This window comes from Salvia hispanica, chromosome 5, assembly GCF_029641045.1.
Source record: "Salvia hispanica isolate PSC_SH4W2 chromosome 5, Shi_PSC_v1, whole genome shotgun sequence".
NCBI classification, from domain to species: Eukaryota; Viridiplantae; Streptophyta; class Magnoliopsida; order Lamiales; family Lamiaceae; genus Salvia; species Salvia hispanica.
Window position 1 is genome coordinate 37,856,976 of NC_142696.1, and position 121,658 is coordinate 37,978,633.

A 121,658-nucleotide genomic window follows, 5' to 3' on the forward strand; every position below is an offset into this window, starting at 1 on the left:
ACACCACCACAAATGAAAATTCTGCACTAGCCAAAACCTACCTTGACTTTGTTAAGATCGCTGTGGAGGAACCACCACGGGCCACTACGTTGTGACAATCTGAAAAGAAGGATATACAAATGAATCAAATTCAACACAATGTGTGTTGCAAACTTGGTTCAATTGACAAAAGAAGACGCAAGATGAGTGTCTACTTTACCTGATGAATCCAGCTGCTGTTCTTAGTGCCATTAAGAGAGTCAGACCGAACCAAACACCGGGAAGACCAACAAGCTTAGGAGCATATAGCAAAGCCACACAAGATATTGCACCAGACCCCATCTACGATTGAGTATTTGATCATATCAAATTAATGCTTTATGTGTTACTAAGATGATCGATTCATGTAACAGAACACCTATAAAGTTACCATTGAGATTGCAGCGAAACGGAAATCCGAGACACCATAGTAGAGACCATCAAGTATAAAAGCTAGAGCATTTATAGGTTGGCTGGCACAGACAAACTGCATCATTACATGAAACCAAGTTAGCAATATTATCCGTATTGAAAACAAAACCAACTCATACTCACCAGGACACCAGTTCTAACGATCCTCAAGACTTCAGCATCCTTGGTAAATATTGGAGCCAATGAACTAAAAGAAAAGCCTAGTATCACAGCCAAGGAAATGCCAGTAACAAGACCAATCTGGAACACAAAAAGCCAATGTCAGAAAATTAAATGATAACCTCATTCAGAAAAGAATGCATTATCTGTAAGTTACCTTTAATACGAACTGAGTGACATCCTTCACGTTAGCATAATCTTTTTTGGATATGTAACTGGCGACCAAGGCCTGTCGAAAGCCAAAATTTGTGACTCACGAAGTAATCAAGATAAGCCCATGAAAAGAAAATGCAGGAAAAGGGAAAGAGAGGTTCACCTGAGCTGCTGCTCCAAGTGCATCAGTAAGTAGTGATACAGCAAGCCAAACTTGGGTGCAAATTTGATGTGCAGACATAGCTACGGGCCCCAGGCGAGCCGCCATGGATGTACCAAGTGTCATCGTCAGAAGAACAGCAAGAGTCCTCCCAATTAGAAAACCACCTAACCCCCCTAAACTTGTCAGATACCAATAAACTCCAATACACTATGTCGATAAGAAACATGAAGGAAGAGGAGTAGAAGAAAAGCAAGCTTACCCGATTTCAGATAATTACCAAACTGCAGTTCGCCAAGCTTTGGAGGCAATAATACCGCTCTCTTGTTAAGACACCATGCCATTGAGAAGGTGACAATGTATCTGCCACAATGAATGGGTCATTAAAACAGAATAATTGAGAAAAAGTAGAACCTAGCATCTAAGTATAATGAAATCCAAGGAGAAGCATAAGTGAATCACATACTGAGAGATAACGGTGGAAATTGCAGCTCCGTTGACACCTAACTGAAAATAATACATAAACAGAGGAAAGAGGAGTATAGCAGTAAAATTTCCAAATCCTGCACAGGCCAAAGTTGCATCGTTTTTCAGGAAAAGAAACATAACCGTGTCAAAGTATGATTTATCAGACGTAAATTAGATAACATAAACGAGTCATTGAATTGCTTGGTCAGAAATTCAACAAACTTAATAAAACCGAAAACTTACCTAAACAGTATACAGGCGTCGTTGTATCCTTGAAGCCGCGAAAAATGCCTTGAAGGGCCAAAGAAACAACAAAGGCAGGAGCACCTAGGGCCCTCAGGATAAGAAACCGCTGTGCATGAGCACGCATTGAAGAAGCCTGCAGTGACAATAAAGAGCAACTTTGGAGTTGCCATGAACGGAAATGGTTCACAATAAGGCAAACAGAAAAAGAAGCCTACCGGTGATATGCCCATCAAACTGAGAAGAGGTCCAGATCCCAAAACAAGTGCCGTAGCTTCAAAGATGCCAATGCCAACAGCTAAAAACAGAGCAGTCGACACTGAAGATAGCTGCAGCTTTTCCACTGCATTATTGGTAGAGGGTTTGCTTGCATTCTTTGCAATGTCTTCAGCCACGAAAGAAGTAGCAACACTGAGGAGGGGAATATTGAAAAGCTTCGAGATTATGTTGAAGAGTGAGATGGAGACTCCAGCAGAACCCAACTCCACAGCACCTGAAGACAAGCTATGTGTGAGGGGAAAAAACGATAATTTTCATCATATCCTTAAAAGAGTAAAGACATTAACAGTTTGACGAATAGGAAAGAAAAGGGAAAGAAGAAATCTGTTTTTTCAAAAGTAATTTGTTAAACTTCTCTTTGTTACATGAAGAAAAATTCGAGCAACTATAGATAACCAGCAAAAAAGTAAGGTGGAGTCCAAAGAAACAAATTCCAAAAGAAAGCTAGTCCATCTTACCCAAACGGCCAATATAGGCAGTCTCCAACAGTTGCACAATCGGATCAATCGCCTGCCCACCAATTGCTGGTAACGACAACATCACAAGCTCGCGCCTAACATTGCTTGTAGCATTATCAGCAGGATCTTCCCTCTTCTCACTTATTTGAGAAGAGACAGCCCCATTCAATTCACTGCAAACAACAAGAATTCATCTGAACTGACTATTCAGCACGACAAGCTACCTCACCGGCACAGACATCAGACATGCCATCTGAACTACATGTAACACTCATATAAATAACACAGCAGCAAACAAAGATCATCTCGAAAGCACTCCTATGGCATCAACAACACCAATTCTCCTCTCCATCACAAATTATAGCTCAAATGCATCAAATACATTGCAAAATCTCATCTTTTTCTAAACAAACAAAAAGATGGTCATACCTAGGCCCTCCATTTGAGTCTAGGGAGAGGGATTCTTGTTTAAGAGCAACAGTCTCCTCCACGTCATCAGACTCCACATTGCAATCCGGCCTTAACTGACAATTCAATCTTGGAAAACTCTCCCTCCGCCGAATAATTGGAGATGGCAGCAACAATTTTGCACCAAAGCTTCTTCTTTTCCCCACCCAACACCGAAACCCTTTCGAGCTTACCGCCAGAGAATACAATTTGTTGGTTTCCTTCGGTAAGCCGCAGGAAACCGCAGTGCCAGCAGCGAGCTGCGCGGCCGCCATATTCACAATGCAATCGATAATCTTCTTCTGACAAAAAGGGAGTGAGAGACTACATGAGAAAATAACTAATCCCATATGTAACCCAAGTTTGCGATATTTCCAAAATCAAGGGAGGTGACATATGGAAATATAATGAAACAATAAAAGGCGATTCTTCTCTCACCTTTGCTATCGGTAAAAATGGAGTAAATGTTTTTTAGCAAGCCAAGAAATTTTTGATGTGGCTTAAATTATTCGATTGAGTCCGAGGTAGTATATCGAATTGAAACCACGCCGACAATTATTAGTTTTGATGGGCTATTTTTGTCCATATCACCACCATTTGCTCGTTTTGAATGAAAATTTCTATCTTGATTTTTATCAATACCTTTTTTTTTCTTACTCAATATTACTATCCTTTTAATTTGAGTACTTCTTACAGCATCTTCTCCACATTTAAAAAAAAAAGGAAAAAAAAAAGAAAAAACCACATTTTCTCGTGAAAATAGAGGCATAAAATATCACTACTAAGAGCATCTCCAATGGTCGGCTAGCGACCGGCTAGCTGATTTTTCGCGCTGGCCGATCGGCTAGCCGAACCATTGGAGGCGGCCAGCGCGAAATCGGCGAGCGGACCGGCGTGGGCTGGCCGATCGCTCGGCGCTGGACGATGCGCTGGCCGATCGGCTAGCCGCCATTGTGGCGGCCCGATCGGCCAGCGCCGATTTTTTTTTTTTTTTTTTTTAAAAAAAACCTATATAAACGCGATTTTCGTTTCATTTTCATTTGCACCACTTGTTTTAACGAGTTTTCTCTCTCTCTAACTTTCTGTACAAGAGCATCATCGAGCGATGAGTAGCGCGGGTGGTAGCGGTGGTGGTAGTGGTGGGGATGCTGAGGAGTACGAACGGAGGATGAACGAGGCTATGAATGCCTACATGAACCGCGAGATGGAGCGGTACATGCGTATGGTGGAACAGCAGACAATACCTCGCCCTCCACGGGTTATCCACCGCCGAGCAGTGATTGATCGGGATCACGCCGCTGCACATCAGCGGCTGTACGACGACTACTTTTCAGAGAACCCGCGGTTTCCCGCCAACATGTTCCGGCGGCGTTTTAGAATGCGCAGGGAGTTGTTTATGCGCATCGTTGGCGCATTAGAGCGTCGATATCTGTGTTTCCGCTTTAGGTACGATGCGGCTGGCATACCCGGCCACACCTCTATTCAAAAGTGCACGGCGGCTATCAGGCAGTTGGCCTACGGAGGCGCGGCAGACATGTGGGATGAGTACCTCCACATCGGTGAGTCGACGGCCCTGGAATGTCTGAAGGATTTCTGTGGGGGCGTGATAAACGTTTTCGGTGAGCAGTACCTTCGAAGCCCTACTCCCAAAGATTGTCAGAATTTGATGCAGATGCACAGGGAGAAGCATGGGTTCCCCAGGATGTTAGGCAGCATAGATTGTATGCATTGGGAGTGAAAGAACTGTCCGACTGGCTGGAAGGGGGCCTACACGACCGGCTACAAGTCAAAGAATCCACGATAATCCTCGAGACCGTAGCTGATTACCGGTTGGCATGCGTATTTTGGGGTAGCCGGGTCGAACAACGACCTCAACGTCCTGAACTCGTCTCCCCTCTTCAACGAGAAGTGCCAGGGCGTCGGTCCAGCCGTCTCATTTGTGGCCAACGGCAACCGGCATGATATGGGCTACTACTTGGCGGATGGGATATACCCTCGGTGGCCGGTCTTTGTGAAGACGATCAGGCAAACAAGTGATGAAAGAAAGACCTACTTTGCGGAACGACAGGAGTCGGCGTGCAAGGACGTGGAGCGCGCATTTGGTGTGCTCCAGTCTCGATGGGCGGCAATTAAGGGTCCAACGCGTTTGTGGGATGTCGGATGCGTTTCCGAGATAATGTACGCCTGCATTATCCTGCACAACATGATCGTCGAAGACGAAGGCGTACAACTGACTAGTTGGGCCAATGACGATGAAGCCGGTCCAAGCCACGGAACAGCCACCCCTAGTGTACGACGTGGGGTACCTCTCGATGAAGCCGGCCGCCTCAAGGAATTTGCCAACATGCGCCAAGTGGATGCTCATATTCAACTCCAAAAGGATATAATTGAAGAGTTGTGGGCACGGAGGATTGCACGGCGATAGTTTTTTTTCTTTATTATGTACCTTTTTTAATGTAATTTTTTTTATCTATGTACCTTTTTAAATGCAATTAATGAATTTTCCCGTATATGTCTCGTAAATTTAATTCCGTAATTTAATCGTAATTTTAATTCCGTAAATGTAGTATTTTTTGAATTATTTTTATTGTGGCTGGCCTATGGCTGGCCTTAATCTGATGTGGCAGGTGGATTTTTAGTGCTGCTGACGTGGCAGGGGGAGAAACTGCTGGCCAATTTCTGGCCGAAGTACCATTGGAGATGCTCTAATAGGGGGAGTGATAACTGCTAACTAATTAGCACTAAATCTTAGCCATTAGATTAGAAAATCTAGTGTTTGAAATAATGTCACGTGAACTATTATTTTAATTAAGAATATAAATAAATAAAATTAGAGGATATTAATGTCAATTCTCTCTCATTAAAATCATCTTAAAATTTTAAATTTACGTAACTCTCTCGATTTAAATTATTTTATTGCAAAAAATATATCAAATCAAAGATAATTTTATAAGGATTCCAACGAGATCCCAATTGCATATGTTCCGACGACATTCGGATGATGAAATTTGATATTTTTTATTTTTGTTTTCGTAAATGTTGATAACCATATTTTTATCAACAAATACATCAAAAAATCTCAATAAACCATGTAAAAATCTCAATAAATATGTGTTGATATTTTCTTGTACTAGTGTTGATATTCTTATACCATATTGTTGATATTTGTAATACACTATGTTGATATAAAAAAACATTCACGAAAATGATCATATGATAACGTAATGACGATATTACCCTTTTATTGTCTACTATTTATTGAGATTCATAAGATTTAATCTCATCCACTCATTTTAAAATTTAAGGGTAGAGATTTAGTCTTGATTTTATATTAGGGTGCTATAAATAATGACCCTACTAATAGTATTCATGTATAAAAGAATTAACCTCACATTACAACAATACACATTGAATTTATTCCAATTCTTTTTTTTTTTCAATTAAACTTTGGATACATAAAGCATCCATTGCAACAACTTATTATAAAAAAAATACACAAACAACAAAGCATAAATGAAAATCACAAAGTCTCCAATCATGAAGCACATTGCAGGCAAAGATGAGCTGCACCAAAGGAAGATGTGTACACCTAATACACGAAATGCAATTATATAATGAAGCAACGAGTGATAAACTGTGCTGAATCTTGAAAATGCTATCGAATATAGCTTCAGTTAATTCCATGAAGCTAGAAAGCGTTTTGGACATACGAATTTAGCATAACTAAGGAGGCATTGAAATTCCACAAAGAATTCAAGCAGATGATCAGCAATTTCATAAATTTTCACCAGACATGTCCACTGGGATATTAGAGCTTGTAAATCTGATAAGAAATCATTATACCCAGATAAATGTTTTTTTTACTAAAAAAAAAAAAAAGACTCAAGCCATTCATTAAATGGTGAACAAAGAGCATAAAAGCTAGAACAAATAAAATAAACTCCCCCAAAACAAAGAAACACAAAATAAACCAACACACCAAGTACAACCTAGAAACCACAACTAGAAAAAACAGTACAAAAGGAACACTTAAAAGACCACCAACAAAAAGAACATACATCCACGATAAAGTTGAAGAGCCACAACTCACCAAATAACGTGTTAGGGAGATACAAAACAGAGAAACAAAAACTGGATATCTGAAAGTCGTGTTTATCACTTTCAAATCAAATCAATTTCGGGGTTCAGCCAAAATGTTTGATCGGATAAAATTCAGAGTATTAGAAGATCATATATTTTTATTTTCGATGATTCTGAACCAGAAAATGATCAGTAGAAGAAGAAGATGAAACAGTGCAATGAAGCATTGCACCTGTTGGGAATGAAACCGAAAATAACCGAATTTTAAAGGTTTCCAGAATTGCAATTTAGTCCTTCGACTTTCGGAAATTATATTTTCGGATGAATTTCCGATACAGCTCGACCCCAGCCAGGGGCTCTGCCCCTTGGACCCCGCTACCCGGGGGCGCTGCCCCCGTACCCCCGTTCATCTATCTAGGAGCTTCGCTCCTAATATTATAACGAATTCAAATAAGCGTGCACTCCGCACCTCCATACTTAAATGATGTATCATTATAACAATAACCGATCATTCAAGTTAATCCAATTACACTAAAATATCTAATATAACGATGTCAATCGGGTTAGCCCAATTGGTTGGTTGCTTGTTATTCGCGCGCAAGCTATGCTAATTGTATTTTTATCGGGTAGCCTAAAAGCTAATCGGGTTGTTATCGATAAAATTAACATATAAATAATCTAATACGTAATGATGAAAATTAGACATAATTTTGTGATTTGTTAAATTCAAATATGATTAAATATTAATTTAAGAATTGTATTGATAAAATAAAATTATACATATATTTTGAAAATTTTAAAAACATATTTTACAAATTGAAATATTTCTTATAGTGAATTTGAATTTATTATTTAAAAAAATCTAACATGTATGTGTATAAGTGTATTTAGTAATTTCTTCATACCACTATAAGTGAGGAGTTTTTTTTCTTCACTTGTTTTAGAAAAATGATACTCTGTCTTCCCAAAATAGGAGTCCACTCTTAATCTGACATGAGTTTTAATAAATACTAAAGGAAAGTGAGTTGAAAAAATTAGTGGAGTATGGGTCCAACTTTTATATACTCCTTTCATTCCTGAAAAGTATAAACATTTGGTTTGGTACAAATTTAAATGTATAATTGGTAGTGTAAGTTAGACATGCTTGAGGTTCATGAACCGCTGGTTACTATTCCAGAAAACTGAACCTTGAGCGTGTTTCGCGGTTCCGAAAACACTCGGTCTTCCAGTAGTTTCGGTTTGGTTTCACAGTTTTGGTTCCGAATATTTTGAACCTGAACCGGCTTGTTGTTCAAAATGTCATGGTTTTGGTTCCATTTTAATTTCACGATTATGGTTTGGAACCGTAACCGGTGGTTCCGGTTTCATGGTTAATAGTCGGTTCACTAAACCTTGGGCATCTCTAGTGTAAGTGTGAAACAAACAGAAAAATAGATAATAGTTGCACCTAGATTAAACTTATCGGGTTTTGGGTTAGCCTACTCAAGTTATAGACTAATCGGGTCCGGGCTAAATGAATGCGGGCTAATCTATGGATTCATATCCTAAGAAAAAATATTTAGTAAAAAAAGAGCGAAAGAGAAAATTGGCTGAAATTACGATCACAAAGAAAGCCCCTAATAAATAAGGCAGTATCCTCTAATTGATACACCATACATGTTAATTGATATAGTAAATGGATAATTTTGCCATTTAAATAATAAAAAAGTTAAAAATATCACAAAATAGTACAATAAACCTCATATGCGACCAGTGGCGGAGCCAAAATTTTTACAATGGGGGGCGCAAACGAGCATTAAAATTTGTTGATTGTGTTCAGTGCTAATGACACGAAAACAGTCGGATATAAGCAATATAAAAACCACACGTGAGAAATGGATGGGGGCCCAAACGAGCATTAAAATTTGTTGATTGTGTTCAGTGCTAATGACACGAAACAGTCGGACATAAGCAATATAAAAAACCACACGTGAGAAATGGATGATGAATTTTTTTAGAATTATAATACCAATTTTACTATTTATATATTTATTAGATCAAAGGGTTATTATTCCAAATTTTTTTATAATAACATTAAAATTGATTTTATTAATAGTATCATGTACTAATATTTTAAAATATTTAATAGAGTCAAAGAATTATTTTCTACTCTAAAATTTTGAAGATGAGAAAGTAAAGAAAAAATATAAATGAAGATGAGAAAGTAAAAAAAAAATAGTACTCCCTCCGTCCCATAAAAGTTGAGTCGTATTCCATTTTAGTCCGTCCCAACAAAGTTGAGTCATTTCCTTTTTTAACAAAAGACAAAACATCTAATCACTCTTCTTTTATTCCATCATTTACTTTACTCTTTCTTATCTTTCCTACTTTTTTCATCTCTCCTATTTATTTAATATAAATTCTTAATCTCCGTGTCCAAAAATTTTGTATCAATTTTTATGGAACGGAGGGAGTACGTGGTTGAGAAGAAAGAAAAGCAAATGAAGTAGAAGCAATGATGATTCAAAAAGGAGCATATATTAAATATGAGAACTGGTAGTGGAGGGATATGAACCCAGCACCACCGAAAATCAGACCAACTATATTTAACACCGCATATAAATATATATAGTAAATCTGAAAATGGCTCCGTGCGACTGCCCCGTATGTTGGTGCCTGGTGGTCTATTCATAATAATAAAATGCAATATGGTACCGCCATCGTGACAACCCAATTTTCCATGAACGATTTTATAGTTGATTCTTTTTAAAATAAAAATAAAAAAAATGAAAATTCACATTATATTTTAATATAGTATACTATAATAAAAATACAAATAAAATTCTCCGTCACTGTTTTTTATTTATTTTTAAGTTTTGAAAATTTTAGCAATAAAAACCAATAAAAGTTTTGGATTTGTAGATTCAAATTTTGAATATTATTGATTAGTTCATATTTATGTTCTCTTACATTTGAATTTTCAGATCAGTTCTGAGATTACACAAAATCGGATCCAAATACGAATGTATATCCTCAATAATTTTGAGATTCTGAGATTAATATTTATGCAACATTCATCTTGAAAAATGATTTCACTTAATAATTTAAAAATCGTGCATATAAGTGTTTCGTTTATAAGTGAAGTTTGTCTGCCTTGCAAATCAGTACAATCATATTGATAGTTTGAAAAAATTATTGAAAGTAATTAAGTGTGAAGCTCGATTCCCTTTGGATCGCCATAAAAACTCTGGAATTTATATTAACAACTCGGAACTTTGAATAATACTTAATGTAAATAAAATTAAGAGACATTAATGTAAATAAAATTAAGAGACATGTATTATTCCAATGATGTCTGACCATGAGAATATAATTAATGACATCTAACGGTAGATTGATATAAAGAAATCATTTGAGTGAAAAGCGAGCTCCCCGAAATGATTATGATTCCATATATTTCAAAAATAAAATATTACTCATTTTGTGTACACATAAATATTCAGTCGTATAGAAAAAAGAAGTAAATCAACGTAGGTTTGAAGAATGAATTTTGTCACCTATAAAATGTCGTTTTAAGTTTTGGACCTAATTTAACTTTCAAGATTTCTATAGTTTTCCACCATATATTTTTTATTTTTTGAGCAGCCAATATATTTCTCAAAAAAATTGCACATGATAAAAATACAAATGCACTAGATTGTGGCTGTAAAGAACGAGATAAACTATGACTGAATTCTTATCTACAAGAATAAAGTCAATAAAAATTAATACTCCCAATGAAATTACTTTTAATGGACGAAGGGATTACATTTTTTATCTCTTCATAATAGCAGATAAGAAGAGATCTAAAAATTAAAGAACGTAACAGTCTCAAAATAGCAAATCTTTGTACATTGAAAACCAACCATGTTTATCACTTCTTTATAGTGGAATAGTTCTATGGATCCAATTTTGTTAATACCAAAACCATACACCAAAAGTATTTTATTTAAAATTTTGGAGTAGTACTACTTAATTCGAGGATTAAAAAAATCTATGTTACGAATGGTCCACACAATGCGTATTATATCTAAATCAAAAAAAATATTTAATCACTTATTAAAAATGGTGTGATTGGATCAAAAAACGACTGCTTCTTTGTAAGCGAGACATTTTCTGCAAGTAGCTCAACGTAACCCTGAGATTTCTGACATGATTAATCTAATCAATTTTTAATCCCACCATTTTTCTCAACTAACTAATCCATTAATCATTATTAAATTCTAATTATGATTTAATCAACTATAATGACAGCTTATCAAACATCTAGTCAACAAAACCTAATTTACAATAAATCCAGATAGTTTTTGGGGGGGCCTAAGCTACAACCTGTTTAATCAGCTGCACCATTTTATTAATAACAACCTACCTAATATAATCTATATTATTAAAAAAAATAGAAAGAAAATAACAAACTAAGTTTCTGGTTCAAAATCATGGAAATATTGCTCTCCTATCTCAATAACGTCTGGGATAGGTTTAACTTAAAATGAAAGGAAAACAAAAAGAAAAAGCTCAATTGGGATTTGTTAGAACTTAGAATTGAGATTAGATTCCTAAATTTGTCATTTTACTTGGATGGTCGGTAATTCATTTTACTTCACATTTATCTTCCCAAAATAATGATTATATGAGACAAAAACTTTTTATTTGGTAGCAAATGTTATTAAAATGCTACATTAGATCGGTGAATCCTAAGCAATTAAATTATTAATACGGATTTTAATCTAGGAAATTAGCTTAAACAAAAGTTGCAGGCCAGAGAATCACGTGATATTGACATATTTATTGGTTTCAGAATTCAGATTTTTCGTTTAAATAATATCATTATCATTAATAATGTATTTTTCATTTAAATCTATCTACTATTTATATGCAACCACATGTTATTCGATCGGATCCATATTCTAAATCCTATTTTCAATATTGTATTAATTCAGCTTTTCCAATTATAATGGTAGAAAACTAGAAATGGTCGAGTTTACGCGATGATTTGTTGGCGACATCACCGATTTTAGATATCAATAATTCAAATACTTGTATAATTTAGGGGACCAAATCCACAATAAAAACAAATTTAACAAGCAAATGTATTTTTCACAACCATTTCCTATTTAATAGTGAAATCACGTGAAAATCAAATCCGGTCATGGCAACGCCGAATCATAGTTGAGGTCAATTTTGATGAGATATTGGAATTTGATTTATTTCATAATTTCATGTGTGACGATGAAGTTCCAATTAAACTTAGTTGGTTAAACATAGATTACAATATAAATTAGTAGACATTTTAATGGTAGAAAAAATATTTGAACGACCACAAAAAAGTGGGGCCAAATTGCAAATATTAAAAGAGAAGAAAACATCTTGACAATGTCGTTGCTGCGGGAGAAGAAACACAAGGCGAAACTCCTGCGATTTTTGAAGTTGGTTGTGCTGTTGTTGAAGCAGATCAGAAATCCTCCGCATTTCCTCACCACGCCAAAACCTCCTTCATTCAATCTCCTCTCTCTCTCTCGCCATGAGCATGATGAAGAAAAAGCCTCACAGAGATGAGCTGATCGGCCTTCAGATTCTACACGGCCTCGTATTCCGCCACCACAGCCGCCGCCGCCGTTTTCCTCTCTTCTCCGCCCTATCCGGCTGCCTCCTCCTCCTCTTCGCCGTCGTTTTGTTCCTCTCCCCTCCGGTCTCCGACCATGCCGGCCACCACCACCGCCTCATTCTCGATACATCGGTAATTTTAGGAGATTTTTTTAAACCTTTTTTAATTTGTTCATTTTATTTTTCAGCTTAATTTGTTTTTCTTTTTTCGTCGTGAAGTTCAATAACAGAGTCGGAATCCACATAAATGCTGAGAAGGAGAACGTTTTCCGCGTTCCGGTGAGTTTGTCGATATTAATTGCAATCATTTTTGTTCTCTCTCTATCTCTCTCATCGAGTTGATGAAACTGTAGAGGAGTGGAGGAATCATAGGGCGCGATGTTTGGACTTCAAATCAATCGAATTTATTTTGCGGGTGCAGCAATGCGAGCAACGACTTTCGACGTAATCTCCCATCCCTCATAAATTTATCTGTTTTCCTCAATAGCACCCGATTTCATCTCGTCGCCAAAATTGATGATAAACTTTCCTTTTCAAACATATTTAGTCTAATATCAATCACGTTTCCAAATTAAAGCTTTCGTCAAGCCTGCTTTCCATTTAAGCTTGTTATCAATGTCCTGTTTTCTGTATTTGGCTATGTAGAATTTCAGATTTCTGGTTTAAATTGGGGAAATGTTTTCAATTTCGTTTTGTAATTAATAATGCTTGGCAGCTGCAGCGATGAAAACTGAACCTCGTAGATATCTGTTGATCTCAACTAGCGGAGGCTTAAATCAGCAGAGAACAGGGGTAATTTATCTCTTTTGTTTCCACCTTTTGCTTTGATTATTCACAAACCGCTGCATTTGTATCATTTTCATAGAGTATGATAAGAGAGATATCGAAAAGGAGACTCATGTTAATTTCTACTCAATTTAGGCATCAGTTTGCCTCCCTTTCTCCTATGCATTGTTTCATCGTCTTATCTCAATTTTTGTGGTGACAGATAGTAGATGCTGTTGTTGCAGCGTACATCTTGAACGCGACCCTCGTTGTTCCTAAGCTGGATCAGAAGTCATTCTGGAAGGATGCAAGGTTTATTAAACATCATAGCTATCATCGTTGCTTGAAAATCATGCCATCAGGACTAATTTAAGAAAATGATGTTTGTTTCTTGAAGCAACTTCTCTGAGATCTTCAACGTTGGCTGGTTCATCAAGTATCTCGCCAAAGATGTTAAAATTGTAGCACAGCTTCCAGAAACAGCAGGGAAAATCATAACCACCCGTTCTCCGAGGAAGTGCAATAAGAAATGCTATGAGACGCGAATTGTCCCCATCTATCAGAGGAAGCGAGTAGGTGTTTGTTTTTTGACCATGTTAAGGAGTGTTATTGTCTCAATTTATCAAAAGACTGAAGGGAAGCAAATATGCTTTGTTTTGGATGTCATCAGGTACAGGCAGTTCAGCTTACGAAGTTCGATTACAGGCTCTCAAATAGGCTTGATATGGATCTGCAGAAGCTAAGATGCCGTGTTAACTACCATGCCTTGATATTCACTTCTCCCATTCAAGATATGGGTATGAAGTTGTCCCAAAGGATGAGAGCGAAAAGCAACCATTATGTCGCGTTGCATTTGAGGTATATATAGCATATCCAGTGCGTTCCTATCATTAAGTTTGTATTAATCTACTATAGAGTCTCTTTACCTGTCAAACAATGCTGCAGATATGAACCAGATATGCTAGCTTTCTCCGGCTGCTACTATGGGGGTGGAGTGAAAGAGACGAAAGAGCTAGCTTCAATACGAAAGAGGTGGAAAACGCTGCATGTAAGTCTAGTCTAGCCTCCTTGTACAATCTTGTATGAAATGTCACTGATATGAACTGGCCTTAATAGACAAAGAATCCCGAGAAGGAGCGAAGGCATGGGAAATGCCCTCTAACTCCTGAGGAAGTCGGACTGATGCTGAGAGCGTTAGGCTTTGGCAATGATGTTCATTTATATGTCGCATCAGGAGAAGTATACGGAGGTGAGGAAACACTGGCACCTCTCAAAGCCCTCTTCCCCAACATCCACACTAAAGAGACTCTTGCTAGCAAAGAGGAGCTTGCTGAGTTCCAGTCCTATTCTTCACGAATGGCTGCGTTGGATTTCATTGTTTGTGACGAGAGCGATGTGTTTGTCGCCAACAACAATGGAAACATGGCAAAGATTCTTGCTGGGAAGAGGTAAATAACTAATAAGCATAAGCAAGCTCTTATGTTTTTATTCTTGATAATGTGGCTTCATGACAAATGAGACATATTGTTGTAGGAGATACTCTGGTCACAAGCCAACAATTAGGCCTAATGCCAAGAAGCTCTACCGGCTGTTCAATGATCGACACAACATGTCATGGAACGACTTCGCCTCACATATTCGGACATCCCAAGTTGGGTTCATGGGAGAGCCAAATGAGGTGAAGCCAGGGCGGGGCGAGTTCCACGAACACCCTTTACCCTGCATATGTCAGAAACGTGGGAATTCAGCAAGAAACGAGGTGGATAGAAACAACGAATCAAACGAGGAAGATGAGGAGCAAGATCCGTCTGAAACAGAATATGCAGAGGAAGATAAAGTGGTGCCTAACAGGAGAGATTCTGGTTTAAGAAGCAGTGATCAGCCAGAATTAGATGAGATTCTATCAGAGTAGATGTAGTGTAGATAGATAATATATAGCAATTGATCAACAACAAATTTTGGTCTTGATTACACAGTGAAATCAAGCATAAATATGTGACTAGGTAGGGCAGCAACAACTTTGTACATAGAACATTTTTTGGAAAAGAATGAAGATTTTTCTTTTTTTCTTTATTATTAAGTTGATAGAGTTTGGATTGAATAATTAGCTACCCAAAGTTATTATGCAGCTCAAGCTGCATTTTCGCGATACTATTTTTGAAGGGTAAATTATATAGAAACTATGTATGTTTCTTTCTCATCTATATAAGAATGGACAACCCTTCCCCTTGTTAAAGCCTTTTAAGGGGTGTGTGGTTCATTTCTAATATGGTATTAGAACAGACTTTTTTAAGGGGTGAGTGATCCATTTCTAGCTCATCTATATAAGGTCTTTTAAGGGATAATGCTGATTCTAGCTCATCTATATATGATGATGATTCTAACCCATAAGAACTAAGGGATGATGATATTCTACCTTATCTATATAAGGTCTTTTAAGGTGTGAGTGGTCCATTTCTAATATGGTTTCAGAGCATACCTAAGTCGATAATGAATTTTATCTCTTCTTTTGCCACATGAAGGAAGTCCGATAAGCCATTTCGGCCCACACATGAGTGACTCATTTCTAATATTTTTAGTTCTTTAATGATGGATACGAGTTGGATTACAAAATTGAGAAATACAATTAGGCCATGTTTGGTAGGGATGATAACTCATCTACATTTTTGTTCATGGATTTTCATCCCTAGATGAGTTATCACCCCTACCAAACATGCTTAGCCGATAATTAGTAGTGACAGCCCTATTCAAGCTCTAAATATGGACGGAAATAATTTCACAAATATTTGGATTGTAAAATACTAATTTTTTGAATTTAGAAAAAGGAAAATGATAGAATATCCAAATCATCATGATTTGAAATAGTTCAGAATTTTTTTTATACTCCCATTTTCAAAAGTCGAAAATATAGTATAAATGTTTAGTCTAGTACTTTTAAATTTATTTCCCGTGTCATTTGTTTAACTTAATCGATACTCCATCCGTTCGCCATTATTACTTTACCATTTCTCCACTTTAACTATTTATTATCATTTTTATAAAACGAGTGCGTAAAACTGACCGAGACTTTTAACGACGGACAAAGGAAGTATATTAATTTAGCTCCATATTTTGTATTTTTATGTTTTGAATAATAAAACAAAGGTAAAATAGAAAGAATTATGTTTTTTACCACTAGCACTAATAGTCTAATAGCATCTCGAAAGAAGAGGATAAATGAAGAGGTAAAGAGAAATAACTACCATATTTACCTCTTCTTGATAAAATTTCATGAAAGGTATTTGGAGAGGTATCATACCTTCTTTTATTTTGAGAAGGTATCTTTACCTCTTCTTAGAAGAAAAGGTAAAAAGCAGTGTTTTAAAAACCGGTTCGGACCGGCCGGTCGGACCGGTCCGGCTGCGAACTGGTGCCCATGCCTGTTCGGTTCACCATATTAGTCCGCCGAGAGGTTGAGCCGTTTTGAATCGGATGAATCGGCCGGTTCGACCGGGAACCGGTTGCACCGATTTTTGACATTTTCAGCTTTTTTTCAAAAATTTGTGTCCATTAAATTCGAACCATAGACCTCATGTATGTAAGTCCGACTCCATTACCACTCCACCACTTCAATTGTTGTGATATAACAATAACTTTAATTATTCTTATAATCAATGAATAAATTTTCATTCATTCTTGATTAACTATTATTTTTATAAATTGATTAATTCATTATAATTAATAGTAAATAAAATATGTTAATTAAATTTGTTATTTAATAAACTTTAATAGTAATTTATTACACTAAATTTCAATATTGTCATATATATATTTAATTAAATTTAAGTTTTAATTATACTTATCTTCAATTAAGTTTAATAATGTTTTATTTTTCATTAAATTATATAAATATATATATGAATTTGATCAAAACTATATTTTATTATATAATAAATTAGATATATTTATAAAATATATATTTAATTATATATGCTACAGTAAAACGGTTTAATCAGTGGTTGCACCGATCTGACCAGTTGAACTGTGAACCAATAGCTTTACCGGTTCGCTTGCCGGTCCGGTTTTTAAAACATTGGTAAAAAGTTAGTTATCTGTGTTTGTCTTCTTCATTTACCTTCTTCTCTTGGAGTTCATTACATTTTAAGAAAGTATAATACCTTTTTGAGAAGGTAAATGAGAAATATAACTTCTCAACTTACCTTTTCCCCTTGGAGATGCTCTTAACAAGGAAGGGTAAATAAAAGAGGTATATTATCTATATAATTCTCAAAAAGTGAAATATAGCATTCCAAAAGAAATATACTCCAAAGGAAAAAGGTATATAGAAAGGTAAATGATTTTTAAATATAAAATAATAGTACAAAATGCATTAAAAAAACATAAAGTGTGATACCTTCTTAAATACCTTCTCCCTTGAAAATGATTTTTCATGAAAAAAAAGGCAAATGTGGTAGTTATAAAATTTTACATAAAAATACCTCTTTAAAATGGAAGAAGGTATAATACCTTCACAAATACCTCCCTTTGGAGAATGATTTTTCGTAAAAAGAAAGAAATAAATATGGTAATTATATAATTTTATCTCTCCATTTAGCTTTCCCTTGGAGATAGCTCAAATACACTGTAACACATAATGGCCTAAAAAATGAGGAGCATCCACAATGGATGCCCGATCGGCCGAGATCGGGCATCCATTGTAGGCGTCGGTCACGCCCGAGCGCGACCGAGAGTTCAGTCGCGACCGATCTCTCGCCCGATCCATCGAACGTGACATCGGGCGCCCATTGCGACAAAACACCCGAGTCCATTCTTAAAAAAAAATTTATAAAAAAATTGATTTTTAATTATAAAAACCAATTTTTAATTCTAAAAAATTGATTTTTAAATTAAAAAATCATTTTTTAACTTGAAATAAAAACTATAATTTCACAATGATCCATACTAAAAGAAGGATCTGTGAATTAGTGAAAGAATATATTTTATAGAATATAATCCTTCACACTAAATGAGCAAGTATTGCATTACTTGAGTAAACATTTTATAGATAGGTTTTCAACTCCAACTTTCATTGTGATTTCGATGAGGGACAAATGATAATTTTATAGATAGGTTTTCAACTCCAAATTTCTTTGTGATTTCGATGTGGGACAATTAGTTTTACACTTAAAAGAGAGTTTTTTGTTGCTTTATGTAAAAATTTGTTTGATTTCAATGTATAATCTATGTTTAGCCAAATGGTAAATATATCTTGGAAAATTATAGAGATTGTGTGTTCAAGTCCCAAACTCAACATACTTTTTTTATTTTGACCTTTATTTTACTTTACTCATTTTATTCGATTAATGTAAGTGTTTTATTTAAATTTATTTGTGTTGTATAATATTGTATTTATATTTTGCTATTTTTTATTTAATTAAAATTAAATATATAATTTATAATTTTTTTTTGAAAATTAAGTAATGCATGATTTTCATTTAATTTAGTATTTAATTTTTCTATTATAATATGTGAAAATATAAAAAAAATAACATTAAAATTGAAATGAAAAATGGATAAGAGATAGGGCATCATCCACTAGGGCTCCACCATTGCAGAAAAATAGGGCATGCTCACTTGTCAACCACTAGGGCTCTCAGTAGGGCTTTCACTTGGATGCTCTTAGGGCAAATTCCTCTTCCCTAAGTTATCTGTTTTTTTCTTTTCCGTATTCCGCGACACATATATCGCCATAAAACCCTAATTGAAACCCTCCTTCATTTTCCCATTTCTCCCACACATCAAAATTGAATCTGCAAACATTGTAGATTTCGCAGATTGTCATGGCCACCAGAAAGCTCGCCCGAGATTTGTTCTTGTCGAGGCGTGTTATTCTTCATCGGCAGCTATTATTACCTCAGCAGGTTTGTGCTATTATTTGTGTTTGTTGTTGCCTCTCCGTCGCAATTGCTGTATTGAATTGGGGCAATTCATGCAGGTTTCGAGGCCTCCAAACGCCTACCTGTTTAGGCGCGACTTCGGCGTGTTCAATGAATTCTCTAAGAAGATCAAAGGGGAAGTTGAAAAGTAATTTTCTCTTCACTCACGATTCTTTGAATTGCTTCATGACATGTTGGTTTAATTCGGTTTTTCTATGGTCGTGGATTTATCATATTATCAGTTTTTCATGTTTTCCGCTGAATGCAGCTGTTTTATTTAACACTTTAGTTATACAGTATTTAATTCATTTTCCCCTGGTAGGGTTGCCTTTTCGGTTAAATGCTTCTATAGGTTTGTAATTAACGAACAATAAGCTGCATGACTAAGCTTAACAATTTGGGATTAGTGACAGTGTTAGTACAATTTTTTGGTAGATTGATTTTATCAGCTCAAAGGTTTTGAATGAGAGAGATTTGAACTCTTTAAGCTACAATTACTTAAGAGAAACAGTCAAAAGCTTACTGGCTCTGCCTCTTGAAATTAATTTGGTTTCTTTGTTTTTACCTAGAAATCAGGAGTTGCAGAAATCTATTAAGGAAATGAAAGAGAAAGCTGAAGAATTCAAAGGGGTAACTGAGAATCTGCAAATGAGGTAGTGTTACTACATATTTGCCTTTTTTGGCGGTTGGGTTTTTATTTTTGCTATATAGAGGCTGAGACATACCCTTGTATGTCAAGGCTGGCAGAAACTACCACTGGGGGCTGAGATGGTGAAATGGCGAAATGCAGAACGAAGCAGACTACTGAGCAGCTGTTGAAGCATGTAGATGGTGTATTGACGGAGGCTGAAGTGAAGGCGAAGAAGGTATAAATATTACTATGGCTGTTCAGAAGCATCAAATCCCAAAGTTGCACCAGCAAGCATGGAAATTGACTTCTACGAACTATTTCTGGGGTGTGCAAATATCATTGCCCTTATTTAGATAACAAGGCTGAACTAAAAATTGGAAGCATGTTTGGTTATTCTTGTTAGTGGCCCCTGCATTCCCAGGATGCTTATTTCTACCCCTTTTCTTCATTATGGTTCTTACATTCTGAATTAATCTCCCTACTTACCCATTCAAAATAACTGATAGGTAAAGGAGAATATGTCTATGATTTCATCTGTATGGGTGTTATCGAGTGTGGTTAGGCAAGTCCGGAAGCGGTAACTAATTTATTAGTTAAACTTGTTAATTTTATCATGTTCTTATGCCCGCCACATAATTAAGTTCATGAATCTGTGTATACGTACAACTTTTCTTTTGGAATAAATTGGCGACTGCAAGTATTATTGGCAGCTTTTTTCTTAAGTGGAAAGTTTGAACTACTCCTTTTGTGTTGGGAGGGTAGTAGCAGTATTTGATATTCATCTTTTCTACTTCATGCTATAACTGATTGAGTAAGAAACTCTGCACATTTTATATGCATATTTGATATTCATCTTTTCTTGAAGGTTTATGCTGATGTAGAAGAAAAAATTTCGACTGCAAAAGAGGAGGTGTGTGATAATGGCATTGTATTTTTTATAAACAGTGAATGAGCAACATATACAAATTCATCAATTTTTTTTAATTCAGGTAAAAGAAAAACTTGATTTTGGAAAGCAAAAGCCAGCAGGAGAAGATGGAAGTGCTGCTAGTGGAAACACAAATGAGAAAGATGGAACAAATGCTTCATCTGGTGAAGAAAAGCAACAACAGTCTGAATCTGGGGATGGTGCAGAGTCCCTATTTGACAGGGTCAAATCTGGTGTCTCCTCAATGTCTCCCAAGATGTCATCAGCATTCCACAAGATTAAAGAAGCAAAACCTGTTGACTTGGTAAAGAAGGGCTATGACATTGTGAAGGATGAATTAAAAGGCAATCCCAATAGGAGAAAGCGTCTTGGTTATGATGCTTCTTCGACTCCCACTCCCTCAGCAAAAATTGAAAAAAGTACTCGTACTGATATTGTTGTGGTCCCTACAAAGCAATCAGCATGGAGTAAGAAATGGGATGCATTCAAGAATAAGGTCATTTGCTATACTTGTTCATTTTTGCTAATAATATTCACTCGTGGTATACCATAACCTAATGATACATTCTAATTCCTCAGATGCGAGGCAATCCTGTATTTAAGCGTGTCAGTGGGTTTAGCGAACCTGTCATTGAGAAGAGTCAGGAGGTATTTTGGAGCTTGAAACAGACAAACTCCCCCTGCATGTGAAACATTTTCTTCGGAAGATTTTAGTAACTGTCAAATCTTGTTGCTTAATTTGCAGATTGCTGAAGATATGCGTGAGAGATGGGAGACTAGTGATCATCCAGTAGTTCACAAAATCCAAGAGTATGTCTGTCATTATTTGTAGTGCTTGTTGCAATATCAACCATTGCAAAACTGACAATCCTCATTGCTGTATTTCAGTATTAGTGAAACTGTTCTTGGAGAATCAGATGCTGCCATGTCATTCAAAGAGATTCGGCGCAGGGATCCGTAAGACTGCATTCCTCATTTTGTGCTTTTGCTGAAAAAGAAAATTATAACTGAAATGCCTTCTTCTGTTAGGACTTTTTCCTTACCTGAGTTTGTGACTGAGGTTCAAGAAGCAGTCAGACCAGTTCTCAATGCTTATTTCAAGGTAAGTCTTGATACTGCTCAGATATAGAGTTGATTGTATATAGATTGGGGTGCTTATAATATTTTGTTGTAATTTTGTTTGGACATTTTGTTGTCATATAGACTTCTCTACCATGATAACCATTTGAGCAATATGTTGGTGGATTTTTCTTCTTCACCATGATGTAATTTGTGTGCATTGATATACAGGGGGATGCAAAAGTTTTGGAAAAGTATTGTAGCTCCCATGTAATTGAGAGGTGTAAAGCAGAGCATCAAGCTTTGCAAACCCAAGGAATTTTTTTTGATAACAAGGTGAATCCCATTCTAATCACCGAGTTTTTCCACCTTTGCTAATAAATGGTGGAGTAGCAATAATTTTTTTTCATACAAATTTTACATGTGTCAGTATGGTGGAGTAGTAATCCTTTTTTTTTTCATACAGATTTTACATGTATCAGATGCTGAAGTCCGAGAGACCAAAATGATGGGAGATTCTCCCATAATCATTGTGGCAGTAAGAACTCATATTCTTACTAATACCCCCTTATAAACACCATTTACTCATTGTGATCTTATTTTCTTGTTGATGGATAATCTCGTGGATGAGCTCCCTGTGAGCTATGATGTTTTGTATCTAATCACATACTGGTTTCCATATTGTCACAGTTCCAGACGCAGCAGGTCTACTGTGTTCGTGATAGACAAGGCGCGATAACAGAAGGTGGCCAGGTAAGATCTGCAGTTCTCCTATGCTTATGTTATCACTTTATTCCCTTTTCTATACCTCACACACAATCTTCAATGTAATGTTGTTGGTTGCTATTTCATATTTTTGACATCATCGACATACGTTGAAAATCCAGGATACAATCCACACCGTATATTATGCTTGGGCTATGCAGCAGTTGGACCCGGAAGAAGCGGGAGAGGGTGCTCCTTACTCGACTTGGAAGCTCAGAGAAATGCAGCAACTAGGTGTCCGAGCCCTCATTTGATTCTTTCTTCACCCTCGAGAAGAACTTTCTTCTGTCAACTGCGATAGGAAAGCTTATAAAAGCTAAATGTTGGCGGAATTTACAACTGTTATTTTTCCTGAAAAGATGCTCATAATTTTGTCCAATGGATTTTCCATAACCATTAGCAAATAAATTTTCAATTGATTGGCTATAAATTAATTGTTCTATCTATTTAGTGAGCGTTCGGTTGGCAAGATTAAATCTCATGATTAAATATGTATCATGTTTGGTCCACAACTTAATTTTAGATGGGTAGTGTCATGATAATTAGTCATAGCCTTTCCCTTCAACTAAAATAATTTCATAATTTAATTCTATCATGATAATTAGTCACAGCAAAAATAATCTCATAACTTAATCCTATCGCGATTGAGTGACTCAATTATACATAAAAGAGAGAGAATTCACAAAAATGGATAAAGAAGAATATTTTGCAAAAGTGATGTGATGATGGTGGATGAAATAAGTTTGTTAGGTGAGTTGCGGACGTGGCAACTTTGACATCTATTGTTCAATCTCTCATCTGATACAATCAAAGCAGACGCAGAGAGAGTGACCTCGCCTCACCTTTCACCATGGTCTCCACTCTCCATGCTCAGCTATCCGCCCCCCTCAAGCATCACCTCCCCTCCCACGCCTCACTCTCATGGCGCCGCAATTTATCATCCGATGCCATTGCCTCCACCTCCTCTTCCACCTTCACTACTAAAGGTATATGTTCAATTCTAATTCCACTATCGCACCTCAATTACTGTCAATTTTGCCCTATTTCGATCCATCTGTGATGCATTAGGTAGGGGCAACGCGGCCGTGATTACTTGCAACGCACAGGCTGCGCCGGCGGCGGTGAATTTGGCTCCCGGAACGCCGGTCAGGCCGACGAGCATACTGGTTGTGGGCGCCACGGGCACATTGGGCAGGCAGGTTGTGAGGAGAGCTCTAGATGAAGGCTATGATGTTCGCTGCCTAGTTCGCCCTCGCCCCGCCCCTGCTGATTTCCTCCGCGATTGGGGCGCAACTGTCGTCAATGTAATCAATCCTCTCTCCACGTCCTGATTCATTTTTTGCAAATTCAGCATGTCTTCTGTTGTGAACTGTCTTAGCTTTCCTTGTGCAATTAGCATCTAGTATCTGTGATTTCCTGCTGTTAAGTGTGTGTGTTTTTTTACATTATTGAACAGATTAAGCTTTATTGTGTGATATGTTATGCTATGGAAGTGTGTTTGCTCCATGGAGTTTTGAATTAGACTTTTAAATAAGGGAAGAAAATGGTGAAAAAACCAAACAAGTGTTAGGTTTGTTGGATGTTAAAATATGACAAATTGAATAGAGTTTTTTGAGCAGGCAGATTTGAGCAAACCTGAGACGATACCTGCAACACTGGTTGGGGTACATACAGTTATTGATTGTGCTACAGGACGTCCGGAGGAGCCCATAAAAACCGTAAGATCATTGTTAACTTTATATCTGCTCATGATCACTAAGTTAGTTAAACTTGTTCCTTTTAGGTAGACTGGGAAGGAAAAGTTGCTCTTATTCAATGTGCAAAGGCCATGGGAATCCAGAAATTCATCTTCTTTTCCATCCACAACTGTGACAAGCATCCTGAGGTTCCACTTATGGAGATCAAGTACTGCACAGAGAAGTTTCTTCGTGATTCAGGCTTAAACCACGTAGTTATCCGACTGTGTGGTTTCATGCAGGTGGATGCCTTCACTTATATGATAATTTTTTGTCCCTTTGCTTTCTCTTGTTGCAATGCAACTTGATTGACTAAGGGAAATTATTATGAAGTAGATCTTTTCTTTTTTTCTTTTTTTTAAGAAATCTATCTTTAACACTTGAATACATATACTTGAATTGTTACTCTTACTAGGCAATGTATTTTCTGCATTATAAAATTTGTGATCGATTTAGAAATTCTTGTTTGATGATTTAGTGGCAACACTTTTATGCCATGCTATCATTTACTTATGGTGTGAATGGTGGTTCCCCTTTTGTCAGGGCCTGATCGGACAATATGCAGTACCCATACTCGAAGAGAAATCTGTTTGGGGCACTGATGCGCCTACAAGAATCGCATACATGGATACCCAAGTAATTATTGTAGTGAACTTGTTTTAATATACAAATTGCTAGAGTTCTAATGATCGTTGTATTTTGAGCAGGATATCGCTCGACTAACATTTATAGCTCTACGCAATGAGAGCATCAACGGAAAGCTTCTTACATTTGCTGGACCTCGTGCATGGACAACCCAAGAGGTAGACCATATTATAAATCCATTAAGGTTTAAGGAAACACATTTTAAACTATGGCTGCGCCCTAATGGTAAAACCGAATTTAACATGAACTTGTTGATCTCAGGTGATAACCTTGTGTGAGAGGCTTGCTGGTCAAGATGCAAATGTTACCACTGTACCAGTATCAGTTCTGAGATTCACTCGTCAGCTAACTCGCCTATTTGAATGGACCAGTGATGTTGCTGATAGATTGGCATTCTCAGAGGTACAACCTTTCCTTGTTCTCCATCCATACCACGGAGTACTTTCGCACTTGGCATGAATTCTCCCGTTGTCTTTGATGGCTTGTGTAGGTTCTGACCAGTGACACAGTCTTCTCTGCCCCAATGACCGACACGTACCAACTTCTCGGAGTGGATGCAAAGGACATTAGCTCACTAGAGAAATATCTGCAGGATTACTTCACCAACATTTTGAAGAAGCTGAAAGACATCAAAGCACAGTCTAAGCAAACTGACATCTTCTTTTGAGACAGTGTAAAAGATAAGATTTCATGTTTTCATGTATAAGTAATTGTATATGTGTGTCATATTTTTGTATTCACATAGAAATACATGGTATATAATGATTTCTGGAGAATGCCTATTATCCCATTAAGTAAATAGCTTTCTTTTGTAGGCTTGTATCCTGACTCGTGCTTCGATCTGGTGTTTTATTTAGAGCATCCGCAATGGTCGGCTAGCGACCGGCTAGCCGATTCGTCGCGCTAGCCGATCGGCTAGCCGAACCATTGCAATCGGCCAGCGCATCGGCGTGGGCTGGCCGATCGCTCGTCGCTAGCCGATCCGCTGGCCGATCGGCTAGCCGCCATTGCAGAGGCCCGATCGGCCAGCGATCGGCCAGCGCCGATTTTCGTTTTTTTTTTTTTTTTTTTTTTAAAATCATATATAAACGCGATTTTCGTTTCATTTTCATTTGCACCACTTGTTTTAACGAGTTTTCTCTCTCTCTAACTTTCTGTTCAAGAGCATCATCGAGTGATGGATCACAACAACGAGTCCAGTCCAGCGACGAGCGGCTCTCAGACTCCCACAGTACCCGTGGGATCTGGATGGGGGCAGATGGGCCCGGGATTTAACATCCCTTGGAATCAGATGATGGGGATGATGGCTGGTGCGCCGGGGGGGCGATGGGGGGGAACTAGGGGGGTATGTTGTGGGGGATGCCGGGCGGCGGGCAGGGGAGCGGCGGGCAGTCAGCGCCCGGGTGGGGGGGTATGCCCCAGATGCAGCAGCAGATGATGTTGCAGCAGATGATGGGGATGATGTGGCAGGGGGGGATGCCGGGGGGGATGCTGCACGGCATGTATCCCGGGATGCCGGGGGGGTGCAGGGGTCACCGGGAGGGGACGCGGTATATCGGCCCTCGCTTGATTTTTTGACGGCTTCGTCTCACACGTCGACCCCAGTGGAGACGCAGTTCTCTGGCGATGACCTTTTGTCATTGCACGATATGGGGATCGATCTCGGGGAAGATGATACTCCCGTTCCAGCGACGCGGGCTGCGCCGAAGAAGAAGACGAGGGGGAAGGGGAAGGGCAAGGCGGTCGGCGAGTCATCGCAGCCCGCTGCCCCTGGCCGGAGGAAGTGGACGGAGGATGAGTACGCCGGGGTGGCCAAGGGGTGGTTGGAGGTGTGCGACGATCCACTGGTTGCGAACAACCAGCGGGTCGTCAACATGTGGGCGAAGATCAGTGCTGCCTATAAGAGGCACTGCCCGCACGGGAAGGACTTCAGCAACGAGGAGGTCCGGAAGGGGTGGGAACGCACCAGGGCCGCAGTGGGCCGTTTTGCGAATTTGTACGCCAACGCCCTCCGTCAGCTCAAAAGTGGGCAGACTGAGGACGACGCCCGGAGGATAGCCGCGAGTCAGTTCCCCTTGGAGGGGAAGTATAAGGAGTTCACCTTCTGGGAGTGCTTCTTGTTGCTGAAGGACTCGGAGAAGTTCCGGGCGGGGTGCGACGCTAGGTGGCCGAAGAAGCAGCGACTTAACTATAGCGGCGACTACAGCGGCAGCAGCGGCGGATCTCACGACCTCCCCCCGGATGCTGAGGAGTTTCCATCCCCTCCTTCATTTACTGGTCGCCCCCGCCCGGTTGGACAGAAGTGGGCGCAGCGGGCTGCGAGGGGCGGATCCCCCCTATCGCCCCGCGAGGTCCAGTCCTCCGCCCTCCCAGCCGCCCCACTCGCGTACACTCTCCATTCGCGTAACCAAACGCGGGCTCAGATGTTACAGGTCTTCCGAGAGTGGAAGAACGCCACTGACCCCACGGAGAAGAGGATTCTTTTCGAGATGCTCGAGAGCATGCGTGCTGATTTAGAGATCGCGACGAGGAGGCTGGGGGGTTCCGACGTGGGCTCAGATACCACGGGTGGCGGCAGCGGCGGCGGCGACGGCCACGAGGAGGGCGACGGCGACGGCGATGAGGAGTAGAGAGTGGCGGGGCTCGGGTGTTGAAGCCCTTTTTTTTTTAAAAAAAATCATGTACTTTTTTTCTAAAATCTTTGTACTTTTTTTTTAATGGAATGGATTATTTTTCCCGTATATGTGTCGTAAATTTAATTCCGTATATCGCAATTTTAATTCCGTAAATGTAGTATATTTTGAATTGTTTTTATTGCGGCTGGCCTATGGCTGGCCTAAATCTGACGTGGCAGGTGGTTTTTTTAGTGTTGCTGACGTGGCAGAGGAGAGAATGGCTGGCCTATTAACCATTGCGGATGCTCTTAGGGTAAATTGCCAAATAAACCACGAAAGGTGACACTTTTCAAAATCTGAAATATAAATCATAAAAGATGAAATTTTCGCAATTAACTCATCCTTCCCTATTTCGGCGAGAATTGCACAATATGACAATCGATTTAAAACACGTGGATAAAACGGCGTTGGATAGAACGGCAACATCTAATTAAGTTTGAAACAAAAGTTTTGTTCATGTGTTTTAAACCCACATCAGTATATAATTTGCTTAAAAGGGGAAGTATGAGATAATTTCTTCTTTCGTGATTTATTTTTCAGATTTTGTAAAGCGTGGAACAGGATAGAATTTAACTACTTTTTATGATTTATAGGCAATTTGCCCTTTTATGCGTATTGGGCTATATTATATTGATTTTCTCTCAATGGGCCTGAGTTCTAAAACAGATATCCATCACTTTTTCTCATCTTAATGTTGCTAAGTTTATTCTGTTAACTATAAAAATTTGTTTGGGCTCTTGAATTTCAAATATGGTCACACCATGGCAATCCTATCCCAATTGAATCAACCCATACAAAAAAAAAAAAAAAAAAAAAAATTCTAGGAAACGCAGAGTCAAAAAAATTTGGTTAATGTCTGTATCATAGTGAAAAATGTTTTTCTCTTTTGAGGCCGCCTAGTTGCTTGACTTACTCTCTTATATCCTAACTATTTTGAGGGCTTTGAATACTAAAAATTCCAATTCATTTGTATTTCACAGTCACCTAGTGTTATATATGATGTGGGTAAAATGAAGATAAATTTAGCTTTTTTGTAAGGAATGGACTAAAACGAGTAAAATTAGCAGCAAAAGGAATCTAAAATCGGGTCAAAAGTCTGAAGTGGGAGGTAGGCCTATACTAATACAACTGGACCCCTTACAGTGATGTGTGACCCATTAATAACTACTACTGTACTACTACTACTCTTTTTATGCACTCATTTTTTCATATATTTAATTATTATCTCATCATCAATTCGTATAATAATAGCAATAATAATAGTGACTTTTTTTCAATTAGAGATGAGACGATTGTCATTCGTACAGTGTACGATTTGATGGGGGAAAATATAAATAAATCACAGATTTAGGAGTGGATGGAATCCTCTTTATTTTAATAGAAGCTAGAAAAGTAAATTAATAATTATTGCTAGTTTAGTCAATCAAATCTATTGTATTATTTTTCTCTGTATCTACTAATTAAAAAATTAAAATAATCGTGTTTCATGATTAGTGACATAATCCATTATATTAATATATGTTCATTTTTATTTGAAAGAATGTATGCAATATCAATTCGCAAGAGTGATAATAATGTGTCATTTAATCTACAAATCCAATTGAGGAAAGTGGTTGCCACATTAATATTGTGATGGCGTGAAATTGGGTCGAATTCTATACAAAGGGCAAAAGAGGGAATATCTTTATAATATTGAAACTACTATTTCAGCAACTCCAATCAACAATGTACTATAATTAAATCCATTATCGCTTAATATGTCAATCAAGGTCTACCAATTGGGCCATCTATCTAATCAATGCTACTACCAATTTTAATACTACCTAGTTTATGTTATCTTATATAGGTACATAAATAGAAGGCTTGTCATTTAAATTTAATCATTTGATGGACTCCAGATCATTAAATTACAATTGAACTATAAAATTATAGAATTTTTTTTTGAGTAATGATAAACAACCAAATTTTGTACAACCAAAACACAATTATATTAGTAATTTTGATGTGTTAATTAAATATTAAAATAATAAATATAGTTAGTTAACAAATTAAAAACACTTTATTAGTTTTTGGCCTCATTTTCAATTTTTTATTTTTATATTTGAATTATTTCTCTATTATTTTTCAAATTTGAATTAAAATATGCATTAATTATATTTTATGATTGAATTTTTTTAAAAAAATTATACACAAATACCATAATATTATGCACGTTCCCTATACTATATACTCCTATGTTTATACTTTTTAATTAAATATATAAATAAATTATATTTTTTCTCAAATAAACCAATTTTTGGTTGTAACTTGTTGCAATTGTTTCATAATACTAGTAAAAAATGAAATCAATATGGCAAAATCGAATATGATATGACAACAATTAACAAAATCACACCGTCTTCAATACATTGTCATATTTTAATACTCAAAATATAATGATGTCGCTTTGTTGTTATACTATCATATTTAATTTTGCTTAAAGTTTTCAATATTGATCATTATGAATATGTAAAATGAAAATTTGTAATTTTATATTTTAGTTTCAAAAGTGATTGAAAAATTATGATTTTTATGAAAAATATCCCTAAATACAAAGGGAAAGTGAACATTAATGATTTATTCCAATGGTCCTTACAATTAAAAGTTATGCGATTGACATGAAAATAATGATTTAACGGATAATTGTCCCTGAATAGAATGAGTGAATGAACATTAATGACTTATTTTATTCCGATAATCTTTGCTCATATTAAACGCTTGACTATTTAAAGGGAATTTACATTTATGAGAAATAATCTTTTTTACCACTCCCTCTTAAAAAAAAAGGGAAAAGAAAAATGTTTATTGTTTTCACTGATATTTTGTCGTGTGGGTAGAAAAAAGATATTGATGGGACTACTGGTTGTAATATCTTTTTTTAACTTCTTCAAAATTTTCATTATACACATATAGACATATGATAATAGGAATTGAATCAATCGATACTCTTTTTTCTTAAACGATGGGAGGAATAGACAAATTATTCTAAGTTATGTCATTTTCTATCAACTGTCTTATCCTTGCAAGTGCAAAATACTCACTACGCATTAAGTTTTATTTCTTTTTCATAATACATGAAAATTGTTGAATGCAATTTATGCCTTGTGCAAAAGTGCAATCATCTTCTCTAGGCCAAACATTGCACCTTCAAATTTCAAGATAATAAATATGATTGTATGCTTTTCCTTGTTTTTAGTAAATAGTAGTAGTATCATACTTTAATATTTAAAATATTGATATTTCATAATTATGTTATACATATCTACAACTACAAGGCCGAAAAAATATAAAGGCATGGACCAATCAATGAGCAACCCATTTTTTGGTAATAGTAACATCAAATCAAATTTAAAAATTGGTAGATTCGAATTTGAAAATCTTTGACTTGGAGCATTAATAGAAAAGAATGCTGCTATGAAAATTAATGTTGATATTAACTCACACAATTAGTTAATCATGTAATGAGGATCGATTTGGCATTTGCTTCAATCAAGTGTTAGACAATTAGAATTCTAAAAAAAAAGTGTTGGTAGTTAGAAATTTAGAATAATGAAGATGGAATCACGTTGTTGGCCTAATTAATGAACCTCTTCATTTTAAGCGTCACATTGTGTTGTTTGTTTGATGTACATACACATCCAATAAGTTAAACTCTTATATTTTCATCTCTATATAAGTATTTACGTTATTTTATTTCCAATTGGGCATAAAACGCGTATATATTGATTATATTCTCAATTCTAACTAACTTGATTAGCCTTCGAATAGTATAAGTTAACCAAACAAATAATAATACTACAAGTAAATAAAATTTGATGCGACCTAATCAATCTAGTCTCCCCTAAGTATAAGTTATTCGTGTTTTGTTAACACAGATTTAATAAATACTGTATGTACTTAATTAATTAGATAAGACACATTAGTAAATAATACAAAAAAAAGCCTAGTAGATATAGAAAATTTCAAGATATATTATAATTTTTAAAATGATAGTGGTACATAGTACAATGAAAATAAAAAGCACATGAGACCAAAATGATTACGTGTTGAATTCGTTTATCTACATTTTTAAAACCGTAAGTTTTGTAGCAATTTTAGAGATAAATGTCTAAAATTAATTTTTATTCTTGAAAAAAAAAAAATAAACAAAGCCTTTTCTGTTTCAATTAATAAAAATCAAACTCAATCGACTAGAAAACATGTAAGTTTGAGTATTCAGCTGGACAGTAGTCAAATTAGTTTTTCTTTTTTATTTTTCACTTGAAACTAATCGAATTTCTTACTATCATCAAACCATATCAATCTCAAATGATGGCCGATTCAAGGAAGCATGCATATGGACATGGTTAACAGAATTATGAAAATAATTAGAAGATACGTGTCACAAAATGGACAAATTTATAATTAGATGTCATAAGGTATCAATAGTAATCTAGTGTTTTTGGAGAAACATGTGGATTCATATGCAGGGGCGGACACACGTTGACAGAGGGTAGGGCTGAAGCCCTTACCCAATTTTTTTTTTTTTTTTTTTTTCTACTTTCAAATTTTTCAAAATTTCACAAAACTATGTTAAGCCCTTACTAAATAATGCTATTGAAGAACAAATTGTTTTGGGATGAATAATTATAAGGGGCTGAAAATTAAAGAAAGAAAAAATAAGAACCCGTGGAGAAAATTGTAACCATGGCGTTGGAAGGAAGCATGAGGAAGAAGATGAGTTTAATTGAATTAATTAATATAAAAGTAAGTCAAATGGACCCCACTTCTTTGACTTGTTTTAAAAAAAAGGAGAATGCATTTTTTAAAAGTGCTACTATCACTTTTTAAAAGTGGACACGTTTTTTTAATTAAAATTTAAGTAAAAGGTGCGTGAATTTTAAGTGGCACCCATTTATAAGATTTAAAAAAATTAAAGAAGAGAAACAGAAGGGTTTTATGAAGTTTATGGAGCTGCGCGCGGCGATACAGAAACGGACAACGATACTTTGTAAAAGGAGGGTTTGAGCCTTTGAAACTTTAGAGAAATTAATATTCAAATTCTACACAAATTGTGAGGTAAGGAGTTTATTAAAGTTGTTAATTTTATATTCTATTTCTTGTTTTTGTAAAATTTTGATAGAATAGATGCAAGCCAAAAAATTTATAACAATGGTTAGTTTCAAGCTAATATTTGTGATTGTCGTATAGAATACCGTTTATGTTAGTGAGTGTTGATACTTGATAGTATCTTATGGAGTTATAGTATCTTATGGAGTTATGGATATAAACTAATATTGTACATCGATCATTATTGCTTAGGTTGACCGTAGAGGATGGAACGCTTCTTTAAAAAAAAGCGTCGGGATGAATTTTCTTCTCCAAGTGAACCCATTGTTGAAGCAATGGAAAATCAGCCCCAAAGGGAAGTCGAGTTGAACTTGAATGATATTGTTAGTGATCCGGGAAAACGCAAGCCAATTGAAGAGTTCGATGTTTCAATTCGTGATAGAGTACGAAGAGAGTACTTGAATAAGGGCCCTTGTCAACCAATTGGACATAAGTATGAAAAAAAGAAATATGGTATTCAAGAAAGAAGTTTTCAAGATATTTGGTTTAAAAAGTATACATGGCTAGAGTATAGTGTATCAAAGGATGCAACTTTTTGCTTTTGGTGCTACCTTTTCAAGAAATCAGATAAAGGAGGTCGACAATCAGACGATGCTTTTACAAAGACAGGTTGTAGCAACTGGAAAAATGCACTAGAAAGATTCAATTATCATGTTGGAGGCGTGAATAGTTGTCATAATCATGCTAGAATTCAGTTCGAAGCTTTTCAAGATCAAAGGAACAGTGTGGCAAGTATATTACGGTCAAATACTCGTGAGATGGAAGTTGCATATCGCATTCGGTTGACACTCTCATTGAATGTGACTCGGTTTCTCTTAAAGCAAGGATTATCGTTTCGTGGACATGATGAGTCAAGTAGTTCTTTAAATCGAGGTAATTTTATTGAGTTGCTTCTATGGTTTAGTGAACTTAACGATGTTGTATCCAAAACTTTGTTTGCAAATGCTCCTGCTAACAATCAAATGAATTCACCACGAATTCAAAAGGAATTAGCAAATGCTTGTGCTTCTGAGGTCACACTTGCCATAGTTAATGATATTGGAGATAAAGTTTTTACTCTTTTGGTTGATGAGGCTCGAGACGTTTCAATGAAGGAGCAGATGGGAGTTGTTTTAAGATATGTGAATAACGAAGGATATGTGATTGAGCGATTTATTGGGATCGTGCATGTAACTGACACTTCCTCTCATACTTTGAAATGTGCTATTGATGATTTATTGGTGAAGCATAATTTATCTCTATCTAAAGTGAGAGGGCAAGGATACGATGGAGCTTCTAATATGAGGGGTGAGTTTAATGGATTGAAATCCTTAATATTGCAAGAAAATCCATATGCCATGTATATTCATTGTTTCTCTCATCAACTCCAATTGATTGTTGTTGCGGTTGCCAAGGGTATTAGAGTTGTGAAGGATGTTTTTAGCTATGTCTCCCTGATTGTGAATATGGTCGGGGCATCTTGCAAGAGAAAAGATCAACTTAGGCAGTTGCAACATGAAAGATTAGTTGAACAACTTAATGATGGAGAAGTCATAAGTGGAAGAGGTAAAAATCAAGAAACTAGTTTGGTAAGACCTGGAGACACTCGTTGGGGCTCACATTACTGTACATTGCTTCGTCTATGTTCTATGTGGTCTTCGGTTGAGAAAGTGTTGGAAGTTGTACGTGACGATGCTACTCTCCGTGATAACAGAAGTACCACTGAAGGATTGATTGAAAGGATGGATAATTATGATGAAACATTTGATGAAACATTTATTGGGAATAACCAATGAATTGTCCATTTCCTTGCAAAAGAAAGATCAAAATATTATCCAAGCCATATCTTTGATCCAAAGTGTGAAACATCAGTTGCAATGTTTTAGAGATAATGGATGGGAAGACATGCATGATCAAGCAACAAAGTTTTGTGAATTGCATAATATCTCACAAGTTGATATGGATGAAATCATACCACGCCGTGGCTATAAGAAGTATGGAGCAGAGTTGATCACGAATTTGCATCATTATCGTGTAGAGATTTTTAATCAGGTACTATAATATTCTCATTCAAGTCTTCTATACATATATTTTTTGTATCATTATTTATGTTAATATGGTTGCAATGTCAAGGTTGTTGATTTAACTATACAAGAGATGAATAATCGATTTTCTGAAGCTAGCACCGAGTTGCTAGGATGCATATCATGTCTTGATCCAAGAAATTCTTTCTCTCGATTCAATGATGATCAAGTAATCCGTCTTGCTACTTTATATCACGAGGACTTCTCTGCAAATGAGTGTTCACGTCTTCCACTTCAACTTAGTAATTTTATTGCTAATGTACGATGTGATCCTCAATTTGCTGCCTTAAGCAACTTAGGAGATGTTGCTACGGAAATGGTCAAAAGTGGTAAGCATTTGGTTTTTCCGTTGGTTTATCGGATTATTGAGTTGGCATTGGTTTTACCTGTTGCTACTGCTTCTGTTGAGAGAGCATTTTCTGCAATGAAGACTATCAAGACCGACTTGCGAAATCGGATGGGAGATGAGTGGATGAATGATAGTTTAATTGTGTACATTGAGAAGGACCTGTTTTCAACAATTGATAACGAAAAAATCTTGCAACGCTTTCAATCGATGAGAACACGTAGAATTCAGTTGCCACCGCTTTAGATGTAAAACCGCAGCTATGACATGTTCTTTTTATTAGATATATTTTGGACTACTTCGTATTAAATATATATGCATTTTGCCATTTTTACAATTTTTATATTGTATAATTATATATATATATTATGTTTAACCATGAAAAAATATATAGTGAAGTTCAGCCCTTACAGTCGAATTTTTCTGCGTCCGCCCCTGTTCATATGCACAGGTGATGCCTTTGGAGTAACCAATCCACCACCAGTAACACTGTAATAATCACAATCATTTATTTTAGGTAAAAATAGGATAGGTTCGATCTATACCAAGGGTCTCCTAAAACGGTTTATTATTAATGGAATTCCTGTTGGCTCTCGGTGAAATACTCGTTTGGCCGAGGGCTTCCAAATACATCGCAAGCTGCACCGATACAAACAAATAATCAACCCGCAATGAATTGGGAAGGTATAGTAGTGCTATAAACAACCCAATATCGAATACTGACAGTAGCATCCGCAAGAGAATATCATACTATTAAATTTACATGCATTATTTTAACTTATATATCACGTTAAACTTTAAATTATATTCATTTTAGTACAAAAAATGGGGCTCACACGAGGTTTTAGTTTGATAATTGGGCAGAGTTGAATAGCCTTCGACTTAGCTTTCCCAGATTATTCATGTTGTCTACACAGAAACAAGATCTTGTTCGAGAAATGGGTATATGGATGAATGGGGAGTGGAGATGGGCCTTCAATTGGAGGCGAAATCTTTTTGCGTGGGAAGAAGAATCCTTAAGAGACCTCATCAGCGTCGTGAATCTTACAAAGCCGTCTGAAAACGTAAATGACAGGAGGGTGCGATTGAGTGACTTATCAAATTCCTTCTCGGTGTCTGACTTTGTCTGCAGGTTACCAAGATCATGGAGGACGAGAGCTCACCACAAGCTCAAGGGAGGCTCGCATGGAAAATATTGCTCCTCCAAGAGCACACCTTCAAGTTTGGTTTCTTCTTCAAGGAAAAATCAACACTAAAGAGAGATTTTTCAGCCTGGGAGCAGCTAGAATTGAGGATGATCGATGCATTTTGTGCAAAGAAGAGACTGAAACTGTTGAACACTTGTTTTTTTGCTGCAAATCATCGAGCAATCTCTGGTATCACTATTGCAAATGTTGGGATTTATCTTTTTGTCTTCCCAAAGATCCAAAGACATGTCTGCTTTCTTGGGTGGGTGCTCCGTTCAACAGATTTGATAAGCGTTTGTGGACCGCCAAGTTTTATGTTGTCGCGTGGACAATTTGGGATATTAGAAACAAAATGGCATTCCAAGATTTTAAACCTAACTGGGAGTTCGAGAAGAAGCGACTCTTTTGGCGCATTGGAACTTGGGCGAAAGGATGGTGCCCGAATTTTCCCTTTGCAGCGGGGTTGTTAGAGGATGACTTGAAGGCTGTCAGAGGCTGGGCAGGAACAAGAGCTCCACGAAGAGGTAGGTTGTGCTGACTTTTTTAAATTCCGAGCTCTTGTTGTTTTTTCCTTCTTTTGTGCCTTTGTTATGGGTTTTGGCTTGGTGAGAGGATGGGTGGTTTGCTGCGTGTTGGGGCTGCTTTGTTTGGTAGTTTTTGCTTGTTTTGGATCCCTTTTTTTTGGGAGGTAGGGGGGTTCGCTTTTGTTGGTGGTCTCGCCTTTGGGCTTGCCTCTTTGTAGCTCGCCGTCTTGTGGTTTGAGCATTTGCTATTTATCAAAAAAAAAATAAAAAATGATGTGAACATTATGAGTTAAGTATTTATTTAAATTCTAAGTTATTGTCTATATACCAAAAATATCGGTATCACACGATCTAGATTGTTACCGATGCTGATGCATTTTATTAGTAGTATACTACCTTGTATTGTTTCAAGTACTGTAGTATACTATTTGAAGTTGTGATAAATTAAAGGCGAGAATAATTCATTCTCTTATATCATTATAAATATTTGAAGTTGTGATAAATTAAAGGCGAGAATAATTCATTCTCTTATATCATTATAAATCATTAGAATTGAAGTACTAACAATAAAAAATCTGTGGCATTGTATATACATGTACGAGTTTGGAGAGTGGGGTCCAGAGATGCGAAAGAGTTTAAAAAACACAAAATAATTGATGGAAAAGGTGCACCCATCTCATGGTGTTGTAGCAAATTGGACATAGTATAGTGGACCTTCATTTCTAAATTCAAGAGAGAGAGAAACATGAAATAAGGTGAAACTTTTGATCAACAGAGATTTGCTGGTGTTCAAGATCTCCCCAGGCCCAGCTCCCACCCACCCATGCATATATATACACACATAAATCTCTCCCAAATAGTATTTAATATTTTGGTTCCTGCAATTTGATTTGTGAAAATTGTAGTAATTCAAATACATAGGGAAAAAAAGTAGAGAAATGAATGATCCACACATAGATTATTCCTAGAAAACCACAAATAAAAAATAAGGTATGGTATTCTTCCCCACATGTTTATCTTTTGAGAAAAAGTGACACATAACATGCAAATAAAACAAACTGAGAAAAAGGAGATAAATGAGAAGAGATCTCACAACTCACAATCCCAGAATTAATATAATTAAAGTGTATCTACGAACACACACACACACATATAAATTGCATGTATTGAAACAAAAGACTTAATTACTATAGTATACAAAATAAATACTTAAAAAAAATGGAATGTTGGATGGAAGCCAAAAGGGAGATTTGTTCCCGGGAAACATGGATGGGAAATTGTGCAGTACAATTGGAATTTTAAAAGTGATTTCATTCTCCCACCCCATCACTCTCCCTACAATTAATTTAATTTCGATTAAATAAATAGTGCTATTGTTTACTCAATTTTTTCTACTAACTTTCTTGTTGTATATGCAATATATAAGTAACAAAACTAATCTTTATCGTGGAATACATGCAATTTTAACAATATGTGTGTAGAGAGAGGTTCAATTTTTGAGTTTTGATTTGGAAAAACCACACCGTGTAGTACTTTCACTTTCAATTACAGCAAAATTTTTAATCTTAACATAAATAAAAGTGTCAATGGTGACTTCAGTTTATAACAAAATGAACTTTCTAATACTGGAATTTACACTTACTTATAGCAATATTATGACTTTATGTTTGAATTACTTAGTTACTTATAATAGCAAGTGAAGTATATTAACATAAATAAAAGTGTCAACGATGACATCAGTTTATAACAAAAAAAAAAATCGACGTAAGGATCTAATATTACTTATTATACATGCTAAATTTGAACAAATGATAAAACACTAACCAAAATTCTAAAAATAAATACATAAGCCTAAACACTTATTCATGTCTTTTTTAATAGTAGTACTTATATTTATAGTACAATGCATCACATGGGCACAGTCAAATGGACCCTCGCAACCTGTTTGTGATGCAACAATATTTGATACATTTGCCAACTTTTAGAGGGAGAGGAAGTAGAAAAGGGGTATTTTTGTATAAAAGATGAGCAGCAGCCACTCACTTTTTAAGTTGCACATTTAAAGAACATCACTAGAAGCGCATACACACACACACACACACGCACGGATTGCAGTGTACGTAGAGCTAGGAATTTAACGCTGGGAGATTCAAACCACTATTGACGGTTGTAATTAAGTTAAATTTTAGTGTTGGGATCACCAAAAGCAATTGCGACATGAGTAATGGAGTAATGAGAGCTAAGAGAGATATGTAATGAGACCGAAATAGTGAGAGGATAAGCAACAATAACTAAGTAAAAAGTCTATTTTATCAAATAATCTTGTGCTAAGCTTAACATGAAATTAAAATACAAATTCAATTCACGACTTATATTTTGTTTAACAAATCTCAAAAATCTTAGTATTGCATTTTTTTTTTCAAATTCTCCGCTTCAACTTATTTAAAACTGTAATACAATAAAGTTTTACTATAATTAAAATATTTATTAAATATCCAATATAATTTTGAAATTGGCCTATGAGCGCCGCCAATTTTAATTTTTAGTTTTTTATCCACCAAAGTTTAGAATGGCAGAAATTAGCCCAATCCAAGTGTCTAGTTGACTAATTAAATTCTTTATATATTAATCCAAGTTCATTGATCTAAAGCATTTGGAATGAGTTTGAAGAAGAAGATACTACTAATACTACTACTACATATTTTATGTAGCTTAAAGAGTGAAGAGGAATTTAAGAGAAGTGACATCAATTTACAATTATTGGGATCACAATCAAATCTAAAGCACCTGCTGTCAGCTTCCAACTTGCCTTGTGCATGTCACTTGAATTCTCTCCATCTTCTCATCATGGAGAGAAAAAGGGCTTCTATCTATCTAAAAATGTACCACATCACCAATTCATACACTACTACTACTAAACTATACTATACTATAATTACTCATGTATAAAATAAAGGCACTAGTCATTTTTTGAATAAATTAAAAGTGTGATTCTTCTTGAACGTAGGATGCATGTGTAGATTGGAATTGTAAAGATTCCAAAATGGATATTTAAATCTGCACTTCTATTCCACTATTAAGGTTAACTTGTCTTGTAATACTATTGTTTTTACTGATGAAAATGTTGGTATTGTCAGAAACGCATGTGGTAAACTCTGTGCCGCCATGAACTAAATAGTGATCGCTTTTTTTCATTGATTAAATATTCTAGACTTATTTATTTATGTAATTAAAACTTTACTTGGAGTCTTGGAGATTCCATTCCAGTTGCTGCGTCGCACCAAACACAAGATCTAAAAAAAGTAATAAAAGGATACTTCTTTTAATATTATTAAAAAATTTATGTTAGTATATGACTGTCAAACCACTCAATTTTCAAAAACCAATTCTTCATATAAAATGAATTTAATTATATGGAGATTTAGTTATGCTTTTGGTATTTATCTTTGCAGAAGACCAACCAGAACAAGAATCTAATTATATGAAATCATCTTTTATGTTTGCCTCTATAAAACCACTCTAGTATTTTAGTCGTATTAATTAATTCAACTATATTCCATTTTTAACTTTTAACTTTACAAATTCTTGTTGGCTAAAGCTGCTAACTTCTCTAAAACTATTTGACAACCACTTATTAATAATCTCCGCCTAGGAATATTAAGATTTATCTAAGTTATTTCATACTCCTTCTAAAGAATATGCACTTTGGGTTCGGTACAGAGTTAATGCAAAATTAGTAAAGGAAAAGAGAGGTAGAGAGAAAAAGTAATTAAAGTATTATTAGTGAAGAATAAATTCTATAAAAAAAAAGAGTTTCCAAAATTAGAAAGCGCATGTAGGAAGTAGTATTTAATTGTTTATATTGACCGTTGAATTATGAATAACAGAAGTGATTGGTTGTTTCTTAAAAGAAAAATTCAATTCAATTTATTCTCTAACCAAAACAAAAATTTTGATTGTTTACTTAATTAAGTTACTCTTTTACTCCTTTATTTTAACTTTGATCCTTTTGTCACGTGCAGACACAACTGGGGTTAGAATGGGAATATTCAAAATCAGAGCATTTCCAAAATAAATAAAAAAATTGAAACCATCTTTTTTGAAGAGGACAATGCCAACCATAGTGGGATTCCAATCATACCACCTCAAGAAATCTTCTTTTTTCTTTTCTATTTTATTTTCGCTTTTATGGTATGTTGGAAAGTTTTTTCATAATTATCTGTAGTTCCTATTCTTGCTCATATCTTCTCTTTTTCTAATCTCGATTAATTATTGGTTATAATAGTACAAACAAAAAAGTACCACTAAGAGACACCTAGGGGTGGGCTGGATCACAACAAAAAATTGTCACCTCACAACGTAGTACTAATGAGGCCCAATAAACATGTAAGAGTATCCGCAACGGAATGGGAGGAAGTACTATACTAAGTGCACACACTTTATTCGACCACGTTATAACTGAAGAAGCATTGAATGCACATATACATGTAAATGCTCTTACAAGCACGACATTCGTGCTTGCAAGCCATGTGGCCCTCCTTAGCGTGTTGCACACGCTAATGTTGTGCGCGTAGACTACACCATAGTCATTCATTTTCAAACAAATCTATGAAAACCAATTTAATACTCTCTATAAAAGAAATCTCTCCCTTATCTCCCTATTTATTGTTGAATTAACAGTAAATAATTTTTTTAATCATGTCCACATCTATAAATATTTCCCCTTTATACCCCGCTTAATTCATACCACAATTTCAATTCGATCTCTAATTTCTTTCCAACTTCTTTCCATACTTCAATCGTTTTATATTTTCTAAAATTCTATTCATTTAATTAATAGGACTCTTGAAATAATAAATAATGTCGAGAATCTCCAAAGACGGTTGCTTGCTCATTGTTAGAGTTGTCGACATTATTCACTAATCCAAGAGTCCTAACTCCTAATCGGTGAGCAAGCATCATTAAAGATACTCGACATGTTTATGTAATTTTACTTTAATTATGCACAGTAATTTTAAAAATTTCATATAATTCCTATTTTTTAATTATTTATGAATGAATTTAATCAGATTATATAAATATATAGTAATTAATAATTATGAAATATTTTTAAAATAATAATATAAGTAAAAATATGTATCGTAAAGTTTGTAGATGCTAACTGTTTAGTGATACTATGAGAAAAAGTAAGTGCGTGATATTGAATCGTCAATATATAGTGTAAGTGAAATGCTCCTTAATATGAAGTACGGAGTACTTCTAAAATATAGAAGCCAAACTGTTAATCTATTACTGTGTGATATAGAATCGTCAATGAATAGTGTATGTGAAGTGCTACTGAATAGTTAACACTTTTAAAAATATAGAGATCATACAAATCTTAATTTATTATATTTATATATCTAAGTTTGTATCTATCACAAAAAAAAAGTGTGGAAAAATATTACTACGTGAGACTGATTCTCGAATCAAAATTTATAAAACGGGTCAACATGTAGACCATAATCGATTTTGAGTCTTGACCCACCAAGATTTATGTTTTGATCTAATTATAAACCAGTGGTATGAATTTGACAAGGTCTTTTGTACCTTGTATTATGGCGTCTGATTAGTCAAAATTAATCAAATAATTCAAAACTCTTTACATTCTGATTCCAAAATGTAAACACGAGACTATATTATAAATACATGATAAATTCAAATTGCACGTAGCTATAATAGCTTCTAGACATGTCAAAACACACCAAAGAGCACGTTAAAATAATTAATTATTTTCGATTTCTTTGTACAAAAAAGTTAAAGAGTATTTAAAGATTTTGTTCATATATATGTGATTGATTGCGCTATAACTCATATTTATGGTGGCATTGACTGGGGATCCTTGCACATAAAAGTTCGTATTAAATATTCAATATTAATATTCTTAACAATACATATGTAATTATAAATATTATTAAATACAATGTTCATGAATCATGACCCCTTTGCACTCATTCTTACCTACCTAGCTATTCATTCCTTTTGCATTTTGGCTCATGCAATCAACAAAGGAGCATCATACAAAAATTATTCATGTTCGGTAAATTTTTGGTATAGTGACAAATAAATCAGCTCAAAATTTCATCTTTAGATGAGTTGAGATTGGTGGTCACCTCCACTTCTCACCAAAAAAGACAATTAGTTAGGACTATATGATAAATTAATGTTTAAAACTTTATAAAATAATCTTAATTTCAGTTAGGTTCCATTATTTCATTATTGCCAAAAGTTGATTTAATTATATCGTGCACCTCTCCATTAAAATAGTGATTGAGACACGAGAGTCAAATAATCATTTCGTGTTATTCAATTGTTATGTAAACTCTAAGTTAGAGACATTCCCAAACGAGGTATTTCGTTAATATTTTATGCTCTGAGACAATTATGCAAAGTAACTTAATATAGTTGTGTGAGGTAACAAGCACCTAAAATAACATACTAACATAAAATAATAGTGATGATGCCATGTCTCAAAGCATTTATGTTTAGTTTGTACGAATACATGTAATAACGTGGCAATTAAATCACCAATAATATTGGCAAAGAACTACAAATTAATTGCATACTATTAATTAAATTGTCGAGCCAGTAAACCAATGTTTTATAAGCAAATTTAGTACTACTTGTAATTTAGTTTAAACTAGTCTTAACCCACATGCGATGCACGACGGAATATTTTTTTGTCATACAATTTTAAATTGTTAATCGATTAATTAAAATAAAAAATAATATAATTATATACGATTTAAAATAGAAAGATATACTACTATGTAATAAAAATTCAATAAATATATACTCAATTCATTTTACACCTAAAGACATTAACTTAAACATATTTAAAATTGAATTGAGACAAACACAATTATTTGGACAATGATAAAGAGACTACATTAAGTGTTGACATTTTTGAAAAATATGTTTAAAACAATCCTTCATATTTCTCTACTAAAAATAATAAATTGTGTAAAGATGAAGATAAATACTATCTATGTTTGAGTTAAGGATGTTACAATTCTTCTCTTTCTAAGAACTGTAAGAAATATTGGGATAAAATTCTGGAACCATATACACGCGGTACTCTAACTTTTGTAATCAAAGGAAAAAAAACAACAATAAATGAAATGGAAATTACAATGAAAATTAGTCAAGAAAAACCATCTTTCCGCAAGACAAATTACATCACGGTTAGTGCTCTCGGATTGACATATTTTCCCCAGAGATGAAAACGACTTCCTCCTAACGTATATAACATCTCAAACCTGCTAGGCACCTATAAGCTTGACGGGGCTCCAAAATCGAGCAAAACAATGTTCCTAAAATGTGCAATAAAATGTTGAGAGCTTGAGAGAGAATGAAGAATATTTTGTTAGTGTGTATATTGTATTTCATCCACAATTCTATGCCTTTTATAGGTACAAAATTAGTAAATGAGAGGAATTATAACATCATAATTTTAAAATCAAGACAATATAGGTTACAAAATTTGTTAAATGCTCATTATTCTATTTAAATATTTGTAACCTCCAATGAGTCATTGTAGTGCTTTAAGAATTAGTCAAATGCTGATTAAAATATCTAAATAAATATTCATGAGTTACTTAAAATATTCAAATTGGTCCATAACTTATAAATATTTCAGAATAAGGACAAAACATATAAATATTTCAAAAAAAGGCCAAAACTCGCCTTTTATTAATGCATAAATAGATAAATCAAATACTACAATCATATCAAATTGCAATCAGTCCTTGAAGGGAAATAAAGAGGAAAGTGAAGGCCAAAATGGGAATAGAGAATCATGTTTTTTAAATTCAAAGTTTCAACGGTGAAGGCTACACGAGTCAACTCATAAATCGTCCAATTTCCCCTTAATTTCCAATGACTACTAATCTTTTTCGGTAAAGTAACAGCCCACTAATCACTACAAATTGATATTCTTCTCCAAAAATGAAAAAGAAACAAATTTTAATATAATCACAAATTATTTGACTGAAAATTCATTTTTTGAGTGTTCTCTGGAACATTCAAAGAATATTAAATTTGTTTACGTGTGGAGAAATATTTTAATATAATCACAGATTATTTGACTAAAAAATCATTTTATAAACTAATTTACTATTGTCTTCCAAAAAATATTCAAAGCATATTAAATTTAATTTTTATGCGGCCAAGTTTAGGTCAATGATCCATAAAGCTAAATTTTATTCGAGAGATCTTGCGAGATATTTCGTTTCCGACAAAAAAAACTCAATGTAGAAATGTGACAATTTTATTAAATATTACTCGTGTTAAAGCTCTGATTAATAGTGAAAATCTTATTCAAGAAATCTCTAGATATCTCGACTCCGAAAAACTTAAACTAGAATCATTGAAAAATATTTATCTCATTATTGACAAATTTAGTTTATTAGTCGTGTGTATAATAAGTAGACACAGAAGAAGCAGTAAAAATTGGTATATTTGGAATAAAATAAATATTTATAGTCCTTAGAGCACTCCTATTGGCGACGGCGATAATCCGGCGATTTTTCGCCGGATATCGCCGACTTATCGCCGGCCATTGGGAGGAGGTCGGCGATTTTTCGGCGAATTTCCTACCGATTTTACGCCAAACGGCGTTTTATCGCCGGGCTATCGCCGGATCATCGCCGGCCACTGTGGGGAGCTGTTCGGCGATAATCCGGCGATGATCATATATATATATATTTTTTTTCCTTCAACGGTCATATTCTAAATTCCACCCCTATAAATATTTCATCCTCTTCCTCCATTCATCACCCACAAACTTCATTCACACAAATTTTCAATCTTTTTTCTCTCCATCTTTATTAAATGAGTTCTGATTCATCGTCTCGTGCTCAGTCCGACGAGGAAATATCACATTCTTCTTCCGAAGAAGAGGTACCTCCCGCTCCCACCGGATGGGATGTAGCGGGTTTCGCCAACAACCCAATCAACAACTATATCTCCCGCTGCATACAAAGCGAGATCGCTCGAATGCAGCAGCCACCCCCCCAACGGCCAATCCGCCGGCGGCGCCGATACATCCCTCGCAACCACACTGGTGCGCACGATCGGCTGTTCGCCGATTATTTCGCGGAGGAACCACGTTATCCGGCAGATGTATTTCGTCGCCGGTTCAGAATGCGCCGCTCCCTCTTCCTGCGCATTGTTAATGCGTTGTCCGCGCGTTACCCCGAGTTCCGGCTCCAGCGAGACGCAGCAGGGAAGCCCGGACTATCGCCCCTACAGAAATGCACTGTTGCCATCCGGCAGTTGGCATATGGAGGGTCCGCCGACATGTTCGATGAGTATCTGCAATGCGGCGAGACGACTGGCAACGAGTGCCTGAAGAATTTCTGTCAGGGCGTGCGAGAGATATTTGGGGAGCACTACCTTCGCTCGCCGGACGCAGCTGACTGCCAGTTCCTACTGGATTGGCACTGGAGGACCCACGGCTTTCCGGGGATGCTCGGCAGCATCGACTGTATGCACTGGCAGTGGAAGAACTGCCCAACCGCGTGGCGAGGCCAGTTCACTACCGGCTACAAAGGTACGCATCCCACCATCATTCTTGAAGCCGTTGCCGACCAACGGCTTTGGATTTGGCATGCTTATTTTGGTATAGCCGGGTCGAACAACGACCTAAATGTTCTCAATTCCTCGCCCCTTTTCAACGAGCGGATCAACGGGTTAGGCTCCTCCATCGAATTCACGGCCAATGGCAATGTGCATAACATGGGGTACTACCTGGCTGACGGCATCTATCCGCAATGGCCCGTGTTTCTGAAGACGATCAGATGCCCACTCGGAGATAGAAGAAGGTATTTTGCCCGAGCGCAGGAGTCTGCGCGCAAGGATGTGGAGAGGGCATTTGGGGTGCTCCAATCGCGATTTGCACTGGTAAAGGGCCCGACGCGCTTTTTCTACCAGGGGGATATTGCCGATATCATGTATGCGTGCATCATCATGCATAACATGATCATCGAAGATGAACACGAAGGCGTCCTCGACGTCACCAACGACCCAAGTGTTGCATCATCGAGTCACGGTGTCTCAACCGAGTCCGCCCGCCAGGGTGTACCGCACAACGAACATGAACGGTTCCAGGCGTTCATGGACATACACCAGAAGGAGGCCCATCAAGCACTACAACACGATATCATCGAAGAATTGTGGGCAAATAGAAACCGCGCCCACCGCCCTTGAATTTTTTTTTCTTTGAATTTTTTTTTTGATTTTTTTTATCCATTCGTGTACTTTTTTTTTTTTTTATTTTCTTCGTTGTAATGTGTACCCGTGTTTAATACAACGAACTTTATTTGTTGATGTGTACTATTATTTGTTTTATCTTATAAATTAAATAAGCTAGCTTATTATATATAAAAATAAAACAATTAAATTAGTGATGATGTAAAAATGAAATGTTGAGTTAGGGAGAAATAAGAGAGAAATAAGGGAGAAACCATTGCAGAGGTTGACTAAAAGTTGGCTAAAAACTGAAAATAAATTTTGGTGCTGATGTGGCGCTGATGTGGCAGGAGTTAGGGAGAAATAAGGGAGACTATTGAGAGTGGTCTTATAACTTTGACACTATCTTTATTCTTTACACACCGACGTTCATCCTCTTCTTCACAGTCTCTCTCTCTTTCTTCACCTCCTTCTCTTTCTCTCTCTCTCTCTACTCTGCCGCTATCCGACGACAATCTCTCTGCTGGCAAAACCAAGAAAGAAATTAAATTATTAAGCTAATGAAGAAAAGATTCCTTCCCTTTCCCCTTTTCCCCCAACCCTAAATTTCTCCCTATGCTTTAATCAAAATCACCTGGTTTTACCTCCAATTTCTCCTTTTTTTTACTCCCAAATCCATGGGCTGCGCCACCTCCAAGCCCGACGATTCTCCCGCGGTGCTTCTATGCCGGGAGCGCTGCACCTTCCTCGACGAAGCCGTACGGCAGCGTTTCGCCTTCGCCGAGGCTCACATGGCCTATCTCCACTCCCTCAAGGAGGTCGGCGGCTCTCTCGACCGCTTCTTCAGCCAGGATCCCGACGCCTCCTTCCACTCCCCGCCCTCGCCCGTTCTCAACCTCCCGGCGCACAGAAAGGGGGATTCTCCCTCCGCCTCGCCGCCGGATAAAATTCACCACCACCTCCCTTCCCGCTCCGACTCCGGCTCCCATCTCCACTTCCATTCCGACGATTCGGAGGACGAAGACGACGACGGCGGCGGAGGCTCCGACCTGGACTCGCTGCATCATCACCATGACGTCATCTCGCCGCCGCACCAGCAGCTCCCCTACGGCAGCAGAGGCTATTTCCCGGGCTATGAGAATCTCAATCTGAATATCCCCAACGGCGGCGGCGGCTTTATGAATGTGAATTACATGAAGAAGCATACGGCGCCGTCTGTGGTGTACACGCAGCGGCCGATGAATCCGGAAACTATGTATATGGGTGAATCTTCTTCCTCATACTATCCCAATCCTAGTTATTCCATCAATCAGAACGCAAACACTGCTTATCCTATGTATAATTACAATAATGGCTATTCCAATTACGGCGGCGGAGGTGGTTATTTTGACGGTTCTTCGCCGCCGGCGCCCTACGGAGGCGGCGGATATTCGTCGCAGCAGTCGGTGGCTTCGACTTCTAAAGCGCCCCCGGCGCCCCCTTCACCGCCGAGCTCATCTGCTTGGGATTTCTTGAACCCTTTTGAGAGCTATGACAAGTTTTATCCGCCTTACACTCCCAGCCGCGACTCGAGGGAGGTGAGGGAAGAGGAGGGGATTCCGGATTTGGAAGATGAGGAAGATGAGGTTGTGAAAGAAGTTCACGGCGATCAGAAATATGCGGATAGCGGGAGGAGCAGTTACTCCAAGCCAGGGGCATCGGAGGAAGAAGGAAGAGGTGTGAATGAAGCGGAATTGCATTACAGAGCGAGGCCTAGTGTTGGTATGGAGAGTGATGCGGTCGAGTATGAGGTGCATATGGTGGATAAGAAGGTTGTTGATGCCGAAGAGAGGGCGAAAGATCGGGGCAATGCTGCTGGGTTTAAGCCGCGTGGATTCAAAGGGGATTCGGAAGTTTTGAAGGAGATCCAAGCCCAGTTTGAGCGGGCTTCGGAATCTGGGAATGAGCTAGCAAAATTTCTTGAAGTTGGGAAGCTTCCGTATAAGCGGAAACATGGTGGCAATCATGGTAAAAATCTGATCTTTTTTTGTGTGTGATTGGTTTCTCGATTTGTTTCTGAATGCTGCTGCTCTGTACTTTGTTAGAAGAAAGCATTTATGAAGTAGTTAGTTTTTCCCCATTTCCTGCTTTTCTTGGTCAAATTATCTAGCTGTATATGCTTCCTCTGAACGGAATTTTGATTTTGATATTGATTTTGATTTTGATTTTGTATGGTGTGTCCAGTCTCTTCCAAGATACTGCATCTGCCAATGGTTTCTTCGCAACCTTCGACGTCGCAAAGCTCTGATAGTGCCGATCCTGCTCTTTTGGAGATCAATCAAGAACTGGAGCTTCGGTCCAAAAACCTTTCTTCTACTTTACATAAGCTCTATCTTTGGGAGAAAAAACTGTATGAAGAAGTTAAGGTAATCACAGTGTGCTGCATTATTTTCCTTAATTTCCCCAGCTATTATTTCTTCTTTTTAGTCCTATTGGAGCAATTGTGGTTGCTATATTATGCATGGTTGCTGATTGGTGGTTTGTGGAGTGTGGTCCCCTGCACATTTTCCAAGAATGCATTCAAGGAATTAGATGGTCCTTTGTATACATTTAATTCCACATCCATATTTTCTGTTAGGCAATAGGGATCATGACCCTTATTGCAAATAGCATAGCATTATAACTCTCCAATTATTATTGATCTGATTTTGTATGTTTTTTTTCTGCCCTTACCTAGTAACATAGAAGTTCCACCTATATAGTTTGGTTTAGTATTTGCTACTTGATGGAACTTCAGAGCAAGAAGAATTTATATGGATTTGGGTCTGTATATATCTAGCTCCCTGCTGTTATTTTCTTCTTATTTTACTGTATTTATTGTGCAACTGAAGATGTGGATTTTCTAGCTTAATTCATTTGATCGAGACCTTTTTTTTTATTCGAAGAAAACCAGTTTCTTTGTAGTTATGACCCATTTTAATCAAAGCAATCGCGACTTATCAGTTTGACGAAATTGATATTAATGATAAGGTCTCCCTCTTATAGATCTGTATATTCATTTCCAGGTTGAGGAAAGAATGAGGCTTCTTCATGAGCAGAAATCTAAAAAACTGAAGCGTTTGGATGAAAAAGGTGCCGAGACTCACAAAATTGATGTGACGAGGAAGTTGGTTAGAGATCTATCCACAAAAATCAGGATTGCAATTCAGGTCGTTGATAAGATCTCAGTGAAGATAAATACCGTGAGGGATGAGGAATTGTGGCCACAGCTAAATGAATTCATTCAAGGGTATGTCAATGTTAATATGTTCTTTGTAAAGAGCTTATCCTTATCTTGTTGCACTGTGGTTCTGCATCATTATAATTCTATGATTGTTTTTTTGTTGATTCTAAATTTGTATTGGGAGCTTGATGATTATAGTTATCTGAGAATTTCCACCTCTTTAATTTTGCGAACTTTTGTTACTTGCTCTGGTGAGCGTCTGGCTGGGGTTCACATCATCATTCATCCCTGCTATTATTGATTCATGACCTTTTTCCTAAAAATTTACGTTGAATATCATCTTAAAATATTATCATCTTGATGGCGTTTTGTCTAAATTTTACAGGTTGACTAGAATGTGGAAGTCGATGCTCGAGTGTCATCATAGTCAATGTCAAGCAATTGGAGAAGCCAAGCGATTAGATGCCATTGCATTTCGAAAGCACTTTAGTGATACTCATTTTGAAGCCACTAAACAGCTTCAACATGACGTAATTAATTGGACTCTAAGGTTCTCTTATTGGGTAACTGCACAAAAGGGTTTTGTCCGAGCATTGAATAACTGGCTTATGAAGTGTCTCCTCTATGTTCCTGAAGAAACGGCTGATGGGGTAGTCCCATTCTCTCCCGGTAGGATTGGCGCCCCTCCAGTGTTCGTGGTCTGCAATCAATGGTGGCAGTCTTTGGAAAGAATTTCTGAAACAGAAGTGATTGGTTCCATGCGAGACTTTGCCTCGACAGTCCTTCACCTATGGGACCAGGATAAGGCAGAAATGCGTCAGAGGATGTTGGCGAACAAGGACGATAGGAAGGTTAAGAGCCTCGATAAAGAGGATCAGAAGATACAAAAGGAGATTCAGGCTTTAGAAAAAAGGATGGTGGTAATGTCCGCAGATGACAACGGTATGCCACTAGCTGGACATGCCGTATATCAAAGCGAGACTACTAAAGGAGGGAGTCTGCAGGCAAGTCTGCAGCATGTACTTGAGGCAATGGAGAGGTTCACTGGCAACTCTCTTAAGGTCTATGAAGAGATACTGCAAAGAATCGAGGAGGACCATCTGGCCCGGGAGCAGGAAAAGGTTTCTTAATGTGGCTGATTTTTCTGATTAATGACCATCCATGGAGAGAGATGAATGGGATTGGGAGGTATTTTCAAATTTTCTTTCTTTTCCGTTGGCCTTCTTCTTCTCTTTATGTCATCAAGTTTGAGGGAGGATTGCATAAGAGCCCGCTGCTATTACATTTTGATGATTGATTATTGCAACGAAGGAGAGTAAAGGGCAATGCAGACGAGTGCTCATCTTGCTGTGGAATGATCTCAAGTGCGTTGTCGTATTGATTGACACTGGGTTGCTGGATGGGTATGATGCAGTCATCTCTCGGTGAATGGAGAGGGCAACACAGCGTGATTGGGGAAGAGAAGCCTTACTTTTCTGGGCTTTGTATTCCCGTTGGCATATATGCAGCAGGAGGCATGTACAAACAGTAGGTTGCATGTATTAGTAGTTTTGTCATCCATATTTTGTACAGGAATTCTTTACCTATTTATCTTTTATTATTCAAACTCTGATCTTGATGAGCAAAATGAAGTCTATTCTTTGTCCCAAAAATATGAAAAAAAAGTGTAATTAGGCGCACCACATGTGGGCCATTTCACATCTTGTTGCTCTAGCTTTTTCAGGGAATGTATAGGCTGGATTTCGCTAGTTTTCTCCTTCGGCCTTCCCATCTTGTCATCCCTACTTTGTCCACTCTCTACCGATTTCACAATAACACCGAGAGGCGATTTCACTAAAACAATTCTACTTTCATCTTTGTAAAGTAGAGAGATCAAGGTTTGATCTCTACTCTGTATTCTATGAAAATTAAGTTAATGGAATGAGATTAATCCTCTAATTGTTAATTTAACAGCTACTGGTGTAGTCAAAGTTTATGAGGCGTGATGATGATTAGTAGCAACAAAAGCCATTTATTTCGAATATATGCCTCCCAATCAACTTGATATTCAAATCTTCATGTGAATGTAATCAATAATTAGACCTAATCCTAACTACAATTACAATCAATCCACCCACCCCAATCATAAACAAACAGATTATGGGCATCAATTTTTCTACTCCAAAAAGTCCTTTTCTTATAGCCTTTTGATTGGCTTTATTAGATTCTTGAGATGTCCATAACATCCTAATTTGGTCTTTGGATTTTTCTATCGTGAATTGATTTTAATGTATGTGTTTCGTGTATATTGTCGAAACATGGGTACGAATGATTATAGGACATGTTTGTTGTTATTATTTTTAAACGTATGCCTTTCAATTTTTTACAGCGTTAAAATGATGAAAATACATTTCTTGAATTCTTTTTTGACTAATGAGAGTCATTTTCAAACAATGAATTTCAATCTTATATCATGGAAGACAATTAATTGTATATTGTCATTTATATGGGATCCACCACTCAAACAAAGTACTACGTACTATTTATTTTTTTATAACACTGATAAATATTCAAACACAGTATAATAAAATTTATGCGAAATTTACCTGAGCTAATAAGCAGTGTCCATGCATACAAAATAACTATATAGAGTACATTTAATTTATTTATATTATAAGTGTCGTTTTATTTATTTTCTTTTTATTCATGTATAGTACTCCTAATTACTATGTATAGATTTTGCTTATTGACATGTTTGGATTATTTTTGTATCAAATATTTAGAATTAATTTCTTAGAGTTATGATTTGAAAGAATACTCTCTCCACCCAATAATATATACACTCTATGTTATAATGATACAAATTTTAATGAACAATTTATAAAATAATAGAGATACTTTAAAATAGTTGAAGTAATGTGTATAAGATGATGGGTGAGTGATTAATTGCTAACTAATTAGTAATCTCAAACTAAGACTAAATCTTAGTCATTAGATTAGAAGATATAGTGGTTGAAATAATGCCACATGGATTATATTTTTAATTAAGAAAATTAATAAATAAAATTATAGGGTTTTAATGTCAATTCACTCTCATTAAAATCATCTTAAAACTTTAAATTTACGTAACTCTCTCAATTTAAATTATTTTTTTTCGCAAAAAATATTTCAAATTAATGATAATTTTATAAGGATTTTTTCCAACGAGATCTCAATTGCATATGTTCCGACGACATTCAGATGATGAAATTTGATATTTTTTATTTTAGTTTTCGTAAATGTTGATAACCAGATTTTTATCAACAAATACATCAAAAAATCTCAATAAAACCATGTAAAAATCTCAATAAATATGTGTTGATATTTTCTTGTAATAGTGTTGATATTCTTATGTCATATTGTTGATATTTGTAATACACTATGTTGATATAAAAAAACATTCACGAAAATTATCATATGATAACATAATGACGATATTACCTTTTTGTTGATATTTTGTCAACTATTTATTAAGATTCGTAAGATTTAATCTCATCCACTCATTTTAAAATCTAAGGGTAGAGATTTTGTCTTAATTTTGATTAGGGTGCTATAAGCATTAGAATATGACCCATGATGTATATAAGTTTTGAGTTATTGAAATATTTTTAATAAATGGACATGCATGAATTTGATGGGATCAAACAAATATGGCAAAAAGAAATTATTTTTATTAGATGGAAATAACTGATGATGTATAAAAGTAATGACTTGTGAATTTTTTTTTTGTCATAAATGTAGTACGTTAATGGGATCAAACAAAAATGGGTAAAAAGAAATTATTTTTATGCTATGGAAGAAGTAATACTATTACTCTCATTTAGCTAGTAATTACAAAAAACAGAATTCAAATTGAGAACAAAACCGCCAAGATTCATATAAGAGAAATAGAGAGAATATGGTATAATTGGAGCAATTGACAATAATAAAATTTCATAAGTAAGAATATTCTACTTCGACATTAACCAACGCTTATTTTATCAATTAGCAAATTCTGCAGTTGAAAACAAGAAATTGGTCTTAAATTTTCCTCATCTTCTCTACCGACTTTCCAATCACCGCCACGTGTCGATTACGATAAGAGACCGACGATATGATATGTCTTGAGATATAAGATTAGATGCCTTTTTCCTATTCTTGATTTCCCACTAATTTACACGGTTAAGAATCACGAAAATCAGTGCTTAAATACCACTTAACCTATCAATGCTTGTTGCTTAAAGTTGATTAACTGCAAACAATGTGTTTACTGCATGTAAATAAAGCTCGAGGAGAGAGAAATAGGCAGTGATTGAGCTCGATTACGAGAAAAAAGATCCCATCTTTGCCTTTTCACTGTTCCTCTACACCCTCCAGACTGTTTCCCTCTCTCTATTAATGCTTTACTCGTGTCCAAGTTGCAATCTTGAAACTTGAAAGTTGAACAAAAGTAGGTTTGGTGAGAGAGAGAAAGAGAGGTTCTTGATTATGGGCTGCTGTGTTTCAAAATTCCCACCAACGGAGACGCACCCGGAAAAGGAGAAGCTCCAAAATCAGGGGGCGGTGCAGCTTGTAGGTGGTGGTAGACCGCCGCCGCCGTCTGCCTCCGCCGCCGCAGCTGGCGGCGGGGTGGAGCCCGGAGTGACCTCCTCTGGGGTTCCTTCTTTTTGCGAGTTTTCATTTGCAGACCTCAAAGCTGCCACGAATAACTTCAGCCCAGATTTTATTGTCTCAGAGAGCGGTGAAAAAGCCCCTAATGTTGTCTACAAAGGCCGCCTGCAAAACCGCCGGTGGATCGCCGTGAAGAGGTTTCCGAAGCTGTCTTGGCCTGACCCCAAACAGTTTGCGGTATATATATACATAAAGTTTTGATCTTTTTGTGATGGGATGTGTGTATTTGTGTTTTGTTTATAGTGGGCGTGTGTTGTTTGTCATCAGTGGTTTAATTCTTATACTATGGTGTTTGCAAGATTTGATTTTTGGTGGAATTTTGTTGTGTTTGTAGGAGGAGGCATGGGGGGTTGGGAAGTTGAGGCACCGGAGGCTGGCAAATTTGATTGGGTATTGCTGTGATGGTGATGAGAGGTTGTTGATTGCTGAGTTCATGCCCAACGACACTCTTGCCAAGCATTTATTCCACTGTATGTATTTGAATTTTGGTGTGTGTCTGTTAAGAAGTTACTTCCCTTTGTTGAAATGATTTGAATGCTGCAATTGATTGTTGGATTGAGTCTTTTGTTTCTTGTATGCTTGCATTTCTTCGGAATCTATCTGGATAAGTCCTTGATTCGTAAAATTGCAGATTAATGTGATCTTTTGTGCCTGCTTGTGTGTTTCATGTTAGACAATAAATGGGGAAAATTGATTCTTCTCTTCTTCAAATTCGATAGGGGAAAGGCAGACCATTGAATGGGCAATGCGCTTGAGAGTTGCACTTTATATAGCTGAAGCCTTGGAATACTGCTGCACTGAAGGCCGTCCGTTGTATCATGATCTCAATGCTTACAGGGTTCTCTTTGATGAGGTGATTCTACAAATATTGTTAGTTTTCAGGCTCGACTCTCATTGATGCCAGTTATATTTCTGTTTGAGTGTTATAATTATCGAAATTTGCCTCATGTTTGCAGGATGGTGATCCTCGGATTTCATGTTTCGGGCTGATGAAAAACAGTCGAGATGGGAAGAGTTATAGCACAAACCTTGCCTACACTCCCCCTGAATATTTGAAAAACGGTAACCTTTTTCAAGCTTGAAAGAATGTTATGTGTGGACAAGGACATAACTTGTTCCACGTGATTAGATGTGAATTTATTGAGCTTTCTGGTTGCATGTGCATATGGACACATGCGCTGCTTGTTTTCTTGCTTGCTAATTTTAGGTATCTTTTTGTGCCAGCTTCTTGACTCGAATAGATGAGAATGTGACTACTGAAATGCAAAGACAAAAGATTTAACATATAAATGTACTTGAAAATTTTTGCTTGATATATCACTCTCATAATCAGTCATGTGATTCTTCATAGTCAACAGTCGCACAAGGTAGTACTACTAGTATTATTTAGTGAGAACCGAGGGCCTACATTAGCAATGGCCTTTTAAGTTGTTGATGACATCTCATTAGTTCTGGGATTTCTGTCCAAACGAATGTCTCCTTTTAGTCTACGAACAAGTTCGATCATTTATCAATCCAAAAGTTGCACTGTTCTAGGGTTAAGCCTCTAAGCTTAGACTCGGTTATTTCATGTTTTCTTCGTTTCATTTCGTCTTTGAATGGACCGAATTATCACTTAATTACCTGTTGGATGTGCATTGTAGGAAGGGTTACCCCTGAAAGCGTCATCTTCAGCTTCGGTACTGTCCTCTTGGATCTACTGAGTGGAAAACACATACCTCCAAGTCATGTTCGTTTCTATCGTCATCTTAACATCTTTTTAATTTCTTATCTGTTTCATTTCATCTTTGTCCAATAATTCGCGTCCTAGCATATGCCTAGTTGAAGTGTTGTTGTCTGCTAGAAGTGCTAATGTCGATGATATACGTACTGCTATGCCATCTCTTCGGTCACTATGGACTTTTTTTTCAAGTAATGAAAATCATATGCAATGTTCCTATTCTGCTGTAGGTGAGTTGATGTACGTAATCTCAATCTCTGTGTTCCTGTTTGCTCGCGATGGAAATCTTTCGTTCCCTATTATTGCTAATCGCTTTATAGAGCCTCCCTGAATTTAGTGATGGTTATGAAGGTTCAAATTCGATTTTGTATAAGCTTGTTTGCTATGCTCCATATGCAGGCTCTTGATATGATACGAGGTAAAAACATCATACTGTTGATGGATTCTCATCTGGAGGGGAAGTTCTCGACTGAGGAAGCAACAATCGTTGTTGGCCTCGCCTCTCAGTGTTTACAATACGAACCTAGGGAGAGACCTAATATAAAGGATCTCGTTGCTACTCTTTCTCCGCTCCAGCCTAAATCCGACGTAAGCATCTGAAACTACTGTCTCGTATCAAACGAATCGTGTTTCTATTATGCTTTCTATGAACTCGATTTTGTATTTCAGGTGCCATCTTATGTCATGCTTGGGATTTCTAAACACGAAGAGAGCCCCCCAACACCGCAGCGCCCACTTTCGCCTATGGGCGAGGCATGTTCTCGACTGGACCTGACGGCTATACACCAAATCTTGGTGACCACACACTACCGGGATGATGAGGGAACGAATGAGGTAATCTTGAATTGTAGCTCACCAGTGCCTGCGGTTTTTGTCGAACTTTTAGCATTTCTCGTATGGCTTAATCTTCCTTCGACTTCTAGTTGTCGTTCCAAGAATGGACACAGCAGATGAGAGACATGCTCGATGCCAGAAAGCGTGGGGATTTCGCATTCCGTGACAAGGACTTCAAGACCGCTGTCGACTGCTACTCTCAGGTTCGATTCCCTCCACTTCATTGACGATACATAGAATTGCGTATTTGAATGATTGCATGATCGAACTAGCTCGATTTTATCTGAGCACGTTTGTTCTGTCCGTATACGCAGTTCATAGAAGTGGGCACGATGGTTTCTCCAACTGTATACGCTCGTCGTAGTCTGTGTTATCTGATGAACGACCAGCCTGATGTGGCCCTCCGAGACGCGATGCAAGCGCAGATCGTGTATCCGGACTGGCCGACTGCCTTCTACATGCAGTCGGTTGCCCTCGCGAAACTCGACATGCATCAGGATGCTGCAGACATGCTAAAGGATGCAACTGGATTGGAAGAGAAGAGGCAGAAAGGAGGAAGGCCCTCCTAACAATTTCACACCTTTTTAATCTTTCCTAAGTTTGTAAATTTTTTTGGTTCAGAAAAAATTCTAGCTTTTCTTGCTGAAATCAACAATGTATGTAATGTACAACATCTTTTTACCTTAATAAGAGATTCATTCATTTCAAGATTTCTGATGATTTATACTCCTTCCGTCCTACAAGAATATGCATTCTTTTCTCTTTTAATCTGTCCCACAAGAATATGCACTTTCTAATTTTGAAGTCTTTTTCTTTTTACCGAGAAGAGATCCATTCTCCACTAATAATGTTTTAATTACTTTTTCTCTCTGCGTCTTTCTTACTCTATCAATTTTATATTAAAATTTGTGCCGAATCCAAAGTGTATATATTTTTTAGGACAGAGGGAGTAGTATTTATGAAGCTTCTAAAATCTCGAAACAGTGATTTTGGAAAATTATAATTCAGAGCTATGATTTAGTTTTTTTTTTGTTTTCTTGTACTTTCTTCGTATTAAATTTTTACTTTATGCTTATTTTATTTATGTTTCAGTAGACGATATTCAAAACATGTAGCACATATTATTTTATTTGGTACGATGACGTCCAATATGTGTGGTCCGCATGTCATTTATGAACATGTAACACTTAATAATTGTTTTGAGTTTATCAAAATTAAATATGTGGTGAGACAATTATTCTCTTAGGCGAATGAAGATCGACAGATAATGCTTTGATACGATATGTTCTGATACGAGTGTAACCCCTCGTCCAACGGAGGTTACACCACCACGGGATGAGCCGCTGATCGAGCATGAGCAGTCGGACTTGGAACAGAGCAGCGATGAAGAGTTGAACGAGCCGGGACGGCCGCAGAGGCAGAGGAAGAGACCAGCCTGGTTCGCGGACTATGTTTCACGCTAGAATTATCATTAGTTAAATTTTACAGCTTTATTTATTGCCTTATATTATTTTTTTTGAACTATTTATTTTGAATTATTGAGTCGAGCAATTTATAAGCTCCGTTTCGGGTTTTCTTGTTGGTTCTTTCCCAAAATGATCGAGTCGAACCAAACATAGGGTCCTTAGTATAAATAGGAATTCTGTACCTTGAGATCTTATGAAATCAATACAACAGAAATTCCTAAATTTATTTTTCTTTTCGCACAAGCAGCCGCCAAACCTAGCGCGGCGGAACCCTTCCGGCGATACAGTTTCGCCGGGGATACGAGTCTTCTCGTATCATCTGGTGCTTTCACCGGATCTCTTCCTTCCGCTCTATATGTCGAACAGCAGCTCGGGTGCTTTACGCACCGAATCCCTGAGCACGACTACTCCGCCGCCGCCGCCACCGATTGGAACGTCGGACCCGGCGGTATCCGCCTTATTGTCTCAGGTGGACAACCTTACGGCTATGGTCAGTGAGATGCGCGCCAGACTCGATGGCCCAGTCGAGCCCTTGTTCTTTGGCCGACAACCATCAGTGCCGCCTTTCATCATACCTTCATCGCCGATCACATCGGGCAGTTTTCCGATGTTCACCTACATGCCAACAACGACCATGAGCATACCCACGCAGACCCGTCCACTAACTTCGCTGCCGTCAGGATTTTCACTCCCCCTACAATCCACACAGCAGATATCGACGCAACAATTCGGGTTCCACGACGTCGGGGGGTCCATACCCACACCAATCAGGATCTCGCAACCAATCTCGCAGCAGTGGCAGTTCAGCCAGCCGGAACAGCGATCGATGGATCGTTTGCCTATTTCGCGTCCCAACGTGGTGGGTGCTGCATCGTGTTGGGGTCCTCCACGCCCATCCACGACGTTCGGGTCCTTTCAGGCAGAACAGACACGTCCGAAGGTCAAGATGGACCCACCTCGGTTCGACGGGACAGAGGTTAATAACTGGATTCGCGGTATTCAGTTTTATTTTGATCATGTGGGAACTCCGGAGGCGGAGCGTTTACACTATGTGATCATGTTATTCGAACCGGCAGTCGCGGATTGGATATGGAACTATATCTCCAGCCATGAATTTGTAACGTGGCCAAATTTTTTGGATGATGTTCGACGACGCTTCGACCCCCAGTGCTACGTCAGCCACGTGGGCCTTCTCAAGAAACTCCAGCAGACAGGTACAGTTTCGGATTACCAGTTAGCTTTTGAGAAATTACAGACTAAGGTTGTCGGTGTCCCTGACCACGTTTTACTTGATTTGTATGTTGCCGGACTGAGGCAACCGATACAGGACGAGGTCCTCCTACACCGCCCCGCTTCCCTTGCGGCAACCTTTGCTATGGCCTTGCAGCTGGCATCTTGCAGAGGGGACACTCCATCACCACAGCCCGCTTATGGTCGCCGCCAATGGCAACCTAGGGACTCCCGCGGTCAGCACCAGCAGCAGGTAACCGCCAGCCAGGCATCGCCGGCCCCGGTCAACCGTGCTACCCTATCCGTGCCACGCCCGCAGGATTCGGTCACTACACCGATTATTCGGCTTTCTGCAGCAGAGAAAGCGGAAAAACGCCGCTTGAACCTGTGTTTCTACTGTCCGGAGAAGTGGGTCACGGGTCACGTTTGCAAAAGTCGATTGTTGGCATATGTGGGTGTGTGCAAGGACGAGGATGACCCTGTGGAGACGACGGAAGACGACAGTACGGATGAGGTCATCACAGCAGACCTTTCCCACTTAATGGCTTTTGAGGGTGGTCGGCAATCAAAGTCCTTAACCCTCTCGGGGACGATTGACACGGAGCCAGTGGAGGTCCTGATTGATACGGGCAGCTCTCATGACTTCTTACATCCGCGGGTGGCAGAGAAATTGCGCCTTCCCCTGACTGAAATTCGACCTTTTCGGGTATATGTGGGGAACGGTGCCTCCTTATTGTGTTCTCATACGTTCAAGGCCACGCGCTTATCCCTGCAAGACACACCGTTCTCTATTGATCTACATGTCCTCCCGATTCATGGCCCTGATGTCATCTTGGGCATGGAGTGGTTGGAGTCTCTGGGCCGCGTGACGACGGACTTCGTTTCTAAATCAGTTGAGTTTGTAAAGGATGATAAATTGGTAGTCCTTTCGGGTGCATTGCGGGCGCCGGCCATGCTGTCTTTAAACTCTTTCGCCACACTTATGTCGCATTCGTCAGCCTTTGAACTATATGAACTGATTTCGGCTCCACCAGACGCCACATCCGAGCAGCCGGCCACGGCAGTGGAATTTCCCTCGTATTTACCGCTGGCGATTAGCGACGTTTTGGCCCTACATCACGAGGTTTTTCGCCTTCCCGTCGGTCTACCACCGTCCAGACAGTTTGATCATCGTATCCATCTCATGCCGCACAGCAAGCCGATTAATGTACGACCATACCAATACCCTTACTTCTAGAAGAATGAAATCGAACGGCAGGTCAAGGAGATGTTGGATCAGGGGGTGATTCAGCGGAGTAACAGCCCATTCTCGTCACCGGTTCTTTTGGTTCGCAAGAAGGATGGCACATTCCGTTTTTGTATCGATTACAGGGCGTTGAACAAAGCCACGGTGCCCGACCACTTCCCGATTCCAACGGCAGATGAGTTGTTTGATGAGTTGGGCGCGACGCGATTTTTCACCAAATTGGACCTTCGTTCGGGCTACCATCAGATACGGATGCATGAGGCGGATGCGTTTAAAACGGCATTCCGAACACACGATGGACATTTTGAGTTCTTGGTCATGCCTTTCGGCCTAACTAATGCTCCATCTACATTTCAATCTGCGATGAACTGCATCTTTCAACCGCTTTTGCGGAAGTCGGTAATTGTATTTTTTGATGATATTCTCGTTTATAGCCCGACCTTGGAAACCCATTGTGACCACTTGGATCATGTTTTATCTATTCTGAAATCTCGCCAGTTTTTTGTGAAGTTGTCTAAATGCTCGTTTTGTAGCACCACTGTGGATTATTTGGGTCACCTGATTTCGGAAGGGCAGTTGAAAGCAGATCCTGCAAAGATAGAAGTGATGGTAGCGTGGCCTACGCCGGTCTCGGTGCGCCAGCTTCGTGGGTTTTTGGGTCTCACCGGCTACTATCGTCGTTTCATCGCACACTACGCGGTTATAGCCGGCCCGCTGACCGATCTCCTTAAAAAGGAGGCGTTCTCTTGGTCTCAGGCCGCGACGGATAGCTTCGAGGCGCTCAAGCGTGCGATGACGGCTGCCCCGGTTCTCCATCTTCTGGATTTTTCGCAGACCTTTGTCTTGGAGACCGATGCATCCGATTTTGGCATAGGTGCGGTTCTCATGCAAAACGGGCACCCACTGGCATTCTTCAGTAAGAAATTGGGACCTCGTCGCCGGAGCGCTTCGACTTATCATAAGGAGTTGTATGCGATAGTCGAGGCAGTCCAGAAGTGGCGCCAGTATCTATTGGGACGAGAATTCGTTATTAGAAGTGACCAGAAGAGCATGAGGGAGCTCCTACAGGGGGTAGGTCTGAAAAAGCACGGTTAACCGCCGGTTTGTGTCGGAAACCGGCAGTTTGTGTCAGAAAACCGGCGGTTCCTGACACAAAACCGCCGGTTCCCGCCGGTTCAGGCGTAGGGTTCAGGCGTAGGGTCTAGGGTTCAGGCGTAGGGTCTAGGGTTCAGGCGTAGGGTCTGAAAAGGTGTCGGAAACCGCCGGTTTTCGACCGTTTCAAATTTTGAATTTCAATTTTTTTTTTTTTTTTTTAAATATCAGATTTTCCCCCCATTTTTATCTATAAATACCCCCTTCTTCATCACTTCTACTCACCCCATTCTTGTGTTAACAAGGATTTCTCTCTCAATCTCCAATTCTCTATTCTCTACCTCATTCTCTCAATTTGCTCTCTATTTGTTTACTTAAGTTGTTCATCAATTTTCATAATTTGCACTTCATATTAGTTACAACTTACAACTTGTTCAACTACATTACTATAAAAAAAAATATGTCTTCTTCTCGTGGTGGTGGTGACCGTGATCGACGGGGCAAAGGAATTGCAGAAGATCAATCTACCCGTCCGAGAAAATCACGACGACCTACTCGTCGAGAAATTTTGGAGGAGGTTTCCCATGCTGAGGCTGTTCGCTTACAAGTAAGTTATAAAATATTTTGCATATTATTTTTTTTATACATAAAGTCATAACTTAATAAGTTTGAGTTCATGATTTTTCTATGTTCATCATCTTCTAAATTCTAATTCGTACATACTACGTATACTATTTGTAGATGGAAGAAGATCGTCGTGCAGCTGCAGCCATTGCACTATCCCAATTGGGTGGTCATGGCGCGGTTGGCGCCGAATCCGATGCTGATAATTACATCTCGGTCGATGATTACGATATTGATGATGTTAATGTTAATCTGAACGATGATAATGAGGACAGTGACGGTGGTGACCACGAAAATGAGGAAATGCCCCCCCCCTTCACAAGAAGGCTGCGGAGAAAAAACTAAATATAAATCTGATATATTTGTGAAACATTTCAAAAAGGTCCCAATAGTTTCTTCCGCTAATGAAGTGCCGGTAATTTTTATGGCATATTGTAACTACTGCACCAACAAATACAAATTCAAGAAGTCCGGGGGATATGGCTCTCTCATCCGTCACATGACGACAATTCATCCCGAACTATATGGACATAGTGCTAGCCAAACCCAACTCAACTTCCAAAGTGCGAGTGCCCATGGCTCCGCCTCCGGTTCGTCTCAAACAGGTACGCCGTCCTCCGCTCTTTTAAGATATGATCATAAGCATACTACTGACGTTATGGCTAAATTTGCTGCCATGCATCATCTTCCTTTTAATGTTTATGATAATCAAGATTACGAAGATTCGATGAAAGAGTGTTATAATTTGAACTCAAAAAGACTACCTAGAACTAGTATTCAACGATCTACCAAAAATCAATATAATGAAATGAAAAAAGATTTATCACGATATTTGAGTAACTTGGGACACAAAGTGAATATTTGCTCTGATGTATGGACTGACGCTTTCCAAAAGCATGCATACATGGGAATTACGGTTCACTTTATGGACAATAGTTGGTCTTTGAACAAACGTTTAATTGCTTTTAGAGATTTTCCTACACCACACACTGCAAATGCAATTGCTTTTTTAATTATTCAAGTTTTGAATGAATATCAATTATGCAATAAGGTGTTTTCTATTGCTTTTGATAATGCAACTGCTAATACTGCAAGTATTAGCGACTTGATTGATGCGTGCTCTCCGATTATCGATGGTAAGTATTTTCATCAAAGATGTGTATGTCATATTTTGAACTTATGTGTACAAGATGCGCTTTCTTTATGGCAAAAGCATGTTGATCCTATTAGAAATGCAGTTAGAGCGATCCATTTCAAGCTTGGCAAGGCTTGGAAAAAATATTGCCGTAACAGGAACATTAGGTATACAACTTTTATAATGGATGTGTCTACTAGATGGAACTCTATATATGATTGCATCAATTCTACTTTGGAGCATAGAGATGCTTTGTGCGATTTTTTTAGAACTAATCCCTATGGTGATATAGTTCTTACGCCTAATTGTTGGGACCAAAGCATGAGTTTATGTCAATTGTTCAAAGCTTTCAAAAGTGCTACCGTTGAATTATCGGGTGTTTACTATTGCACATCTGTTCGTGTGTTAGAGCATTGCATGTATATAGCACTTGGTTTTAAAACATGCATGAAAAATGCTAGATCTCGTGAGTTAATGTGTGTTTTATTTTATATGATTGAAAAATGGTTGAAGTATTTTAGTGAAATTCCAACTGTGTTTTTAATTGCTAAGTGCTTGGATCCGAAATGGAAATTAGCTGGCACAACTAAGATCTTAGATTTCTATTATCAAAATTTGCGTTCTATTGATCTTAGTCCACTTCAAAATTTGTCTTTTGATGATAATGAAACCTCGAGAGTTTTTGAACTAACCATTCCTGATAGATCACTTGTTCAAGCTCAATTTGAAAGTAGTTTGCGTACTCTCTTTGCCGAATATGAAGAAAAGTATAACCGTACCCACCAAATTCATCCACGTACACAACATGCTCCTCAACCGCAGCAATACGGCGGTTTTGGTTTTGCTTATGATGACCCCGATGCTCAATCACAATTAGCCGACTTATACGGCTACGGCACAAGCTCAAGTTCAAGGTCCACCTCAATGGGATCGGTAAGCGAGTTAGATTTTTATTTGGAAGCACGCCACCATACTTTTAGTGATGCAGGTCCGACACCTGCCCAAATCGACGTCCTAGAGTGGTGGGGAACACACGAGAAAGATTATCCCATACTTGCGTCAATGGCTAAGGAGATCTTTGCAGTCCCGGCTTCCACTGTAGCCGTCGAGTCCGCTTTCAGTGTTGGAGCATGTGTCTTGGACGTGAGAAGAAGCAAACTCTCCGCGAGAAATATGGAAGCCGTGATGTTACTTGATGATTGGGGAAAAGCTGCAAGGAGAGCGCAAGAACCAGATTGGGATGCTCGTGAAGAGAGTGAGGAAACCTTCACCGACACCGAGGATGGAGGTGGAGAATGAAGGCCAACCGTCGTCAACCGCCAACCAACAAGGTAAGCAAGGTAAGAGAACTACGTGGACTTTGATTCCTCAATGCAATTGAGCATTAAGGATACGTAGGCACCTCAACTTAAATTTTAAATTTAAGTTGAGCTCAAGTCCTTTTCCTTTTATTTCTTTTTTTTTCTAATTGTTTCAACTTTACTTTTAATATATTTTTTTTAAATTGTAATTTTGTATTTAAATTTTAAATTCAAGTGTATAGTTGTAGTATTGTTGTATTTTGTAACTTGTAATTGTAATATTGTATTGTAGAAATTTACATTCAAAGTTTCAAATCAATAAAATTGCAATTATTTATCGTTATCGATTCTCTTTGGATTTTACTATAGAATTGCAATAAAAGTTATAACTCTAAGATTTAAAAAAAAAAAAAAAAAAAAATCGAACCGGAACCGGCAAAAAACCGGCGGTTAGTAACCGGAACCGGAACCGGCGGTAACCGGCGGTTAAACCGGAACCGGATAACCGGTATCCGGGCCGGTTACGGTTCATGATTTTGACGAACCGGAACCGCCGGTTCCGAACCGGAACCGGCGGTTTTCGAACCGTGGCCACCACTAGGCTGGGGCGGCCAATCGGGTGGCTGACGCGCTCTCGCGCCGTGATGAGGGAGCCGAGGGGGACGCTGCCCTGCTATCGGCCGTAGCCCACCCCTTACCCGATTTGTTGGGGCTGTTGAGAGAAGAGACGGCGGTTTCGCCGGAGCTCGTGGCATTGGGCGTTCAGATTGAAAAGGGTACGACGGATCCACAATACTCGTTGGCGGATGGTTTGATCTATAAAGGGCGTCGGGTGGTAGTGGCCTCCAATTCGCCTCTGCGCGAGGTGCTCCTCCACGAGCACCACAGCACACCTTTAGCGGGCCACCCGGGTTTCGATCGGACGCTGCGTCGGTTGAGTGTCTCTTTCTATTGGCCTAATATGCGACGGGATGTCAAGACTTTTGTTGCAGCTTGTATTACCTGCCAAACCACTAAGTACTCCATGCAGAAACCTGCAGGGTTATTGCAGCCTTTGCCGATTCCGACGCAGGTTTGGGAGGATGTCTCAATGGATTTTGTCGTGGGTTTACCTTCATCTAGGGGGTACACTACAATTATGGTCGCTGTGGATCGTCTTTCGAAGTATGCCCATTTTGCTACTTTGCCGGCCCGTTTTGATGCGCTTCGAGTGGCGCGTTTGTTCATCGACACGGTGGTGAAGCACCACGGCTTTCCGAAGACATTGGTGTCAGATCGTGATCCGATTTTCTTGAGTGATGTATGGAAGGACATGTTGCGCCTGAGTGGCACCACATTGCACTTTTCTACCGCATATCACCCGCAACCGGACGGCCAGACGGAGGTCAGAAATAGGGGCTTGGAGCAGTACTTGAGAGCCTTTGTGGCTGATCGCCCAACGAAGTGGACAGCTTTTCTACCTTGGGCTGAGCTTGCATTAAACTGCTTCCACAATGAGAGTATAGGTATGTCTCCTTTCCGAGCTCTTTATGGGAGAGAACCGCCTCCCTTGGTGGTGACACAGCCTTCCGCGGGGCGCATTCGGCACGAGCCCACTGTCGCAGCGTTGATCTCAGAACGCTCAGCGCTTTTGGTGGAGTTACGACGCAATCTGGAGCGTGCTCAGCAGCGTATGTGTTCGACGGCGAATGTTCACCGCCGCAGTGTGCAGTTTGAGGTGGGGGATAAGGTTCTTCTCAAGCTGCAACATTATAGGCAGCACTCTGTTGCGAAGCCTTTGTCTGCGAAACTTGCGCGGCGGTATTATGGCCCCTTCTTGGTCAGGGAACGGATTGGCCCCGTCGCCTATCGGTTACAGCTTCCACCGGGAGCTCGAATCCATGATGTGTTCCATGTAAGTCTGCTTCGGCCCTTTATTGAGGGTGGGTCATCAGTGGGGGATGGAACTCTGCCTGAGGAGTTTGTTGGTGATCGCTCTGTGGCTGCTCCGATTGGAATTATTGAAAGGCGTATCGCGCTGCGGGAGGGCCAGCCGGTGGAACAGGTGTTGGTCAGATGGTCTGGGGAGGATGATTCTCTTGCCTCCTGGGAGCCGATGAGTTTGATAAAGGAGCGTTTTCCTTCGCTCCTTGAGGACAAGGAGTTTCTTAACGGGGAGGGGGTTGATACGAGTGTAACGCCTCGTCCAACGGAGGTTACACCACCACGGGATGAGCCGCTGATCGAGCATGAGCAGTCGGAGTTGGAACAGAGCAGCGATGAAGAGTTGAACGAGCCGGGACGGCCGCAGAGGCAGAGGAAGAGACCAGCCTGGTTCGCGGACTATGTTTCACGCTAGAATTATCATTAGTTAAATTTTACAGTTTTATTTATTGTTTTATATTATTTTTTATGAACTATTTATTTTGAATTATTGAGTCGAGCAATTTATAAGCTCCGTTTCGGATTTTCTTATTGGTTCTTTCCCGAAATGATTGAGTCGAACCAAACCTAGGGTTCTTAGTATAAATAGGAATTCTGTACCTTGAGATCTTATGAAATCAATACAACATAAATTCCTAAATTTATTTTTCTTTTCGCACAAGCAGCCGCCAAACCTAGCGCGGCGGAACCCTTCCGGCGATACCGTTTCGCTGGGGATACGAGTCTTCTCGTATCATGTTCACTTGCTTCACGTTTTTTTTTCAAACTATTTTTAGGCATAACATTTTTGTTATTTTTTCTAAACCACTTATGATACTTACTACTTTGTCGGTAAAAAGAACCATCTAGTTTTTCTTTCTGAGTGAATAAATAAATGAAATTAGTTTTGTTGCCATGCTATAGTATCTTGGTATTTTTCCAGAATGAATGAATGAATAAATACTTTAAAGGAACTTTGCCATTGTATTTACTTGCTAGTACTATAGTTGCGATCAAATTTAGACATTTGAGTTTAATGTTATTTGAATGAGTCAAATAACATTTAAGAATATGTTAAAAGGGAAAAATATGAATAAGATTAAAATCGTTGTCATAGTCACGAGTCACAAAAAGGGCCCCTGTTGGAGTAGACGTCTTCGTGAAAGACTTTCCAAGTCAAGCGATATTTTCTCCAATATAATAGCCTAACGCGGTTTCAATATTTACTCAGAAATTTTGCAATTCTTTAATGTTCCAAAATATAAATATATGTGGCTGCCTGATTCCTTTCTATTATTCCAATTCCAATTTCTATGTTGATATTGTTGTGTTTTAAAGTTTACAGCAAACAAGATCTTTATAAAATGTTCATAGTACAAGACATTAGAATGTCATAATTATAGTAAATATTTAAAAATTAAAAATTACAATTACTTGTAAATTAAAGTAAGTTATTATTCAAATCTTAACGAAAGACTAGAACTTTTGAAATCGAATTTAATAGTAGGATAAGTGAGTAGCTGTAGTTCAAAGTTCCAAGGGTATGACCTAGGAGTAAATTTGTTGAATTCAAATTCAATACTATATTATAGTCAAGATTATTTTTCTTTTATCTGAAGCAGGGTTTGTTTGAGCTAAGAATTTGTTCCTTTCCTTGCATAATATGATTCAATGTTAATGTGAAACAATGTAAACATATGAAAGGAATTTCCTTACAAGGTTGGATATATATGTATTCCTAGTATGACCTGTTCTATCGTTGATCATTTTTCTATTGACTCATGAAGTTCATCTTGTGAGTATATGAATCCCAATATTTTTTTAATTAAGACAATATTAATGTAAGTTAAAATGGATGATCACATTAAATTTTTCACCCCCAAAAGAAAATTGTTTATCTAAATTATTGTTATGGAGAATTTTACAAGTTTAAGATATGATAAAATAAGATATTATAGGGAGTGGTTCAATTGCGAGCTAGTATCTTAAAATGAGAACTTATAAGTTGGAAGAACAAAAGATATCAATACCGATATGTTTTGTGTTGCAGATTGATTGTGTCAACTGATAAATTTTGAAGTTCTCATTTAAGATAATTCAAACATTTCCATTTATTATATACCCTCTTTATTCTTAACAATTTGTTACTATTTGATCCAGCACGAGTTTAAGAAATGTAATTGAAAGTGAGTTGAAAAATTAGTGGTATGTGAGTCATATTTTTATATAATAGGAGTATTAGTTAGTAATAAAATGTGAGTGTGAATAAGTTAGTGGAACGTGTGGTTCATTAACAAAAATAATAGTAAAAGTGAAAGATTATAAATTTTTGGGAACAAATGAAAATAGAAATAAATGATAAATTTTTAGGGGAGAGGAGATACAAACACAGGAAAGGGATGGGCAATTTAGTAGCGATAATCATGAGCTAAATTCCAATTACAAAAAAACGCGTAATAAATGTAGAGTCTTTTTGTCTGATATTCACAAAGATATATGTATGGCCCACAAAGACTAGAGTTTAGTGACTTGAGTCCATTATAATATTTTTTTAAGATATAAAATAAAATTGATGGGCTTTGTTTGGCTATATAAATAAAGCATACTTGGAAGTGTTTTTGTGTGAGTGTGCATTGCAAGAAACAGACAACCTCACACACACAGAAACCTTATTCATAGTAAGAAAGAAAAAAGGAAGAATCATAGGAGTATTTGGGAGTGGAAGGATGGAGGAGGAATGTAAATGTCTGCCGGGATTCAGATTCCATCCGACTGAGGAAGAGCTGCTGAGCTTCTACCTGAAAAGCATGGTTTTGGGGAAGAATATGCGCGGCGATGTGATCGGTTTCTTGAATATTTACAACTACCATCCCAATGAACTGCCACGTAAGCAACAATCTGTTTTTGTTTCTTGAGTACTAGGAAGGTAGTAAGTAGTTCATGTGCTGTGCAGGATTGGCGAAAACAGGGGAGAGAGAATGGTACTTCATGGTGCCCAGAGACAGGAAGCACGGCGGGGGAGGGCGCCCCAACCGCACCACGGCTCACGGCTTCTGGAAGGCCACCGGTTCCGACCGCCAGATAGTGAGCAGTTCGGGTGCCAAGAGAGTGATCGGGCTGAAGAAGACGCTGGTGTTCTACGAGGGGAGAGCGCCACGCGGCACCAAGACCAACTGGATCATGAACGAGTATCGCCTTCCCGACAAGCCCAACAAGGAGGACACAGATATTGTAGTGTGCAAGATATACATGAAGGCCACTTCTCTCAAGGTGTTGGAGCAGAGGGCTGCAATGGATCATTCCTCTTTCCCTCTCTCTCCTCCTCCCACCCTTCATTTCGACTTGCAACAATTTCCCAACACAGACAGGCCTTCTTCTTCTTCTTCTTCCTCCTCCAGCTTGGTGTTGCCCAACAGTCTACCAGACTTGCAGCTGCCTAAGATGAACACCACTGATTGGATGCAGGATTCCTTTTGGCTTAATTTAAGCCCATGGCTTGATAACTTCACACCATTCATCCCAATGTGCTAATTGCATTTAACATATAGTATATGCTACTAATTAATTGCCTACCCCATTCTAACTATATTTAGTTAGTTAGTTGGCAACTTTTTATACTAGTAATCAAGTTTCTGCTGTTATAATGTGTCTCATAATTCAATGGAATAGGCCACACGAGGGGTTTGCATACTTTAATGGACTACTACCATCTGCAAACACCACAACTACTCAATATATTTATAAATCATATTTTGCAGAGAAAAAACCAATATTAAAATGTATGGTTGGCTAATAATGTGGATCGATATGCACATTTCTTAACAATAGTGTATACTATTATGAAGACTCTACCTCAGACTAAATAAAATAATTTTGGAGTATAACTTTGCAGATCTGTGCTTGTGTTGGAGGGCACACATCTACATAATTTATACGTTGCACGAAGACCTGACCTTTATTAATAATATAAATGCACATATGCTCTCGCCTCAATTCTCATTGATGCTAAGGTCTCATGGAGCTCTGTCATACAGGGGCGGACACACGTTGACAGAGGGTAGGGCTGAAGCCCTTACCCAATTTTTTTTTTTTTTTTTTTTCTACTTTCAAATTTTTCAAAATTTCAAAAAACTATGTTAAGCCCTTACTAAATAATGCTATTGAAGAACAAATTGTTTTGGGATGAATAATTATAAGGGGCTGAAAATTAAAGAAAGAAAAAATAAGAACCCGTGGAGAAAATTGTAACCATGGCGTTGGAAGGAAGCATGAGGAAGAAGATGAGTTTAATTGAATTAATTAATATAAAAGTAAGTCAAATGGACCCCACTTCTTTGACTTGTTTTAAAAAAAGGAGAATGCATTTTTTAAAAGTGCTACTATCACTTTTTAAAAGTGGACACGTTTTTTTAATTAAAATTTAAGTAAAAGGTGCGTGAATTTTAAGTGGCACCCATTTATAAGATTTAAAAAAATTAAAGAAGAGAAACAGAAGGGTTTTATGAAGTTTATGGAGCTGCGCGCGGCGATACAGAAACGGACAACGATACTTTGTAAAAGGAGGGTTTGAGCCTTTGAAACTTTAGAGAAATTAATATTCAAATTCTACACAAATTGTGAGGTAAGGAGTTTATTAAAGTTGTTAATTTTATATTCTATTTCTTGTTTTTGTAAAATTTTGATAGAATAGATGCAAGCCAAAAAATTTATAACAATGGTTAGTTTCAAGCTAATATTTGTGATTGTCGTATAGAATACCGTTTATGTTAGTGAGTGTTGATACTTGATAGTATCTTATGGAGTTATACTATCTTATGGAGTTATGGATATAAACTAATATTGTACATCGATCATTATTGCTTAGGTTGACCGTAGAGGATGGAACGCTTCTTTAAAAAAAAGCGTCGGGATGAATTTTCTTCTCCAAGTGAACCCATTGTTGAAGCAATGGAAAATCAGCCCCAAAGGGAAGTCGAGTTGAACTTGAATGATATTGTTAGTGATCCGGGAAAACGCAAGCCAATTGAAGAGTTCGATGTTTCAATTCGTGATAGAGTACGAAGAGAGTACTTGAATAAGGGCCCTTGTCAACCAATTGGACATAAGTATGAAAAAAAGAAATATGGTATTCAAGAAAGAAGTTTTCAAGATATTTGGTTTAAAAAGTATACATGGCTAGAGTATAGTGTATCAAAGGATGCAACTTTTTGCTTTTGGTGCTACCTTTTCAAGAAATCAGATAAAGGAGGTCGACAATCAGACGATGCTTTTACAAAGACAGGTTGTAGCAACTGGAAAAATGCACTAGAAAGATTCAATTATCATGTTGGAGGCGTGAATAGTTGTCATAATCATGCTAGAATTCAGTTCGAAGCTTTTCAAGATCAAAGGAACAGTGTGGCAAGTATATTACAGTCAAATACTCGTGAGATGGAAGTTGCATATCGCATTCGGTTGACACTCTCATTGAATGTGACTCGGTTTCTCTTAAAGCAAGGATTATCGTTTCGTGGACATGATGAGTCAAGTAGTTCTTTAAATCGAGGTAATTTTATTGAGTTGCTTCTATGGTTTAGTGAACTTAACGATGTTGTATCCAAAACTTTGTTTGCAAATGCTCCTGCTAACAATCAAATGAATTCACCACGAATTCAAAAGGAATTAGCAAATGCTTGTGCTTCTGAGGTCACACTTGCCATAGTTAATGATATTGGAGATAAAGTTTTTACTCTTTTGGTTGATGAGGCTCGAGACGTTTCAATGAAGGAGCAGATGGGAGTTGTTTTAAGATATGTGAATAACGAAGGATATGTGATTGAGCGATTTATTGGGATCGTGCATGTAACTGACACTTCCTCTCATACTTTGAAATGTGCTATTGATGATTTATTGGTGAAGCATAATTTATCTCTATCTAAAGTGAGAGGGCAAGGATACGATGGAGCTTCTAATATGAGGGGTGAGTTTAATGGATTGAAATCCTTAATATTGCAAGAAAATCCATATGCCATGTATATTCATTGTTTCTCTCATCAACTCCAATTGATTGTTGTTGCGGTTGCCAAGGGTATTAGAGTTGTGAAGGATGTTTTTAGCTATGTCTCCCTGATTGTGAATATGGTCGGGGCATCTTGCAAGAGAAAAGATCAACTTAGGCAGTTGCAACATGAAAGATTAGTTGAACAACTTAATGATGGAGAAGTCATAAGTGGAAGAGGTAAAAATCAAGAAACTAGTTTGGTAAGACCTGGAGACACTCGTTGGGGCTCACATTACTGTACATTGCTTCGTCTATGTTCTATGTGGTCTTCGGTTGAGAAAGTGTTGGAAGTTGTACGTGACGATGCTACTCTCCGTGATAACAGAAGTACCACTGAAGGATTGATTGAAAGGATGGATAATTATGAGTTTGTTTTCATTTTGCATTTGATGAAACATTTATTGGGAATAACCAATGAATTGTCCATTTCCTTGCAAAAGAAAGATCAAAATATTATCCAAGCCATATCTTTGATCCAAAGTGTGAAACATCAGTTGCAATGTTTTAGAGATAATGGATGGGAAGACATGCATGATCAAGCAACAAAGTTTTGTGAATTGCATAATATCTCACAAGTTGATATGGATGAAATCATACCACGCCGTGGCTATAAGAAGTATGGAGCAGAGTTGATCACGAATTTGCATCATTATCGTGTAGAGATTTTTAATCAGGTACTATAATATTCTCATTCAAGTCTTCTATACATATATTTTTTGTATCATTATTTATGTTAATATGGTTGCAATGTCAAGGTTGTTGATTTAACTATACAAGAGATGAATAATCGATTTTCTGAAGCTAGCACCGAGTTGCTAGGATGCATATCATGTCTTGATCCAAGAAATTCTTTCTCTCGATTCAATGATGATCAAGTAATCCGTCTTGCTACTTTATATCACGAGGACTTCTCTGCAAATGAGTGTTCACGTCTTCCACTTCAACTTAGTAATTTTATTGCTAATGTACGATGTGATCCTCAATTTGCTGCCTTAAGCAACTTAGGAGATGTTGCTACGGAAATGGTCAAAAGTGGTAAGCATTTGGTTTTTCCGTTGGTTTATCGGATTATTGAGTTGGCATTGGTTTTACCTGTTGCTACTGCTTCTGTTGAGAGAGCATTTTCTGCAATGAAGACTATCAAGACCGACTTGCGAAATCGGATGGGAGATGAGTGGATGAATGATAGTTTAATTGTGTACATTGAGAAGGACCTGTTTTCAACAATTGATAACGAAAAAATCTTGCAACGCTTTCAATCGATGAGAACACGTAGAATTCAGTTGCCACCGCTTTAGATGTAAAACCGCAGCTATGACATGTTCTTTTTATTAGATATATTTTGGACTACTTCGTATTAAATATATATGCATTTTGCCATTTTTACAATTTTTATATTGTATAATTATATATATATATATTATGTTTAACCGTGAAAAAATATATAGTGAAGTTCAGCCCTTACAGTCGAATTTTTCTGCGTCCGCCCCTGCTGTCATATACATATAATGGTGATACTTTGATTGCTGATCTACAGACAAAATAATAGTATTACTATTTTCATTATACGTATGTTTCTTCTCCAAAGGAAAATTTTGAAATCTACACATGCATTGCATTATTTTATTTTCAAGATAACTATATTTTATGGCTGTGATTAGTGATCTGTCATTGATGCCTTGTGTCCCTTATTTAAGGCATCACAATCTTATTCATTCAATCATCATTTCAGTTCTAAGTTCAAACCCTTATTTTCATCAACAACAAAAAAGAAAAGAAAAACACAATGGCTCTTCACCACGGCCGCTCTCTTAGTTTCCCATCTTCATCCCATCCTGCTGTTTCACATTTCGAGGACAGCTTATCCAGATTGAGGTCATCAGAAGCTACTTGTTCATCGCTCTCATCATTCAATGGCAAGATAAATGGCCTAAGAAACTTGTATGAGAGCATTGACGATTTGCTTCTTTTGTCTCACATTCAACAGATTGTTTCTGAGGAATGTGTTGATGATTACATTAAGCTATTGGATGCTTGCAGTTCAGTTAAAGATCTCATCTCTCTTGCAAAGCAAGATTTAAGAGATCTTCTCTCTGCTGTAAGGAGAAAGGATCTTCAAAGCATTAACGCCTACCTTTCTTCCAGAAAGAAGTCAAAGAAATTGATCCAAAAGTGTTTGAAGAACTTGAGACGTAGCGCCTCAGCCACTTCTGAGAATGCTTCCATGTTGAAAGACGCAGAGTCTGTTGCCATTTCCATGCTCGAGTCTCTGCTGTCTTACGTGTTGGGGCACGAAAGCAAGAGGTCCTTTGTGTCAAAGCTGATGCACTCCAAGAAAGTATCAGATACCGAGAATGAGTTCAACAAGGTGGAATCGTTCTTGCAACTCAACCAAGAAAACGAGCTAGTGAATCACATAAAAGAGATGGATTCAGACATTCAAGTTGTAGAAGAAGATCTCGAATCAATCTTCCGGCAGTTGATCAAAACCAGAGTTTCTCTTCTCAACATTCTCAACAACTAGACTCATTATGAGATCAACAATTTTGTAGATTAGGAAATAGAATGATATATACTTGTACATTTCCTTGATCATCAATCAACTAAAGAAAAATCTCAAACATTACCATCACATGGCTTGTCTTTTTAATTTCCTTCTTTCGTTTATTACCATCTTCTTTCGTTAATCAACTACAGAAAAAATCATGAATTTTGTTGTAGAGGTTCAAGCAAACTAAATACAAGTTATTATACTAAAATGAACTACTATCTATAACATTTAACCATAAATATAGTTAAAGAAGGTAATAAGGTCACCTTACTCATTCAACTCTCCAAGAAATGACATGACTTCGAGGATAGAGAGCTCTGCATCCCAAAAAAATCCATATGCTTCGGGTGAGGAAGCTCTACAATCTCACAGCTAAGCATCAACAGTGCTGTATGCGTGTCTGCTGCTATTTCTTGCACACAAACATTTGCATATATCACTATTTCATCTTCCATTCCACTATCACATATGGCTGAATCCATCAAATTTACTATTCTTCCTTCATTCCACAATTTCCATGCCTGTTTGATATCCGCAATATAACAAAAAATTGAGACATCAAGTTCTATCTTCGCCCCAGATACAATAATCGAGACAGAAAGTTGCTCGGAAAAAAGGAGATTCTAGGAGACCTCCTTGTTGGTGTTCCCCTAAACACTTCAAAAATGTGTCTAGCTCAGTTAGCTCTCCTGCCCTCTTCAGCTCTGAGGCTAATGGAAAAGGTACATGAATTTGTGGACTTTTCGAGATTAAAAAATGCTTATTCAGAGACGTTGATCAGGTCCATAAAACTTGGAAGCAAGAAAGTAGTGTTTGATGAGGTCAAGAAAACATGTATCCTACCTGTCTAGAGCTATTCGAATGGGTTACAAACTTTAAAGTCTGCTCTCATGCCTCTCTTGCATCTTGTTCGGGACTTCCAGCTCTTAAGGTTGCAGGAACCAAGTTCTACCTTCCTCTGTTGTTACTATATATAGGAGAAAAACGCGAGCTTCTAGCATACCTCCTTGCCGGGGCCCCCCCAAACGCTTCAAAACCTCTTACGAGAAAACTAAGTCTATAAGCAGAGCTCTGAAGAGAACAAAATCTCTGATACCCTTTTCAAGTCCTTCAAAGACTACTGATCAGGTCCATTGTGTCGGATCGAAGAAAGTAGTTCCCAATCAGATCCGAAAAACATGTATCCTATGTGTCCAGCTCTGTTAGCTCTCACGCCTTCTTGGAGCTCTTCTAAACGCTTCAAAAATTCTGAAGAGAAAAAGTTTAGGAAGAGCTCTGAAGTGAAGAAATTCTGTAAGCCCTCCGAGGCTGATGGAAAATCACACATGAATTTGTGAACTTATTTCATTGCCTTGATAAAGTTTCTTTCCTTCTTCAACTCAACATACCCAATTTTATCCCTGAACCATAAATCAGCTCTTTAGTGGCCTCAGAAACTCCAGTATTTGCACAATCCTTATTTTCTCAGATATTTGAGAAATGAGAGGCAAGCTAAGAGAACTACCATGTTGTTTTCAACTCAAAAATGGCGAAAAACTTCCATTTTCTCCGTCTTGTTTACAAAATACAAAACAGGCCTATAAACTGAACCAATAAATTTCTGCAGCCATCTGCCTAGAAATGGTTGTATATATACAGATGGATGGAAAATATAGTTTTGCAGAACCAGAAATATAGGTATTGAAGGAGATTCACTATTGTTCTGGCTATGTCTACGCGTTGTTCCCCACCATCATAACAAACACATTATAATTGATCCCCTATCTTCATGTGGTTGCACATGAAAATGGAGTATAAAATATATCATTTTTGCAGATCTGTGCTTCTTTTAGAGGGCACAAAGCTATATAACTAACCCAATAAAATGAACTCACCTTGTTTCTGCCAACTATGTGAAAGTCTGTGCTGCATTGATAATGAGACCACTTTAATTGCTCATCTGTAGACAAGATAATACTATATTCTGATCCTATGTTTCTTCTCTAAGAACAGAATCTCAAACCAATGTCATGCATTATAATGAACGCATTATTATAACTCCACATTTTCATGCATGAATTCTGATCCAATGTGAAGTATTACAGGCTGGCTACAAAATAATGAAGTTTGTATGAATTTCAGACAAAATGAAGAAAAAATATTATTTGGCAGGTCTGTGCATCAGTTGGAGGGCACAGAGCCATATAATTTGTACACCACACGATGAATTGCACGTGTGATCTCGCCCTGTCTCTCATTCATTGCAAGGTGCCAACTCTGTATAGAGTGATTGCTGTAGATATAATGATGGGTCTTTGATTGTTGATCTACAGACAATATATTGTTATATTCTGATCCTTTGTTTCTTATACAAAAGCAGAATCTGAAATCTCCTCATGCGTTTCGATATAATATTGTTTATGATAACTATATTATAAGACAATGACTCTCACCATCATCTGTCATAGAGGAAATAATGAAGATTCCTTGTGTCTTCTTCCCTACTATATATTAAGCCTATACATGGTTGTTTGAGGCAACGCAACTTTCTTCCTTCAATCATCATTTAGTTCTAACTCTAATTTTCACCAACAACAAAAAAAGAGAAACACAATGGCTCTTCAACACGGCCGCTCTCTTAGTTTCCCATCTTCATCACATCCTGCTGTTTCACAGTTCGATGAAAGCTTATCCAGATTGAGATCTTCAGAAGCTACTTGTTCATCCCTCTCATCATTCAACGGCAAAATAAATGGCCTAAGAAACTTGTATGAGAGCATTGACGATTTGCTTCTTTTGTCTCACATTCAACAGATTGTTTCTGAGGAATGTGTTGATGATTACATTAAGCTATTGGATGCTTGCAGTTCAGTTAAAGATCTCATCTCGCTTGCAAAGCAAGATTTAAGAGATCTTCTCTCTGCTGTAAGGAGAAAGGATGTTCAAGGCATCAACTCCTACCTTTCTTCCAGAAAGAAATCGAAGAAAATGATCCAAAAGTGTTTGAAGAACTTGAGACGTAGCTCCTCAGCCACTTCCGAGAGTGCTTCCATGTTGAAAGATGCAGAGAGTGTTGCCATTTCCATGCTCGAGTCTCTGCTGTCTTACGTGTTGGGGCACGAAAGCAAGAGGTCCTTTGTGTCAAAGCTGATGCACTCCAAGAAAGTATCGGATGCCGAGAATGAGTTCAACAAGGTGGAATCATTCTTGCAACTGAATCAAGAAAACGAGCTCGTGAATCGCATAAAAGAGATGGATTCAGACATTCAAGTTGTTGAAGAGGATCTTGAATCAATTTTCAGGCAGTTGATCAAAACCAGAGTTTCCCTTCTCAACATTCTCAACAACTAGACTCATTTTGAGATCAACAATTTTGTAGATTAGTAAAAAAACAGAATAGGATGTGCAATTGTATATTACCTTGATCATCAACTATACAAAAATCTCAAAGAATTCAACTACATTGCTTGTCTTTTATTTTCCGTGCTTTCTCTTATCTTTATTTTCTCATTAACCCAAGATAAAGAATTTCAAAAAATTCTTGATAAATGGTAAAAAATCATTTAACTGCCATATAACTTAACCTCTTTATTTGAAATTTCTTTAACTTGCTGTCTACAAAAGATGAATGTAGTTAAAATCGAAGAAAATTTCCAAAGAGTATAATAACTCAACAACTAATATGACTTGTATTGTTTAATGGTATTATAGTTTCGAGATTCCAATTGTCTCTCTTGGGAGAGCGATATCATATGAGCTGTTGAGTTTTTATAGTATATATTTATTTGTTGGTGTATATGAATCACATTAAAGAAATTGAAATTGAGTGGATAAAGAGATAACAGATATACAGTGGCTAATAATGCAATTTCTCAACAATATACAACTATGTTAGCTTTGATGGTAGAAACATTACGTAGGCTTCGCCACAATCATTGATCATATCACATGATAATGTCATTTCAAGATTTACTGCATCATGCTATGTTCATAACTATATGCCTAACAAAGCTTCTACTACTATTTGAATAGAGAAGCTAATGCATATTAGTAGTATCTTTATCACTATGTAATGATTCATGAATTGTAATTGTTAAATACATGGATGAAAATGGAGATCTATGCCCCCTTAGTATTTTTAAATCATCATATGGAAATGACCAAAGACTATAAAATCATCCACATTCATTGAAGCTCCAAAATGCCATCTAATTATAAACTGAATGGAGATATTATACTGTATAACATGTGATGAAGAGCTTGATCAACATGAATTATGAGAACACAATATTTTATTAAGTTCTGGTGAACTTTCCATTTTATTACCAAATTGGCAAAATTCAAATACTCATGGGCAAGATGAACTACTACTACATAGATCTCAATGAACAGGTTGACTTGTTTCGATCATTATCAAGACGGCGAGATGAGATCTTCAGTCGAGCTGCATGAAAGGATCTTAGAGTACAGCTTAACCATTTTTTGCTTAACTTTCTCAACAACGATACAGTGCGTATGAGGCAACAAAAACAAATCATCGATGTTTCTAGACAGGCCTTTGAAGCTGTTTACTTTTTAAGGCCTCAGAAGCTCCAATGCTAATAGCAATGTTTCAGAGTTCTCGATTTAAAAGGTGAATCTGCCATTTTTTCCAATTAATTTCAATAAGAAAATAAGGCCTTCATATTGAACACAAACGGGTTTTGCAGTCATCTACATTGAATTTATAGCATATATGCAGATAATGTTATAATCAGTGAATTCTCAGAGCCAGGGAAAGACAGGTTGGCTACAAGCTGCTACCACAGACAAAATGAATTAAAGAAAATATGATTTTGCAGATCTGTGCTTCCGTTGGAGGACACAAAGCTACATAATTTGTAAGTTGCACGAAGAGCTGACCTTTATTAAAAGAATTGCACGTATGTACTTGCCTCGTTTATCATTGATGGCAAGGTCTTATGAAGCTGCCAACCATGTTAAACTCTGTGACATTTATATAATGGTGACACTTTGATTGCTCATCTACAGACAAAATAATACCTTTTCAAAAATATGTTTCTTCTCCAAAAGCAAAATTTAAAATCTACTCGTGTGTTGTATTATTTATTTTGTGGCAGTGATTATGATCTGTCATCGAGAAAATAATGAAGATTCCCTGCATACTCTTCCCCACTATATAATATGCCTATCCATGGTTGTTTGAGGCAACGCAACTTTCTTCCTTCAATCATCATTTCAGTTCTAGTCCTTACTTTCACCAACAACAAAAAAGAAAAACAAAATGGCTCTTCACCACGGCCGCTCTCTTAGTTTCCCAACTTCTTCCCATCCTGCTGTTTCACAGTTCGATGACAGCTTATCCAGATTGAGGTCATCAGAAGCTACTTGTTCATCTCTCTCATCATTCAACGGCAAGATAAATGGCCTAAGAAACTTGTATGAGAGCATTGACGATTTGCTTCTTTTGTCTCACATTCAACAGATTGTTTCTGAGGAATGTGTTGATGATTACATTAAGCTATTGGATGCTTGCAGTTCTGTGAAAGATCTAATCTCGCTTGCAAAGCAAGATTTAAGAGATCTTCTCTCTGCTGTAAGGAGAAAGGATGTTCAAGGCATCAACTCCTACCTTTCTTCCAGAAAGAAATCGAAGAAAATGATCCAAAAGTGTTTGAAGAACTTGAGACGTAGCACCTCAGCCACTCCTGAGAATGCTTCCATTTTGAAAGATGCAGAGTCTGTTGCCATTTCCATGCTCGAGTCTCTGCTGTCTTACGTGTTGGGGCACGAAAGCAAGAGATCCTTGTTGTCAAAGCTGATGCACTCCAAGAAAGAATCGGATGTCGAGAATGAGTTCAACAAGGTGGAATCATTCTTGCAACTCAACCAAGAAAACGAGCTCGTGAATCACATAAAAGAGATGGATTCAGACATTCAAGTTGTTGAAGAAGATCTCGAATCAATTTTCAGGCAGTTGATCAAAACCAGAGTTTCCCTTCTCAACATTCTCAACAACTAGACTCATTATGAGATAAAAAATTTTGTAGATTAGAAAATAGAAACAGAATAGGTTGTACAATTGTATATTACCTTGATCATCAACTATACAAAAATCTCAAAGATTTTAACTACATGGCTTGTTTGTTTGTTTGTTTGTTTTTTTTTTTTTTTTTTTTTTAATTTCCGTGCTTTCTCATCTTTATTTTTGCCTTAACCATAGATAAAGAATTTCAAGAAAGTCCTGATAAAATGGTAAAAAATCATTTAACTCCTATATAACTTAACCTCTTTATTTGAAGATTCTTATAAGTTTTGAAAAAGATTAATGTAGTTTAAAGTTATGAAAATTGTCAAAGAATATGATAATTCATGGTGAATTAGTGAACATGAGGGAGTTGCATTGTTTATTGTTATCATAATTTTGAGATTCCAATTGTCTCTCAAGAGAGAACAATTACTGACTGTGTATCACATGCTTTTGAAGAGAGAACCACCAATTATACGAGTTGATGAGTTTTTTTATTTATTTGCAGAATTTGTTAGAAAATTGAAAATTGTATGAATCACATTGGAGAAATGGAAAATGAAGCGATAGAGAGACAAGACATGTACAATGGCTAATAATGTGGATCAAATAGCAGATTTCTCAATTATGGACTCGAGCATTCAAGTTCTTGAAGGAGAACTCGTATCCGTATTCAGGCAGTTGATCAAAACCAGAGTTCCTCTCCTCAACATTCTCAACAACTAGCCTTCAAACTCATCTTGAGATAGAAAATTTTTGTTACTAGTACATAGAAATACACCTGCATATATCAGAAAAATTTCAGCTACATTCTTGTGCATTATCCTTTTATTACTATATATGCTTATTTATCTAGCTATACATTCCTATTCTTGACTTGAATATACAAAATGACATATAAATATAACATAATGATAATGGCATTTGAAGATTTACAGGATCATGCTATGATCATAACTACCAAGATTTATATCTAAAATGCATATAATCTGGGAAATTAAGAGAGGTGAGTATTATTTTATTTCAGCCTGTATGGATTCATGAATCACAATCCTTACAAAAATGGATGAGAAAGTACAGTATTCCCCCCCCCCCCCCCCCCCCCAAATATCAGTTCTAAAACCATCAGAAATACTCGGACAAGAAGAATCAAGATCCATTTTTCAATGAGATCCATGTGATATTTATTGATGGATATTCACTATTAGCCCGCCTATGTCTGTGCACTGTTTCCCACCATCACAAGTTCACAACCACTATAATTCTCAGCCATTGTTAAACACAAGTTGGCTGCAATACATTATTTAATTTGTGCACCACACGAAGAAATACACGTGTGATCTCTCTTTCATTGCAAACTCCAATTAATTGAGGTGCCAACCGTGCGTTGTATATATGATGATGACACTTCTACAGACAATATATTGTTATATTCTGATCCTTTGTTTCTTGTGCAAGAGCAGAATCTGAAATCTCCTCATGCATTACAATAAAATATTGTTTTAAAGCAATGACTCTCAACATCATCTGTCATTGAGGAAATAATGAAGATTCCTTGTCTCCTCTTCCCTACTATATATTAAGCCTATACATGGTTGTTCGAGGAATCACAACTTTCCTCCTTCAATCATCATTTCAGTTTTCATCAAGAACAAAAAAAAGAAAAATACAATGGCTCTTCAACACGGCCGCTCTCTTAGTTTCCCATCTTCATCCCATCCTGCTGTTTCACAGTTCGATGACATCTTATCCAAATTGAGATCTTCAGAAGCTACTTGTTCATCGCTCTCATCATTCAACGGCAAGATAAATGGCCTAAGAAACTTATATGAGAGCATTGACGATTTGCTTCTTTTGTCTCACATTCAACAGATTGTTTCTGAGGAATGTGTTGATGATTACATTAAGCTATTGGATGCTTGCAGTTCAGTGAAAGATCTAATCTCTCTTGCAAAGCAAGATTTAAGAGATCTTCTCTCTGCTGTAAGGAGGAAGGATGTTCAAGGCATCAATGCCTACCTTGCTTCAAGAAAGAAGTCAAAGAAAATGATCCAAAAATCTTTGAAGAACTTGAAACGTAGCGCCTCAGCCACTTCTGAGAATGCTTCCATTTTGAAGGATGCAGAGTCTGTTGCCATTTCCATGCTCGAGTCTCTGTTGTCTTACGTGTTGGGGCATGAAAGCAAGAGATCCTTGCTGTCAAAGCTGATCCATTCCAAGAAAGTATCAGATGTCGAGAATGAGTTCAACAAGGTGGAATCATTCTTGCAACTCAACCAAGAAAACGAGCTCGTGAATCACATAAAAGAGATGGATTCAGACATTCAAGTTGTAGAAGAAGATCTCGAATCAATCTTCAGGCAGTTGATCAAAACCAGAGTTTCCCTTCTCAACATTCTCAATAACTAGATTCATAATTATGAGATCATCAACAATTTTGTAGATTAGAAAATAGGAAAAAGATTGATACATACTTGTACATATACCTGATCATCAGTAAAAGAAAAATCTCAAAGATTTCTACTACATGGCCTGTTCTTTTATTTTCTTTGCTTTATTTTCTCATTAAACAAAGCAAATGATTACCAAACATTGATAATACTTGATTTCACAATTACCAAATATTAATTGTATAACTCACCTCTCCCATTTGAAGATTCATGTCTCTATTCACATTCTGCCTACATAAAAATGATTTGACCTATTAAAAATTAAGAAAGTTTCTGAGAATATCTTAGAAACTTGCAAAATCTTAACAATTATGATGAATTAGTCCACACGAGGGACTTGCATAGTTTATCTTTAGCAAAATTTTATCAGATTTGACGCCCTTTCAGCAGAGAAAACAAGAATAAAATGTGCTGTTAAACATATCCAAGAAATTGAAAGCAAAATACATCTATGGATTTTTTACTTTTGTATAAGTTTACTGTTTACCTCTCTATTTAATTAGTTACAACATTGTAACCACTAATTATATTGTTTACATACCATGGATTTACACTGCAGAATCTTTTGAAATCTCATAATCACATTTATTTAAAGCAAATTGTCGTTTATAAGATGAACATATAATAACGAAGACTGCACGAACCACATATAAATTTAAATTATAGTCATATCTCATATGTTGAACATGATGAAATATAGGTTTAATATGATTATTCAATATTCCATTTGTCTATGAGCAGAGAACAATTATTGAATATATTCACACGCATGCTTTCCCCACACTAAAATGGGCTGTTGAGCTCTTTAATTTTAATTTTTCAGATACAAACATTTTCATATACACTCTTGTTCTATATCTTGATGTTTTCTATATCTATTTATCCCAGTTCTCGACTAAAAAGTGATGAGTTTTTGTTAAGCAAACTTAGGCTACCTTTGCTACTTTATGATCTAGGGTACCTTGTTTCTTTACAAGAAATGTTATAATTTTTCTTGCATTTTAAAAAGATTTTTTTGGCTTATAGTGGAATATAACTAGCTTTCCGAAAAGTTTGTTTATTAGTGTAGATTCAACAAGACTTAAGACGCGATGCAACATGATTGGGAAATTCAATTGTATCAAAGAATATCACAACTTGTGGATTTTGAGGAGATCGTAGTAAATAAATGTTTAGATTTATATGGTGAAGTGTAGCAAGAAATCATTTCTGAAGTCACAGAACTTTGGTAATTAATTTTTTTGGTTTAATCAGAAAATAGAGATGAGGGAAAGAGGAAAAAGAAGACAAGCCATATAGAGGTAATCTTTAGATTTTTCTGTAGTTGATGAGGGCAATATACAAGTATACATCATTCTCATTCCTATTTTCTAATCTACAAAATTTTGGATCAAAAAACTAGTGGTTGAGAATATTGAGAAGGGAAACTCTAGTTTTGATCAATTGTCTAAAGATGAATTCAAGTTCTTCTTCAAGAACTTGAATGCTTGAGTCCATCTCTTTCAAGTGATTCACGAGCTCGTTTTCTTGATTCAGTTGCAACAATGAATCCAGCTTGTTGAACTCATTCTCGTTGTCAGCCGCTTTCTTGGAGTGCATCAGCTTTGACAGCAGGGATCTCTTGCTTTCGTGCACCTTCGTCCCCAACACGTAGGACAACAGAGACTCGAGCAAGAAAATGGCAACAGATTCTGCATCTTTCAACATGGTAACGTTCTCAGAAGTGGCTGAGGCGCTACGTCTCAACTTCTTCACACACTTTTGGATCATTTTCTTCGAGTTTCTTCTAGAAGCAAGGTAGAAATTGATGCCACGAGCATCCTTTCTCCTTACAGAAGAGAGAAGATCTCTTACGTATTGCTTTGCAAGTGAGATAAGATCTCTGGCTGAGCTGCAAGCATCCAATAGCCTGATGAAATCATCGACACATTCCTCAGACACGATCTGCTGAATGTGAGGTAAGAGAAGCAAATCACCAACGCTCTCATACAAGTTTTTTAGGCCATTCATTGCGGTGTTGAATGATGAGAGCGAAGAACAGGCTGCCTCCGAAGACCTCAATCTGCATAAGCTGTCATCAAAGTGAGAAACGGTGGGATGTGATGAAGATGGGAAACTAAGAGAGCGGCCGTGGTGAAGAGCCATTTGTTTTTGTTGGAGAAAGTGAGGCTTAAAATTGAGTTGGTGATCGAAGGAAGAAGTTGTGATATGTCAAACTGATCATGTATTCTCTCAATATATAGTGGTGAAAAACAATAGGAATCTACATCAATGAGAACTCGTGTGATATAATCTGGATTATCAATGATTTAGGCGATGTTTACGCAATGTTTCCTACCATAATAGCCACTATAGTTGTGCATATATTGTTGAGAAATCTGAATCTTGATTAAATTATTAGCCACTCTACCATAATTCCCATTTCTTCAACGTGATTTTTACATATTCTGCAAATAAATAAACAAGCACAACAACTCCTATAATTGGTGCATTTTCTCTGGCGAAAGCATGTGATGCATAGTCAGTATTTGTTCTCTCAAGAGAGACAATTGGAATCTCAAACATGTCTAATATACATTAAACAATGAAACTCCCTCGTGTTCACTAATTCATCTTTGAACTTAGTTTTGGGCTATTAACAAATTAATCTTTTTAAGACAAGAAGGTAAAATGAGAGTGGTTATATAAGTTGTACTGGAGTAAATAATTTTTTTACCATTCATCAATTATTAACAACGTTCAGTAAGTCTTTTTCCTGGTTTAATGAGAAAATAAAGAAAAGATAAGCAAAGAAAATAAAAGAACAGGACATGTAGTAGAAATCTTTGAGATTTTTCTTTTACTGATGATCAGGTATATGTACAAGTATGTATCAATCTTTTTCCTATTTTCTAATCTACAAAATTGTTGATGATCTCATAATTATGAGTCTAGTTATTGAGAATGTTGAGAAGGGAAACTCTGGTTTTGATCAACTGCCTGAAGATTGATTCGAGATCTTCTTCTACAACTTGAATGTCTGAATCCATCTCTTTTATGTGATTCACGAGCTCGTTTTCTTGGTTGAGTTGCAAGAATGATTCCACCTTGTTGAACTCATTCTCGGCATCTGCTACTTTCTTGGAGTGCATCAGCTTTGACAGCAAGGATCTTTTGCTTTCGTGCCCCAGCACGTAAGAAAGCAGAGACTCGAGCATGGAAATGGCAACGGACTCTGCATCCTTCAATATGGAAGCATTCTCAGAAGTGGCTGAGGCACTACGTTTCAAGTTCTTCAAAGATTTTTGGATCATTTTCTTTGACTTCTTTCTTGAAGCAAGGTAGGCATTGATGCCTTGAACATCCTTCCTCCTTACAGCAGAGAGAAGATCTCTTAAATCTTGCTTTGCAAGAGAGATTAGATCTTTCACTGAACTGCAAGTATCCAATAGCTTAATGTAATCGTCAACACATTCCTCAGAAACAATCTGTTGAATGTGAGACAAGAGAAGCAAATCGTCAATGCTCTCATACAAGTTTCTTAGGCCATTTATTCTGCCGTTGAATGATGAGAGCGATGAACAAGTAGCTTCTGAAGATCTCAAGCTGGATAGGTTGTCATCGAACTGTGAGACAGCAGGATGGGATGAAGATGGGAAACTAAGAGAGCGGCCGTGTTGAAGAGCCATTGTGTTTTTCTTTTTTGTTGTTGTTGAAAATAAGGGTTAGAACTGAAACGATGATTGAATGAAGAAAACTTTGATGCCTCGAATAACCATGTATAGGCTTAATATACAGTAGGAGAGAGGACACAAGGAATCTTCATTATTTTCTCAATGACAGATGATGGTGAGAGTCATTGCCTTAAAATATAGTTATCATACAATTTTTTAGTGCAGTGCAGTGCATGAGGAGATTTCAGGTTCTGCTATTCAAAAAGAAACAAAGGATTATAATATAACAATAGTTTGTCTGTAGATCAGCTATCAAAGTCCCATAATTATCGATGCATCAGGCTGTTGGCACCTCGAATGGACCTTGCAATTAAAGAGAGGATCACACGTGCATATCTTCCAGTACACATTTGTCAATTATTCGTGTGATGTACAAATTATATATGGCTCTTGCCCTCCATCAGAAGCACAGATCTGAAAAATGAGATGCCATTTACTTCATTTTGTCTGAGATATAAACTTCATTATTGTGTATCCAGCCTATAATACTTCAAATTGGATCAGAATTCAGATATGTATCTCAATGACAGATCATAATCATTGTATAAAATATAGTTTTGTTGAACATTTTTCTATTGCAATGCATGAGATGGTTTCAGATCTTGCTCTTGGAGAAGAAACATAGAATCAAAATATTATTACTTTGTCTATAGATGACCAATCAAATTACAGTCCTCTCATTATCTACGCGGCACTAACTTTTTCATAGTTGCAGCATCCTGTAATCAAAGAGAAAGGAGATGAGGTCGTACGTGCATTTGTTTTTATAAAGTTCGTTGTTCGTGCAGTGTATACAACATATATAGCTACGTGACCTCCAACAGAAGTACAAATCTGCAGAATTATACATTTTATACTGCATTTTGTCTTAGATACCAAGTAAAACTAACATTTATTGGATTAATCAGAATTAATGGTAGTGAATCTTCGATTCTCCATCAATACCAACTTTGGTTCTGCCAAAAAATATATCATCCCTTCATTTGTATACATACCAAGATGACTGCAGAATGTTAGCTGTTCGATTTGTAGGCCTATTTTGCATATTAATAACAAGAGGGGAAGTGGCTGTATTTCGCCTTAGGAGCTGAATTTTTTAAAACACCATGGCAGTTCTCTTAGCTTGTGGTTAGCAGCTTCAACTAATCCGGCGTGGCTTTCCTCTTCTTCTATTATGCGGTTCATTCGTTTTGACATTTACAGCGCATCCAAATATGTATAATGTATTCTTGGTTGGATTCGAGCGAAGGTGCAGTTTGCGCCCTGCAAGAACAATTCCAAAAATCTTGTCTCGTGGCTCCAAAAGCAGAATAATCGCCCAAGCGAATAAGCAACTTATGGGCACATTGTTCCTCTTCTTTTCAATATGAAAAAGGTCTATGTGATGACAATGACGATCAAGATTCACTGTTATCCTGCTTCTGGTTCTCTTACCATATGCTCAAGAGATATAATTTCTCTGTCTTTATCCTAAAACGGGTATATGAGATCATTGTCTTCTTCATCTCAACTTTCTGAACACACAGTAGGTCTTGTACGTCTTCCTTTGTGCCGTGACACAAACATCTTTACAGGCCTCCGAAGCTCCACTGTGATACCGACAGCAAGCTAAGAGGACTGTGACGGTGTTTTCAACTCCAAAGGCAAGAAATCTACCATTTTCTACTCTTGTTATCAGTATACAAAACAGGCCTATGAAGTATGAACCAATAAATTTGTGAAGCCATCTACCTAGAAATGGTAGTATATATACAGATGAAGGGATGCAACACATTTTTGCTGATTCAAAATTGGTATTAGTGGGGATTCACTATTATTCCGGCTATGTCTACGCGTTGTTTCCTAACATTATAACAAACACATTATTATAACTCCAAGTCTTCATGTGATTGCATTCATGAATTTAAGCCAATGAAGGTTGGTCTTGTTTTTCTATTATGAAATTTGTATACATCTTAGACCAAATGGAGTATAAAATATACTCAATTTGCAGATCTCTGCTTCTGTTGGAGGGCACAAACCTATATAATTTGTATACACAGCACAGCACGAACGGCCTTTATTATAAGAAATGCACGTCTGGTCTCGCCTCATCTCTCATTGATTAATGAAGTGCTGCATAGATAATGAGAGGACTTTGGTTGCTCATCTGTAGACAAAATCTGAAGCCATCTCATGCATTACATTAAAAAATTTCTATTGAAGAAAACTACTCCATATTTTATGCCGATGATTATGATCTGTCATTGAGATGCATGTTTGAATTCTCATCCTATGTAGATGAAGTATTACAGGCTGGCTCTATTCAATAATGAAGTTTACATCTCTCAGACAAAATGAAGTAAAAATATACTATGTGGCGGATCTGTGCTTCTGTTAGAGGACACAGAGTTGTATAATCTGTACATTGCACAAAGAACAAACATTTAGTGAAAGAAATGCACGTGTATCTCGCCCCATCTCTTATTCTATGCAAGGTCCGATGGAGATGCCAACTGTGTGTAGTGTGTGTTGTATATAAAATAATGGGACTTTGAATGCTGATCTACAGACATTATATTTTTATATTCTGAAACTTTGTTTCATCCAAAAGAGCAGAACATGAAACCTCCTCATGCATATAAAATATTGTTTAAAGCACTGACTTTTCACCATCATCTGTCATTGAGAAAATAATGAAGATTCCTTGTGTCCTCTCTCCTACTATATATTAAGCCTTTACATGGTTGTTTGAGGCATCACAATCTTCTTCATTCAATCATCAATTCAGTTCTAACCCTTATTTTCATCAACAACAAAAATGAAAAACACAATGGCTCTTCACCATGGCCGCTCTCTTAGTTTCCCATCTTCATCACATCCTGCCCTTTCACAGTTTGATGACAACTTATCCAGATTGAGATCTTCAGAAGCTACTTGTTCATCGCTCTCATCATTCAACGGAAAAATAAATGGCCTAAGAAACTTGTATGAGAGCATTGACGATTTGCTTCTTTTGTCTCACATTCAACAGATTGTTTCTGAGGAATGTGTTGATGATTACATTAAGCTATTGGATGCTTGCAGTTCAGTTAAAGATCTCATCTCGCTTGCAAAGCAAGATTTAAGAGATCTTCTCTCTGCTGTAAGGAGAAAGGATGTTCAAGGCATCAACTCCTACCTTTCTTCCAGAAAGAAATCGAAGAAAATGATCCAAAAGTGTTTGAAGAACTTGAGACGTAGCTCCTCAGCCACTTCCGAGAGTGCTTCCATGTTGAAAGATGCAGAGAGTGTTGCCATTTCCATGCTCGAGTCTCTGCTGTCTTACGTGTTGGGGCACGAAAGCAAGAGGTCCTTTGTGTCAAAGCTGATGCACTCCAAGAAAGTATCGGATGCCGAGAATGAGTTCAACAAGGTGGAATCATTCTTGCAACTGAATCAAGAAAACGAGCTCGTGAATCACATAAAAGAGATGGATTCAGACATTCAAGTTGTTGAAGAGGATCTTGAATCAATTTTCAGGCAGTTGATCAAAACCAGAGTTTCCCTTCTCAACATTCTCAACAACTAGACTCATTTTGAGATCAACAATTTTGTAGATTAGTAAAAAAAAACAGAATAGGATGTGCAATTGTATATTACCTTGATCATCAACTATACAAAAATCTCAAAGATTTCAGCTACATGGCTTGTCTTCTATTTTTCGTGCTTTCTCTTGTCTTTATTTTCTCATTAACCCAAGATAAAGAATTTCAAAAAAGTCTTGATAAAATGGTAAAAGATCATTTCACTGCCATATAACTCAACCTCTTTATTTGAAGTTTCTTTAACTTGCTGTCTACAAAAGATAAATGTGGTTAAAATCGAAGAAAATTTCCAAAGAATATAATACCTCAACAACTAATATGACTTGTATTGTTTAATGGTTATTATAGTTTCGAGATTCCAGTTGTCTCTCTTGGGAGAACAATTACTGACTGTATATCACATGCTTTCACCAGATAAAAACCACCTATCATATGAGCTGTTGAGTTTTTATAATGTATATGAATCACATTGAAGAAATTGAAATTGAGGGGATAAAGAGATAACACATGTACACTTGCTTATATTGCAATTTCTCAACAATATACAACTATGTTAGCTTTGATGGTAGAAACATTGCGTAGGCTTTCGCCACAATCATTGATCACATCACACGAGCTCTCGTTGAGGTTATAATGGCATTTCAAGATTTACAGCATCTTGCAATGTTCATAACTATATGCCTTACAAAGCATCTACTTATATTTGAATAGAGAAGCTAATCTATATTAGTATCTTAATCACTATGTAATGATTCATGAATTGTAATTGTTAAATAGATGGAAGAAAAATGAGATTTATTCCTCCTTCTTACTTAGTATTTTAAAATCATCAGCTACATGTACTGTCATGGAAGTGAGCAAAGACTATCGAATCGTCCAGCAAGCTTTAAAATGCCATCTAAATTATAAACTGAATGGAGATATTATACTATATAACATGTGATGAAGAGGAGCTTGATTAACATGAATTATGAGAACACAATGTTTTATCATGTTCTGGTGAATTTTCCATTTTATTACCAAATTGGCAAATTCAAATACTCATGGGAAAGATGAACTACTACTACATAGATCTTCATGAACAGGTTAACTTGGATTTCTTTTTCGATCATAATTAAGATGGCGAGATGAGATCTTCAATCGAGCTGCATGAAAGGATCTTAGAGGACAACTTAACCATTCATTTTTTGCTTAACTTTCTCAGCAACGATACAGTGCGTATGAGGCAACAAAAGCAAATCATCAATGTTTCTAGATAGGCCTTTGAAGATGTTTACTTTTTCCCTCGTTGAATAAGGCCTCAGAAGTTCCAATAGCAATGTTTCAGAGTTCTCGATTTAAAAGGTGAATCGGTCATTTTTTCCAATTCATTTCAATATGAAAACAAGGCCTTCATATTGAACAAAAAAGAGTTCTGCAGTCATATACATTGAATTTATAGCATATATGCAGATAGAGTTATAACCAGTGAATTCTCAGAGCCAGTGAAAGACAGGTTGGCTGCAAGCCGCTACCACAGACAAAATGAATTAAAGAAAATATGATTTTGTAGATCTGTGCTTCCGTTGGAGGACACAAAGCTACATAATTTGTAAGTTGCACGAAGAGCTGACCTTTATTAAAAAATTGCACGTATGCTCTCGCGTCGTTTATCATTGATGGCAAGGTCTGATGGAGCTATCAACCATGTTAAACTCTGTGACATTTATATAATGGTGAGACTTTGAATGCTGATCTACAGACAAAGTAATACTTTTTCAAAAATATGTTTCTTCTCCAAAAGCAAAATTTAAAATCTACTCGTGCATTGCATTTTTATTTTTTTTGTGGCAGTGATTATGATCTGTGATTGAGAAAATAATGAAGATTCCCTGCATACTCTTCCCCACTATATAATAAGCACATACATTGTTCTTAGAGCATCACAATTTTCTTCCTTCAATCATCATTTCAATTCTAACCCTTACTTTCACCAACAAAAAAAGAAAAGAAAAACACAATGGCTCTTCACCACGGCCGCTCTCTTAGTTTCCCATCTTCATCACATCCTGCTGTTTCACAGTTCGATGACAGCTTATCCAGATTGAGATCTTCAGAAGCTACTTGTTCATCCCTCTCATCGTTCAACAGCAGAATAAATGGCCTAAGAAACTTGTATGAGAGCATTGACGATTTGCTTCTTTTGTCTCACATTCAGCAGACCGTGTCTGAGGAGTGTGTTGACGATTTCATCAGGCTATTGGATGCTTGCAGCTCAGTTAGAGATCTTATCTCACTTGCAAAGCAAGACATCAGAGATCTTCTATCGGCTGTAAGGAGAAAGGATGTTCAAGGCGTCAATGCCTACCTTGCTTCTAGAAAGAAGTCAAAGAAAATGATCCAAAAATCTTTGAAGAACTTGAGACATAGCGCCTCAGCCACTTCCGAGAATGCTTCCATGTTGAAAGATGCAGAGAGTGTTGCCATTTCCATGCTCGAGTCTCTGCTGTCTTACGTGTTGGGGCACGAAAGCAAGAGGTCCTTTGTGTCAAAGCTGATGCACTCCAAGAAAGAATCGGATGTCGAGAATGAGTTCAACAAGGTGGAATCATTCTTGCAACTCAACCAAGAAAACGAGCTCGTGAATCACATAAAAGAGATGGATTCAGACATTCAAGTTGTTGAAGAAGATCTCGAATCAATTTTCAGGCAGTTGATCAAAACCAGAGTTTCCCTTCTCAACATTCTCAACAACTAGACTCTTTATGAGATCAACAATTTTGTAGATTAGAAAATAGGAAAAAGATTGATATATACTTGTACATATACCTGATCATCAGTAATAGAAAAATCTCAAAGATTTCTACTACATTTCCTGTTCTTTTATTTTGTTTGCTTTATCTTTTCTTTATTTTCTCATTTAACCAAGAAAAGGAATTACCAAAGGTTGATAAAAATTGATAAATGGTAAAAAAATCATGAACTCCCCTTCAACTTATCTAACCACTCTCATTTTACCTTGCTGTCTAAAATATATTAATGAATTTAAGTAGTTTATAAAATGGTTAAAGAATATGATGAACTATTGAACACGGTGAATTGCATTGTTTAATGTTTATTACATATGTTTGAGATTCCAATTGTCTCTCTTGAGAGAACAAATACTGACTAAGCATCACATGCTTTCGCCAGAGAGAAAAGGCACCAATTATAGGAGCTGTTATTTATTTGCAGAATATGTAAATATCACGTTGAAGAAATGGGAATTCAAGGCATACACAGACAGGCAACAGATGTAGAGAGTAGCTAATAATGTGGATCATGATTCAGATTTCTCAGCAACATATAATTATAGTGGTATTATGGTAGGAAACATTGCGTAGACATCGCCTCAATCATTAATAATCCAGATCATATCACACAAGTTCTCATTGATGTAGAATCCTTTTGTTTTTCACCACTCTATATTGAGATAATACATGATCAGTTTGATATAGCACAACTTCTTCCTTCAATCACCAATTCAATTTTAAGCCTCACTTTCTCCAACAAAAACAAATGGCTCTTCACCACGGCCGCTCTCTTAGTTTCCCATCTTCATCACATCCCACCGTTTCTCACTTTGATGACAACTTATGCAGATTGAGGTCTTTGGAGACAGCTTGTTCTTCGCTCTCATCATTCAACACCGCAATGAATGGCCTAAAAAACTTGTATGAGAGCGTTGGTGATTTGCTTCTCTTACCTCACATTCAGCAGATCGTGTCTGAGGAATGTGTCGATGATTTCATCAGGCTATTGGATGCTTGCAGCTCAGCCAGAGATCTTATCTCACTTGCAAAGCAATACGTAAGAGATCTTCTCTCTTCTGTAAGGAGAAAGGATGCTCGTGGAATCAATTTCTACCTTGCTTCTAGATGAAACTCGAAGAAAATGATCCAAAAGTGTGTGAAGAAGTTGAGACGTAGCGCCTCAGCCACTTCTGAGAACGTTACCATGTTGAAAGATGCAGAATCTGTTGCCATTTTCTTGCTCGAGTCTCTGTTGTCCTACGTGTTGGGGACGAAGGTGCACGAAAGCAAGAGATCCCTGCTGTCAAAGCTGATGCACTCCAAGAAAGCGGGTGACAACGAGAATGAGTTCAACAAGCTGGATTCATTGTTGCAAATGAATCAAGAAAACGAGCTCGTGAATCACTTGAAAGAGATGGACTCAAGCATCAAGTTCTTGAAGAAGAACTTGAATTCATCTTTAGACAATTGATCAAAACCAGAGTTTCCCTTCTCAATATTCTGAACCACTAGATTTAGATTCTTAAAGTATCCAAAAAATTTTATGTAAGAAAATGGATACAGAATGATGTATACTTGTATATTACCACTCATCATCAACTAAGGAAAAATCTCAAGATTACCTCTACATGGCTTGTCTTGTCTTTTCCCTTATCTTTATTTCCTAATCAAACCAAGAAAAATAGTTATCCAAGTTCGTTACTTCAGAATTGATTTCTAGCTACACTTCTCCATAAAAATCTAAACAAATTGAGATTTAATTTTAAAGTCTTGTTGAATCAACACTAAGAAACAAACTTTTCAGAAACCAATTTATATTGTAATCTACTAAGCAAAAAAAATGATATCTGTAAAATGGGACAAAAATAATAATATTTCTTGTATAGAAACAGGGTACCCTAGATCAGAAAGTAACAAAAGTAGCCTAAGTTGGCTCAAACTCTAGCACTTTAGTAGTCATAGTTGGAACGAACTATGATTCTTCTTCTATTGTTAGCTGCTCGTATTTATCAAAGAACCTATTTTGTTACACAGCGCAAGACTATTTAATTTCACATTAGCATCATACCCAACAGTGATTCAATTGTTATTATATTCTTATATCTTGTTACACAGCACTAGACTATTATTGAAAGCCAACAAAATTCAACAGTTTTTAGTTCAGGATTGGGATAAACAGATATAGAAAACATCAGGAAATAGAACAAGAGTGTATAAGAAAATTGTATGTGTGTATTGTAAAGATCCTTATGGATCAAAGTGTATTTCTATATGTACTATCCAGTTACAAATATTTCAATCTCGATGTGAGTTCGAAGGCTACTTGTTGAGAATGTTTAGCATGGACACTCTGGTTTTGATCAACTTCCTGTACACGGATTCGATTTCTTCTTCAATAACTTGAATGCTTGAATCCATTTTTTTGATGTGATTCATGAGCTCATTTTCTTGGTTCAATTGCAAGAATGAATCCACCTTGTTAACTCGTTCTCAGCTTGGATACCAATGACCAGCTGCTTTTCCATTCTTGCGTCTGCATCCCACACACGTATGATAAGAGTGACCCGAGCAAGGAAATAGCAACAGACTCTGCATCTTTCAGCATGGAAGCATTCTCAGAAGTGGCTGAGGCGTTGCGCCTCAACTTCTTCAAACACTTTTGGATCATATTCTTCGAGTTTCTTCTGGAAGCAATGTAGGCATTGATGCCACGAGCATCCTTTCTCCTTACAGCTGAGAGAAGATCTCTGATGTCTTGCTTTGCAAGTGAGATAAGATCTCTAACTGAGCTGCAAGCATCCAATAGCCTGATGAAATCGTCAACACACTCCTCAGACACGGTCTGCTGAATGTGAGACAAAAGAAGCAAATCGTCAATGCTCTCATACAAGTTTCTTAGGCCATTTATTCTGCTGTTGAACGATGAGAGGGATGAACAAGTAGCTTCTGAAGATCTCAATCTGGATAAGCTGTCATCGAACTGTGAAACAGCAGGATGTGATGAAGATGGGAAACTAAGAGAGCGGCCGTGGTGAAGAGCCATTGTGTTTTTCTTTTCTTTTTTTGTTGGTGAAAGTAAGGGTTAGAATTGAAATGATGATTGAAGGAAGAAAATTGTGATGCTCTAAGAACAATGTATGTGCTTATTATATAGTGGGGAAGAGTATGCAGGGAATCTTCATTATTTTCTCAATCACAGATCATAATCACTGCCACAAAAAAAATAAAAATGCAATGCACGAGTAGATTTTAAATTTTGCTTTTGGAGAAGAAACATATTTTTGAAAAAGTATTATTTTGTCTGAAGATGAGCAATCAAAGTGTCATCATTATATAAATGTCACAGAGGTTGGCAGCTCCATCAGACCTTGGCGAGAGCATATGTGCAATTGTTTTAATAAAGGTGAGCTCTTCGTGCAACTTACAAATTATGCAGCTTTGTGTCCTCCAACGGAAGCACAGATCTACAAAATCATATTATCTTTAATTCATTTTGTCTTGCAGCCAACCTGTCTTTCACTTTGGATGAAAATTCATGCATGAAAATAGTGTATTGGTTCTTGTGGTTGGAAACAATGTATAGACAAAACCAAAATAGTGGTTATATTAGCACATGGATCTTGCTTGAAAAAAATAATTTTATTTCAGTTTGTCCTGCATCTGCATATATGCTATAAATTCAATGTAGATGACTGCAGAACTCTTTTCTGTTCAATATGAAGGCCTTATTTAATTATTGAAATGAATTGCGAAAAAATGGCAGAGTAAACAGCCTCAAATGCCTATCTTGAAACATCGATGATTTGCTTTTGTTGCCCCATACGTGCTATATCATTATCCAGAAAGTTGAGCAAAAATTGAATGGTTTAAGATGTACTCTAAGAAGTAAGATCCTTGCATGCACCTCAATTGAAGATCTCATATCGCTGTCTTGAAGAAATCCAAGTCAACGGGTTCATGAAGAATTATGTAGTTTAGGCAGTAGTAGTTCATTTTGCCCATGAAAAATATTTGAGTTTCCCAATTTGGTACTAATAAAATGGAAAATTCACCTAAACTTGATAGGGCATTGTATTCTCATTATTCATGTTTGTTAAATTCTCCAAATCATTGTCTCACATCGCGTGGTGATGATCCTAGCTTCTCTATATAAGTGTGGATAACCCTCCCCCTTAAGAGGCCATTTAAGGGGTGAGTGGCCCATTTCTAATATGGTATCAAAGCGGGTCGCCGACTGTCAGTCAAATTTAACTGACCCAGCAGTATATCTGGACTTAAAATTTGGGCCAAGTGGTCCAACTGACTGAAAAAAAAAAAAAGTCCAACCCCTTCACCTTTAACCCCTTCACCTTAAAGGGTTTGAGGGAGGGTGTTGGCAATTGAAACTAAAAAATACTATAACATATAAAGTCGATGATGGTTTATCTCTTTATCTCTTCTCTTGCCTACCCACGTGATGGAAGTCCGATGTGTCATTCCGGCCCACACGTGAGGGGGCGTGTTAAATTTTTCAAATCATTGTCCCACGTCGGCTTGATGTCACCACATGCTAGTACTATATAATACTATCTCCTTTCAGTTTAGATGGCCTTTTAGAGCTTGAATGAATATGAACAATTTGCTCACTTCCATAATGCACAGTACACGTAGTTGATGATTCTAATATGGAATGAAGAAGGGAAAAATCTCCTTTTTCATCCAATTTTTTAACAATCACGATTCATGAATCTTTACATAGTGATGAAGATACGTATTCATGAATCATTAGCTTCTCTAGGACAATATTAGAAACTTTGTTGGCCAAATACTCGTTAGATATGAATATTGGCAGTTATGAACAAAGAATAACCTTTTTCTAGTGGGGAATAGGAATATGTAAATAAGCAAATACTAATATCAAGATATTGAAAAAGACGATAGAGGAAATTATCTGTTTGTATTGTAATTATCCTTGTTGATTGATTTAAGATGTAGAACAAGTTAGTGTATTTCTATGTACTTGTTTCAATCTCAAGATGAGTTTGAAGGCTTGTGGTTGAAAATATTGAGGAGGGAAATCTGATTTTAATCAACTGCCTGAATGCGGAGTCGAGTTCTCCTTCAAGAAATTGAATGCTCGAGTCCATCTATTTCAAGTGTCACAATCACAAGCTCGTTTTCTTGGTTCAGTTGCATGAATAAATCCACCTTGTTGAACTTGTTTGAAGCTTTCTTGGATTGCATCAGCTTTGATACCAATGGCCAGTTGTTCATCCTTTCATACAATTTTCAATTTTCTAACACATTCTATAAATCAACAAACAAATATATATAAAAACTCAACAGCTCATGTGATTGGTGGTTTTTATCTGGTGAAAGCATGTGATACATAGTCAGTAACTGTTCTCTCTTGAGGGACAATTGGAATCTTGAAACTATAATAACATTAAACAATGAAAGTCACTCGTGTTCACTAATTCATCATAGTTGTTGTTAAGTTATTATATTCTTTGAATATTTCTTCAATTTTTACTACATTTATCTTTTTTAGACAGCAAGGTAAAGAAACTTCATAAAAGAAGTTATGGTATATGGCAGTTAAATGGTTTTTTACAGCAAAGTAAATGATTTTTTACCATTTATCAATTTTTATCAACGTTTGGCAATTCATTTTCTTGGTTTAATCAGAAAATAAAGAAAAGATAAAACAAGAAAATAGAAGAACAGGCCATGTAGTAGAAATCTTTGAGATTTTTCTTTTACTAATGATCAGGTAAATGTACAAGTATATATCAATCTTTTTCCTATTTTCTGATCTACAAAATTGTTGATCTCATAATTATGAGTTTAATTGTTGAGAATGTTGAGAAGGGAAACTCTGGTTTTGATCAACTGCCTGAAGATTGATTCGAGATCTTCTTCAACAACTTGGATGTCTGAATCCATCTCTTTTAAGTGATTCACGAGATCGTTTTCTTGGTTCAGTTGCAAGAATGATTCCACCTTGTTGAACTCATTCTCGACATCCGATTCTTTCTTGGAGTGCATCAGCTTTGACAACAAGGATCTCTTGCTTTCGTGCCCCAACACGTAAGACAGCAGAGACTCGAGCATGGAAATGGCAACACTCTCTGCATCTTTCAACATGGAAGCACTCTCGGAAGTGGCTGAGGAGCTACGTCTCAAGTTCTTCAAACACTTTTGGATCATTTTCTTCGATTTCTTTCTGGAAGAAAGGTAGGAGTTGATGCCTTGAACATCCTTTCTCCTTACAGCAGAGAGAAGATCTCTTAAATCTTGCTTTGCAAGAGAGATGAGATCTTTAACTGAACTGCAAGCATCCAATAGCTTAATGTAATCATCAACACATTCCTCAGAAACAATCTGTTGAATGTGAGACAAAAGAAGCAAATCGTCAATGCTCTCATACAAGTTTCTTAGGCCATTTATCTTGCCGTTGAATGATGAGAGCGATGAACAAGTAGCTTCTGATGACTTCAATCTGGATAAGTTGTCATCGAACTGTGAGACAGCAGGATGAGATGAAGATGGGAAACTAAGAGAGCGGCCGTGTTGAAGAGCCATTGTGTTTTTCTTTTTTGTTGTTGATGAAAATAAGAGTTAGAACTGAAATGATGATTGAAGGAAGAAAATTGTGATGCCTCAAACAACCATGGATAGGCTTAATATATAGTAGGGAAGAGGACACAAGGAATCTTCATTATTTTCTCAATGACAGATGAGGGAGAGTGTTATTGCCATAAAATATACTGTCATAAACAATATTTTATAGTAACGCATGAGGGTATTTGAGGTTCTGCTCTTGTGCAAGAAACAAAGGATCATAAAAATAACACTATATTGTCTGTAGATCAACAATCAAAGTCCTATCATTATCTCTACAGCACGGTTGGCACCTCCATTGGACTATGCAATGAATGAGAGAGGGGGTGAGATCACACGTGCATATCTTCTAATACAGGCTCATTCATTGTGTGGTGTACATATTATATAGCTTTGTGCCCTCCAACAGATGCACAGATCTGCCAAATAATTTTTTTTCTTTGTTTTGTCTGAGATGCATACAAACTTCATTATTTTGTAGCCAGCCTGTTATACTTCACATTGGATCAGAATTCATGCATGAAAATGTGGAGTTATAATAATGTGTTCGTTATAATGCATGATCTGGTTTGAGATTCTGCTCTTAGAGAAGAAACATATAATCAGAATACAGTATTATCTTGTCTATAGACTTTCACATAGTTGGCAGAAACAAGGTGAGTTCATTTCATTGGGTTAGTTATATAGCTTTGTTCCCTCTAACAGAAGCACAGATCTACAAAATGATTTTTATACTCCATGTTCATGTGCAATCACATGAAGATATGGGATCAATTATAATGTGTTTGTTATGATGGTGGGAAACAATGCGTAGACATAGCCGGAACAATAGTGAGTCTACTTCATACCTATATTTCTAATTCTGCTAAGAATATATTGTCCATCCATCTGTATATATACAACCATTTCTAGGCAAATGACTGCAGAAATTTATTGGTTCAGTTTATAGGCCTGTTTTGTATATTGATAACAAGAGGAGAAAATGGCAGTTTTTCGCCTTTTTGAGTTGAAAACAACTTGGTAGTTCTCTTAGCTCGCCTCTCATTTCTCAAGAATATCTGAGAAAATAAGGATTGTGCAAATACTGGAGTTTTTGAGGCCAATAAAGAGCTGATTTATTGTCTGAGTGAAAAACTGAGTAAGGTGAGTTGAAAAAGAGAGAAAGAAGCTTTATCAAGGCAAGGAAATAAGTTCAACAGAATCCTTCCAGGTCCGATTCTCTCCAGCAAATAAGTCCACAAATTCATGTTTCATTTTCCATCAGCCTCGGCTCGGAGGGCTTAGAGATTTTCTTCACTTCAGAGCTCTTCCTAGAATTTTCGAAGCGTTTAAAGGAGCTCAGAGAAGGCATGTGAGCTAACTGAGCTGGACACAAAGGATACATATTTTTGGATCTGATTAGCTACTACTTTCTTGCATCCAAAAGAACTCGAGTTTTCTGGACCTGATCAGTAATCTCTGAAGGACATCAAGAGGGCTTCAGAGACTTTCCTCTCTTCAGATCTCTGCCTATAGACTTAGTTTGCTCGTCGGAGTATTTCAAGCGTTTAGAGGAGCCCCGGCAAGGAGGTCTGCTGAAAGCTCCCCTTTTTCCGGATGTTACCCAAGCCACTTTTATATGGAGTAAAGGCAGCAGTTGAACCCATAAATGAAGAGAAAGGGGAAAATGAAAGATGAGGACTGTGATTAACACTCAAAGAATAACAGTCCACCGAAGATGCCTGAGACAAGAGGCCTAATAATCTTCAAAAGAGGCCTACAGTTGATACCCTCCTAAATTTAGGACTCCTACTTAAATCAACTTAAAACTAAACAATCAAAATAAATCCTCAAACATGGAAACCTTCTAGCTTGATCTCTACCACACTTGCTGTCTCGATTTTCAATCTGGGTAGCTGCCTCCCAGTCCATTTCTCCTATGTAGTAACAACAGAGGAAGGTAAAACTTAGTAGTTCATACAACTTTAACAGATGATAGTCCCGAATAAGATGTGAGAGAGGCATGAGAGCTGACCTTAAAGTTGTAAACTTATTCGATATTTCTTGACCTTAGCTAGACAGATAGGATATATGTTTTCTTGACCTGATCAAACATCCCAAGTTTTTTGGACCTGATCAACGTCTCTGAATGTTTCTCTATTCATTACACATTTTTTAATCTTGGAAAAATCATTATGTTCAAGACTTCTCATTGTTTTCGACTGTACCAATCATTCCCATGTGGACAGGAAGGTGAAAGGAAGGCATAAATCAGAAAATAAATAGGTTGATTAAGTATCACCATTGGTATAACAATATTAGGAAATAAGTAAAACTTACGATTGTTTCATGGAGGAATATAACTAGAAGATGGTAATAACTGAAAGAATGAAATAAAAACACAAGCCATGTGGTGGTAATCTTTAGTTGATTGATGATCAAGGAAATATACAAGTATATCATTCTATTTTCTAATCTACAAAATTGTTGATCTCATAATGAGTCTAGTTGTTAAGAATGTTGAGAAGGGAAACTCTGGTTTTGATCAACTGACTGAAGATTGATTCGAGATCTTGTTCAACAACTTGAATGTCTGAATCCATATCTTTTATGTGATTCACAAGCTCATTTTCTTGGTTGAGTTGCAAGAATGATTCCACCTTGTTGAACTCATTCTCGACATCTGATACTTTCTTGGAATGCATCAGCTTTGACAGCAAGGATCTCTTGCTTTCGTGTCCCAACACGTAAGAAAGCAGAGACTCGAGCATGGAAATGGCAACAGACTCTGCATCTTTCAACATGGAAGCATTCTCGGAAGTGGCTGAGGCGCCACGTCTCAAGTTCTTCAAAGATTTTTGGATCATTTTCTTTGACTTCTTTCTATAAGCAAGGTAGGCGTTGACGCCTTGAACATCCTTTCTCCTTACAGCCGATAGAAGATCTCTGATGTCTTGCTTTGCAAGTGAGATAAGATCTCTAACTGAGCTGCAAGCATCCAATAGCCTGATGAAATCGTCAACACACTCCTCAGACACGGTCTGCTGAATGTGAGACAAAAGAAGCAAATCATCAATGCTCTCATACAAGTTTCTTAGGCCATTTATCTTGCCGTTGAATGATGAGAGCGATGAACAAGTAGCTTCTGATGACCTCAATCTGGATAAGTTGTCATCGAACTGTGAGAGGGCGGGGTGTGATGAAGATGGGAAACTAAGAGAGCGGATGTGGTGAAGAGCCATTGCTTTCTTTCAATTTGTTCTTGGTGAAAAAGATATATAATTGAATTGATGATTGAAAGAAGAAAATTGTGATGTTCTAAGAACAATGTATGTGCTTCTTATATAGTGGGGAAAAGTACGCGGGGAATCTTCATTATTTTCTCAATCACAGATCATAATCACTGCCACAAAAATAAATAATACAATGCACGAGTAGATTTTAAATTTTGCTTTTGGAGAAGAAACATATTTTTGAAAAAGTATTATTTTGTCTGTAGATGAGCAATCAAAGTCTCACCATTATATAAATGTCACAGAGTTTAACATGGTTGGCAGCTTCATAAGACCTTGCCATCAATGATAAACGAGGCAAGTACATACGTGCAATTCTTTTAATAAAGGTCAGCTCTTCGTGCAACTTACAAATTATGTAGCTTTGTGTCCTCCAACGGAAGCACAGATCTACAAAATCATATTTTCTTTAATTCATTTTGTCTGTAGTAGGGGCTTGCAGCCAACCTGTCTTTCACTTTTGATGAAAATTCATGCATGAAAATATGTGTGGATTTAAATAGTCTCTTTCTTGTGGTTGGAAACAATGTATAGACATAACCAAAATAGTGGTCGTATTACCCCATGGATCTTGCTTGAAAATATAATTTTAATTAAGTTTGTTCTCTATCTGCATATATGCTATAAATTCAATGTAGATGACCGCTGAACTCTTTTCTGTTCAATATGAAGGCCTTATTTTCTTATTGAAATGAATTGGGAAAAAAGGGCTGAGTTACCTTAGATATCGTGAACTTTGAAACATTGATATTAGCATCGGAGCTTGGAGCTTCTGAGGCCGTACTCAATGAGGGACAAATTAAACAGCCTCAAATGCCTATCTTGAAACATCGATGATTTGCTTTTGTTGCCCCATACGTGCTGTATCATTATCCAGAAAGTTGAGCAAAATTGAATGGTTAAGTTGTACTCTAAGATCCTTGCATGCAGCTCGATTGAAGTTCTCATCTCGCTGTCTTGAATAATAGAAGAAGAAATCCAAGTCAACAGGTTCATGAAGAATTATGTAGTTTAGGCAGTAGTAGTTCATTTTGCCCATGAAAAATATTTGAGTTTCCCAATTTGGTACTAATAAAATGGAAAATTCACCTAAACTCGATAGGGCATTGTATTCTCATCATTCATGTTGATCAAGATTCAAGCTCTTCAGCACATGCTATACTGCATAATAGTATCTGTTTGTATTGCAATGATCTGTGGATCGATTTGATATATGCAAGTGTATTTCTATGTACTAATTACAAAATTTTCAATCTCAAGATGAGGTTGAAGACTTGAGGTTGAGAAATTGAGGGAAACTCAGATTTTGATCAACTGCCTGAATGCGGATTTGAGTTCTCCTTCAAGAACTTGAATGCTCGAGTCCATCTATTTCAAGTGGTTCAGAATCACAAGCTCGTTTTCTTGGTCCAGTTGCATGAATAAATCCACGTTGTTGAAATTGTTTGAGGCTCTCTTGGATTGCATCAGCTTTGATACCAATGACCAGTTGTTCTTCCTGTCATACAATTTTCAATTTTCTAACAGTCTATCAACAGCTCATGTGAAAGGTTGTTTTTATCTGGTGAAAGCATGTGATACATAGTCAGTTATTGTTCTCTCTTGACAGACAATTGGAATCTCGAAACTATAATAACATTAAACAATGCAACTCCCTCGTGTTCACTAATTCATCATATTTGTTGTTAAGTTATTACTACATTCTTTGAATATTTTCTTCACTTTTTACTACATTTATCTTTTGTAGACAGCAAGGTAAAGAAACTTCATATAAAGAGGTTAAGGTATATGGCAGTTTAATGATTTTTCACAGAAAGGTAATGAAATTCTTCAAATAAAGTGGTTATATAAGTTGAACAGGAGTAAATGATTTTTTACCTATTATCAATTATTATCAACTTTTAGTAATTCTTTTTCTTGGTTTAATCAGAAAATAAAGAAAAAGATAAAACAAGAAAATAAAAGAAGAGGCCATGTAGTAGAATCTTTGAGATTTTTCTTTTACTGATGAGATCAGGTAAAATGTACAAGTATATATCAATCTTTTTCCTAATTTCTAATCTACAAAATTGTTGATCTCGTAATGAGTCTAGTTGTTGAGAATGTTGAGGAGAGAAACTCTGGTTTTAATCAACTGCCTGAAGATAGATTCAAGATCTTCTTCAACAACTTGAATGTCTGAATCCATCTCTTTTATGTGATTCACGAGCTCGTTTTCTTTGTTCAGTTGCAAGAATGATTCCACCTTGTTGAACTCATTCTCGACATCCGATACTTTCTTGGAGTGCATCAGCTTTGACACAAAGGACCTCTTGCTTTCGTGCCCCAACACGTAAGACAGCAGAGACTCGAGCATGGAAATGGCAACACTCTCTGCATCTTTCAACATGGAAGCACTCTCGGAAGTGGCTGAGGAGCTACGTCTCAAGTTCTTCAAACACTTTTGGATCATTTTCTTCGATTTCTTTCTGGAAGAAAGGTAGGAGTTGATGCCTTGAACATCCTTTCTCCTTACAGCAGAGAGAAGATCTCTTAAATCTTGCTTTGCAAGCGAGATGAGATCTTTAACTGAACTGCAAGCATCCAATAGCTTAATGTAATCATCAACACATTCCTCAGAAACAATCTGTTGAATGTGAGACAAAAGAAGCAAATCGTCAATGCTCTCATACAAGTTTCTTAGGCCATTTATCTTGCCGTTGAATGCTGAGAGTGATGAACAAGTAGCTTCTGATGACCTCAATCTGGATAATTTGTCATCGAACTGTGAAAGGGTGGGATGGGATGAAGATGGGAAACTTAGAGAGCGGCCGTGTTGAAGAGCCATTGTGTTTTTATTTTTTTGTTGTTGGTGAAAATAAGATTGAAGGAAGAAATTTGTGATGCCTCAAACAACCATGTATAGGCTTAATATATAGTAGGAGAGAGGACACAAGGAATCCTCATTATTTTCTCAATGACAGATGAGGGAGAGTGTTATTGCCATAAAATATACTGTCATAAACAATATTTTATAGTAACGCATGAGGGTATTTGAGGTTCTGCTCTTGTGCAAGAAACAAAGGATCATAATATAACACTATATTGTCTGTAGATCAACAATCAAAGTCCTATCATTATCTCTACAGCACGGTTGGCACCTCCATTGGAATATGCAATGAATGAGAGAGAGGGCGAGATCACACGTGCATATTTTTTAATATAGGTTCATTCATTGTGTGGTGTACATATTAATATAGCTTTGTACCCTCCAACAGATGCACGGATCTGCCAAATTATATTTTTTATTTGTTTTGTCTGTGATGCATACAAACTTCATTATTTAGTAGCCAACCTGTGATGCTTCACATTGGATCAGAATTCATGCATGAAAATGTGGAGTTATAATAATGTGTTCGTTAAAATGCATGATATGGTTTGAGATTCTGCTCTTAGAGAAGAAACATAGGATCAGAATATAGTATTATCTTGTCTACAGATGAGCAATTAAAAGTCGTCTCTTTATCAATGCAGCACAGACTTTCACATAGTTGGCAGAAACAAGGTGAGTTCATTTTATTGAGTTAGTTATATAGCTTTGTTCCCTCTAACAGAAGCACAGATCTGCAAAAAGATAGATATTTTATACTCTATTTTCATGTGCAATCACATGAAGATATGGGATCAATTGTAATGTGTTTGTTATGATGGTGGGAAACAACGCGTAGACATAGCCAGAATAATAGTGAATCTCCTCCAATGCCTATATATCTGGTTCTGCAAAACTATATTGTCCATCCATCTGTATATGTACAACCATTTCTACGAAGATGGCTGCAGAAATTTATTGGTTCAGTTTATAGACCTGTTTTGTATATTGATAACAATAGGAGAAAATGGCAGTTTTTTGCCTTTTGGAGTTGAAAACAACATGGTAGTTCTTTTAGCTTGCCTCTCATTTGCTCAAGAATATCTGAAAAATTGTGGATTGGGCAAATACTGGAGTTTGAGGCCAAAAAAGTGAGTAAGGTGAGTTGAAAAAGAGAGAAAGAAGCTTTATCAAGGCAAGGAAATTAGTCCAACAGAATCATTCCAAGTCAGATTCTCTCCAGCAAATAAGTCTACAAATTCATGTTTCATTTTCCATCAGCCTCGGCTTGGAGGGTTTAGAGATTTTCTTCACTTCAGAGCTCTTCCTAGAATTTTCGAAGCGTTTAGAGCTCAGAGAAGGCATGTGAGCTAACTGAGCTGGACTCAAAGGATACATGTTTTTTGGATCTGATTAACTACTACTTTCTTGCATCCAAAAGAGCTCAAGTTTTCTGGACCTGATCAGTAGTCTCTAAAGGACTTCAGAGACTTTCCTCTCTTCAGATCTCTGCCTATAGACTTAGTTTGCTCGTCAGAGTTTTTCAAGCATTTAGAGGAGCCCCGGCAAGGAGGTCTGCTGAAAGCTCCCCTTTTTCCTGACAGCAAAAGAAAAGAGGAAAACGGAAGATGAGAACTGGGAATAACACTCAAAGAAAAACAATCCACCGAAGATCCCTGAGACAAGAGGCCTAATAATCTTCAAAAGAGGCCTACGGTTGAGACTGTCCTAAATTTAGGACTCCTACTTGAATCAACTTAAAACCAAACAAGGAAATAAATCCTCAAACATGGAAAGTAATGTCGAAAGAATCTTGACGCCAACGAAAAATGGAAATCTTCTAGCTTGATCTCTATCACACTTGCTGTCTCGATTTTCAATCTGGGTAGCTGCCTCCCAGTCCATTTCTCCTATATAGTAACAAAAGAGGAAGGCAAAACTTAGTTCATACAACCTTAAGAGATGATAGTCCCGAATAAGATGCGAGAGAGGAATGAGAGCTGATCTTAAAGTTTTAAACCCATTCGACATTTCTTGACCTTAGCTAGACAGATAGGATGCATGATTTCTTGACCTGATCAAACATCCAAGTTTTATAAACATGATCAACGTCTCTGAATGTTTCTCTATTCATTACACATTTTTTAATCTTGGAAAAATCATTATGTTCAAGACTTCTCATTGTTTTCGACTGTACCAATCATTCCCATGTGGACAGGAAGGTGAAAGGAAGGCATAAATCAGAAAATAAATAGGTTGATTAAGTATCACCATTGGTATAACAATATTAGGAAATAAGTAAAACTTACGATTGTTTCATGGAGGAATATAACTAGAAGATGGTAATAACTGAAAGAATGAAATAAAAACACAAGCCATGTGGTGGTAATCTTTAGTTGATTGATGATCAAGGAAATATACAAATATATCATTCTATTTTCCAATCTACACATGAGTCTAGTTGTTGAGAATGTTGAGAAGGGACACTCTGGTTTTGATCAACTGCCTGAAGATTGATTCGAGATCTTCTTCAACAACTTGAATGTCTGAATCCATCTCTGTTATGTGATTCACGAGCTCGCTTTCTTGGTTGAGTTGCAAGAATGATTCCACCTTGTTGAACTCATTCTCGACACCTGATACTTTCTTGGAATGCATCAGCTTTGACAGCAAGGATCTCTTGCTTTCATGCCCCAACACGTAAGACAGCAGAGACTCGAGCATGGAAATGGCAACGGACTCTGCATCTTTCAACATGGAAGCATTCTCAGAAGTAGCTGAGGCGCTACGTCTCAAGTTCTTCAAAGATTTTTGGATCATTTTCTTTGACTTCTTTCTGGATGAAAGGTAGGCATTGATGCCATGAGCATCCTTTCTCCTTACAGCCGATAGAAGATCTCTGATGTCTTGCTTTGCAAGTGAGATAAGATCTCTAACTGAGCTGCAAGCATCCAATAGCCTGATGAAATCGTCAACACACTCCTCAGACACGGTCTGCTGAATGTGAGACAAAAGAAGCAAATCATCAATGCTCTCATACAAGTTTCTTAGGCCATTTATCTTGCCGTTGAATGATGAGAGCGATGAACAAGTAGCTTCTGATGACCTCAATCTGGATAAGCTGTCATCGAACTGTGAGAGGGCGGGGTGTGATGAAGATGGGAAACTAAGAGAGCGGCCATGGTGAAGAGCCATTTCTTTCTTTTTGGTTATTGGTGAAAATAGGGATTGGAACTGAAATGATGATTGAATGAAGATTGTGATGCCTCAAACAACCATGTAAAGGCCTATTATATAGTGGGGAAGAGGGCACAAGGCATCTCATTATTTTTAAAATGACAGATCACTAATCACAGCCATAAAATATAGTTATCTTGAAAATAAAATAATGCAATGCATGTGTAGATTTCAAAATTTGGTTTTGGAGAAGAAACATATGTATAATGAAAATAGTAGTAGTATAATTTTGTCTGTAGATCAGCAATCAAAGTATCAGCATTATCTGTATTATATCAGAGAGGTTAACATGGTTGGCAGCTCCATCAATGAGAAATGAGGCGAGAGCATACGTGCATTTGTTTTAAAAAAGGTCAGGTCTTCGTGCAACGTACAAATAATGTAGATGTATGCCCTCCAACAGAAACACAGATCTACAAAGTTATATTTTCTTTTATGTGAGGTAGAGGCTTCATAATATAAATATTGTTGAGAAATGTGCATATTGATCCACATTATTAGCCAACTGCACATTTTATTATTGCTTTTTTCTCTGCTAAATGCATCTAATATATGTATACAGTAGTTGTTGTGATTGTGATTGCAGAGACAATTAGAAGCTGGACAAGTAAGATAGTACTAGTAGTATAAAATTAATGTCTGCAATCCCCTCGTGTGGCCTATTCTCTTGAATTATGTTGAGGATGTAACAGCACATTATGTGAGCAGAGAAAGTTAAAAAAAGAGTTTGATCAGCAAGAAGCATCATTATTAATCTTGCAAATACAAAGTTGCCAACTAACTAACTCAACGTAGTTAGAATGAGGTAGGAGATTAATTAGCATATGTTAAATGCAATCAGCACATTGGGACGAATGGAGTGAAGCTATCAAGCCATGGACTTAAATTAATCCAAAAGGAATCTTGCATCCAATCAGTGGCCATCTTAGGCAGCTGCAGCTCAGGTAATTTGTGGAAGCCATTGGGCAACACCAAGCTGGAGGAAGAAGGCCTGTCTGTGTTGGGAAATTGTTGCAAGTCGAAATGAAGGGTGGGAGGAGGAGAGAGAGGGAAAGAGGAATGATCCATTGCAGCCCTCTGCTCCAACACCTTGAGAGAAGTGGCCTTCATGTATATCTTGCACACTACAATATCTGTGTCCTCCTTGTTGGGCTTGTCGGGAAGGCGATACTCGTTCATGATCCAGTTGGTCTTGGTGCCGCGTGGCGCTCTCCCCTCGTAGAACACCAGCGTCTTCTTCAGCCCGATCACTCTCTTGGCACCCGAACTGCTCACTATCTGGCGGTCGGAACCGGTGGCCTTCCAGAAGCCGTGAGCCGTGGTGCGGTTGGGGCGCCCTCCCCCGCCGTGCTTCCTGTCTCTGGGCACCATGAAGTACCATTCTCTCTCCCCTGTTTTCGCCAATCCTGCACAGCACATGAACTACTTACTACCTTCCTAGTACTCAAGAAACAAAAACAGATTGTTGCTTACGTGGCAGTTCATTGGGATGGTAGTTGTAAATATTCAAGAAACCGATCACATCGCCGCGCATATTCTTCCCCAAAACCATGCTTTTCAGGTAGAAGCTCAGCAGCTCTTCCTCAGTCGGATGGAATCTGAATCCCGGCAGACATTTACATTCCTCCTCCATCCTGCCAAATATTTTTTTTTCTTTCTCACAGCTGATGATTAAGCTTTCTTATGTGTGTGGATATTGCAATGCACACTACTCACAGTCTCACACACAATTACACTATTTATATACCCAACCAATGCCCATCAATTTTATTTTATTTTTTAAAACAAAATACTACTAAAGGACTCAACCCAAGTCTATGAGGGCCATATATGTTTGTGAATACTAAAAGACAATTAGACTTTATTTTTTACGCGGTTTTCCTAATTGGAATTTAGATCATGATTATCGCTACTAAAATTACCCCAACTCTCTTATTTATCATATGCTCTTTTTCAAATTTGTCATAACAGAATTTATATAAATAATTCTCTTTTGGGGATGGAAAATTAAATGTGATCATCCATCTTAACTTTTTTACATTAGCATTTTCTTATTTCAAAATATATTGAGATTCATCTACTCCATTAAGTAATACGATGAACTTTATGAGTCAATAGAAAATTATCAACGTTTGAACAAGTCATACTAGGAATATATAGCTATTATATCTACGCCCTTATAAGGAAGGAAATTCCTTGAATATGTTGTTTCTTTATAACATTGAATAATACTAATATGCAAGGAACAAAAATGTAAGAATTCCTAGATCAAACAAATGCTGCTTCATAAAAAAATAATCTTGAATTTAAATTCAACAAATTTACTCCTAGGTCATACCCAGAACTTTGAACTACAACTACTCACTCATATTTTATTTGGTTAATTTAATTAGATGCGTATTGTTGGCCCTTATCTTATACTAATAGTACTTTATGGAGTAATTTTATTCTGTAACAGAAATTTGAGACATACTATTTCGTCATCAAATGAATTACGGATTAAATATTAACTATTAACGTAACACTATACGTGGATTTCAGTGTTAAAATGGCTTGACACACGAAAAAATCCTTTTCTTCGAATGATAAGGATATAATATTATTGTAACGCAATAATATTACATTTTTTAATGGTCATGTTTGCTTTAAAGTTTAAACTTTAAAACCGGACAATAATCAGCCTCAAATAGTATACATTCCTTGTTAATATAGACATTTTTTTTAGTATAGAGTTTAGGAAAAGTGTGTTAATTGAATGGTGGAAAAAGTAAGATAAAGCAATAGACATTTTTTTTAGTATAGAGTTTAGGAAAAGTGTGTTAATTGAATGGTGGAAAAAGTAAGATAAAGCAAAGTAAGATATATGAAGAGCGAATAAAGTAAAAAGGAGAATTACTTTTTACGAATAATAGAAATACTTCACTTAGAACTTCTCAAAATAGAAAAATGATTTTATTAACATGAAACAATGGGAGTACATTAATATAGTTTATACATGCACATGTTTCCAAGAGAGAAAAAAATTGCAAATTTATGAATTATTATTCAAAACGCGTATGCACATTTCTGTTATGCAATTTTAGGAAAATCAGAAATGGAAAACAACTCAGTTCACTTGACTTGGAAATGAGGTCTTCACCTAAGACGCCTACTCCATTTCTCAACTCGACCACTTATTTTTTTTCTACGAATTTAACTATGACAATGATTTTCATCTTAATTCTTAGACATTCTTAAATTTTGACTCATTCAAAACACAATAAATTCAAAGGATTTTTTATGTGTAACCGTCAACATTTTCAATTTTTTTATTCTCGAATATATCTTTCAATTTAAATATTTTAAATTTTGAATTTCTAATTTTTTTCTAACGGACAATTTGGCAAAAACCTGGCAAGAAAATCTAGAGTAATTGATTGCATGTAAATATACAAAATTTTATTTCTTTTTACTTTTTTTTTCTGAACTTCTTTCTTAAATCTCAGGAAATGAATTTTGAGGTTTTCTAATTTTCCTTCAACCAACAATTTTAACCAAATTAGAGGTAATGTGGTATCTCCATCTAGATAGTGAAAACAATGGGGGTTAAGACTTAAGCCCCTAATAAATCTTTTTTTTCCCTCGTTGTTCTCTCTTATAGAATAGTTCAATTCATGTAAATTTGATAAATTGTAAGGTAAAAACCCCTGCCAACAATCCATATCATCAAAAATATACTTTCGAATATATTTTAGTACACACATAGCCCCTACTTTCAGCGTCCTCCCATGTGCAAGAAGATATGTCAATGATAAAACTATGTTGTATCCTTAAAGTATAAACGGAAACATTTTACCCACTACAAAAAAACATGTCAATTACTAGCGGATTTTACCAGGTGATAAAAGTCTGATGTTAATAGTAGCGGATTGGTAACGGAATGTCTGTTAGCAATGTTAATAGCCAGTATTCATTAATTCTTGGCGGCATAATAGCGCGCCATAATTAGTGGCGGATTTATAAAAGATCGGTACTCGCTACTAATCTGCAACAGACACATTCATTACTACTATTAATTACTCCATTTCTTTATTAAAAATCAAAATTGTAAAAATAAATAATTTAGCAACATATTATTGTCAGCTAGTAATCAGTAGCGGAGCATGTCCGCTCCGATCCCTTATATATAAACATAAAAAATGAAATCTAAAAAATAAAATCAATAGCAGACCAGATCCGCTACTAAATCTCGGCTAGGGTTTAATTAGGTTTTTGTTAATTACTACTCCATAATAGCTTAGCTGATAACTAATGTCTTCAATAAAGGGCATATTAACATATTGCGATATTTGTGTTTTTTTTTTCATATTGCATTTGGTTCAATGTTTTTACGAATTATTGTAGCTTAGGCCATTTTATTATTTTAGCATCTACGACAAATATTGCGATAAAATACTTTTAAGGATGAATAAAAAAATAAGTTCATGTATTTACATTAAAAATCAAAAGAAAATAAAAATTATATTCAGGAGATGCGTTAAAATGACAACACTCTTAAAATGACACCGTGACACCACGCTAGACTGCAATATTATATATGCTAGACAACAATAGTATAAACACTAAACATCAATCTACAAATTGCAGTCTAGCGTATTGGATATTGCAGTCCGCGTCACCTTGCAGTCTAGAGTATTGAATATTGCAGTCTAGAGTATTGGATGTTGCAGTCCGCGTAAATTTACCTTGCGAATTTTTTATGACTGTCACATGGCAGCTGATTATTCGTCCACGTGTACAAATGATTGGCTAGAAATGGTGGTATGGTGTTATTTTAAGAGGGGTTGTCATTTTAACACATCCCTTATATCCAAAGTTCATATATTTACACACAATCGGTCTTAAATTCATCTAATGTAAATTTGATATTGATTGAGCACAAGCTAGTGCGAGACTATTCATGCGTCAAAATTCGTAAGATCGCACCTATAGTTGAATCATATTTGTCTTTGCCCCTTCATTATTAATTACTATTATGCACCAAATCACACTCTTATGGTCATTCCTCGCAAAATAAATATATATGATCGCATCGACTTCTATTTACAAAACACTTTCGAAATTTATATAATTAATTATGCAGACTAATTATGAAGAGAATTGCATTAATATAAATCACTAAGAAATTAATGTTCCTGTAAAGAGTGCTAATTACATAATACAAATAGCTTTGGTTTGTACCTAGAACTTTATATATTGAAGGCATAAGTAAATTTAATTACTTGCCCTACATAAACACTACTAAGTTACCTATTACCCAAACTTAATACTACCTGTAAAGAAACCCAGTGGGCTTTGTGACCTGAGTTAGAAAGCCCATTGACATTACCTATAGAGCATTTATGGCAGTAATTTGAAAAGATGAATTTTTTGTCCATCACACCATTTTGATGCAACTTGTGTGGGAAAAGAGTGAACTTTGGCTGCCTGCCCTACACTGCTACTCTCTCTTGTCCTTTACTCAACACAAGAAACCTCCATTTCCAGCCAAAAAAAGATAGCACTAACTCATAACTCAGCAAGCACAACAAACACCTACCTTAAACAAACTGTCTCCATATAATTATTTCAAATACAGTAATATAGAGAAAAAGAAAAAAGTAGTAGGAATAAAACGTTGCAGGCATGCTGAATCATCCTATATAGCCTGAGAGTATATACAGAACTATAAAGCTGCATAAACCCAATCTTTTTGTTGTATTCCTCTTGTTACCTTGTTGCTATGATAGTAAGATATCCTTCAACACCACATACATATAAATATCAATATAGAGAGAGAGGGAGAGATACATACAAAAGCATATTTCCCCACTTCCAAAATTACAAGAAGAAGCTACTGTGTCCAAATTCTTGTCCTAGTCATTGTCTTTGCACCACACCATATATGGTAGGCCTCGGTTGATTAGTGCAGATACCTTAACTTAAATCAAACAAAGTCTCCCTACATTCTTTTTCTTTTTTTTCTTTTTTCACTAATTGATCAAAGAGCAACTTCAGTCTGTTTGACTGGAGCAGCAGCAAATCCTACTTGCTCAATCTCAACCTCCCAATTCAACTTGGCAACTTCTTCATCTTGCACAGGCACATACTCCTACAAACAATTTCAAGAAACAATTTTTATTCAAAAAGTAATAAAAAGGGATTAATAGAATGTCAAGAAAGGCAACATCTTGGGAGCTCTTTAACTCATGAGGCATGTTGTCTTTGCCATTTCAGTGAAACATGGGATTCTTGGGAACATAAATCTTTGAACCAAATTCAATACAATTAATTATACTAGTACATGATTCTTGATTCTGAAAATGAGGCTAACCTCCAGTTTCTGAACAAGCTCTTTTGCATTTGGTGCTGAGACAAATATGTGGCGTTGAGATGGCTTTATGAACCCATCATCCACTGCTTTGTCAATGAAGGTTAACAGATAGTTGTAGTAACCATCAACATTTAGTAACCCCACCTAATTAATTCCATCATCAACATCAACATCATCATATTAATGTTTTTCACTTGCAAAGAAAGAAAGAAAGAAAGAAAGAAAGAAAGGTTGAATTTTGATTACAGGTTTGTGATGGATGCCAAGCTGGGCCCATGTGATGACCTCCAAGAGCTCTTCCAACGTTCCATAACCACCTATTTTTTTGAAACATTAGATGGATGCCCTTTAAAGAAATTAAATGAGTTATCTAGAGAGAGAAAGAGAGAGAGAGGACCTGGCAGAGCAATAAAGCAATCAGCATGGCGGGCCATCTCGGCCTTCCTCTGGTGCATATCAGCCACCACCGTCAACTCCCCAACAGTGTCCCCAGTTTTCTGCAAATCCAATTTTTTTTATTAACTTTGTCAAAAATCCAATCTTTGAAATGCCCTAGTAGATATTGCTACACAACATTGTGTTTGTGTGTGAGAGAGAATAGAAGAGAGAGAAGAAATAAACCTCTTTGCCGATCAAAGGTCTCGGTATGATCCTATTTGATTCAAGCAGGAAAGTTTTAGTCAAAAACAAACAAACAAACAAATGCAATCCACATAAAAAAAAAACATTAGTAAAAAGCCAAAATCATAAAAAGAAATAAAAACCCTCACCCAAGAACACGTCCGCCGCCGCCATGAACGGCACGCGCCACCAGCCCCATCAGCCCAATGCCGCCTCCACCATACACAAGATCCAATCTTTTGGCAACCTTCATGCAAACAAAGAAAACCCACGTAAGAAAAACAAAGAAAAAAAAAAAAAAGTACTAAAACTTTTTTGCTTTGAAAATAGGAAAAATCGGTCTGTGGAGAAAAGTTAACGAATACCAGCTCCTGCCCTAGCTCAATTGCTGCCTCTCTGTAACAGTCCCTTTTCCCAGAACTACTCCCACAAAACACACACACACTTTTGAATCTCGATTTCACATTGTTTTCTTGCTCCATTGTTTTTGTTCTTTGAGAGAAGTTTGCGTTGTTTTGCTCCAAGAATATGAAGAGCCAGCTGCAGAGGTTGGAGTGTATATAAATACAATGTAGAGAATAATTTTGCTCTGTATTTTTGCTGTTTTTCCAAAACAAAATCAATAATTAATAAATGCAGACAAAAAGATGATAAGCAATGGCTTTGCTACTCTATCTCTACTGCTTGGGGATTGCGCCTTTTCACCCCCAGCGTACACGTGGCGTTGACGATTTAATTTATTTTACTTAATTTATGTTTGGCATCACATTAAATAAATAATAGGAGTGTTAAATTAAATATACAAATAATCACTGAATTTGTATGTTTGTGACACATAAACACTATTTAAACACATAAAAAAAATATGTTGTTCAAATATTCATTAAAAAACAGTTAAATTATAATTGATTTTATTAAATAAAAATATATATAGATCTAACGGGGAGTGATCAATTGCTAATTCATTATTTAATTGCTAACTACAACTAATTTAAGGCCATAGGATTTTAGAAAACGTGTGGTCTACAATTTGCCACGTGTAATTTTCGTTTATATTAATAAAATAAAAAAAGATAAAAAAAAACGTCAAATTAGAGTTTTAGATGAAAATGTCAATATAGTGTTTCGGAAATATCAACACAATGCTTTGAGAATGTCAACACGATGCTTTAAGAATGTTAACCCATTGCTTATATTGACATTCTTCATGTATTATATTAACATATTTTATATAGTATGTTGACATTTCTGCTTTACGAAAAAATTGAAAAATTTTTGAATTTTTTTTCAAATTTTGACGTCGGAACATATGCATATATGATATCGTTAGAATCCTTATAAAACTATCTTTAATTTGATATATGTTATATGAATTTAAAGTTTTGGGATTTCTTTTAAAAGTTAGTTATAACTAAACATGTAGTTAATTGACATTAATACCCCTATTGATATTTTATGGAATTAATCCTATGGCTTTATTGACGTTTTTTTTTATCGTATTGATATTTATTGGTTGATGATCTAGGCCCTTAATTTGAATATCTAATGGCTATTATTTAGTTATAGTTAGTAATTAGGTATTGAATTAGCAATATAACACTCCCCTAAATCTAACTATAATATGATGATAATTATAGTTATTAACCAAATTAATTATGTGCTATGAGATGTATGTTGATATATATTTTTATGACACTATTTCGTGCATAAAAATTTGTTGGCAAACTGCACATGTACGGTTTCCTCCAAACAATTACGATATAAATTTTCTCCCATTAAATTCATACTTCCTCCACTAAAAAATACTAGTACTCCTGACATTTAAAAATACAAAATTTTTAATATACAATTGATAAAATAAGAAAAAAGATAAAAAAAATATTAGAATATTGTTAGTAGAGAATGAATACCTAGCGAAAAATTTCGTTAAATATAATTGGTTTATTTTTAAGAGACATCATCCAAAAATGACAAATGTGCTCCATTCAAGATGTTTACATTTTTTAGTGACAAAATTTTAGGAAGAATTATTTGGTGAATGAATAGAGAGAACAAAGATGAAATAATTAAATATTTTAATGAAAATTTTTATTTATTTATTTATTTACAAATATAGAAATTGGACATTTTGAGTGAGACAAACTAAAAGAATTAAGTTGGACATCTTAAGAGCATCTTCGGTGACGGACTTCCCACAAAAACTTCCTTCCACGTCATCACTAGGACTTTCCATTCCACTACCACATCACTAGGACTTCCCCTGCACTAGGACTTCCCGCAATAAAATTAAATTCACAATTATTCAATTTACGGAATTAAAATTTACGGAATTAAAATGTCGACACGGAATACGGGAAAATTCGAAGACTTCATTAAAAAAAATTACATAATACTTAAAACATAATTAAGTTAAAAATTACATAATCATAAAAAGTCGAGAAATACAACCCTCGGCTCTCACTCCTCCTCGTCCTCGTCCTCGTCCTCGTCCCCGTCGCCTGTGCCGCTGCCGCCTCCGACGTCCCCGCCCCCAATCTCGACGCCATAATCATCAATGGGTGGTATTCATATATCGCGCTGGCATGCGTCGATCACATCCTTGCACATCCTTTTGCACGCAGGATCGTTCGTGTTATACCACATATGCATGTTCTGACTCAAGGTCTTCGTTAGCTGCGCGCGGACAAGACGGTCGTACTCATCCGGGGCTTCAGGGGCCTCCGATTCGACCTCGAAGGACCTGCTGCGGCTGCCGCTTCCCCTCTCCATACGCTGCGCAGTCTTTTGCCCCATCGGGCGACGACGACGGCGAGAGTCTGATCGTGGTACACTTCCTCGGCTTCGGGGAACTCGTGCGAACCAGCACTGCTGCTGTACTTAACGGAAGAGTTGATCTCCGTCCGCTTCCAGCCCGAGTCGACACCCGCACAAAACTTTTGCGAACCCCTGACCACGAGAAAGGCCTCTCATTGGTCAAAATCTTTGAACTTCAATTCTTTGTCGGGGTACTAGAACAAGGCCCGGTTCTTCACATCCTCCTCAGACATGCCGCTGGTTGTTTTGGTAGAGGGCGGCAAAACGACTGAGCTTGGGCCTCAACCGATCCCACTGTTTCCGGCATTGCTCGGGACTGCGAGGCTTCGCCCCAGCCGGTTTGTGTGTGAGGTAGGCCTCACTAATGCGATGCCACCATCGTTCAATATACTGGTTCGCCCCGACATAGGGATCCTCGACTACACCGACCCAGAAATTTGCAAGCGCGGCGTTTTCCCACACGGTCCAGATCGACCTCTTCCCCCGCTCCTCCTCACCCTCCTCCTGCTCTGCCCCCATTTGCGAGGAAGAGCTCGAGACTTTCCACTTGCCCTTGCCCCTACCCCCGCCCCTGGCCTTGCCCTTACCTTTGCCCCTGCCCCTTGCAGCAGGCTCCACCTCATTGGGAGTATCATGGATCGGCGATAGCCCCAACTCCTCAAAAGAGAAAGTCTCAATGCCGGCGTACTGAGTCTCCGGAACAGTACTAGGGGAATCATCGGACAACAAATCTATATATGGGCGATAGACAGATTCCCTAGGTGTCTGAGGGCTCCTGTGCTGCATCGTCCCACCCATCCGCGCCATATTTGGCGTCATACTCCCCATCCCCGAGTCCCTGGGCATCATCCCACTCACCCCCGCCATATTTGTCGTCATACCGCCCATCTCCGCTGCCCCGGACATCATCCCACCCATCTGACTCATCCAATTGTACATATTGTAGAACATTTGGGGGAGTAATCCCGCCATTCCTGCCATTTGGGGATTTATCCCTGCCATTTAGGGATTCATTCCCGCATTAAAGTTTTCCGTCGTTCCGGCGGGAAACGTGGGTGTGTTTGATCCGCTCGTGGTGGGGGAGTTCCTATTGTACTCTATTTATAGTAGAAATGAAACTTGTAGATTAGAGAGAGAAACTTGTCAACACAAATGGTGTGAATGAAATGAAGTTCAACGAGCCGTATTTATAGAGTTTTTTAAAAAAAATAAAAATTAAGTGGGCTTCCGACCCTAACGTCCGACCCTCGCCACAAT

The 121,658-nt window shown here is 37.1% G+C and overlaps 24 protein-coding genes and 2 pseudogenes across 29 annotated transcripts in view; 16 read left to right on the forward strand and 10 right to left on the reverse strand.

Annotated features, from left to right (window-relative positions):
• LOC125190593 (MATE efflux family protein) overlaps window positions 1–3,382 on the reverse strand; it is a 4,278-nt gene extending 896 nt beyond the window's left edge. For 2 of the 3 annotated variants that reach the window (XR_007170942.2, XM_048087923.2), the window contains exons 1-12: window positions 2,800–3,249; window positions 2,371–2,543; window positions 1,852–2,126; window positions 1,634–1,769; window positions 1,389–1,485; window positions 1,185–1,285; window positions 926–1,089; window positions 767–838; window positions 574–690; window positions 410–505; window positions 200–321; window positions 42–99 (exon numbers count right to left, since the gene is read on the reverse strand). Coding sequence is in view for 2 of the 3 variants with exons in the window: in XM_048087923.2 (XP_047943880.1) it covers window positions 42–99; window positions 200–321; window positions 410–505; window positions 574–690; window positions 767–838; window positions 926–1,089; window positions 1,185–1,285; window positions 1,389–1,485; window positions 1,634–1,769; window positions 1,852–2,126; window positions 2,371–2,543; window positions 2,800–3,167 (1,779 nt within the window). In the remaining variant the exon portion in view is untranslated. The other variant, XM_089057951.1, reaches the window with a different exon arrangement.
• Window positions 3,383–12,235: 8,853 nt separating this feature from the next.
• RHS17 (root hair specific 17) lies at window positions 12,236–15,357 on the forward strand. Of its 2 annotated transcripts, none has more exons than XM_048083658.2 (10): window positions 12,236–12,652; window positions 12,739–12,798; window positions 12,873–12,963; window positions 13,241–13,311; window positions 13,508–13,596; window positions 13,682–13,856; window positions 13,955–14,142; window positions 14,230–14,332; window positions 14,401–14,732; window positions 14,818–15,357. In XM_048083658.2, exons 1-10 carry the CDS (start codon window positions 12,437–12,439, stop codon window positions 15,194–15,196), a joined length of 1,704 nt encoding a protein of 567 aa, XP_047939615.1. In that variant the 5' UTR covers window positions 12,236–12,436; the 3' UTR covers window positions 15,197–15,357. The 2 variants fall into 2 exon arrangements, with proteins under 2 accessions (XP_047939615.1, XP_047939614.1); XM_048083657.2 differs by having other exon boundaries at window positions 12,237–12,652; window positions 13,235–13,311.
• A 3,621-nt stretch (window positions 15,358–18,978) lies between these two features.
• On the forward strand, window positions 18,979–23,028 carry TIM44-2 (translocase inner membrane subunit 44-2). Of its 2 annotated transcripts, XM_048085196.2 has the most exons (14): window positions 18,979–19,184; window positions 19,259–19,347; window positions 19,769–19,852; window positions 19,990–20,065; window positions 20,696–20,740; window positions 20,820–21,254; window positions 21,338–21,406; window positions 21,504–21,568; window positions 21,647–21,715; window positions 21,788–21,860; window positions 22,049–22,153; window positions 22,284–22,355; window positions 22,508–22,570; window positions 22,705–23,028. In XM_048085196.2, exons 1-14 carry the CDS (start codon window positions 19,104–19,106, stop codon window positions 22,834–22,836), a joined length of 1,458 nt encoding a protein of 485 aa, XP_047941153.1. In that variant the 5' UTR covers window positions 18,979–19,103; the 3' UTR covers window positions 22,837–23,028. The 2 variants fall into 2 exon arrangements, with proteins under 2 accessions (XP_047941153.1, XP_047941154.1); XM_048085197.2 differs by lacking the exon at window positions 18,979–19,184 and having other exon boundaries at window positions 19,297–19,347; window positions 19,939–20,065.
• Window positions 23,029–23,312: 284 nt separating this feature from the next.
• HCF244 (NAD(P)-binding Rossmann-fold superfamily protein) lies at window positions 23,313–25,785 on the forward strand. The gene is made up of 8 exons (XM_048085198.2): window positions 23,313–23,568; window positions 23,651–23,886; window positions 24,202–24,300; window positions 24,366–24,560; window positions 24,862–24,954; window positions 25,026–25,121; window positions 25,225–25,365; window positions 25,454–25,785. Exons 1-8 carry the CDS (start codon window positions 23,433–23,435, stop codon window positions 25,628–25,630), a joined length of 1,173 nt encoding a protein of 390 aa, XP_047941155.1. The 5' UTR covers window positions 23,313–23,432; the 3' UTR covers window positions 25,631–25,785.
• A 6,364-nt stretch (window positions 25,786–32,149) lies between these two features.
• Window positions 32,150–34,826, forward strand: LOC148926778 (uncharacterized; annotated as a pseudogene). The gene is made up of 2 exons (XR_016130783.1): window positions 32,150–32,735; window positions 32,979–34,826. The product of XR_016130783.1 is annotated as an uncharacterized LOC148926778 (transcript).
• Window positions 34,827–34,835: 9 nt separating this feature from the next.
• LOC148926779 (uncharacterized) lies at window positions 34,836–35,532 on the forward strand. Its single transcript, XM_089058585.1, has one exon. It carries the CDS (start codon window positions 34,923–34,925, stop codon window positions 35,439–35,441), a length of 519 nt encoding a protein of 172 aa, XP_088914711.1. The 5' UTR covers window positions 34,836–34,922; the 3' UTR covers window positions 35,442–35,532.
• Window positions 35,533–47,564: 12,032 nt separating this feature from the next.
• On the forward strand, window positions 47,565–51,965 carry LOC125187969 (DNA-directed RNA polymerase subunit beta, putative (DUF630 and DUF632)). Its single transcript, XM_048084668.2, has 4 exons — window positions 47,565–49,143; window positions 49,360–49,541; window positions 50,181–50,404; window positions 50,724–51,965. The coding sequence occupies exons 1-4, from the start codon at window positions 47,814–47,816 to the stop codon at window positions 51,466–51,468; spliced, it is 2,481 nt and encodes an 826-aa protein (XP_047940625.1). The 5' UTR covers window positions 47,565–47,813; the 3' UTR covers window positions 51,469–51,965.
• A 2,556-nt stretch (window positions 51,966–54,521) lies between these two features.
• Window positions 54,522–58,268, forward strand: BSK1 (BR-signaling kinase 1). The gene is made up of 9 exons (XM_048086175.2): window positions 54,522–55,183; window positions 55,341–55,476; window positions 55,726–55,859; window positions 55,963–56,068; window positions 56,650–56,735; window positions 57,126–57,314; window positions 57,396–57,560; window positions 57,650–57,763; window positions 57,875–58,268. Exons 1-9 carry the CDS (start codon window positions 54,824–54,826, stop codon window positions 58,127–58,129), a joined length of 1,545 nt encoding a protein of 514 aa, XP_047942132.1. The 5' UTR covers window positions 54,522–54,823; the 3' UTR covers window positions 58,130–58,268.
• An 11,901-nt stretch (window positions 58,269–70,169) lies between these two features.
• LOC125187597 (NAC domain-containing protein 6-like) lies at window positions 70,170–71,246 on the forward strand. Its single transcript, XM_048084221.2, has 2 exons — window positions 70,170–70,442; window positions 70,510–71,246. The coding sequence occupies exons 1-2, from the start codon at window positions 70,283–70,285 to the stop codon at window positions 71,085–71,087; spliced, it is 738 nt and encodes a 245-aa protein (XP_047940178.1). The 5' UTR covers window positions 70,170–70,282; the 3' UTR covers window positions 71,088–71,246.
• A 787-nt stretch (window positions 71,247–72,033) lies between these two features.
• On the forward strand, window positions 72,034–74,985 carry LOC125200170 (uncharacterized). Its single transcript, XM_089058615.1, has 3 exons — window positions 72,034–72,177; window positions 72,421–74,270; window positions 74,352–74,985. The coding sequence occupies exons 2-3, from the start codon at window positions 72,435–72,437 to the stop codon at window positions 74,892–74,894; spliced, it is 2,379 nt and encodes a 792-aa protein (XP_088914741.1). The 5' UTR covers window positions 72,034–72,177; window positions 72,421–72,434; the 3' UTR covers window positions 74,895–74,985.
• A 388-nt stretch (window positions 74,986–75,373) lies between these two features.
• On the forward strand, window positions 75,374–76,143 carry LOC125189396 (uncharacterized). Its single transcript, XM_048086677.2, has one exon. It carries the CDS (start codon window positions 75,383–75,385, stop codon window positions 76,118–76,120), a length of 738 nt encoding a protein of 245 aa, XP_047942634.2. The 5' UTR covers window positions 75,374–75,382; the 3' UTR covers window positions 76,121–76,143.
• Window positions 76,144–78,685: 2,542 nt separating this feature from the next.
• LOC148926780 (uncharacterized) lies at window positions 78,686–79,587 on the forward strand. Its single transcript, XM_089057955.1, has one exon. The coding sequence runs from the start codon at window positions 78,740–78,742 to the stop codon at window positions 79,475–79,477; it is 738 nt and encodes a 245-aa protein (XP_088914081.1). The 5' UTR covers window positions 78,686–78,739; the 3' UTR covers window positions 79,478–79,587.
• Window positions 79,588–81,390: 1,803 nt separating this feature from the next.
• Window positions 81,391–82,252, forward strand: LOC148926781 (uncharacterized). Its single transcript, XM_089057952.1, has one exon. It carries the CDS (start codon window positions 81,411–81,413, stop codon window positions 82,146–82,148), a length of 738 nt encoding a protein of 245 aa, XP_088914078.1. The 5' UTR covers window positions 81,391–81,410; the 3' UTR covers window positions 82,149–82,252.
• Window positions 82,253–83,765: 1,513 nt separating this feature from the next.
• Window positions 83,766–84,680, forward strand: LOC148926782 (uncharacterized). The gene has a single exon (XM_089057990.1). The coding sequence runs from the start codon at window positions 83,826–83,828 to the stop codon at window positions 84,561–84,563; it is 738 nt and encodes a 245-aa protein (XP_088914116.1). The 5' UTR covers window positions 83,766–83,825; the 3' UTR covers window positions 84,564–84,680.
• Window positions 84,681–85,900: 1,220 nt separating this feature from the next.
• LOC148926783 (uncharacterized) lies at window positions 85,901–86,922 on the reverse strand. Its single transcript, XM_089059760.1, has one exon. The coding sequence runs from the start codon at window positions 86,747–86,749 to the stop codon at window positions 86,003–86,005; it is 747 nt and encodes a 248-aa protein (XP_088915886.1). The 5' UTR covers window positions 86,750–86,922; the 3' UTR covers window positions 85,901–86,002.
• Window positions 86,923–87,417: 495 nt separating this feature from the next.
• LOC148926784 (uncharacterized) lies at window positions 87,418–88,272 on the reverse strand. Its single transcript, XM_089058020.1, has one exon. It carries the CDS (start codon window positions 88,270–88,272, stop codon window positions 87,535–87,537), a length of 738 nt encoding a protein of 245 aa, XP_088914146.1. The 3' UTR covers window positions 87,418–87,534.
• Window positions 88,273–91,082: 2,810 nt separating this feature from the next.
• Window positions 91,083–91,947, forward strand: LOC125189402 (uncharacterized). The gene has a single exon (XM_048086683.2). The coding sequence runs from the start codon at window positions 91,118–91,120 to the stop codon at window positions 91,865–91,867; it is 750 nt and encodes a 249-aa protein (XP_047942640.2). The 5' UTR covers window positions 91,083–91,117; the 3' UTR covers window positions 91,868–91,947.
• A 1,878-nt stretch (window positions 91,948–93,825) lies between these two features.
• On the forward strand, window positions 93,826–94,657 carry LOC125189401 (uncharacterized). The gene has a single exon (XM_048086682.2). It carries the CDS (start codon window positions 93,883–93,885, stop codon window positions 94,618–94,620), a length of 738 nt encoding a protein of 245 aa, XP_047942639.2. The 5' UTR covers window positions 93,826–93,882; the 3' UTR covers window positions 94,621–94,657.
• Window positions 94,658–95,174: 517 nt separating this feature from the next.
• Window positions 95,175–96,294, forward strand: LOC148926785 (uncharacterized; annotated as a pseudogene).
• Window positions 96,295–96,993: 699 nt separating this feature from the next.
• On the reverse strand, window positions 96,994–97,754 carry LOC125186333 (uncharacterized). Its single transcript, XM_089058057.1, has one exon. The coding sequence runs from the start codon at window positions 97,695–97,697 to the stop codon at window positions 97,134–97,136; it is 564 nt and encodes a 187-aa protein (XP_088914183.1). The 5' UTR covers window positions 97,698–97,754; the 3' UTR covers window positions 96,994–97,133.
• A 2,635-nt stretch (window positions 97,755–100,389) lies between these two features.
• On the reverse strand, window positions 100,390–101,272 carry LOC125189399 (uncharacterized). Its single transcript, XM_048086680.2, has one exon. It carries the CDS (start codon window positions 101,216–101,218, stop codon window positions 100,481–100,483), a length of 738 nt encoding a protein of 245 aa, XP_047942637.2. The 5' UTR covers window positions 101,219–101,272; the 3' UTR covers window positions 100,390–100,480.
• A 2,318-nt stretch (window positions 101,273–103,590) lies between these two features.
• On the reverse strand, window positions 103,591–104,508 carry LOC125189398 (uncharacterized). The gene has a single exon (XM_048086679.2). It carries the CDS (start codon window positions 104,476–104,478, stop codon window positions 103,741–103,743), a length of 738 nt encoding a protein of 245 aa, XP_047942636.1. The 5' UTR covers window positions 104,479–104,508; the 3' UTR covers window positions 103,591–103,740.
• A 2,018-nt stretch (window positions 104,509–106,526) lies between these two features.
• Window positions 106,527–107,392, reverse strand: LOC125189397 (uncharacterized). Its single transcript, XM_048086678.2, has one exon. It carries the CDS (start codon window positions 107,354–107,356, stop codon window positions 106,619–106,621), a length of 738 nt encoding a protein of 245 aa, XP_047942635.1. The 5' UTR covers window positions 107,357–107,392; the 3' UTR covers window positions 106,527–106,618.
• A 2,381-nt stretch (window positions 107,393–109,773) lies between these two features.
• LOC148926786 (uncharacterized) lies at window positions 109,774–110,592 on the reverse strand. The gene has a single exon (XM_089058126.1). It carries the CDS (start codon window positions 110,570–110,572, stop codon window positions 109,835–109,837), a length of 738 nt encoding a protein of 245 aa, XP_088914252.1. The 5' UTR covers window positions 110,573–110,592; the 3' UTR covers window positions 109,774–109,834.
• A 682-nt stretch (window positions 110,593–111,274) lies between these two features.
• Window positions 111,275–112,306, reverse strand: LOC125190597 (NAC domain-containing protein 6-like). The gene is made up of 2 exons (XM_048087927.2): window positions 112,088–112,306; window positions 111,275–112,020 (listed from the first exon to the last, which is right to left on the reverse strand). Exons 1-2 carry the CDS (start codon window positions 112,245–112,247, stop codon window positions 111,452–111,454), a joined length of 729 nt encoding a protein of 242 aa, XP_047943884.1. The 5' UTR covers window positions 112,248–112,306; the 3' UTR covers window positions 111,275–111,451.
• A 4,083-nt stretch (window positions 112,307–116,389) lies between these two features.
• On the reverse strand, window positions 116,390–118,194 carry LOC125190415 (cytokinin riboside 5'-monophosphate phosphoribohydrolase LOG5-like). Its single transcript, XM_048087728.2, has 7 exons — window positions 117,953–118,194; window positions 117,737–117,834; window positions 117,588–117,618; window positions 117,364–117,463; window positions 117,213–117,283; window positions 116,967–117,110; window positions 116,390–116,744 (listed from the first exon to the last, which is right to left on the reverse strand). The coding sequence occupies exons 1-7, from the start codon at window positions 118,067–118,069 to the stop codon at window positions 116,634–116,636; spliced, it is 672 nt and encodes a 223-aa protein (XP_047943685.1). The 5' UTR covers window positions 118,070–118,194; the 3' UTR covers window positions 116,390–116,633.
• Between the last annotated feature and the right edge of the window lie 3,464 nt (window positions 118,195–121,658).

Coding starts and splice junctions, on each gene's coding strand:
- RHS17 (XM_048083657.2), top strand. CDS start 12,437: ATGAGCATGATGAAGAAAAAGCCTCACAGAGATGAGCTGATCGGCCTT. Junction 12,653..12,738: donor GCCTCATTCTCGATACATCG/GTAATTTTAGGA, acceptor TTCGTCGTGAAG/TTCAATAACAGAGTCGGAAT. Junction 12,964..13,234: donor TGCGAGCAACGACTTTCGAC/GTAATCTCCCAT, acceptor AATGCTTGGCAG/CTGCAGCGATGAAAACTGAA.
- TIM44-2 (XM_048085196.2), top strand. CDS start 19,104: ATGGCCACCAGAAAGCTCGCCCGAGATTTGTTCTTGTCGAGGCGTGTT. Junction 22,154..22,283: donor GAATTTTTTTTGATAACAAG/GTGAATCCCATT, acceptor TTTTTCATACAG/ATTTTACATGTATCAGATGC. Junction 22,571..22,704: donor CGATAACAGAAGGTGGCCAG/GTAAGATCTGCA, acceptor TTGAAAATCCAG/GATACAATCCACACCGTATA.
- HCF244 (XM_048085198.2), top strand. CDS start 23,433: ATGGTCTCCACTCTCCATGCTCAGCTATCCGCCCCCCTCAAGCATCAC. Junction 24,955..25,025: donor TCGCATACATGGATACCCAA/GTAATTATTGTA, acceptor TATTTTGAGCAG/GATATCGCTCGACTAACATT. Junction 25,366..25,453: donor ATAGATTGGCATTCTCAGAG/GTACAACCTTTC, acceptor TGGCTTGTGTAG/GTTCTGACCAGTGACACAGT.
- LOC148926779 (XM_089058585.1), top strand. CDS start 34,923: ATGAATAATCGATTTTCTGAAGCTAGCACCGAGTTGCTAGGATGCATA.
- LOC125187969 (XM_048084668.2), top strand. CDS start 47,814: ATGGGCTGCGCCACCTCCAAGCCCGACGATTCTCCCGCGGTGCTTCTA. Junction 49,542..50,180: donor AACTGTATGAAGAAGTTAAG/GTAATCACAGTG, acceptor ATTCATTTCCAG/GTTGAGGAAAGAATGAGGCT. Junction 50,405..50,723: donor CTAAATGAATTCATTCAAGG/GTATGTCAATGT, acceptor TAAATTTTACAG/GTTGACTAGAATGTGGAAGT.
- BSK1 (XM_048086175.2), top strand. CDS start 54,824: ATGGGCTGCTGTGTTTCAAAATTCCCACCAACGGAGACGCACCCGGAA. Junction 56,736..57,125: donor AACACATACCTCCAAGTCAT/GTTCGTTTCTAT, acceptor CTCCATATGCAG/GCTCTTGATATGATACGAGG. Junction 57,764..57,874: donor CTGTCGACTGCTACTCTCAG/GTTCGATTCCCT, acceptor CCGTATACGCAG/TTCATAGAAGTGGGCACGAT.
- LOC125187597 (XM_048084221.2), top strand. CDS start 70,283: ATGGAGGAGGAATGTAAATGTCTGCCGGGATTCAGATTCCATCCGACT. Junction 70,443..70,509: donor CCATCCCAATGAACTGCCAC/GTAAGCAACAAT, acceptor TGTGCTGTGCAG/GATTGGCGAAAACAGGGGAG.
- LOC125200170 (XM_089058615.1), top strand. CDS start 72,435: ATGGAACGCTTCTTTAAAAAAAAGCGTCGGGATGAATTTTCTTCTCCA. Junction 74,271..74,351: donor GTGTAGAGATTTTTAATCAG/GTACTATAATAT, acceptor TGCAATGTCAAG/GTTGTTGATTTAACTATACA.
- LOC125189396 (XM_048086677.2), top strand. CDS start 75,383: ATGGCTCTTCACCACGGCCGCTCTCTTAGTTTCCCATCTTCATCCCAT.
- LOC148926780 (XM_089057955.1), top strand. CDS start 78,740: ATGGCTCTTCAACACGGCCGCTCTCTTAGTTTCCCATCTTCATCACAT.
- LOC148926781 (XM_089057952.1), top strand. CDS start 81,411: ATGGCTCTTCACCACGGCCGCTCTCTTAGTTTCCCAACTTCTTCCCAT.
- LOC148926782 (XM_089057990.1), top strand. CDS start 83,826: ATGGCTCTTCAACACGGCCGCTCTCTTAGTTTCCCATCTTCATCCCAT.
- LOC148926783 (XM_089059760.1), bottom strand. CDS start 86,749: ATGGCTCTTCACCACGGCCGCTCTCTTAGTTTCCCATCTTCATCACAT.
- LOC148926784 (XM_089058020.1), bottom strand. CDS start 88,272: ATGGCTCTTCAACACGGCCGCTCTCTTAGTTTCCCATCTTCATCCCAT.
- LOC125189402 (XM_048086683.2), top strand. CDS start 91,118: ATGAAAAACACAATGGCTCTTCACCATGGCCGCTCTCTTAGTTTCCCA.
- LOC125189401 (XM_048086682.2), top strand. CDS start 93,883: ATGGCTCTTCACCACGGCCGCTCTCTTAGTTTCCCATCTTCATCACAT.
- LOC125186333 (XM_089058057.1), bottom strand. CDS start 97,697: ATGGCTCTTCACCACGGCCGCTCTCTTAGTTTCCCATCTTCATCACAT.
- LOC125189399 (XM_048086680.2), bottom strand. CDS start 101,218: ATGGCTCTTCAACACGGCCGCTCTCTTAGTTTCCCATCTTCATCTCAT.
- LOC125189398 (XM_048086679.2), bottom strand. CDS start 104,478: ATGGCTCTTCACCACATCCGCTCTCTTAGTTTCCCATCTTCATCACAC.
- LOC125189397 (XM_048086678.2), bottom strand. CDS start 107,356: ATGGCTCTTCAACACGGCCGCTCTCTAAGTTTCCCATCTTCATCCCAT.
- LOC148926786 (XM_089058126.1), bottom strand. CDS start 110,572: ATGGCTCTTCACCATGGCCGCTCTCTTAGTTTCCCATCTTCATCACAC.
- LOC125190597 (XM_048087927.2), bottom strand. CDS start 112,247: ATGGAGGAGGAATGTAAATGTCTGCCGGGATTCAGATTCCATCCGACT. Junction 112,021..112,087: donor CCATCCCAATGAACTGCCAC/GTAAGCAACAAT, acceptor TGTGCTGTGCAG/GATTGGCGAAAACAGGGGAG.
- LOC125190415 (XM_048087728.2), bottom strand. CDS start 118,069: ATGGAGCAAGAAAACAATGTGAAATCGAGATTCAAAAGTGTGTGTGTG. Junction 117,111..117,212: donor TTGGCATCCATCACAAACCT/GTAATCAAAATT, acceptor GGAATTAATTAG/GTGGGGTTACTAAATGTTGA. Junction 116,745..116,966: donor AGCTTGTTCAGAAACTGGAG/GTTAGCCTCATT, acceptor AATTGTTTGTAG/GAGTATGTGCCTGTGCAAGA.